General features: G+C 39.7%; 1 protein-coding gene across 1 annotated transcript; it reads right to left on the bottom strand.

Moving 5' to 3' along the window:
• Nucleotides 1–36,472: 36,472 nt before the first annotated feature.
• On the bottom strand, nucleotides 36,473–138,068 carry fndc5a (fibronectin type III domain containing 5a). The gene is made up of 7 exons (XM_072548339.1): nucleotides 137,797–138,068; nucleotides 136,852–137,626; nucleotides 84,225–84,340; nucleotides 79,575–79,767; nucleotides 57,774–57,851; nucleotides 56,387–56,520; nucleotides 36,473–44,203 (listed from the first exon to the last, which is right to left on the bottom strand). The coding sequence occupies exons 2-7, from the start codon at nucleotides 136,928–136,930 to the stop codon at nucleotides 44,162–44,164; spliced, it is 642 nt and encodes a 213-aa protein (XP_072404440.1). The 5' UTR covers nucleotides 136,931–137,626; nucleotides 137,797–138,068; the 3' UTR covers nucleotides 36,473–44,161.
• Nucleotides 138,069–144,179: the final 6,111 nt, after the last annotated feature.

Raw genomic sequence — 144,179 nt, 5'->3', positions numbered from 1 at the left:
AAAGAAACATGAGCGAGTTTTCAGATGTAATGAGTGTCTATGTGCATAAATCATGGATGGTTGTTATTCAGGGACAGCAAATAATTCGAAAAACTAATTGAAGGGGTATAATTTAACACAAGCCAAATTGAATACAGAAGTAGGGAAGTTTTACTTCAGTTATATAGGCTGATGAGACCATTTATGGAGCGTTGTATACAGTATTGATCATCTTATTTAAGGAACGATGCTGATGCATTGGAGCAATGCAGAGAAGGTTACCAGACTAATATGTGGAATGATAGTGGTGGTTGAGGGGAGTGGGTGAAGGAGAAGATGTCTTATGAGGAACAATTGCATCGTGCAAGCTTGTATGTACTGGAGTTTAGAGGTGATTTGATTGAAACAAATAAGACAAGAGGCCTCGACAGGATAGATAGAGAGGTTGCTTTTTTATTTGGGAAAATCTAAAACAATGAGTCATTGTTTCAAAATAAAGTGCCATGAAATGACAAAGAAGAAGTCATTATTTTTCTTCCTTGGAAGTAATGAGTCTTTGGAAGTCTTCCTGACCAGGTAGAGCCCTTAAATATTTTTAAGGTAATGGTAGAGAGATCTTGAAGGGTAAAAAGTTGACAGTGGTCGACAAGAATATGGATTTGAAGTTACAATCAGATCAATCATTATTAAATGACAGAGCAGGCTCCAGTGACTACGCTTACTGCTATGTTTATATGCAATCACGCCATCATTGGTGGTGTGTCTGCAGTTACCCATGTCCTATAGATTTCTGTCATCTCATATTACATTCCCCCTTTAAGATATTCCTTAAATCTGAATTATTTTACCTAGTTTTGGTCATGTGACCTATTGTATCTTTGTGCATCATTTTGTTTTATACTGTGCCCGTGAAGTGCATTGCACCAATTTATGTTAAAGATGCTTTATGTGTTGTTCATTTCACACTGTCTTGTTTTACTTATTAACTAAAAAAAATCCTCCACTGCAGATAAAACTTGTTTTCAATCCCTCTTAACTAAAGGAGATTGTACTTATAGCACCTTTCATATTCTCAGATGCCATTAAATTGCTTGACAGTCAATGAAATACCTTTAAAGTGTGTAATGCAACACCGCCACTTCAATGATAGAGTCTGGCGAATACTGGCGTTTTTTAGTAACTCGTAAGCAGCAAATCTACATACATTTATATAGTTTATCATCACAAACCTCAGTCAGCAGGGTTTCCTCAGTTTACCATCAGGACCTTTTGTACAGTGCAGTGTATTCACTTTTCAGAAGGCTATCAACATGGAGAACATTTCCAAATATCCACTTCTCCACCCATTCCCCAATCAGAGAACAGGCTCCATGATACAGGTGGGGACTGCGCACGCAGCCTGGCTACACCTGTCTCCAGGAGCTGTGGGCCGAATGGCCTGACAACCTTGTTGATGGATTGCGTGCGCAGCCTGCAGTAACTTTCAATGGGGGGGGAAGTTGGAAGGAGTATTGTGAGACAGTTGCTACCAGTTTTTTTTTAATTTTAAGGATTAGGATTAGGATGAGGAAAAAGTAAGGTCTAGAGGTTTCAGTGCGCGTTATATGTTCGTTGGTGAAAGAAAAGGTAGGTCTTTGGAAAAATTCGCCAAATTTGGTGCGCTTTGCTCTAATATAGAAATATTCTGGAAGGTGTCTCTCGTTGTGCTTGTCGGTAACTCAAAGTGTGCACCAAAACTTCGTAAGATTTGAAGAAATTTAAAGTGTATAGAAACTCCCCCCACCCCTAACAATATGCAGCTGTTTGAATAGTATATGACGAGATGCGTTTGAACTTAGAGCCATTCTGCAGCCGAGTGCGTAAGAAAACATGTTCAATAACGTTATTGTGATCCGGGAGTTCACTCCATTGAGTGTTTCCTACAGGGCTGACAGTGATAATCTAGTTCACCTATGAAAGAAAAGAGTTTTGGAGCAGAAATGAAAACATTATATATAAAGAACTGCAGATGTTGGAAATCAGAAACGAAAACAGAAATTGCTGAAAAAACTCAGCAGGTCTGACAGCACCTGTGGAGAGAAATGAGAGTTAACGTTTAGAACCGATGATAGCAAGTATTTATGCAAAAGATGGATGGGGAGAGGGAGAAGGAGTAAACAAGAGGTGGAGATGGAATCCAGGGAGAGTGAGAAAAAAGTTGGACGGAGAAAGGTGTGGATAAAGGTCAGTCTCGGAGAATGAATGGCTGCAAATGGGTTGTGTGGGGTAGCAGTCCATGTGATGACAAGGTTTGGTGTGGGGGGATTGGGAGAAAGAGATGGGGAAAGCTTGTGCTGAGCTTTGCTGGACCACTGCAGCAGAACTGAGACAGATGTTGGCCAAGGAATAGGGTGGTGTGTTGAAGTCAAGATTAAAGTGGTGCTGGAAAAGCACAGCAGGTCAGGCAGCATCTAAGGTGCAGAAAAATTGATGTTTCGGGCAAAAGCCCTTCATCAGCAATGAGGCTGGGAGCCTCTGGGATGGAGAGATAAATTGGGAGGGGGTAGGGCTAGGGAGAAGGTAGCTGAGAATGCAATAAGTGAATGGAGGTGGGGTTAAAGGTGATAGGTTGGATAGGTGGGAAGGTCATGAGGGCGGTAATGAGCTGGAAGGTTGGTACTGGGGTAAGGTGGGGGGAGGGGAAGTGAGGAAACTGGTGAAGTCCACATTGATGCCATGGAGTTGGAGGGTCCCCAGGCAGAAGTTGAGGTGTTATTCCTTCAGGCATCGGGTGGTGAGGGAGTAACGGTGGAGGAGACCCATCCCACATGTCCTTGCCAGAGTGGGAGGGGGAGTTGAAATGTTCGGCCATGGGGCTGTGGGGTTGATTGGTGCGGGTGTCCCAGAGATGTTCTTTAAAGTGCTCTGAGAGAAGGTGCCCAGTCTCCCCAATGTAGAGGAACAGCTCGGGAGCAATGGATACAGTAAATAATGTGTGGAAGTGCAGATGAAACTTTGGATGTGGTGTGTTGAAGTGGCAGGCAGCTGGAAGCTCAGGGTCTTTTTGTGCAAGAATGTAGATGTTCTGTGAAGCAGTCACTTGTTCTTTGTTTCCTCAATGTAGAGGAGATGACATTGTGAGCACTGACTGCAGTAGACTATATTGAATGAAGTGCAGGTAAAGTGTTGCTTCACCTGCAAGGTGAGTGTGGGGCCTAGGCTACTGAGGAGGGAGGAAGTAAACAGACAGGTGTTACACCTTCTGTAGTTTCAGGGGAAGGTTCCACAGGGATGTGTTGGGAATGAAAGAGAAGTGGGTCAGGATGTCAGGGATGGAATGGTCCTTGCGGAAGGCTGACCAGTGAGGAGAGGAGAATGTGTATCTGGCGGTGGCATCTTGCTGGAGGTGGCAGAAATGGTGGCTAATGATCCTATTATAGGTGTAGGTGCTGCTGGGATGATAGGTGGGGAAAAATGTACAAATTTTGAATATGGAACAAACTGAGCTTTTGAGATTAGCATATGTCAAATCCCAGTTGTGTCAAACCATCAACATCTGAGCTTCTGAAGCACATGTACACTTCCTGAGAGTGAATGGTCATGGAACCAGGGTTTGGAGGGTGTAGATGAAGGTGGTTGCAGAGTACTGAGGGCACTGACCCATGCAGTATTGGTGACTCAGTCATCTGAAATACACAGAGCCCCACTCTTAGATGTTGCCAGCTGGAGTCAAATTATAAGTAGATAGTACAAATAAGTCAGATGTTGGAGCTAGCAGACCTGACTGACCAGGTAATATTTTTGTCCAAGTTAGTGGGCCACAAACAGTAACCCAAAGAATGCTACATTGATGATAAGCAGTGGTGGGATTGTTTGCCTTCTATGATGACAAACTGAACTGTTCTTAGAAAAGAAACAGCACAGACTTGGTAGATTGGGTTATTTCCTGCTGTAATTCCACCCTATGATTACTTTGTTATTGTATGTGTTCAATGAGAGAGATCATTCAACTCCAGAATCCTGTTGCACTGTTCAATCATTGCATAAAGTAGAAGCTCGTTGTGTAAGTGGTAATGTATTAGTATGGATAAAAGGTTAGTAGAAAATATTGTGAAGGAGTGGACCCTTGTAACATTGGTAGGATGTGATGAGTGGGGTCCTGCAGGGTTTGGGATGGCCATCAATTTTTTTTAAGTGTGATGAGGGCAACAAAGGTATGATGGCTAAATTTGCAGGTGACACAAAAATAAGTAAGAGAGACTGTTGTGAAGATGAAATACATACATTTTTTGGCCTGCATCCTTAAGTGAATGGACAAAAATCTGGCAGATAGAGTATAACATGGGAAAATGTGAAGTTGTTCACTTTGGTAGGAAGAATGAAAAGGCAATATTATTTAACAGAACAACTGCGGAGCTCTGAGATATGGTAGGATGTAGGTGTTTTAATGCATGAGTTACAAGTTATTATGTAGGTACAGAAAGTGATTAAGAAAGCTAATAGAATGGTATTCTTTATGTCAAGAAAATTCAAACATAAATGTGAGGGTGTTATGTTCAGTTACATGGTACATTGGTGACTTCTTGAGTAATGTAAGTTTGGTCTCCTTGTTTAAGGAGTTATGTTGGTGGCATTTCAGGGAAGTTTTGCTAGATTTATACATAGAATGAGTAAGTTGTCTTATCAAGAAAATTTGAATTGACCAGGCTTGTTTCCACTTGAGTTTCTAAGAGTGCGAGGTGACTTGGCTGCCAAGTCCATTTGGGATTTTATAAGGTAGTTCCCTTTGTGGTGAGTCCAGATCTAAAGTACAATGTTTTAAAATTATGATTTGCTCTTATCGGACAGAAATGACAGAAATGAGGGAAATTATTTCTGAGGGCTGTGCAATTGTGCAATTCTCTATCTCCAGAGACAGAGCCATTGAATATTTTTCAGGGCAAAATAGATTCTTGTTAGGCAGAGGAATTAGGGTTATCGAGGTAAATCAGAATGTGGAACTTCATTTCAGTGTAATGTTTGTTGCAACAAGGTTTTCACAGTGACATTGCTGTCATAATAGTTAAATTTACAGGATTACACGAAGAAGTGTAAATTAGTAATGACTTACATTTTGTATTTTCAACAATTTCAAAGCCAGTTAAATTCTATAGAATTTTGTGTCTCTTTAAACTTTGCCTATAATAGTCTCTGTCTTTGTATTTAAAAAAAAAATTAGCTGAAGCAACTTAATTTGATTGAGGTTTGGATATTTTAAATGGTAGAAGTGACAATTAAGTTAGGGTAATTAGCTTGTTTCTCTTGCCCTGTGTAATAGTTTTCATCAGAAACAAGAAAACACTTTGTAGACCATGTCAATGTAAATAAATTTTCAGTGTTATATGTTACCCAATGATGTGTTCAAGCACAAATAAAGAAAAAAAAGTGGTTTGAAAAAAAGTGGAATTTAGAACACACAGTTCAGCCATGATTTTATTGAATCAAGGAGCAGGTCTGAAAAGCCAAATAACCTACTTCTGCTCCTCAATTGTATGTGTGTAATTCAATCATGGCTGATCCAGGTTTTGGCATCAATTAGTCATGTTTAATCCATTATCCTCTTTAATCCAAATCCCTTGCTCAGTTTGGTTCATGGGGTAACAGTGGACCAGGTCTTACATCTGAGAAAATAAATGTGAATCTTCAGGAATCAGATGAGGATAATATTGATACTGCCATTTCATCAGTTTGGAAATGTGATGCAAATAAATTAGTCGATAAAACACTTGCAGCAGATTGTCACAAACATTTATACTCTATTTGTCTCTCTCCAATTACATTAAATTGACCTGGAAGCTACCTTGATATTGATGAAATGCAGACTCGTTCTTTGTGATGTCTCATCAACAGATTTCACTGTACTGCAAGTGGAGCAAGAAGCTAATCCAAGTCTCAACCCTGAATAGCATAATTTCAGTTGTGTTCATGAAAGTGGTGACATGGAAAAAGCAAATCAGCCTTATCACCTATCACATGAGGAATTTGCTTTGTTCAGCCAAGCACCGATTTCTGCAAATGGAAAATTTGATGGAAAGAACCATACAGGAAATGGAGCAGATCAGGGCAAGACACTCGTAGCTAAGTCAACGAGCCACTCACCAAATTTGCTGAAAGATCACAATAAATTAATGTGTGAGCAAAAGTTTTCCGAAAGAGTCATAACATTTTTTGGAGAAAATGCCAAACATGCTAAGGTGAAAGAAAATGTCAGCTTTTCTGTGCACGGTGGCAATGCAGTCAAGAAACGAAAGGTAAGCATTCCATAATGCTTTTCTCATGTCATTGGGTGAGATTTTCCTATGGGGCTATTCAATGAGTTTGTGTAGCACAGCTGAAGTAATCAAAGAGACATGACATACAGTTAACCACGTATCAATCTACAGTGTGAGACTGTATTCTAAATCGATCGCTAGTTTAACAATCATTGGATGAATGATGGATGACTTTGTCTCCAATTCGATTGAATTTGCACTTAAAGCCAAAACTATCAGACCCTAAACTAAGGTAGTCTGTCTTTAATATTAAAAATACAATTTAGACATATAAGATAATCAGACAGTTAGATAGGGTGGACAGTGAGAGCCTTTATCCTCGGATGGTGATGGCTAGCATGAGGGGACATAGCCATAAATTGAGGAGTGATAGATATAGGACAGATGTCAGAGGTAGTTTCTTTACTCAGAGAGTAGTAAGGGTGTGAAACGCATTGTCTGTAACAGTAGTAGACTCGCCAACTTTAAGGGCATTTAAATGGTCATTGGATAGGTATATGGACGAGAATGGAATAGTGTAGGTTAGGTGGACTTCAGATTGATTTCGTAGGTCGGCGCAACACCAGGGGCTAAGGGCCTGTACTGCGCTGGAATGTTCAATGTTCTAAATCATTTGTATTCCTGATGAATGATTATGGAAAGTTTAAAATTTTGTTTATTATGTAACACACAATACATATTAAGCATGCTGACATTCTTCTTCACTTGCTTCAATAGTTTAACCCTACTCTCTTCTGTACGCTTTCTCGTGTTAAGCATTTTGTGGTCATTTGAGTACACACCAGTATGAATTAGGAACAGAAATGGGCCCTCGAGTCTGCTCCATCATTCAGTAAGATTACGGCTGATCGAATTGCTGCTTGTTTCTGCCTACGCTGAAAACTTTTCAGTCCTTCAATTACTGGAGGTACTTAATTGGGTGAATAATTCAGATTATGAATTTGAAAATCAGTAACTCTTTCGGTCTCGTCCCCTCAGTTGATTGTTCACTGAAGCTCTTATGTAATGTGTGTGCTTATGGAGATTTTGTTTCCTTTATGGCAAAGACGCGATCATCATCTAAATCGAAAGCCAGAAGGCGCAAGCAGCGTAATGTAGAACTTGTCAAAAAGAATTTGCAGATACATAATCCAGACATAAAAACATCAGAGCATGAAGAAACCAGGCAGAGTACAAGGTAAGCAGTGACACAATTAACTTATGAGTGCAAATATTTGCTGGTTATAATTGTCACATCTTACCTCCAACACGTTATTTGACTATTAGAATCTTGACCACCATCATATAACACTTTCCATTTATGATTTCAGTACTCGACCTCTCCTTGACATTAATCTCATCTTTGTGTCTGTCTCATGCAGTCTTATAGTCTGGTAAAACTATGTTGACATTACCTTTAAACATGCACAACAGTTGTTTGTTGAATGTAGTTAGCATGGCCTCAATTACATTACTCACTGAACATTTCATGAGGCCTGGAACTGTCGAGAAAATGCTATTTTGCTAACCATTTCTGCATATCAATGTCTGTCCAATTTAGTTTGCATGCCATTATGCATTAAATTCATTATTCAGTGCAGCCTGTAGGTGGGAGCATTGCTGTATGCCAAGCTCAGCATTCATGGTGCCTCTATATTTTGATGTGTAAGAGCAATAGGACACATGATTTCTACAGCTGCGCACATTGTCTAGAATGTTTCTTTGGAATGTTTTCAAACTAATTGAAATGTGGACACATAGATTATTCAGTGATTTAAAATTTATTTTCTCCCTCTTTTTTTCAGAATGATTTGGATGTCTGATGAAGAGATAGAACGACGGAAGAATTTGTATCTTCGACTCGTTTCACACCATATAAACAATGGTCAAAGGATTCAAGGTAACTTATGAAAATCTGAAATAAGGTCTGAATTCAAGAAATGCTTTGGAGTTTTGAATCATCTTCTATTTTGTGAACTGTAAATGCTACAACATTGAAGAGAGAAAAAAATCCAGAGGGCAGAGAAAAATTTGCTTGCTTCCATTTGTAAAGTCACCTTGGTTTGTAATTAATTTAAACTGTGTCGGGAAAAGGTTTCTTTACAGATAGTGACATCAAACATATTCTGTGTAATTTGGTTTAGTTTCATTGCACAGAAGATTAAGTCCAATTCTTTTGAAATATTGTCCACGTACATTTATCTCCTGTGTTCTGTTTTCCTTTTCCTGTGAGCTTTCTAGTTCTTTAAAGTGTAACATGGCCAAAGTACATCTTGAACAGAACATTAACAGTTTGGTGAATTGAGGGAATCTCAATCTCTGTCCCAGTATCTAAATGAAATGGAACATTTATTGTTTAAATTCAGGGGTCTAAGTAGGTGCATAGAAACAGTCCACTGTGGAGTTGGACTTTTGTTTTTGAGAATGATCAGCCAGATGGTATGGTCCACACATCAGAATTTAAGGAGCTTATTACAAAATAGCAATCGAGAACTGAAACAAAATCTTTGGATTACTCCCAATCTCAAGCATAAGCAAGTACTGAAATGGGAAGATAAAACAATTAATGCATGGCTGGGAAGATGATACAGAAGGGAACGCTTTAGACACTGCATTGGCTTTTGAGGGTGTAGGTTGCCACTACAAACTGGATGATTTCATCCAAACAGAGCTGGGACCAAGTTCCTGTGAGCCATTTTGCCAGTACTACTGGAGAGGTTTTAAACAAACTCAGCAGAGGTGTTTTGCAGGGCTGGAAAAGGAAAATGTCCCAGAGAGTTGAAGGACAGAATCTAGTTGTCTTGAGCTAAGGAATAAAAATTGTACAGTTAAAATTGCTTGGTGTAGTCGATTGGCTATCAGCCAGTGCGATAGAGAAATAAACCTGCAAAGAATGTGCAAACATTATAGATAATTATTATTTGGTGCATACATTTGGAAACCTGTTTAGAACATAGAACAATACAGCACAGAACAGGCCCTTCAGCCGAACATTTGTCCTAGCTTAAGCACCTATCCTTGCACCTATCCAATTGCCGCTTAAAGGTCACCAATGATTCTGACTTTGCCACTCCCACAGGCATTCCATGCTCCCACCACTCTCTGGTTTGACCACGTTGAGTTTCCAAAGTCTGATAATTTAAATTGTTTTCTTGACAATTAAACAGTTCTCGTGCAATGTCTTGCTTTCTGTTGACAGTCAGCAATTCCCCACTGTCCTATCCTGTTTAACATGAAACAGCTGCAACTTAATACTCTCGCTCTTCCCACTTGCATCTACTGCTGCATTATGAAGTTGTTTGATTTGGAAGCATAAGGAAGAAAATGATGTACAGATCTGTGATAGGAACAATGGAATAGGTTTTGGCAATGTAGCTCTCCAACAATTCAAGCATCACTTGTCAGTACAGAACCTGAAATCGCTGAAAAAGAGACACAAACTCAGATCTTTTCATGTTGCACTCGATAGGACTAGGATGAGCTTTGAAAGGGAACACCAATTTCTAAATATTTTCTTATCAGCCTGTTCAGAGATGTTATTACAGCCCTCTGGAACAGGTGAGATTTGAACCCAGGACTCTTGGCCCGAGGTAAGAACACCACCACCACTTGAGCCCCTAATATCAATTCATATGACTTGAGAGGAGGGTGTTAATTGATTGATTGGATCATGATGATCATGGAGATGCAGCTGGATCTGTGAACTGTCAATTTTAGTTAACTGATTAACCTCCAAATAGGCAGGTTGACTTTGTCAGGGTGTTGTCCTACAGTATCACAGAAATGGTATAGTGCAGAATAAAGCTATTCATCCCAGCCTATCTTTGCTGGCTAACTAACCTTTTTAGCATAGTGCAAGTCTCCTACCTTTTCCTGTAACATTTCCAATTAATAACCCAATTTCCTCTTGATTGCCTCAATTGAACTTGCCTCCTCCACCACATTTCCAGACAGTACATTCCAGACCGTAACTAGACCCTGAGTGAAAGCATTCTTTCTCACCTCTCATTTGCTTCATTTGAAAATGTTTTCAAAACTGTTCCCTTCAGTTCTTGATCCATTTATGAATGAAAACAGTTTCTGTCTACGAGCTCTTCCCACACCACTCATGATGTTGAAAACTATCGTAATTGAATTAATTCACCTCTGAAAGCTTCCCTGTGTACTCTGCAATGCTTTCACATCCTTCCTACAGTGTGATTTGAGACTATACACAAAGCTTCAGCTGAGGCTGAACAAGTCTCTTATTTAAGTTTATCATAATCTCCCTCCTTTCGTACACTCGGTCTCTATGGAGTCTAGAATGCCATGTGCTTTATTAACAAATCCTGAAGAGGAGTTCCAACCAAAAAGTCAACTTCTCCACCTTCTGACACTGCCTGAGAATGTTCTTCCAGCCTCCTGCCTGTCTATCTGTCTTATTAACAGATCTCCCTTCTGATCCTACCACTTTTTAATTAATTCTGTACATATGTACACAGGTTTCTGGGCTCCTACACACATATTCTAATAATGCTGTTAGTTTATACCATCTCTACATGTTCTTTGTATTAAAGCACATCGTCTTACACTTTGCCTTAAACTTTGTCAACAATCCACCCATTCCCACCAGTATGTCAATGACCTTTTGAAGTTTATACTGTCCTTCCCCTCACTGTTTACAGTTCTCCTACGTTTTATGTCATCCACAGGTTTTGAAATTGTTCCCTGCACACAAGTCTAGATCATAAATGGATATGAGGCAAAGCAAGGATTTCAATACTGACCCCTGGGAAACTTGCTGCAAACCATGTTCTAACCTGAAACATATTAATCAACCTTTACACTGCTTCTGTTCCCTCAGATAATTTTGTATACACATTGCTACTGTCTTCCTATTCCATGACCTATAAGATTCTTTAAGCCTATGTGTGGCATCATAGAAAATATCTTTTGGACGTCTGCATACGCCACATCAACATTTTTTTCCAGTTTTCTGTGAGGCTATTAATTCTATCACAAATAATTGTTTCTTAAAGTTTACCCAGCACAAAAGTGAAACTGACTGATCTATAATTGCTGGGCCAATTTTTTAAAAAGACTTTCTCAAACAAAGGCATAATCTTTGCAATTCTTCAATCCTCTAACATCAGCCCCAAATCCAGAGATGAGAAAAAGAATATTACCACTTCTTCTTCTGCAATTTCCACTCATTTCATTCAGTATCATTGATTGATTGCATCTCATCTGGTTCTCATCAAGTCTAAGTACCTGACAGTTTATCCAATACCTGGAGCTTATTGATTTTAAACCTTTTCTAGTGACTGAGTTTCCTCCTCTGTCACCATAGCCTGTGTAGTATTTGCCTCATGGGTAAAGACCGATGCAAAGTATTCATTCAAAATCTCTGCAATGCCTCCTACCTCCAACAGTAAATCACTTTTTCAGCCCTAATCACTTTACTCTTCCTCTTACCTTTGATCTACTTATAGAAGGCTTTAGGATTTCCTTTTATATTAGCCTTTTTAAATATAATCTCTCTTTGCTTCTTGTATTTGCTTTTTCTCCTGAACCTTTTTTTATTAGGCTTGGTTCTCAACTGCATTTACTGCCAGATATCTGTCATAAACACAGTTTTTTTTTTCTTAATTTCTATAACCTTTGTCACTTGGAAGTCTAGATTTGTTTGTCCTACATTTCCCAATTGACAGATGTAACTTGACAGTACCAAAACCATCTCCTCTTTGAAGGTAGCCCATTGTTCAGCAGGTCTTGGCAGAGTCCTCTGTATGAATATATGTAGCTTTTATGACTTACAAATTATACAAATAGAGAGCCCCATTTCACTTTCAGGATAAATCTTAGCATAGTCTGAATGACTAAATGTTGGTCTAATAGCAGAATCCCACCTGGCACTGGGCCCTAGCTTCTGAGTTTTGCATCGGCTGGTTGAGCACAAATCAGCATGTTACCTACTGCAGACAGTCTGAGGCAGTTGGGTGTGGTCTGTCAGTCATTCATTGAGATATTTGGCCCACATGCCTGAGGCTGTGTGTGGTGACATTATACACTTTTCACTGTACTTCTGTGCTTGACAATAAAATCTAAATCTTAAAATCTAAAATTATACCTTGCATCACCATCCCTTCCTACCCCACCCCTCCCTCTCTGGGTGCTCTGTAGCCATTCAATAAAATCCTTGATCTTGCCACCAGGCATCAATATAACATCCTAGGTTTGTATATGTGACCCCAGAAATGCCAGTCTGCTCCCTTAACTATCGAACAGCTATCATTACTCTTTCAGTCTTCTTTGTGAATCTCTTGTGCATCTGAACAGCTGAGATGCCATAAGCTTAGTAACTCCTGATGAAGGGCTTATGCCCAAAACATTGATTCTCCTGCTCCTCGGATGCTGCCTGACCTGCTGGGTTTCCCAGCACCACACACTCGACTAGTGTTTACCTTCCCCAGATGAACCAAGTAACTGGTTGGAGAATTAGATGTACTCAGTACTCCTGCACGACTCCTCCTTGCAGACTTTTAAGTTGTGAAATGACTACATCTATAAAAGTGTTATCAATAAAGCTCCGGACTTCAGGTATATGTGCAGTGATGGCCGATTGTGCTCAAAATCCTAAACCCTACCTTGAGGTACTGCAATTCCTATGCTGCTTAAGTCAATTGTAACTGGGAACACAAGGAATGTCCTGGGGTTGCCAAATTTCACAGCAGTGCTTCTGAAAAGCCAGAATTTCCCTGGCATTCTTCTACCTCGAAGAAAACAAAACTTTTATTTTTAAAAGACCAGCCAGCTACTCACTCCTCTTCTAATGGCATCCTCTTAAGTTTAGGGATGTTCATTTAAATGTTTTACTGACCCTAGTTATCTTTCAAAAATATTTTATCTCCTCTTTATATTAATGCCCAACTTTGGGGAAAGGGAAAAAGCTGCTCTACTCACCAGCCAATCAACTCATGTGATATCACAGTTTAATTCTTTACTTTTTTTTTCAAAATTGAACTTACTCCAACCTTATGCTGCTGTTGTCTCTAATCAGGTCTGTGCTGCCCTCCCACCCACTCACCTTTCTTATCCTCTCCTGCTGTCTTTGGGTCTGTGCCCTTTTCCTACTCGCGCAAACTCTCATCCTCCACTGTTGTCTGCAGTCAGGTCTGCACTCCTGAGTAACGTATTGGCTAAGCAAAATGAGCACAGATTGCAACAGAGAGGTGAAAAGGTTTAAATATCTGATGAAGATCATCTGATTATGTTTAGTATTTTGCGCAACTTGATCATAGCACACATCTGTAATAATACAGAGGAACCTCGATTCGAGTGGGGAGTATTTCGTTTGGTTAATTGAATTCCAGGTAACATAGTTAGCCAAGCACCGGGACCTTGAGGTCTTGTTCAGACAATCCGCAATTCGGTTAATCAAATGCTGGATAATCGAGGTTCCTCCAAGTTCAGATTTTATCATCTGGATTGTTCTAATTGGTTTGATTTTGTGGACAGAGTCCAGACACACAGCATGGTACATGGGGTGTGTAGAAAACTGAAGCGGTTGGCAGCCATGTGCTGGGTGAGGTGACTTTTTTTGTGTGACCTGAGTAGGTAGGCTATAGTGGATAGATTTGGGATCTATATATTTACTGCAACAGTACTTTGTTTGCTGGCATATCAAAATAAGCAAACAATAGAATTCAGAATGAACTGAGACTGAGCAATTTTTTTTTAAACAGCCTTGTATTTATTTGACTATAGGCATTCTTTGGAACACTTCTGTAAATTTAAATTAATGAGGTAGGATCTGGTGCCTTTAAGGATGCAACTTACTCTTAACTAGAGAATGGAATATTCACCAGCTTGATTGTTTTGATTTTTTACCACCTTCAGCTTTTAATGAGGCTAGTTCTCTGTTTATATGGATCTTAACCCACATAATATTTGAGTGGGGTGAAATTGTGACTGTTCCAACCCTCTCAGCTGATCATTTTAAATGCAGTAAGGCATCTTGGGGAAACATTTCATGCTTAAACATGTGTATGTAGAAGACAGAGTGTGGTAGTGGAGGATTGTTTTTCAGACTGGAGGCCTGTGACCAGTGGAGTGCCACAAGGATCGTTGCTGGGTCCTCTACTTTTTGTCATTTATATAAATGATTTGGATGTGAGCATAAGAGGTACAGTTAGTAAGTTTTCAGATGACATCAAAATTGGAGGTGTGATGGATAGCAAAGAAGGTTACCTCAGATTACAACAGGATCTTGACCAGATGGGCCAATGGGCTGAGAAGTAGCAGATGGAGTTTAATTCAGATAAATGCGAGGTGCTGCATTTTGGGAAAGCAAATCTTAGCAGGACTTACACACTTAATGGTAAGGTCCTAGGGAGTGTTGCTGAACAAAGGGACCTTGGAGTGCAGGTTCATACCTCCTTGAAAGTGGAGTCGCAGGTAGATAGGATAGTGAAGAAGGCGTTTGGTATGCTTTCATTTATTGGTCAGAGTATTGAGTATAGGAGTTGGGAGGTCATGTTGCGGCTGTACAGGACATTGGTTAGGCCACTGTTGGAATATAGGCTAAACATGGTCTAGATTAGAGTGGTGCTGGAAAAGCACAGCAGTTCAGGCAGCATCCGAGGAGCAGTAAGATCGATGTTTCGGGCAAAAGCCCTTCATCATTACAAATGTTTCATGCCAGAACTAGCTGAAAATCTTTGGGAAAAGGAGATTAGCAGCAAAGATAGTTGAGGAAGAATGGCAGACATTTAAGAAAATATTTCATAGCTCATGGCAAAGATGTATCCAGTGAGAAAGAAGATTTCTAGAGAGGAGATAGCCAACCAGAGTTAACCAGAGACGTTTCAGGTAGGATCAAGTTGAAAGAAAAAATATACAATGTGACAAAGATTGGTGGTATGCCAGAGGATTGGGAAAATTTAAAAAACAAACAAAATATAATCCAAAAAACAATGAAGATATCTTTTGAGGGTAAACTTGCAAGGAATATCAAGACAGGTAGCAACTTATTTAAATATACTAAAAACAAAGAGTGTGACCAAAGTTAACAAAGACCCTTTAGAGAATGAGGCTGGGGACATAATATTGGGGAACCAAGAAATGGTAGAGAACACGAATAAATACTTTGCATCAGTCTTCATGGTGGAAGACACTAATAGTATTCAAAATTACTAAACAATTAATGAGTAAGAAGGAAAGAAAATAAGTACAATGACTATTACTTGAGAAAATATGCTAGGGAAACTACTGGGCAAAAGACCAATAAGTTCCTTGGGTCTGATGGGATAAATTCTAGGATATTAGAAGAAATAGCTATAGAGATAGTAGAAGCACTGGTAGTAATCTTCCAAGAATCCTTAGATCTGGAAAAGCCCTAGAGGATTGGAAAACTGCCAGTGTCACACTTTTATTTGAAAAGAGGAGACAAATACTATAGGTCAGTTAGCTTAACATCAGTTATTGGGAAAATGCTAGAGTCTAATATAAAGTATAATATCAGTTCACCTAGAAATATCTTTTTTAGAAATAATTTCATCAAGCAGAGTCAGCATGGCTTCATTATTTCCACTATGTCTCCATTTACTAAATCACTCTTTAATTTAACTCTCTATAATGAGACTTGTTTGTAACCTCCATGTATACTTCCAGTTAATATTTTGTCTTTCATTAACCCCTCTGTCAGGTAAATAGTATCATCAGTCAGCATTAGTCCCTGGCTTTCTCCAGTGTCTCAGTGTGTCTCAATATCTTTGTTTGTTTACCTCTCCGAACCAAAGCACAAGGAAATACCTCCCCTTTTGAAATAAAATACTCAGAACCTCCAGTAGTCTAATTTTCCTTATCAATTTTGAAGAAGAATTTCCATGATTATCGTCAACCAATTTTCCCTTCATAGTACGTTCTAAGGAACTATCTTCTGTCTGTACTGCTACCTCAGTTTTATTACCTACATCCTTTCCTGATGCCTCCCTTTTTTTGAAGATTCCTTAAACATTTCTGCACTTGCGATCAACCTTCCATTTAACTTTGGTATGTATAGTCTTCTTATATGTCACTTTATTTATATCAGTTTTTAGTTCCTGTCTTTATTACTTTGAAAAGAGACAGAAGGTCACCAAAAAACAGTATCTCTTTCATCCACCGATTTTCTATTCATCTAATTTCCTTGTAGATTTCTATGTGACCATCAGCCGTCTGTATTTGTCTGTGCTTATAAACTTATGCTTAAAGCTTATCAATTAAATTTTTGCACGACAAAAAGAACAGTTAATCTGACATTTATGGAGTTTGGATGGGACAAAAGCACTGTGGGATCAGTGGCTTAGATCGCTCAGGTCAGGGGAAAAAATTGAGAATGATCTTAGAAAAATTAAGGTCCAATCGTCTCTCAGCCATTTTCTGCCCAACTCCCATCTAAAATGAGGGTAAGATACCTTTTGACTCCATCTTAATCATTTTTGGTATTAGGTGCTGATTCTTTGTTGGATCAAATCACTCATTGGAATCCGTACCATCATCCAAGATGCTATCTACTCCTTCTTTATTATCTGTAAGAGTCTCTTTGGCAAACTCATGTTCTCTCAGTTCCCCATTTCTTTGGAGTTCAAGTTTTTTTTTACAAAATAATTCCATTACACTCTCCTTTCTCTTCACTTTTCATCTTTATCTGTTTTCTTTTTACTCAATTTCTATTACCCAATTTTCTTCTAACTCAAGTCTTTTCATTTCAAACTATCTTAGCTAATTCTAGCTGTGGCATTCCAATTTCAGGTTTCCTTTTGGCCAATTCTAAATATTTAATAATTATTTAAAACATTTCTTCCTTGTGAGATCCTGCTTTTACTTACACTTTCAATTTATCTGCTAACTTCCACGGTTTAGGTTTTGTCAAAGTTTTCAACAAAGGACCCGATACCCAACATGAGCAAAACCAATGTAGTGTACAAAATCCCATGCAAGGACTGCACAAAACACTACATCGGACAAACAGGAAGACAGTCAACGATCCGTATACACAAACACCAACTAGCCACGAAACGACACGACCAGCTATCCTTAGTAGCCACGCACGCAGATGACAAGCAACATGAGTTCGACTGGGACAGCACTACCATTATAGGGCAAGCCAAACAGAGAACAGCCCGGGAATTCCTAGAGGCATGGCACTCATCCACAGACTCTATCAACAAACACATCGACCTGGACCCAATATACTGGCCACTACAGTGGACAGCTCGAACTGACAGCCGGAAGTGGCAGAGACAGGCCACTATAAATACCGGAGAAAACAGCACTGAAGCGCTTCACAGGAGGCTCCCAAGCACTGAGGATGTCACCTAGACAGGGGACGAAACGTTTGCAAGACAAATTCCCAGCTCGGCGAACAGAACCACAACAACGATTTCAAATAATCTACCGTTCTATTTTCCACAGCAAGAAAACACTGAGCAGTATTTAAATTTTATGCAATAGACTTTACCACATTGCAGCCATTTTATGATCAGAACCACCAGCATAGCTGTTACTTTATAAAGAAAGACATGGATACTTCTTAAATCCAATTTAAATCCTGCAAGATTGCTGGAGATTGTTCCTAGCTGACGATATTACTAGACAAATCAGATTGAAGGCTGAAATCTGGTTTGAAAATCATATTTTGTTCTTGTTTTACTGGGTGGTCTGTCACTGAAGCAAAAGCATGCAGTGCTGCAGATCTGAGTTTAACTACAAAAAAGAAGTTTATTACACAAAAGAAAATATACAATAGAATAAACCAAGCTTTTTTTCCATATGATTAAATGTGAAAGATTTCAAAACACAAAAGTAAACAAATGTAATTCTATCTATCCTAACACCATCAGTACTCAATCACCAGAGATAGCCCCTTCTTTTTCATATTGATAGGTTTGATTTAACTGTTTATTTTACTTCTCAGTCTTGAGATTTTGATAGCTTCTTCCCTGATTTGTCACACAACTAAGCTTAGACTTTCTTTGCTTCAAGTAAGCCCTTTATGGTTCTAACCACCACTGTAAGTCTTGATCCTTCACAATAAAACCCTGAAATTGAGGAAACCTATTTCCTAACAATTCAAAATCAATTTCTTTCCGAGGAGAACCTGTTCCTAACATTGAACTATAATCAGGGCCTGTGCAAACTGAAACAAAAAGCTTCCCAAACTATGGGTTATTCCCTTAGCAAAAAGAAACACAGAAACCTTCTAAACTGAAAGCAAGCTAATGCTCCTTGATGTTTATTCTGTCCACTCATAAAGCTCTGCCAATGAAAACAAATTTGCCTTATTGTGTCAGGGACTACCTCTCTCTCAGTTTTTTTCAAACAAATTCATGGCTTCAGAAATACTGAAAAGTTAGTCATTAATTCTGCTCTATAAATACAGGCCTAAACCCACATGCCACTAGTTCAAAATCCAAACATAAAAATTAATTATGTTAATATATATGCATAAATTGCACATAGTCATAGAGAGACATGGATATGTACAGCATGGAATCAGACCCTTCAGTCCAGTCCGTCCATGTCTACCAGATATTCCAACATAATCTAGTCTCACCTTCCAGCACCCAGCTCATATCCCTCCAAACCCTTCCTATTCATATACCCATTTAAATGTTGCAATTGTACCAGCCTCCACCACTTCCTCTGGCAGCTCATTCCATACACATACTACCTGCTGCGTGAAAAAGTTGCCCCTTGGGTCTCTTTTATATCTTTCCCCTCTCACCCTAAACCTATGCCCTCTAGTTCTGGACTCCCCGACCCCAGCAAAAAGACATTGTCTATTTATCCTATCCATGCCCCACAAAATTTTGTAAACCTCTGACGCTCCAGGGAAAACAGTCCCAGCCTGTTCAGCCTATATAGGTAAAAACAATGACTGCAGATGCTGGAAACCAGATTCTAGATTAGACTGGTGCTGGAAAAGCACAGCAGTTCAGGCAGCATCTGTGGAGCAGTGAAATCGACATTTTGGGCAAAAGCCCTTCATCAGGAATACAGCAATATCATAACTCCTTGAAAGTATACAACCATGTATGGATTTGTAATACACATGTTTACTATTTAATTTGGCATTTGTCCACCAAATGGGCAGTAATGCTGAGACAGCCTTTTCATGATCTACAAAATTTAAGCATCATAATCTACTGCAAACATTATACAGTAGGATTGAATTGATTGAAATTTAAGGGACACGGGGTTCACAGGCTACAGTTTGGACACTCCTGGTTTAATCAGAGACTGTCCAGTGTAATCAATTTTCTGTGAATGCTTATAATACAAAACAACTTGTACAAAAATTAAAGTCTCCATGTCAGAGTGCAGCATGTTGAAATTTAAAAACTGAATAATTTACCAATGTGCTCTTTAACTGTATTATTTTGCAGGTCCAATGCAAGAGTTGCTATTCCTCATGGATCAGGTGGCTGATGGAGAATACAGAAATTATTCAAGTACTTGGCAGCACCCATCAGATCTCACAACGAGGTAAACCCAAAAATAAAAAGCTTTCTTTTTCCCCCTTTATAATCTTTGTTCCGTGTTTGCTCCTGGCCCACTGTTTTGTTTGCCAGTTGATTTAATAAAGCTTTGATTAAATGAGTTATTGAGTTGGAACATTACAAAGTTCTAAATGACCTCCTATTCCTGGGACAAGACACATTGGCCACTCTTCTCTCCAGTAATGGATTGCAGTGTTGCAGAGTGTAGTATATAAGCTGGAAAAGCCAGAAGCAATTATTTTCCTACAAGTCTTAACTTTATAGCATTAATGGAAACCTGGCAACAAACTGGACAAGAGTGAGAAAATAAACTTATTTGGGATAAAGTATGTTTTGGATTGATGGCATCTTTTGTGCATTGTACGGATCAATAATTTAGATGCTGACTTGGAAGGGCTGCTGTCAAAGTTTGTAGTTCCTGCTAAAATTTGTAATGTATTTCAATCTTTAAAAGACCAAAAGGGTATTGATTTAAATTGGGTGAATTGTTGAAAATGTTACAAATGGAATTCAATTTCAGTAATCATGAGTTGATACATTTTGTTGGGGAAAAAACCCCCGAAGTTCATCCAGAATGGATGGGTTTTGACAGTACTGAATGTAAGTGCAAAAAGGATTAGAGTTTCAGGACAAGATTTTCAGGACATTTAAAATCCTCATCTCAGGGCTACAAGAAAATCTGGTGAAAATATAGACTTTATCACTAGGGATAGAATATAAAAACCTAAGAAGAGATGGTGTGCCTGCTTAAACTTTAAACAGCACTCCATTAGAGATGTTTATTATTGGTTTCCACATTGCTGAAAAGATATTGGAGTTTTTTTCAATGCCTCTACCTTTTTATAAAACTAAGGATCCCATCTGCTTTTTGAACAGTTTTATTTACTTTCTATGACTCTTAACCAATCCTGGACACCTGTAGATTTTTCAAATTTTTTTTTTGTTCTCTTGTGTTGCTCTATACTTTAGCTATTAAATAGCATTACAATATTGAATATTGAGGAATGAAAGAAGAAACAGAGACTGGCAACCTGAAAGGAGAGCTGTTGAGATGGGTCAATATCACATTTTTCAGTTTATGCACCAAAGTCTGTAAAATTGGGAGTGATCGCTTTTCAATTCGAGTATTCCTACACAAGTTATTGTTTTGTTCCAAAGAAAACTCAAAACTGACTTGTACTTGGAAAAATTATTTTATTACTTGTTGCATATTTCTTACAGTGAATGATGTGCAGCAGGATTTGTTTTAACATTACAACACTTTTTTTCTTCTCAGAAATTACTGTAGGAGGAATGCAAATTCATTCTGCAAGCTTAATCTCTACGAATGGGCCAACAGCAATGGGCGGTTTTGCCGTTTCAGTGGAACACCAGATCACTTTTGGTGCAGTCCTGTACTTTAGCCACAGAATGCACTGTCAGAATCAGTTGTGCTCTTCTGACATATTACAACATTTGAAGGTTCATTTTGTGTGGGTTAGACTTCTGAATTACTGTTGGGATATTTGTGTGTATATAGTCCGTTACAACATAATCCTCTGCTTGTGAGAGAAATTTCTTAGTGGAGGTTTTCATTTTTGCCGGAAAATGCTACTGAATATCTGGAGGAGGTTGGTGGAGGTATCTTTGTTCAATAGGAGTTGGAAAAGATTACATGTCTTTATTAGATTATGCTTGGAGCAGACAATGCAATTGATCTCTAAAATAGTTTAATTGACAGCATAAAATCATATGAAAAAAAACAGTAAACATGATTTGTTGTCATTTTATTCTTGTGGTCGATTGCAAAATCATGAAATTAATATTTAATTTGTGCCTGCCAAAATTCAGTAGCCAGTGATAAATGTTACACTTTCAGTGGTCATGGCTGTAATACAGGACTGTACTCTGAAATTATTCTGTAAACTTGCAGACTCTGAAGTCAATTATTAATGTTTCTAACTGGAAGTGCTTCATTTTAGAAATTTAAGCCAACTCCTGAGTATTGAGAAGCAGAGCTTTAGTTTGATTTGTTTTTATTCTGCAGACTTGGAAGTTTTTTTGCAGCCATTTGAAATAAATAACTAGCAATGGAGTGTAATTAATTTTGGTTCTTTAGTAGTTTAGCTTTTTCTTACCATTAAGTATTATAGAGGGGAAACTGTTGCAACAAAGTTTTCTGTCTGCCTTTGAAACTAGAAGTTCAAAAATTAAAATGGAGATTTCATCCATATATTTTTATTTCTGTTTGAGATAAAACGCTAGAAGTACAAGTTATATTTGGTGACTTTTTAAATTTCACACAGTAGTAATTAAAGTAAAATTATTCCAAACTGCAATGAGCTGAAACCCCTGGCCTTCCATGTCTTGCAGTCAGTGTCAAATAACAATCAATAGTATTAATCATATAGGTACCAGACATGCATTGAAAATGAATATGATCTTGAAGATATTCTTGAACCTGATGGTGTGTACTAGTGTTGGTATATTTACTCTACAGTAAAACAAACTTTGCAGATGTGCTCAATTTACATCCAAGCTCCAGTAGGAAAACATAGTTGTTCAGCAAAGCATATTCATGCCTTTTTTGGAATTCTATCAGGCATTTTTTGATCTTGAATTGTCAAAAGTGTTTAATTTGTTCTTTAATAGGCTATTAAATCCTTTTGTATTTCCACATTAAGCACTTTAGCTAACTACAACTAATTGATCCCCTCACTTATTACTACAGAGTTTAAATGATATGCAATTAATGTGAATGATGCTTGCTGTTAATGTAATAGTTTACCTGTGTTATATATTTGTTCAGTCATCTCAAAACTATTTTGTGTGATAATAGTTTCTTTTCTTTCTATATTCATCTATTCCTTTTATATTTTTAATACAACTGTTGCGTTGATGTGATGTGATTTTGCTTCATGTTAACACAAAGATTATGATGTAATTTCTCGGTTAGGTTCAATCTGTTTCAGACTGTCAAATGGTATTGAGCTAATATGCATTTACTCTGGTATAATTCAATTCACTGGAGACACTACTGCGAATCAAACCAGATTCAAAATGCGTATTAGCATAACAGCATTTTAAGTGTAAGCATGCCTGTCATATCAATTATTAAATAGCCTCAATATTGCATTATCATATTGTACAATTGGAAATTGCATCATGGTAACTTACAAGATTTACAATGGTCCCCACAAAGTATTGGTGTAATATATTTGAATGATGCAATAATAGTGATACATTACTGAACTTGACATTGGAGGAATGAATTGCATGTCTGATTGTAGCATCCCACAGGCTGTGATGCGCTCATGATAACTGAATCTATATCCTGCTTGCCAAATCCAAATCCAAATCAGCCTCTTTTCTCTCTCTCCCTCTTTTCTCTCTCTCCCTCTTTGCTCTCTCTCCCTCTTTGCTCTCTTTCCCTCTTTGCTCTCTCTCCCTCTTTGCTCTCTCTCCCTCTTTGCTCTCTCTCCCTCTTTGCTCTCTCTCCCTCTTTGCTCTCTCTCCCTCTTTGCTCTCTCTCCCTCTTTGCTCTCTCTCCCTCTTTGCTCTCTCTCCCTCTTTGCTCTCTCTCCCTCTTTGCTCTCTCTCCCTCTTTGCTCTCTCTCCCTCTTTGCTCTCTCTCCCTCTTTGCTCTCTCTCCCTCTTTGCTCTCTCTCCCTCTTTGCTCTCTCTCCCTCTTTGCTCTCTCTCCCTCTTTGCTCTCTCTCCCTCTTTGCTCTCTCCCTCTTTGCTCTCTCCCTCTTTGCTCTCTCCCTCTTTGCTCTCTCCCTCTTTGCTCTCTCCCTCTTTGCTCTCCCTCTTTGCTCTCTCCCTCTTTGCTCTCTCCCTCTTTGCTCTCTCCCTCTTTGCTCTCTCCCTCTTTGCTCTCTCCCTCTTTGCTCTCTCCCTCTTTGCTCTCTCCCTCTTTGCTCTCTCCCTCTTTGCTCTCTCCCTTCTTTTCGCTCTCTCTCTTCTTTTCGCTCTCTCTCTTCTTTTCGCTCTCTCTCTTCTTTTCGCTCTCTCTCTTCTTTTCGCTCTCTCTCTTCTTTTCGCTCTCTCTCTTCTTTTCGCTCTCTCTCTTCTTTTCGCTCTCTCTCTTCTTTTCGCTCTCTCTCTTCTTTTCGCTCTCTCTCTTCTTTTCGCTCTCTCTCTTCTTTTCGCTCTCTCTCTTCTTTTCGCTCTCTCTCTTCTTTTCGCTCTCTCTCTTCTTTTCTCTCTCCCCCTCTCTTTTTCTCTCTCCCCCCTCTCTTTTTCTCTCTCCCCCCTCTCTTTTTCTCTCTCCCCCCTCTCTTTTTCTCTCTCCCCCCTCTCTTTTTCTCTCTCCCCCCTCTCTTTTTCTCTCTTCCCCCCTCTCTTTTTCTCTCTTCCCCCCTCTCTTTTTCTCTCTTCCCCCCTCTCTTTTTCTCTCTTCCCCCCTCTCTTTTTCTCTCTTCCCCCCTCTCTTTTTCTCTCTTCCCCCCTCTCTTTTTCTCTCTTCCCCCCTCTCTTTTTCTCTCTTCCCCCCTCTCTTTTTCTCTCTTCCCCCCTCTCTTTTTCTCTCTTCCCCCCTCTCTTTTTCTCTCTTCCCCCCTCTCTTTTTCTCTCTTCCCCCTCTCTTTTTCTCTCTTCCCCCCTCTCTTTTTCTCTCTTCCCCCCTCTCTTTTCTCTCTTCCCCCCTCTCTTTTTCTCTCTTCCCCCCTCTCTTTTTCTCTCTTCCCCCCTCTCTTTTTCTCTCTTCCCCCCTCTCTTTTTCTCTCTTCCCCCCTCTCTTTTTCTCTCTTCCCCCCTCTCTTTTTCTCTCTTCCCCCCTCTCTTTTTCTCTCTTCCCCCCTCTCTTTTTCTCTCTTCCCCCCTCTCTTTTTCTCTCTTCCCCCCTCTCTTTTTCTCTCTTCCCCCCTCTCTTTTTCTCTCTTCCCCCCTCTCTTTTTCTCTCTTCCCCCCTCTCTTTTTCTCTCTTCCCCCCTCTCTTTTTCTCTCTTCCCCCCTCTCTTTTTCTCTCTTCCCCCCTCTCTTTTTCTCTCTTCCCCCCTCTCTTTTTCTCTCTTCCCCCCTCTCTTTTTCTCTCTTCCCCCCTCTCTTTTTCTCTCTTCCCCCCTCTCTTTTTCTCTCTTCCCCCCTCTCTTTTTCTCTCTTCCCCCCTCTCTTTTTCTCTCTTCCCCCCTCTCTTTTTCTCTCTTCCCCCCTCTCTTTTTCTCTCTTCCCCCCTCTCTTTTTCTCTCTTCCCCCCTCTCTTTTTCTCTCTTCCCCCCTCTCTTTTTCTCTCTTCCCCCCTCTCTTTTTCTCTCTTCCCCCCTCTCTTTTTCTCTCTTCCCCCCTCTCTTTTTCTCTCTTCCCCCCTCTCTTTTTCTCTCTTCCCCCCTCTCTTTTTCTCTCTTCCCCCCTCTCTTTTTCTCTCTTCCCCCCTCTCTTTTTCTCTCTTCCCCCCTCTCTTTTTCTCTCTTCCCCCCTCTCTTTTTCTCTCTTCCCCCCTCTCTTTTTCTCTCTTCCCCCCTCTCTTTTTCTCTCTTCCCCCCTCTCTTTTTCTCTCTTCCCCCCTCTCTTTTTCTCTCTTCCCCCCTCTCTTTTTCTCTCTTCCCCCCTCTCTTTTTCTCTCTTCCCCCCTCTCTTTTTCTCTCTTCCCCCCTCTCTTTTTCTCTCTTCCCCCCCCTCTCTTTTTCTCTCTTCCCCCCTCTCTTTTTCTCTCTTCCCCCCTCTCTTTTTCTCTCTTCCCCCCTCTCTTTTTCTCTCTTCCCCCCTCTCTTTTTCTCTCTTCCCCCCTCTCTTTTTCTCTCTTCCCCCCTCTCTTTTTCTCTCTTCCCCCCTCTCTTTTTCTCTCTTCCCCCCTCTCTTTTTCTCTCTTCCCCCCTCTCTTTTTCTCTCTTCCCCCCTCTCTTTTTCTCTCTTCCCCCCTCTCTTTTTCTCTCTTCCCCCCTCTCTTTTTCTCTCTTCCCCCCTCTCTTTTTCTCTCTTCCCCCCTCTCTTTTTCTCTCTTCCCCCCTCTCTTTTTCTCTCTTCCCCCCTCTCTTTTTCTCTCTTCCCCCCTCTCTTTTTCTCTCTTCCCCCCTCTCTTTTTCTCTCTTCCCCCCTCTCTTTTTCTCTCTTCCCCCCTCTCTTTTTCTCTCTTCCCCCCTCTCTTTTTCTCTCTTCCCCCCTCTCTTTTTCTCTCTTCCCCCCTCTCTTTTTCTCTCTTCCCCCCTCTCTTTTTCTCTCTTCCCCCCTCTCTTTTTCTCTCTTCCCCCCTCTCTTTTTCTCTCTTCCCCCCTCTCTTTTTCTCTCTTCCCCCCTCTCTTTTTCTCTCTTCCCCCCTCTCTTTTTCTCTCTTCCCCCCTCTCTTTTTCTCTCTTCCCCCCTCTCTTTTTCTCTCTTCCCCCCTCTCTTTTTCTCTCTTCCCCCCTCTCTTTTTCTCTCTTCCCCCCTCTCTTTTTCTCTCTTCCCCCCTCTCTTTTTCTCTCTTCCCCCCTCTCTTTTTCTCTCTTCCCCCCTCTCTTTTTCTCTCTTCCCCCCTCTCTTTTTCTCTCTTCCCCCCTCTCTTTTTCTCTCTTCCCCCCTCTCTTTTTCTCTCTTCCCCCCTCTCTTTTTCTCTCTTCCCCCCTCTCTTTTTCTCTCTTCCCCCCTCTCTTTTTCTCTCTTTCTAAATCAGCTTCGAATAACCATTTGGTTGCCTGAATCCCTCAGGCTATTGAAAGCAAATTTGCATCTTATTGAAAACACCATATGACCAACAGAACATTTCATGATGAAAAATTGTATCATTGACGTCTTCCATTACCGTAAAGTTCTCTTTTGTCATAATTGTAGATTTGTGCTACAAAAGTCAATTAAAAACTTATTTCTACCATTTACTAGCTATGTACTTTTTAACTTTGTTTATTGACATTTCTCTGGTGATGCTCAATTCATTTTGCAATAAGTTCAGTCGGACAGATTGTATATGTGGGTACTGCTGGTGTGCTGTCCTTTTTCATTTATGAAAATGCACAATGCTAAGAAATTCTTACTACTTGTGATGTTTTATGTAAGCAGCTGTGTAACCAAGTCTGTACTACTTCTAAATGATTGGGTTTCTTTTACCAATAAGAAGAAAGGAGTAAGTGCGTAAATGTGAGATTGCAACTTCTTCCAAAGGCAGTTGTGGGAAGACTGTCAGATAATGCGTTTCTTGCACTGAAGTACTGCAACCTCGTGTCAGTGCACTTTGTGAAATTTCTTCTTCACCCGGTTGATGGAGAAGGAGTACTATAAATGTAATGGGCAATTCTTCATAAGATCATGGTCACAGACAATGCTTCTCTGAATGCAAATTTTAGTTTTGTTCCCATTCTTTCTCCAGTTGAAGTTAGTACCATGAAACTGTTGTTGCAATTAGAAACCCTTCAGTTCTAACTATACGCTTCGGTTCCTCATGCACATGATTTGGTTATTTGTCTATTTTTTGGGATCTTGCCGTGTGCAATGTGGATGTCATCTTTTCACTTCAAAAATACTTCATCAATTTTAAAGTAGTTCCTTCCTGACTAGAATTTTGAAAATCACTTTTGCTCATTTGTATTGCAATTAACATTAGCAGATGTTATATGCAGGTAGTTTGAAACATTTTAGAATGTAATGCAAATGATATATTCACTCTGTTTTAAGTTGAATTAGAATTCTGTGTAGTAAATCATTATCAAGCAGATTGGTGTTGCTAAAATAAATCCCTTCTGAAATATCACATCAGTAGTAATCACATCATGACTCTGTTCATTTGAGAGATGTTTTATAATCGAGGGGTGACTAACAAACCTGTCAGTTTTGGAAGAGGTGTTTTAACACTCTTGCTGTTTTGTATCCTATATTTTACACATCCTCAAATTACATTGACAACATAAATCCCAATCTATTAAAGAAGCAGCAACTCATATACTTTAGTTAAAATGCTTAATTATAATAATGAATTTTAACTAGAGGGAGGATATTTTAATTTCATGATATCTAAAAAATCTAAATAGATTCTCCACAATTTATATCATAATTTTTATTTTCAAAATATGTTCATACATTTGTAGAATTTTACATTATGTACAATCATTAGTAAAAATGTAAAATATTTCAATTCACATACAGAAAGTAATCATGCTGGCCCTCTGAGAGTTCATAACTTTTAATATGTTTGCAAATTGCTCAATTTTGTTTTGTCAATTAGATTCATGTCTGGATTTTCTTGACCTTCATGCCAATATTTTTACATTTACAAAAGGATCAAATATCAATGCATCTTCAAAATGTAAGCACACAACACCGACTCAAATGATCAACAACCTTCTTCAATCATACCTTTCAACACTCTTCCTCATTCAGTGTTTTCATGATTATTTTATTCAACACTCAAAATGTGATTGAATCAGCTTTATTGTCCGTTGCTTGTGCAATGTACTTAGCCCTTATTCTAATAACCCCTGGGTTATTTTAATTACGTTCTTGCTTCTTGTACTGATCCTAGATTTGTATCCACATGTAATTGTTTCACTTTCCAATGGAACTAACCACTGTGTATTCTTAAAGCATTTAATGATTTTAAATATTTATATTAGCTAGCCTCTCAATTTCAGTTGCAAGCCTCATTTTTCAATTTTGCCATAGATATCCTTGTCATTCCTGGTCAATTAATGTTGTATATTTTCATTGCCGCAGTATTTTTCAATAATCCAGTGCTTAAAACTGCAATGTTCCAATTATTGTCTAACCAGCACTGTTTATGGATTCCTCTTTGCCACTTACTGTTGTATTCTGCGCTCCTTTATATAATTGAGATTTCATATTTCTTTTTCTGATCCTTTTAAAAATCTGCACCCTAGATTTCTTTCAGTTCTAGTGACAATAGTACTGAAAGATGACTAGGTTTAGGGAAAATGTTAATTATGATCTGTCTTTGTGTGTCTGCCCCCACTTGATTCAAAACATTAACTCTGCTTTCTCTTCTCAGATGCCAGACCTGCTGAGTTTTGCCAGCAATTCCTATTTTTGTTTTAGATCTTCAACATCTGCAGTTCCTTTTGTTTTCTTGTTTTGTATTTTCATTAGTTTACCGTAACACTCGAGCAAATTTTAACAGTTTTCCCATAACCAATATGTGATTGATTGGTCTACAATTAGCTGGCTACTCTTTCTTCTCCTCTTTTAAAACATAATGAAGTATTTGCTTCTCAACAAATTTTGTACAATTTCTCTTGCCAAAGCATTTTAAAAACCATATTTAGTAAGTGCTGTTTTCTCAGCAACGTCTTTTACATAATAGGATTGAACAGCCTAGACGTCTATGATCCTTGAGGCATATTAATCCTCTTAATGGTCTCCTTAGTTACTTATAGTGCCAAAAGTATTTATTCAGCATCTTTTATTCTGCAAGGTTGGTACCTTCATGCCACAGAGACACTACACTTCAGTTTTGCTTTGAGATGCTTACAAAAACCTTTATTACTTTGTTTACATTTAAACATAGTCCTGCTTAATTCATCTTTGCTTCTCATTGTTATTATCTTTTAATGATCCAAAGAAATCTGAACATCAGCCAACTCTTATTGCAGATGGTTCCGATGTTCTGTTTGCGCCCCACTCATTTTACATTTAAATATTTCTCAGTAGTTTACAGTGAAGGGTGAATTAAATTTATTTGAGGAAAATCAATTTGATCTTGTTTTCAAATGCTTTTTAAAATTTTGTATCGGATGTGTTTGTAATCTGCCTCTGAACCATATATGTGTGAATATCTTGTATTACAGAATAGTTAGCATCATTTCACTAATGGAGCATTGCCACGTAGAATCATGACTTGCAACCGTATTGCTGTTTCTTCATTGTTACTTGGTCAAAATCCTGGTCAATGATGTGGGTGTACCAACACCAAGTGATTCAAGTAGTCATCTCACCACCACCTTTTTCAAAGGCAATTAGGGAATGGGATAAGTGCTGGTTTTGCCAGTGACACCATCAGATAAATCAGTTTTCTTTGAAAATCATAATGCTAACGTAGTAATCCTCTTTTAGAGTTCTTGGAAACATCCTCAGTTGCTTTGACTCTGCTGCTTTAATTTTTACTAAATGAAGAGCTGAAATTCCATCATTTTAGTAAATCTGGCAGCAACTGCCATTGTCAGAGGGCAATAGGTTTGCTGTACAATGAGGGGTGAGATCAAGAAGGTGGGATCTTCATGATAACCTCAGGTATGGTCTTGGTGTCACTGTGCATTGCAAACCAGCCATCCAGCCAGCTGAGCTAACCAACTCCCACTGTAAAACTAAAAACTTCAGTGTAAGCAATCACAAGGGGATTTCTTAATCATGTTGCTCTTTCAAAGTCAACGATGCTCCCAATTTATTAAAACATCCTAGAGGCATCAGAAAATGCATCGATGGAAAAGAAAGAATCAGTTTATATATTGACTTTCAATACTTCAGGACCTTGTGGAGCACTTTAGTGCTAATGAAGTACGTTTAAATTTAAGATAGAAAAAATGACAATTTACACATAGCAAGCTTCCACAAATTTAAAATGAGTAATAATCACAATTTTTATGATGTTTGAGGATTAAATATTGTCCAGAGCAGAGGAGAAAGATTCCCTGCTCTTCAAACTGGGTTCATGGAGCTTGATGTTACAGGATGCTACAATTCCCCTGTCACCAGCTCCAATGTTAGGAAAATCTCATCCAAGAATTTATTTTTGTATTTGAATTTCTGGAGTAAGAGATGGATCAAAACTTTATAATTCAGAGGCAAGTGTTGATACCTGAGCCAACTGATGCGCAAGTAAGAGAAACCAGACTGATAATTCTGTTGTAGCATTGGTTAATTTGCCTGAGCTGGACTAAAATAGGTTTCTTTAAACTGTTGCTAATTAAATGACCATTTTACTTGTTTGTACATATTTTTAAGTATTTAATTAGATAAATTGCTTTACAAGGACCAGTCCATGTGAAAGCACTGTTGTTTGCTTGTGTCACTTTGGCTCAGTGGTTGCACTTGTCTGTGACTAGTTATAAGGAGAGGCTAGGACCTTTTTCTCTGAAATGTCAGAGGCTGAGGGGTGACCTCATGGAGGTTTATAAAATCTTGAGGAGCATGGATAAGGTGACCAGTTACTCTTTTTTTTTGCTCCCCAAGGGTAGGGGAGTGCAAAACTAGAGAGCGTAGGTTTAAGGTAAGAGGGGTAAGATTTAAAAGGTACCTGAGGGGAAACGTTTTCACATACTGGGGCTTGTGTGTTTGGAATGAGCTGCCAGAGGAAGCGGTACAATTACAACATTTAAAAGGTATTTGGACAGGTATTTGAATTGGAAAGGTTTAGAGGGGTAGGAGCCAAATGTAGGCAAATGGGACTAGATCAATTTAGGAAACCTGGTCAGCATTGATGAGTTGGACCAAAAGGTCTGTTGCCATAGGACTCTATGGCTTGTGTGTATAGAGTCAGTTGATAGTTAAATGGAACTCTGCGTGAGTGCCGTATTATTGGAGTCTCTGTATTTCAGAACAGACATTGCAGCAAGTCTATTCTATCTTTTCATGTGAGAATAAATGAATTATTTCAAGCTTGGTCCCATAGACAAAAGTATCTTGAATAGTTTAACTGTGTTGGTCTTCTGTAAGAATTTGCATGCTGCTGTTACTGATACAACAATGGTGACTACACCAAGATAAACTTTGCAAAACTGATTAATGAAAAATGAATAGTTAATTTTAGATAATATAGTTTGACACCCAGGCACCTTCAGGTGGTTACTTTCTTTTTCATTCTTCAAATTTAGTGCTGTGTATCTACCTGGTACTGTCTTGCAGTATGAAATTCCCTCCTTTTTTTAGATTCTGTCAGCATTAAATTGCTTAATTTTTAAAATTAAATTCTTATGTGTATGCAAATGAACAAAGATGAATTTATGTTTGGCTTTCATTAATTTATACCTGCTTTTGTAAAAATAATCTCCAGTAAAGTTTAATAAATTATCATTCTAGCAAGGAAACTGCATCTGAATGAAGCGACAATTCATTTGAAAGGCCTTGGCTTAAGGTTTGATTTTCAAAGATTGTTTGAAGACTTTCAACAAGTACAAAATATGGAACATAGCACACATTTCATTTTCTTCCTGCCTGTGCCATTTGCACTATACCTCTCCACTCTGCATTATTCACTTTTAAGTATCCACTCCCTGAGCTACATGCCATCTGTGACCATAATGGTCTGCTCCTTTATCCATTGTCAGTTTGAGAAAACCTTGTTAGAAGCTGCATGGCTTTGAGTTTTATGCATCATTCTGCAGCAGCATTGTAAAGATAATCAGCTCAACCTATGGGCAATGATAGCCACGTGCCTGTGTGCTGGTAATAGAAACACTTTGTCTGTAACTCATCCATATTTTTGCAATGACTGGAACAGTTTGAATGAGGGAAAGCATAATTAGCTTGCTTAAACTAAGAATAATGAGGTAGATTTTCTTATGGTCCAGGACACACACCACTGTAAATATAAATGACAAGTGGATAATTGTAAATCCTATTAATGCAGTATAAGTGGTTCAGTGGTTAGCACTGCTGCCTCTCGGCGCCAGGGACCCAGGTTCGATTTGAGCCTATGGCGACTGTCTATGTGGAGTTTGCACATTCTCCCATGTCTGCGTGGGTTTCCTCCCACAATCCAAAAATGTGCAAGTTAAGTGAATTGGCCATGCTAAATTGCCCATAGTGTTAGGTGTATTTGTCAGGGGGAAATGAGTCTGGTGGGTTACTCTTCAGAGAGTCAGTGTGGGCTTGTTGGGCTGAAGGGCCTGTTTCCACACTGTAGGGAATCTAATCTTAAAAATTCCTACTTATTCTCATTAATGTGTTCACTCTACCCAGACAAATCCACATCTTCCTTACTAGTGTCTAAATTTAGTAAACAGCAGCGGCAATAAAAAGAAAATTCAGTACAGATAGATTTCAGTAAAGCCTTTTGCACTAACATTTTTGTTTCCGATTATACTGAAGTTTACAGAAAATAGATGATGACTATTACCTCAAGATTTTTTTTTTGAAACTATTAAGGAGCTCCTGCTGGCTGACGTAAATAATTAATTTTCTATAAACTAAACAGCTCTTAAAAATCAGCTGGATGTCTATGGTAGGCAACGTTTTTGACCACCATCATGTTATTTGTAAATAGGTTTAATTTTGCTCATTGACTGAAAAGATATAAATACGTTAAGTATGGAACTGCATACCATCTTGTCAGATTTCTTTTTCAGGAAAAAAACCACAAGACTATTTTCTGTTTTCAAAAGGAGAAATGCTGTTGTTTTGTATGGGTGTAGTAATGTTGTGGATGAGGATTTTGGTCTGTCATAATATACTTGCTAGTGTAAGCATCATCAACTGACATGCCCTTGTTATTCAAGCAACTGCTTTTAAGAAAATAATTTCTTAAAAAGCTTTAAAAATGGGCACCATTATGAGGGCTGCATTTTTTTTATTCCTGGCTTTCCCTGAGACTTTGGTGTGATTGGTCTCCTTTCAGGAACTTTTCAATACAATTTTCAAATGAGGTTCGTAGAGGTTGCTTCAAGCCAGTGAGTCCCTGGGTGGCACAGTGGCTCAGAGGTTAGCACTGCTGCCTCACAGCGCCGGGGACCCGGATTTGATTCCAGCCTCGGACAGACTGTCTGTCTGTGTGGAGTTTGCACATTCTCCCCGTGTCTGCATGGGTTTCCTCAGAGTGCTCTGCTTTCCTCCCACAATCCAAAGATGTGCAGGTTAGGTGAAGGAGCCATGCTAAATTGTCCAGTGTTCAGGATGTGCAGGTTGGGCGCATTAGTCAGCGGTTGAATATAGGGGAATGGGTCTGGGTGTGTTACTCTTTGGAGGGTCGGTGTGGACTTGTTGGGTTGAAGGGCCTGTTTCCACACTCTCTAGGGATTCTATGATTACTGTATTGGTATGGGACTGATGTCACATGCAGTTTGGACAGATTAAGGAGGGCAGGCTTCTTTAAAGGACTTTCGTGAACTGGTTTGCTTTTTTCAACAATCTAAGAGCTTTGTGGCCACCTTTACAGATGTCAGTTTTGAAAAACAAGGCAAAATCTCAAATTGCTGAGGTGGGTTTTGAACTCATTCTTTGGATCCTAAAACCAGTCCTCTTATTAGTAAGTAAAGAAAATCACTACCTGAGCACATGCTACAAGCCTCCAAAACCAAAGTGACGTGATTTTAGCTTGTCTAACACTGTGCAGGTTAGAAAGTCACTTTTACTCAATATTGCTAGTTAATAGTTTCATGGAATGAAAACTACCATTTATTTCTATAACCTGTGCTTTATCTGAAAAGGGCAAATTGTTTATTTCAATTGAAATTATGGCTGACCTGTAGAGTTTGTAAGTAATAACATCTTTTTGACCATTTTATTTAAAAAAGTACTTCCATTCTCATTAAGATAATTTATTTTCATTTAATTAGTTGGCTAATATGTCAACAGTAACTGATGCACTCTGCCTTTAACTTGATGAAATATCCCAAGCTGCTCTGCAGTGGAATAACAAAATACAAACGAATGACATCAACCACATCATGATGTTAGGTCACATGACCAAAAGGGGATCTTAAAGGAGGAAAGCAAGATAGAGTAGTGAGAGGGGGAGTAATCCAGAGCTGAGAGTAGGTAACTGAAGGCACAGCACCAATACAGTAAATAAAATTTGTGATGCTGAAGAAGGTGCATGAGAATTTTAAAATCAAAACTTTACTTGATTAAGAGCTAACAAAGTCAGTGAACATAGGGTTGAGAGGTAACCAGGAGATAGTGCATGAAAATGGCAGGAGAATTTTGTTACCCTCAAATTTATTAAGACCAGGATTGGGGAGCTGCAGTAAAGCCTTGAGGCAAGAGGATCACTTACGGCATGCCATTAGATCTTTGGGGCATAGCAGAGAAATGACTCAAATGAGCACAAGTCACTCAGCTGTGTTTTGAATGCTGCCTCATATTTGCAATAAATCTCAACTTCACTGAAAGATGAAGTGTAAGAGCATTAGGCCTTTTTGCTTTATTGTTCATTTGACAGATGATGCTCCGTAAGTACTGACTACATTATGTCTATTTCCATTTTTTTGCTGCTGACTTAGAAACTGATCAGACAATTTCAGGCTGAAATGGATCATTTGGGCTTGACTTATTTTAACATTTAAGTTTACTTGACTGCGTGGTAGGAAAGAAACTGAACAATTTGGGAACAAAATGTGACCCTGTTTCTTTCTACTTTGAAATACACAATCCTGCGTCAAAGTAGGTCAATGTTTTGAAATTTTGGTAGGAAGCTGATTCCATCAGCGTTATTCGACGGTATAAAATGTGTGACCGTGATCAGTTTGGATAACTTCACAGTTATCGAGGATTGATAAAGGACAGGGCTAGCCATAGAAAATCGGGCCGCTTATGCCTATTTTCTGCTGTCCAGTCATAATCTTAAAATATTTATGGAAATCGATGGAACTGCAGAACAGTGACGATGAACTCAAAGTCTGTCATACTGAAGGCGGCTAGTCAAGCTGTATAGCTTGCTCTATTAATTCTCATGTACATATGCTAAAAGACAGTTTTGCACAGTGTTAACTAGGGTTTTATACAAACTTTCATTTCAATGCATGAATAGTTTGATTCAACTATTTTCAGGTCATACTACATTTCTACGACAGCCCCTTCCTCAACTAATTTACTCCCTTTGCATGACTTGCAAAGTTCTTGTGCGTTCTTGCAAAAGGGCAAGTTCTTGTTTGAGATGAAAGCTTGCTTCCAGGCCACTGCGAATTATTCTTTTAACCAAGATCTAGCAAGCAAACAAACTAAAATGTTTTTAAAGTTCTGGCGTGGAGTGCTGTACGGACTAGGCTTAACAATCCCCACCATTGAAAGTAGACAATTTTACGATTCTATCATTCATCAACATGCCAGGCTTTACAATGGAGCTGCTGTGAACTTATTTGTGTGTTTGTGTTTCATCTGATTCAGTTTTGTTGAAATATGTTTCATTGGAATTAGGAATAGTTTCGATGGAGATTATAGAACTGACACTGTCACAGCCTGGAAGCTATTCTCCTTTAGAAACTTTTAGCAGTTGTAGCCAGCCCATTACTCGCAATGGAAATTCAAAGATTCCTGCATCCGAGAACTTCCAACAACTTACAACTGATTAACCATACCAATAGCAGTGTGAAGTTCTCGAATCTTAGGTATTATAGCTTATAAGACTTTCACAATAAGAGGAGAGCTGCTGGCTGCACTACCTCAACACGATGATTCCCTTTCGGTAACAATTAAATCAACATTTGCTGTGAAATTTCTAAACAGAAATATATTCTGCAACTAATTCTTTTCATAACATAAAGAAGTGGCTCAAGGTACATCTTTATGGAATATTAATTTATGAAATTGTCTACTTTCAATGGTGGGGATTGCTAAGCCTAGTCCGTACAGCACTCCGCACCAGAACTTTAAAAACATTTTAGTTTGTTTGCTTGCTAGATCTTGGTTAAAAGAATAATTGGCAGTGGCCTGGAAACAGGCTTTCATCTCAAACAAGAACTTGCCCTTTTGCAAGAACGCACAAGAACTTTGCAAGTCATGCAAAGGGAGAAAATTAGTTGAGGAAGGGGCTGTTGTAGAAATGTAGTATGACCTGAAAATAGTTGAATCAAGCTATTCATGCATTGAAATGAAAGTTTGTAAATTATGGAATTTATGTACAAGGACCTTTCCTCATACAGAATTTCCATGTCTTCAAAATTAGGCATTTTTTTTTATAAATAAGCTAATTTCACCACTTACAGGTCAATTGAGATTAGTACTGCAATGGTCCTATCAGTATTCTTTTGTTACTTGAGTGTAGGGTTAATGTTCTGAATATAGTGCTGCACACTAGATGTAAAGTCAAGCAACTTTACGGTTTTAAAGTGTATTTTAACATCTACGCATGAAGTGTTATACTGTGGATCATTGAATTTTACTTGCAGTTATGCTGTATCAACATGACCAAAGCAAATTAACTATTTTCATTCTGCTGGTTAGGGGTGCTTGTGTGTGCATATTGCCTGCTGTGTTCCCTATGGTGACTATACTTCGAAAGCATTTCACTGGCTTTAAAACATCTAGAGTTGATGAAAGCTTCGCTATCAGCTGAAGGTACAAAGATTAAATGTGAAAATTAAGGTTTTGGCTAAGAAATGCAGACGGGATTGTTAAGGAAGAACGTTTAACCCAATGAATTAATGACCTGACATTTGTAACTGATTAGGGTGATGGATTTACAGATGGTGAATTATTCCAAAACGGAATTGCGTGGGCATTTGAGGAAATACATTTGCTGGGCTATATGAATGAAGTAGATGAATGGGACTGACTAGATTATTCCATAAAGAGCCTGCATAGAGTTAAAGAGCTGAACAGCTTTCTTCTGTGCTCTACTAGTCTATGGACAGAATGTAATAGTTTCTCCTTTCTTCCCCCCAACTCCTGGATGATGGGGAAATATTGTGTGATCAGATGGGAAAGTGTTGGAATGGCGATTGTCAGTGGTACTATAACTGGTATTTAACCATTGTTCACTGGGATCATACCTGCTTGGAATCCCCTGGCAGATTAGGCCTAAGACCTAGTGCCATGTACTTTGTGTCTGGTGAAGGTAACCACCAACAAAAGGTTGGTTCTGGAGTAAGATCAGGTGAAAGTGAGGACTGCAGATGCTGGAAATTAGAGTTGAGAGTATGGTGCTGGACAAAAAAATCCTGATGAAGGGCTTTTGCCCAAAACGTCAACTCTCCTGCTCCTCAGACACTGCCAGACCTGCTGTGCTTTTCTAGCAACACGCTGTCGACTCTGGAGCAAGATCACCCCATCCTGCCTGTCTTCCTTGGTGCATCTTATCTGGTCCCGCTGAATCTGCCCTGCTTGCCATATCCCTGGGATTCCATTGCTGGTTCTCTGCCTACCTCTCACTGCAGTACCAACCCCCCTGATCCCAATGATGTTGAAGATGCACCAGTGTGCTGCTGGCAATTGGTTGATCATAAACTCTTGGAGGAGGTGGGCTATCTGCTGTGTACAAGGATTTCTGGGGGAAAATACCCGAAGAGAAGCCAAGAAACCTGATGCCAGGACCTAAGCCCATTGAAAATGGCTACAGCAGGGCCTTCAAGATGTGTACATGGTCCCCCACCATAACTATTACATTCTATCCTATAGCTTTGTAAATGTAAGCCTTCCTTTTCTGTGGGAATTCACAAAAACAGAGATTTGAAACAAAAGGATTAATATTTCAATGAATGGTCACTTAAGCATGTTATAAATTATACAGTTAAAGCCAGCCCAGTGAATATTAAGTGTAAAAACACTGATAAATGTTCTATACAATTTACAAAGTGCAGAAGCAGTGTTCAGTGATTTTTATAACATGCCACATCTAAGTTAAGTAATGTTGCTCTTTGATAACACATAGGATCCAGTACTTAAAACCAATTCTATATAAAGTGCTTCTTTTAAATCTTTACTGTAATGTCTCATGTTGATTTCATGTTATTGATTAAATAATTTTGTTATAGGACCTTTGCCTTTTTATCTTGTTGGCATAGTACGGGAAAAATACTTTTGATTTAAATGTTGCTATTGTTGTCTCCATTTATTTCTTCCCATTTAGACCACTTTACTCAAGGTTGGGTAAAATACTATATTATGGGGCTAGTAATCCAAAGGCCTGGATAATGATATGGAGACAACTCCAATCATAGCAACATAGAAATCTGTATTCAGTTTACTAAATAAATTTGGAATTAAAACAAAGACTAATGGCAAAAACAGTGTTCATGAAGCAATAGGATAATCATGAAACCCATCCCATTCACTAATGTCCTTTAGAAATGAACCTTATAAGGAATGACTGATCCAAAACAATATAGCTAACTCTGAATTGCTCTTGAAATGGTCTAGCTGGCCACTCTGTTATATCAAACCGCTATGACAAAATATACTAACCATCATGTGGATGGCAGTGTTTCGTGAAGGTGGCTCTGTGTGACTTTTTTGAGGGCAATTAAGGATAGACCATAAGTTACTTTGACGACCTGTGAATAAGTAAAAGAAACAAAGCGAAATATTCTAAATAACAACCACTGAACATACTACTTCAGTACATTTCTAGCTGAAATCAATAACATCCTTGCAAGCCAAGTTAAACTAAACTACCTCTCTCTCTGAAAGGCAAAATCCATTATCCAGAAGGAAAAAAGAGATCTCCAGTGCATTTATTTTATGGGTTTTAGGATTTGAACTCTCTTGACTGCCACTAATCTTTGCAACCTTGTCAGAGCATTCTAAAGTAGCTTAATAGTGAAAGAATACACATATACAATATTAGATCTGCGTGCATGTCACATACAGAATTGAAGGACACAAGTAACTTGCAAATTCCATGATAATTTCTGTGAAATGCTCAATTGTATTGTGCATTGGAGGGACTCTGTAATTATGTTAAATGCTGTTGCAGAAACCACCTTTAGTTCTAGCTTTCTGTTTCACAAAGGGGCAGCTAACCCTCACTTTTTTTTTCAGGTGCATGGATTACCTTAGTGCACAGAATATTCTAAACATTGATTTACAATTGTTGCATTTATATATTGCTGTAACAACACAAACATCACAAATTGCTTCACACAAGGAATTACTTCAGAAGATTTGTGTTATGCAACTAAACATACCACCTTTAAAATAGTTCTCAGTTACAAACAGCTTTAGTGAGAAATATTTCTTCTGTACATAATTTGTTTTTCTCGAAAATATTCTGTATGCCACAGCAGTAATAAACATGACCGCGTACATATAAATACTTGTGTATAAAATAAATTGTTTTGGGTATAACACAATGATAAACTGTCGCATCAAGATAATGGATCATTGAGTGGATAGGAAAACTCTTCTCACGTTGGAAGGATTGAGAATGAAGGGTTCATAAGGTAATTCTCGAAAGAAGCAATGGGTGTCATGAAATGTTCTCAAACAGCAAATGGTTAAGACCTGAAATTGCTGCCTGAGAGTATGGTGGAAGGAGGCTCAATTGAGGCATCAGGAGGGAAGTGGTTTGTTAACTTGCAAGGCAGAATGTGCATGATTTATGGGGAGAAATTGGGGGAATGGTAGTGGGTGCATACTTATTCAGAGAGCTTATACTGAAGGAACAGACCTAATGGCCCCCTTCTATACTGATTATGTAGATGAGTCTGGAGTCAAATTACTTCAAATTTGGAAATTTGATCAATATAAAGAATTCTCTCTTCATAAGGGAATGCTTTAAAAACACATGGGAAAGAGTTATGTTTGCAGATACACAAGACTTTTGCGCAAGCAATTTACAAGTCCAAAAAAGATCACTGTTAACAGTGCAGAAAATATTTGAGTTTAAGGGAGATTCTCAGTATTGATTTGACTGTTCAGTGGGAATTTGGAAGAAAAATGAAAGGGAGCCAAACTTCATGTAACCTCTGGACTGACTCATTCTAGACAAGAATATGGATACCCATGTCAAGCACAATGTTCTGTTCTGGCACATCATAACAAGTATGAATGGTTAACAAAAGGTTAAAGGACTTTTTGATTTAGACATAACTGGCTTAATTATGGAGAAAATTCAGAGGAGTTCATTGTACATGGATATTTTATGCAGTGGTGTCATGATACATTGGCTGAAATTGTGATGAGACAAATTTGGATAACCTAAAATTCCAGTTATCTTAAAGTTGTCGGCTGTTCCTGTCAGCAAAATAGCAATTGCAATAGGATATGTCTGTCATAAGCCAAAGTTTTGGAATGCTAACTCTGGATTAGACAAACTCATGCAAACCTGTCATATGACTATATCAACCATTCAGAAGTGAATTGAATCAAGCTAGATCCTGAAATTATCAAACATTGGGCGAGCCATAATCTGACTTTGAGATCTCTTTGTGAGTATGGCCAGACCTGTGCAAAAGTTTAAACGTTTTGTCAACCAGAGAGAAATGAATTTGATTTCAGCAAGCAGAAAACACTGGCAAAAAAACAGAGATTGCCAAGAAGTGGGAAGTCCTGCCATCAAGTTTGTCACCTACTGAAGCATAAAGCTCACTGGAGCACCAACAGTGAAGGCATGTTTCATTGCACTGATGACATGAAGGACACCATAAAATGCATCCAATAACAGCACGTAAGCAGAAAAAGATTATTGAGTTTTTCCAAATTGAGCTCAAAACATTTTGCAATGTATTTTGCAAAATAAAGTCAGACAATTGTAAGATGTGAACACATTGAAAATAAGGGTGCTTTCCCCCCATATTTGCTGTTTTACTGTGTTTTCATTTGCAAGTTTTCTCTGCTACATAGCACATTTATTGGCAAATCCGGTTACATTGAGATCTTCTCAGTTACATCGAAGCTCCACTCAACATGAATTTGTGACAGTTCCCCTGCACTTCGAATCACACATTCACTGTATTTGATGAAGCCTTGAGTTTTTGTTTTAATCTTGTAGCCAAAGATTTGCCAGAAAAACTAAAGGTTGCGGGTATGGCCTGGGTTTTAACACTCAGCCCAGTGAGAACATTACAGAATTGAGGTACAAATCAATCTATCCTCCTCTATTTCAGATCCTATGATATTCCATAACTAGTGAAAAGCCTCAGAGAGAATACTCAAATTTAGACAGCAAAGATCAAAGCATAATAATGCCATTTGTATTTGAATGGAATGCTCGATTTTATATTTTGCATTTATATTTCAGCATTTGGAAGGGGACTTTGAATGGCCCCAATTTAATGTTTAGCTCTGAAACATGATGCAGTTTCAATGCAATTTTACAATTTTGATCTGTAAACTGAACAGTTAAAATAAATCAAATACAAAGGTTTTAACATTTTTCTGTTAGTGTTTAAGCCCCTATATTTTCACAAACCTGAGGGCACTGTACAATTTATCCAATATGGTGCATACCCTGGATCCAGAAGTCTCACTTCCATTTCTGACAGGTCTTGTTTTCCCTCAGTTAGGGGAGAAAGGACATCACTCTCAGATGGGAGAGAATCCAAACAGCAGGACCATTTGAATTCATGGTTGATTCCAAGCAGACTATATTTTCACTGGAGTGAGGATGTCATTCTACGGTGTATGTTACGTTTGTTTTTTAAGTACACATATCTGCTCAGTGGAGGACGTTTGTGGAACTGTCAAGCAGTCAAGTTATTCAAATACTCAACCATTTAAATTTTGAAAACGTCTCAGCCAAACTGTGCCTGAGAGTTGGAAAGAAAATGTGCTTGTTGACTTAACCAGAAGTGCTGTCATTCTAACATTATTACTACTTGACTGCTTCCACAAAGTACCAGTTTAACAGAATGGGGGAAGGGGTGTGGGCATAACTGCATAGTATGGTGGATAGCTCCAAATGGATTAGCTATCTTGTGCTTTATGCAGTATTCATAACTGAAGAAAAATATTTGTTCTTTTGAAAGGCTGAGGTGCTTGAGGGGATTTAAATGTTTTGAATTTGTTTTTATGAATGGGAGTTTCTTTTAACAGGGTGGGGTATGTGAGAGCGACGAGGGCTAGAGGACTGAATATTTAACAGCACAGTTGGGTCAAAGACTCCGAAGACTGAGGCAGTCCTTTTAACCAGTTCACCTAAGCACTCAGAAGTGGCTCCTCCAAAGAGTGCGGTCCCAACTCCAACAGAAACCTACACCTTACCACCAGGAATGATAGCCCTAACATTTGGGGCTCTTCTGATCCTGAGGCAGATGTTGCAAGCCAGAAGATTTCTCAACTGTGCATCCACCTCAGGAGTGATAATCCACACTTCAGTTCCATCAGAGCTACATTGAGTATGAATGAAATGACCGGGAGCATATATATACAATACAATCGTTTTTGTGCTGGTGTCTAGCAAACCATAATATGCTTTAGCAGTGAATTTAAAAGCATAAGATAAAACATCTCCTAAAAGCTTCAATCCCAATCATAATGATAATTTTAAAGCACAGCCACGAACATGTCTAAGGGTCACTCCAGGTACATGTTTCTCCTTACAGATCTCACTTATATGTCATGTTTTCCTCTGGTCAGGAAAGATTAGCAGATGGTTGTTGTACCTTGAATAAATAAAAACAATACATGGATTTTTGAGAAAATTGTGTGCTTCAGAAACACATGTCCTAAAGTTTTATCATGTACATTAATTATGTTCTGAAATATGCCTACATTGGTAAAGAATCTATGATTTATATTCATTACTACAATGTTCTCTCCTTTCACATTTTGATAGAAATCCACGTTGCAGTTACAAGGAACAAGAGTAAAAGAAAATTCTCAAAATGTCTAATGTTTGTGGCTAATGGTATGATCATTCTTTACGTTCAAGTGAAAGGTGCTCTCTTGGTTAAAGAATTGCTGTTTAAAAATGTACCTTTGCACTTTTTTTTCCACTTTCATGGAATCTTGGGAAAATGGTGGAGCGATTCTGTGTTATAACAACCTATTGAACCCTTTTAAAAAAATCTCATTCTAACAAGGAGACGTGGCGTAAAGGTAGCAGGGTTACCACTGTGCCACAAGACCCCCGTAAGAGTAACTGAAAAACAATTACACAGTTGCTATAAATATGTAACCAAATATTTTCAGAAACTAGCCAGTTTTAATTGGTCAGAGGCTGAAAGAAGTTTTTTTAAACTTAACGGAAGTGCTACCACTTTGTACATGTCTTTCATATTTCTTGGCAGACTTCAAACCCAAAATATAATTTTTTTTATAAGCAAACTGAGTGATAAGGTCATTGAAGGTAGTGATAAAAATCTAATAATCATCATCTTTCCAATAAAGTTGTTCTTGAAACTCAAGTCATCTAGCTAGTTTTCTTGTCGAAATGAGAGATTTGATTATATTAAGCCATTTCTGTGGATCCATTTAAGAGCTTGTTGCCCTAAACACATTCCTGTCTGTGAAGAGACATTGAACATTTAAAATATGCACAATAAAATTGTTTATGATCCATATGACAATTTTCAGTCGCTTGGATTTCTGAAACAGCATTTGTCAACTGTTTATAATTGATCCGATGAAATGTCAGCGAGAAAACTTTTTACATGTATGCAACCATTTCTTGAATTGCTTATTTTTGAACTAGCAAGTCCCTTTGCAAGAATGCAAAGATAAAAATCTTTGTTAAATTACCTTTTGTCATGTTATACAAAACTTTAGGGCTCTTCTTTTTCACAGATGAGAAATTAAATGATCTGCTATCCTTGATGAAGATGAACATTTCAAAAAATCTTGATTGTTGTGTGCTTTCAAATCTATTTATGAAGCAGTACTTTGCAACGTAAAAGCCAATGCTCCTTCCCAAAAGAAACCAGGTTAATGGATTAATTAAACCATCTTCTTTGTTGACAGCAGTCAGGCTTCAATGATATTTACAGAAGGCTTGTTCTTTGGAAACTGAATTTTAAAAAAAGAAGGATGAAATTGTTATTTAGAATAACATAATTTGAACTAGCAGCACTTCAGACCATATATTGTCAAGTCTGGCTGTATGAGCAGGGACACGATCTGTACGATCCCTGCTTATTAGAGAGTGCAAATATAAAAGTTAACACACCTGGTTGGCATTAATCAACAAAATGTCAATCTGTCTTGGAATCTTAAACAGTTACAAGAATAGGTGGAGGCTGATTCAACCCATTGATTCTATATCAGCTCTATTGAAGAATCAGCCCACTTCTCCCTTTGCAAGATTGGCTTTACTGTTTTAGTTTAGGTTTCCAACATTTGAGACATGTTTCTTTTAATTAAAAAAACCCTTGCAAAATTACATTATTCTCCCTTTTGGTTAATAATGTTATTACTATTGCCACACTTTCTGTTTTTCTTGCTTAAATGTTTGGCCAACCTAGATCACACCCTATGCTTTGTTGAGAAGGTGTTAGTATCTGATTGCCAAGATTGGGTCTGAAATCACCTCCTGCTTGAAACTCTTCACCGTGTACACAAAACAGCTGGTCTGACTCTGTCAATGCATACTCTGATCTCGGGCACTGTTTGCAAGCATTGAGAAATACAAATTAAATTTCCTGAGTACAAGTAGACTACACAAGTTACCACCTTTTTGAGAGCCATTTGAACACTTTCCGGTTCTGCCTCAGCTTTTTTTGGGAGGGTGCAATGGGGGAAATGGAAGGGGGGAGTTGCATAGAGAGTGGAAGTGATAGTCATAAGTTTAGCTATTTTGTGTTAATTCTAAACTGGGTACAATATACATTGCTACATTCAAACTGGCCATAAAATGATTCATGACCAAGAAACCCATATTAAACACCTTGAATGTTTACATGAATCCTGATTTCTGTTTGGTGATAAAGCGAATGCCTCTGACATCACTAGCATTATTTTGGCTGACGCATTAGCAATAGCTATACAACCAGCATATTCTACAAGTTATCCATGTAGCCATTTGTCTTTAGTTGCAGTTAACATGGTATAATTTAATGCTTGGATCATGTAGATATTTAACACATGTAACTTTTTACTGTTTGCTTCAGACCAAGTGTGTTCCAAAATGAAAACAATCTTTTGGCTACCGCCATAGTTTCATCAGAATGCAGAACATGAATAAATATCTTGATCTAAATGATAAACTTGTTTTTTTCTTAAACTTCTGATGAAATCCTTCCTAACTGTTTTAGCATGATTTGTTTGTTTTGAATTTACAAATTGTTTGGTTTTTTGAGAAGCTTTGGGCCTTTTGATGTAAAAGCTCATGGCACTAACCCAAGGCAAAGTTGAAAAATACAACTTTTTAAATGGAAATATACTTACACTTAGACTTTCAAGGTGAGGTCCAACAGATGGTTTGTTATCATATTACATTCTGTACCAATGCAGTAGGGTAAATCATGCAAGATGGAACATTTCTGAACATGAGTCGTACAAACTCGAAATGTTAACTCTGTTTCTGTCTACAGATGCCACAGACTTGTTTGAGTTTCTTCAGCATTCTCCTAAGTACTTGTATTGAAGCATCTGTGTCTCGGTACCTTGTACCTAAGATGGTGCCATAAATAGCAACTTGCAAACTTTTCACTGTATTCAGTGGGATTGGAGTATATGAAAATAAAGCTCATTCACTTCAATTCAATTCAATTGAAGTGTATTGGTACTTGTAAAGGCTCTCTCTACATGTTTAAGAGGCACTGTGTAAATTGCAGATGTTTCCATGTAGAGGTATTGTAAGTATCCATAAATATTATTGCACAAAATGTAATTTGCCCATAATATATAAATAAAATCTATCTGGACATTCTTCCCTTTTGAGACAAAATAACCTCCAACTTAATACCTTTTCAGAATATCACAAAGTGACCTCTTTTAAAAACTTATGAAGTTTGGATTTGAGAAAAAGGCCATCAGTGCACTTTCCAAATTTGCAACCTGTGCCACCTAGATCATCAAGAGCAGCAGCACCTCTTGCAAATTGACCCAAATTGCACATCACCTGGACTTGGAAACATATTACCGCTCTTTCATTGTTGCTAGGCAAAATTCTGGTGAACTCCCTTCCCAGCAGCTCCAAGAGAGTTTGCAATTCGTGAGCCAGTCATTCTGTGTCTGCTGTGTGGTGGTGAAGAATAACTGGAGAAGTAAGATTGATGAACAGCAAGTCCTGACAAGCAATGATCATCTCAGTGAACTCTGTGGAAAGGGGGATTGCCTTCTTCGCTTTTCCCTCCACCCATAGCAACAACTGTTTTTTTTTGACTGTACATGTTTTTATAAAGAGTTTTAAGGGTTTAGAATTTTAACTAGTAGAGTTGGTGTCGATGATTCAAAGTTGTTTACCTCTCGATAGAATCCATTTATTTGCAGTAAATCGTATTTCTTAAGTATAAAAACCTAGTCCGTGTTTCCTGCCAACCTGGGTCTAAAAGACAGGTAAACTGGGGAATTTTATATACTGTGATAAAACATTTAGCTGTTGTAATGATTCTGAGAATAGTGGGACTTAATTTCCAGTGTGCTAGCCCAGTGAGGCATGACAGCAATTTTTTAATCAAATGAATGTCACACGTTCCTGCAATATTCATACCTAACATAATGAATTCAGCAGTTTCTTTTTGATGTCAGCACTTGTTGCTTAGCACTCACAATATAAAAGCAACTTTAAATTAATTTGAGATTTTGTGTTCTTACACTACTTGGAGATCACTTCCATATGCTGATTAAGCTTCCAACCATCAGCCTTGCATTTATATTAAACTAATTTTGGCCTGCACCACCCTGTTCTACAATCACGATTTAGTCAGGACTGATTGTACTTCTCATGACATGTACAAAATAATACAGTCAAAAAAACCTTAAAAATCAGGAATGAAGGTTACCTTTATTTTTAATTCACTGCAACTGCTAAGCAGTGTGCACGATGGCAAAAGCAAATTGTCCCCTCTTTTCCTTGTATAGGCTTAGTAATAATTCTAATAACAGCAATACTGCAGGAACGTTTATGTCTTCTGCTTACACCAGCAGCCTGTGGAAACTTATTGCTATGACTAGCAATATGATCTACAATGCTTTGACTTGTGTAGAATGCACGGATTAACCTAATGTCCCCCTCAATCTGTTATCAGACTGCAACAACTTGCTTGTTTGATACCATCTTTAATGTAGGAAAATATCCTAAGGTGTTTCTCGGGAGGATTGTTTGCTTTTATTTACTTGTGGGATATGGGTGGTATATAGCTTTATGGCCTATCCATAATTGCCTTTGAGAAGGTGGTCGAAAAGTGTGGCACTGGAAAAGCACAGCAAGTCAGGCAGCATATGAGGAGCAGGAGAGTCGATGTTTCGGGCATATGTCCTTCATCAGGAATGAGAAGGTGGTGGTGAGCTAGCTTTTTGAACTGCTGCAGTCCATCAGGTTTCAGTAGACCCACAATTCTTTTGTGGTGTGGGGCGGGGAGAGGAGGGAAGGTGTGGTTGGTGTTTCAGGATTTTGACCCAATGGAAGTGAAGGAAAGGTTGTATATTTCCAAGTCAGTGTCTTGAAGGGGAACTTGTAAATGTTGCTGTTACTCAAAACAAAATATGACACTGAGCAACATTAAGTTACATTAGGGTTGATGACCTTGTCTAAAGAGAGAGGTTCTCAGAAAAATATCGGAACATAAGATTTGGAAGCTGGTGTCGGCTATTCGGCCCATCAAACCTGTCCTGCCATTCTAGAAGATCATGGCTGATCTGCCTCAGGCCTCAACTCGTCTTTTGTGTCAGCTCCTCATGGTCTTCAATTCCTTGATATTTTAAATATCTACTTCCTCTTTAAATAATTTCAGTGATCTAATCTTTGTAACCTTGGGATAGAGATTTGCAGGCATTTACTACCCTCTGAAACAAGAAATTCTTTTATATCTGTTTTAAATGCGTTTCTCCTTATTCTGTCATCTAATTTGTGATTCCCCTGCTAGTGGAAACATCTTTTCAGCATCTGAGGCTCCCTCAGAATCTTGTATATTTCAGTAAGTTCACTAAAACCAGAGAGGTTTAGAGATGGAATTCCATAATTTATAACCAAGTGACACAAGTTGTACATTATTGAATAGCAACAGAAGTTAGCTAAGAAAATTAGTTTCTTCATGAGTCATAACAATTATTACTGCCTTTGCTATTCACTTATACTTCACATATGCTGTTGGCAAATATAATGTCATCAATCTGCAAAGTGCTCAGGAGCAATGAGCTTTTTTTCCTCTATGGTTTCCTATATTGCTCCTTTTCAGTGTAATCACTAGTTGTTTCCCCAGTGGAATCAACTTCAGCATGAGCTGTTGTGACAAAGTAAACATTGCAAAATGCTGTATTTATGTTTAATACCATGTCAACATTTCAGACTTTGTCAGGGACTGAACCTGCAGCATGTCTCATGTTGTTCTGTCGCTATGGCGACCCTCACTCAGGTCCCCATAACTGTTTTTTATGCTGAGTACCTCGAGTATCACTTCCTAAACCCCACTTTGATGTTCCATGAAATTTGCCAGGTATTTATGGAGAGGATAAAAATGAGTTTTCTATGGTGATTCAGCATCATTAAGGATTCAATGCAGAGTAATTTTCATTCAGTTATTAACAAAAACATTCTGGAGAATGTTCTATTCTGCACAATATTCATGGTCAAATTGGATCAGGCCAGACAGATATTCAAGTCATTTACAAATACAAAAGTTGCTGGAAAAGCGCAGCAGGTCTGCCAGCATCTGTGAAGAGAAATCAGAGTTAACATTTTGGGTCTGGTGACTCTCACAACCAAGGTTCAGAACCAGATTCAAGCCATTTATCTTGATTGCCTTTACTGAATAGGTGTTGATGAGACAATGCTGTGAGGTTTCGGATGGAACAATTGATCAGAGTTTTGGGACAATTGTTTTTTAGACAGTCTGGATTCTCACATCAGCTCAGTCAATAGGGAAATTACAATATCAAATATTGCCTTTGTACTGAAAACAAAAAGTGCCAGAAATCACAGCTGGCCAGGCAAGATCCCTGGAGAGAGAGCAAGCTAACATTTTGAGTCTGTCTTTTGTGTAGCACCTTTTCCTGGGACAGAGACTCATTCATATAGAGTAGTTGAATTTATGTGAATTACAGTGGCATGGTGGCTCAATGGTTAGCAATGCTGCCTCACGGCCAGGGACCCAGGTTCGATTCCAGCCTTGGGCGACTGGCTGTGTGGAGTTTACACATTCTCCCCTGTGTCTGCATGGGCCCTCTCTGGGTGCTCTTATTTCCTCCCACAGTCCAAAGATGTGCAGGTTTGGTCAATTCGCCATGCTAAATTACCCATAGGGATGTGTAGGTTAAGTGCATTAGTCAGGGGCAAATATAGGATAGGGGAATAGGTCTGGGTGGGTTACTCTTCCCAAGGGTTGGTGTGGACTTGTTGGGCCGAAGGGCCTGTTTCCACACTGTAGGGATTCTAAAAGAAAAAGTTACATTGTATCAAACTGCTGTAACTACACAGGAGAAATCTGCATGTTGGTTATCATGCCGACATAGTACATGATCCTAAGCAACTGTACTTGGGAATGGCTCAAAGACCTGTGTTTAAAGAGGCTGTTCTAATCAGAGGGTGGATGTTCCTGAAACAATGCCAGTGCAAGAAGCAGGAACCTTGAGAGAGAGAGAGAGAGAGAATAGCCTTAGCCTCCATTCAGCCAATTGTAACCAGGGTAGCATCAACTTCTTTAACATCCTGCGCTTCCAAAACAAATTTTAAACCAATGTCAGAACATAGTAGTTTTAGAACTGTAAGGTTACTTGAAAAGTTAGAGGGAAAAGTGGGTTTCACAGAATTGCTTGGATGTTTTTAATGATAATAAACCATGCCCCATGGTAAACCACATCTTATTACAAGTGTAAAATGAATACCACAGAATAAGTAAATCAGACGCATGCGAAAATAATGTTTACAGAGCCTCAGCTGGGCACAGTATGGACTAACAGGATGGATGCTTCTCAGCATACTTGCTATTAAAATTCCAGTGCTCACAGAAGGAATGCGTTCAGAAGTCACTAACTGACCACATAAGGTCCCCAATTGGCTCAAGAGCAGATGAACCACCCAATGCCTCCCCTGCTGCTAGTAAAGTACAAAGGGAGTGGGTTGGCAATGGGCATGAGATCACTATGACACCCAATTTTAGTGACACTGCCCCTCTCCCCGAGGGTGGATGGGTGCCAATTTCATTTGCACCTAAATTGAAGGAAAATTGAAAGAACAATAAATTGAAGCATAATGATCTTATTTTCAAGAAGCAGCAGCATTAAGACTTGGGCCTAGGAACTAGTTACTATTTTCTGCCTGAAATTAGATGTGATCTAATCCAATTTCTAAGTCATGATCTTTATATATTGGGGCACTGAAATGTGGTTAGTTAAATCCTTACGTCTGCAATGCTCTCATCTCCTGCACAGTAAAGGTCAGGGGTGCTATTATTTAACTTGAGTACAGACCGAACAGATGCAGCTGCCCTTTTACAGTCCTGTACAGTTCATTCACCATCCTTAAAAGCCAGCCTGAAGTTAGGTTTTCTGCAGATTATTAAATCTTCTCAGTTGCTCCCTAATCGATGTAATTATAGTGGAAAGGGCAGGAGAAATTTATTTCAAGGTCTTCCCAGATGCTGCTCTGAACCAGGCTGCTAGGAAGTGCAGGAGTCCAAGCTATTAATAACAGTCTTCCTAATTATCCTCTCATTAATGCTTGTGGAAAGGTATCTAACCTGTGTGCAGTGATGCAGTTGAGATAGAAATTCAACTGCATGGGGGAAAATTAAGCCAGTGTGTTGTCAACATTTTGTTTCCTCGGTCCTAAACTGTCAGCAACTTGTGTTAAATAATCAGTACTAGGCTTCACTCAAATAGATACCAAACTGCCTGTAATTACATCTATAATAGATATAAATCTACTTATGAGTGATATTAAAAACATTTTAAGATAATTGGCAAAAGAACCTGGAGGGTCGGGAAAATACTTTATGTAATGAATAGTTCTGATACGGAATACATTGGCTGCAAGGTTAATAAATGTCAGCGACATTCACATCCCAAAAAAGAATTGAAAAGACGCATTAAAGATATGACTTCCAAACAAGAACTGGATGAAATCTTGAAGGGGAAATGATTGAGGTGCTGTGGGGCAAAGAGCAGAGAAAAGAAACCATTTTCACAGTTCACAATGGATCAGATGTAGTCCTTCTGTGTTACAATATTCTATGATTTTATAATAATTTTATATCAAGTTGAAACTATCAGAAAAATAAAAATGTCATGGGCACAAAACACCCTGATTAAAAAAGTAGCGCAGACTCATTGTAACAGAGCAACCTTTATAACTTCAGAAATGGTGCAATTCACACAGGTCACAACTGCAATAGGTAAATGCAGGCTGATGGCAAGCAGAAGAGTTAGGTATACTTAATCAGAAAGCATTAAATGACAAAAGCTACTCGATAGAAAGTGTTTGAAAATCTTTGCAAACAACTACTAATTTTCCATCAATATTGCCGGTCTCTGATTACAATGCATGTTGTGACTGTCTTAGGCAATGCCATCCTCTATATTGCCATGCAAATCATCGCCAGGGTCGGGGACTCAGGTTCAATTCCAGCCTCGGGCGACTGTCTGGGTAGAGTTTGCACCCGGGTGTGCGTCGGTTTCCTCTGGGTATGCCAGTTTCCTCCCACAGTACAAGACTGAACTAGTTAGGTGATTTGGCCATGTTAACTTGTCCATAGTGTTTTGGGATGTGTAGATTAGGTGCATTAGTTAGGGGTAAAGATAGGGTAGGGGGAATGGGTCTGGGTGGATTACTCTTCAGAGGGTCGTTGTGGACTTGGGCTGAAGGGCCTGTTTCCGCACTGTAGGGATTCTATGATTCATCACTAATTTTAAAAAAAAGCATTGGTGAGGGTGGCTGATAACTCACTCTTTCTGCAGTTTGTTTCAATTAATGTCATTCATGTCCCAGAGAAAACCTAAGATTTGATTACATACTTCAAACTTTGCAGCGTTTTCATGGGGGTCAAGTGATACATTGCTAAAACACTGGAACCTTACACAGTAATCACAAGAATTCATTGCAATGACGATGGTTCAGAATTAACAATATTATTTCTTTATTTTTATCAGTAGCTTGGAGGTATCAAGCAGGAGCAGGCCTGAAGCAGCAAGTCTCTACTCTGACTTGGTTCAGGCCAGCAAGCCCAGCAAAATTACTTAAATGACCCTGAAGTTGGCTATAACTGCAGAATCAGTAGCACATTTTTTTTGGAGGGCAGAAATCTAACTGGAATGAAAGCAAGCCGCAATTCAGCAAAGAATGGGACCCTTGGACCTGTGTGTTCATTCTTGAGGCTAGTGAGTAAAGGCTTTTGGTGGTGGTTTTAAAAGGAATGGCATTAATGCTGACAAAAAGGGAGATTATAACTCATGGTCAAGAAAGGAAAATTGGCTGTTTCGAAGCTGTTCAGAAGTGGGACACAAGAACAGATGATGAGTCATACAGAGGAAATAAATCCTGTGAAGCCTTCACGGAGATGTGACATTGAACAGTCTGGAGGATGCAGCTCACGTAGGAGTAGCGGAGTGTTGTGCGCAGGAAATGCAACAATGGAGAAGTCAGAGCGAAACGCAACATAGGAAATGGGAGCAGGTGTAGGCCATTCAACCCATTAGTCCACTCTGCCAATCAACATTCTCTATCTCAACATCTATTTCTTTCTTCAATATATTCAGTGACTTCATCCCCACAGCCTTATATGGTAAAATAATTCCTCAGGTTTATGTCCCTCTGAGTGAAGACACTTCTCCCTATCTCAGTCTGAAATGGCCCATAGGGTATCCTGAGGCTGAGCCCTTGTTCTGGGTGCACTGGCCAAGGCAAATTAATTTTACATCCAAGATACTCCAAGCTGTTCTACATAGGATCGGCCATTCTTATAATTTTATTCAAGATTTTATTGAAGTTCATTGAAGTTCATCTCCCTTCATAACATTCATTAAGTGCCATGGCGAGTTTCATTGATTGCATTAAGGAAAACAGTGTGAACCATTATATAACTCATTGTCATCCTCGACACATTTTCATTAAGTATGTGTGATGATAAAGTGATTAATGATCCAGCCATATGCAATAGTTTGCAATATTAAGGGGAAGATACAGAGTTCGCCCCATTCAGAATTCATCCCCAGGGTCCTTGGCTTTGCAATAAAGAGCAATAAAGAATGATAGAGAATCACAGACAAAGTGTGAGTTGATGTGTTCAGTGGAGACTGACTCACCACCCACACCACCAAGAAGGCTTTCAAGTTTGTGAGCCAACCAATTTGTTAGGGGCTGTCCCACAAGCTTCTCGGAGCATCCCAGGCCTCCAAGTTTGTGCGCCACCTTGCCAGATACCAGCCACTCAGGGCCAGCAGCTTCATGGGATCCATCATCAAGAACAAAAGTGGCTTTCTTTTGCTTCTCAAAATGTGGGGCTATGTGCGGAGAGATCGCAAGCAGATCTGAAGCATGAGATGCGTAGATTAGCTTTTAGAGGTCATCCTCCTGGCCCCCAATATATGCCTCTGATCATCCCCCAGACTGAAGCAAACATAAGCTTCCCAACCTCAACCTGGCAGGCAAATCGCCCTGGTTACTCAGTCAGGAAAACAGCCACTTGTCTGTTGAGGAGAAAGGTACTTAGTGGTTTATTGAGGCCTTTAATTTTCTATTAATTGACTGATTTAAGAGTCTTGTGTGTGGTGCTGGAAAAGCATAGCAATTCAGGCAGTATCCGAGGAGCAGAAGAATTGACATTTTGGGCATAAGCCCTTCATCAGAATCCTGATGAAGGACTAATGCCCGAAACGCCAATTCCCCTGCTCCTTGGATGCTGCCTGACCTGCTGTGCTTTTCCAGCACCACACTCTTGACTCTGATCTCCAGCATCTACAGACGTCACTTTCTCCTGATTAAGGCCTTAATTATTGGCAGGTTGAGGAAGTCCAAATGGAGCTTCTCAATCAGCAATTAATTTTCAAGGTGATGAGAAGAGGCTGAGTATCTCTTGAGGTCCAACTAACCCAATTATTCCCCCCTTTATACTCCTGCTCTTTCTACCTCCAGGAAGGGGAAAAATTTAGAAAGAATCTTCCTGTGGAACCAGAGGTGCAGGAAGTGCCTCAACTCCAAGTCTGGCCTAAACAAGAGAAGAGAGAAAGTGAGGATTGCAGATGCTGGAGATCAAAGCTGAAAATGTGTTGCTGGAAAAGCGCAGCAGGTCAGGCAGCATCCAAGGAACAGGAGAATCGATGTTTCGGGTATAAGCCCTTCTTCAGGAATGAGGAAAGTGTGTCCAGCAGGCTAAGATAAAAGGTAGGGAGGAGGGACTTGGGGAGGGGCGTTGGAAATGCAATAGGTGGAAGGAGGTTAAGGTGAGGGTGATAGGTCTGAGTGGGGGTGGGGCTGGAGAGGTCAGGAAGAGGATTGCAGGTTAGGAAGGTGGTGCTGAGTTCGAGGGTTGGGACTGAGACAAGGTGGGGGGAGGGGAAATGAGGAAACTGGAAAAATCTGAGTTCATCCCTTGTGGTTGGAGGATTCCTAGGCGGAAAATGAGGCACTCTTCCTCCAGCCGTCGTGTTGCTATGGTCTGGCGATGGAGGAGTCCAAGGACCTGCATGTCCTTGGTGGAGTGGGAAGGGGAGTTGAAGTTGGGTTGGTTGGTCCAGGTGTCTTCAATTTCCCCCCAGACGTGATCGGCTTTGCCCTCCACCGCATCTCCTCCACTTCCCACTCCTCCACTCTTGAGCCCCACCCCTCCAAATGCCACCAGGACAGAACCCCACTGGTCCTCACCTACCACCCCACCAACCTCCATATACATCATATCATCCGTCATCATTTCCGCCACCTGCAAACGGACCCCACCACTAGGGATATATTTCCCTCCCCTCCCCTATCAGCGTTCCGAAAAGACCACTCCCTCCGTGACTCCCTCGTCAGGTCCACACCCCTCACCAACCCAACCTCCACTCCCGGCACCTTCCCCTGCAACCGCAAGAAATGCAAAACTTGCGCCCACACCTCCCCCCTCACTTCCCTCCAAGGCCCCAAGGGATCCTTCCATATCCGCCACAAATTCACCTGAACCTCCACACACATCATTTACTGCATCTGCTGCACCCGATGTGACCTCCTCTGTATTGGGGAGACAGGCTGCCTACTTGCGGAACGTTTCAGAGAACACCTCTGGGACACCCGGACCAACCAACCCAACCACCCCGTGGCTCAACACTTCAACTTCCCCTCCCACTCCACCAAGGACATGCAGGTCCTTGGACTCCTCCATCACCAGACCATAGTAACACGACGGCTGGAGGAAGAATGCCTCATCTTCCACCTAGGAACCCTCCAACCACAATGGATGAACTCAGATTTCTCCAGTTTTCTCATTTCCTCTCCCCCCCACTTTGTCTCAGTCCCAACCCTCGAACTCAGCACCACCTTCCTAACCTGCAATCTTCTTCCTGACCTCTCCGGCCCCACCCCCACTCTGGCTTATCGCCCTCACCTTAACCTCCAATGCCCCTCCCCAAGTCCCTCCTCCCTACCTTTTATCTTAGCCTGCTGGGCACACTTTCCTTATTCCTGAAGAAGAGCTCATGCCTGAAACGTCGATTCTCCTGCTCCTTGGATGCTGCCTGACCTGCTGCGCTTTTCCAGCAACACATTTTCAGCTCGAAACAAGAGAAGAGTAAGAGAGAATGAGGAGCCAGCAATGGGAGATGTTCCTTCAAAGTGGAAGTCTACAAGCTGGTACTATAATAAATAGAGTTCTTTTGTTCAAATATATGGTGAAGAAAACAATTTATGTGCATCTGAGTGTTATTTAACATACAAACAAACCTTTCTTCATTTTATGTGAAATATTATGAATTCCTGAGAAATGCAAGTAATTAGAAATCCACAATTTTGCTACCTATCGGATTATGCATTCAGTCAGCTATTGAAAGAATTTCTGTGCCTCTATACATCATGGAGTTTAGACATAGTTACTCTTTTTTTTGTATGTCAGACAGTAGTTATCCTACCTTGCTGCGTAGTAGACCTCCTGTTGGGTGCTCTGGTGTGCTGTACTCTGAAGAGCTCTTGGCTTTGTCCTTATTATTGGTAGGTTCATTGTCCTTGATGATATCATATTGCCTACAAAATAATGCTATTACACCTGGCAGACAGATGAAAAAGGAATGATTCTTAATTCATATGGACTACGCTTCACTCTCTCAATAACTTGATACCTGTAATGTAAATGTCCCAGTGCATTTCCAAGAGGCAGAATGGGTAGTAGCTGCAGATGAATTAAAGGAGGAAAAGGAATGCAATGTTGTGGATATTGAGAAGTTTTTGAAGGTGTAGAAAGAATAAACAACATTAAACAGAATACCAGATGTATTGGCCTAGAAGTATAGAGGAGCTCACAGATGTAAAGCAATGATACAGTAGTGCCTCGACATACGAATGACCCCGTTCACGAGCAAATCGGTTTACGAACAGGATTGTACGTAAAATTTTGCTTCAACGTACGTACGAAATTCAAGATACGAATGAAGGTACGAACCCAAAAAGCCCGTGTGCGACCACGTGGTTTCATTGTTCTGCTTTGCTAAGCGCTTGTTGAACGCAAAAGCTCTCGGGCACCACGTGATCTCATTCAGTTCGTCTTTGGCCCGTGCGCTGTGAACAGCGTTCGTTGCTACATCCAAGCATTCTTACGCTATCCGAATAATGGGAGAAATTGATTCAGTTCGCAAACTTTTCGGTTCGTGAACTGGGTCCCGGAACGGATTAAGTTCGTAAGTCGAGGCGCTACTGTATATTAAAGTGGTTGAGAATTCTGAATTCAACCTATTTGAGATTTCTGAAGGTTGTTGAAAACAGGATTAATGGGAAACAGCATGAGAGACAGTCAATAGAATTTAAAGTTCTGGCCAAATTTAAGGTAAATTGCGTCATGGGGGACTGACCAGGACAACGTTTCAGAAGTGAAATTTAAAGGTGACAATGGAATAGATGAGAATTTTGTCAGAGAGGTGGGAGTTGTCAAGAAGGTATAGGGAAGAGTTAACAGTAGAACCTTGTAACCATCGAATAATAAATGGTGCAACTAGCTAAAGCTAAAGGACTTGTTAATAGTTAGAGTTCAGACATAGCAGATAAAGAGTTGTGACCGTATGACCTTTAATTTGATCTGGAATACAGAAAGCTGTTCCTTTTTCTTAACTGACAATAAAAGCTTATTAAATAATGAATGAATAGGTTTTGTAGCGTTGTTTGTAACATTCCCTAAATGTGCAAAAATGCTTCTTTTCAATTTGAAATGAAATCACAATGTCTTCTTGCCTTGTCATTCTGAATGGCAGGTTAAACAAAACATATTTCGTCAAATTCAAAGAAAAATGGTATAGAGCAAACACCCACCTGCCCACATGACGAGCACAACCAGAATAATGATCATCTCGCCCATCCTTAGTTGTGTATAATGTTGCTGAACCTCCTCTGTAAGACAGAGATCAAACAGCTCAGCCAGTGAGAGGCATTGGATAACATTGCAAATCACTGTGTAAAATTATAACTACTGACAAAATATCTACTACTTTAACAGAATGACTTATTTTACTATTTCAATAAATAAATATTTAACAAACCTTTGAAAAATAAACATTGCCCATCAACTGCAGGAAAAGTACTTTAAATTGTTAAACACTGTTTATTAATTGTAGGTTGTGGCATCGTAGAGAATAAACTATAGACACATTTCTATGTACTCAAGAAGAAAGATTTTGTCTGTGTAGGGTGGCTCAGAATTGATAAATTATGTACTTGTAAACAGGTTGTTTTGCTATATTTGCAGCAACAGATGCATCAAGTCTTCCTCTGTGGTTTGTACCACATTTATATGTCTCTCCCAATGTCTCAGCCTACTTGTCTCCTCTGTGTTCTTGTCCCTCACCATCTGTTTCTCTGTCCCTAACACTTTCTGCTTGTAGCTTTGCTTCTATCTTTCTCACAGTGAGAATGAGTGAGCAAACACTAACCGAGCCAAGTTGGTACTGAGGTGAAACCTGCCTCTTTGGAATTTTGGGAGAGAGCTGGGAAATGGTAAGGATTTCAGTAAGAACAGGATGGAATAACAGAGGGGAGGGAGTGGGAGGTTGGGGTCATATCATATTCTGCTTGATTATTTTATTGTAGATTTAGATATGTGTCCAGAATGGTGAAAGTGGGTGCCTGTAGACAAGTTGTCAGTTTAATACTGCTCTGAAGGTTGTTTCAATAAAAGTTACCTGAAATTAATAAAATCGTTTTAAAGAAAGACATTTTGCCATGTTGATCTTTTCTTAAAGAAATAGAAAGGGGATAATTTAATAGATTAAATAGATAATTTACTTAGTTCTAGTCTTTCCTGATATTGGAGTTTAGTTTCTTAGCTTTTATTTAGTTGTATGCAGTGTCAGGAGCTGGAGCAATGGGAAATACAGCACCTTTCAGTCCAACTCGTCCATGCCAACCAGATATCTGAAATTAATCTAATCCTATTCGTCAGCATTTGGCCCATATCCCTGTGAAGCCTTCCTATTAGTGTACCCATCCAGATGCCTTTTAAATGTTGTAATTTGTACTACTTCCTCAGGCCGTTCATTCTATATACGCAACACCCCCTGCATGAAAACATTGCCCCCTATGTCCCTTTTAAATCTTTCCCCTTTTACCTTAAATCTATGCCCTCTAGATCTGGACTCCCCTAATCTGGGGAAAAGATCTTGACTATTCACCCTATCCATGCCCCTCATGATTTTATAAACCTCTATCAGGTCACATATCAGCCTCCGATGTTCCAGGGAAAATAGCCCCAGCCTATTCAACCTCTCCCTATAGCTCAAACCCCCCCAACCTTGGTAACATCCTTATAAATCTTTTCTGAACTCTTTCAAGTTTCACAACATCCTCTCTCTAGCAGGCAGATCAGAATTGAACACAGTATTCCAAAAGTGGCCTGTCTCCATGTTGTATATCTCTATGACTGTATGACCAACTTTTGGCTTACTACTCTTTGTGTCCATTAACCTGAGCCTTCCCCTTTCCTGCCTTCAAGGCTTATCTGATACTGGTCTTGGCAGCAATGCAAACCGATTTCAACAAGGGGTCAACCAGTGAGCTATATGGTATTGTCCCACCTGCCATCTTCATAGGAATACGATGTTAGGTGCAATTTGGCAGGGGACATGGATGCATCTATCTTCAGAGGTGAAGGCTTGAGTCATACATTCCACATTGTGCCAGTTGTTGGTACAAAGCAAATTTCTCAGCCTTGATCTTGAATCTGGTGCAAAGCCATGGAGAATGCCTAATACATTAAAAATTCTATTTCTGCATGCACTTGCAGTCTTCAAAGCTATTGTCCTTGATATTACCTGCCTCTGTGGGTAGGGATATTGTGGGAAGGAATGGAATTTCATTCCCTCCCTATAAATATCAGAACTCCAATGTGATAGGTCATATGAAAGTGAATAATAAACTACAGCAGGCTCATTAATATGGTCTAACAGTTGTGAGTTGGGTAAAGTATATTTCATCTTCAAATGATCAAGACTGTTAATAGATATATATAAGAGATGCTGAACAGCAATGCATCACTAACTTTGTTCTTCCAAATCAAAAATAACCTTGGTTTGTAACTATTGTGGGATAGTATGAAATATGAGATCACTTTCACAAATGAATGCATCAGTGACCACATGCGGTTTAATATTCAACACACACTACTTATCAAAAACATTGCATCAAATGGGATAAACATGGAAATAGGTGATAAGTGTCTTGCCCTCCAATTTCTCCTCCCTCACTTTGGAGGGGAGATCTGATTTGTGCTTCAGCATTGCTGTGGTAGGGAGGATTTTGTCTCAGAGATTTGAAGCATCTTTCACTAACTGGGAGGACCTTAATACATGATAGGATTCATGGATGTGTAACAGTATTCCACTCCACATAAGCATTCCTGTGTGATGAGGCATAACCTGGATAATCTGATTTATGTGCGAGTTTTTGAATGCATCAATTCTGTTGAATTGCATTAGAAAGCTGTACAACTAAAAAGACACAATTGAAAAAAACATTAATTCATGAATGAATATATAAATTATCTGCAGTGATAATAGCATAACAGTGTTTGTGTGCCAAATGACACAATGAGAAAAGAATTTTTCTCCAGCAAAATTTCATTGGAAAAGAACTGACAAGGTTGGAGCACAATCCATTGTACATTGTTTGTATTCAGCCAACAAAAGATACAAACGAATATCGGACTACTATTTGAATGTTTTCATTAGGTTAGAAAATGCAGTATGATTGTTTGATCTGGATATTTCAGAGAGGTAAAAACAATGACTGCAGACGCTGGAAACCAGATTCTGGATATTTGATAACCTGAGCAAGACATAGCATTGATTTTGCAATTATTCAGATTTTGTAATGATGGCAAAACTGTCAGCAATCACTAGAATTAGCCTGTGGAACTGACAATAACCTCCAGGGCAGAGTTTCACAGCATCAGGAAGACTCTGTGGATCTTTAAAAAATGGTAGATGGGACCTGAATGCAGAGAATCTAACCCAATTTTCTCCAGATCCTGTTTTTATTGGTGGATGAAGAGGGTGAATCGTGAATCGCACAGTTCAAAAACCCAAATTCAGCAGAGCCATCTGAATTTAGTGCTGAGTTCAAACTGGTCTGATCTGGCTGCTCTGAGAGCTTTAACCTTAAAGTGTGGGAATCATAAGTTTATGCAGAGAATGCAAATAGCCTTGAAGGGCGGAAGAGGTCAAAATGTCTAGATTTAAGAAAGTATTTTCCAATCTTTAAAAAAGAAATAAAAGGTCAAACTGTCACTAAGATTTAAAAACACCCCTACTAGAGTGATAAGCTGTCTAATGTGGGTTAGAAAAAAAATCATAAAATTATGCAGTTTCAAAAGATGTATTTGTCGACACTTCCTAAAGGCTATAATGAATGCTGGGGTGAGCTTCAAAAGTTGTAAATCTCAACAGGGAATTCTCAAATCACAGTTTTAGTGACAATTTAAAGAACCTATTAAAGGATTAGATGTCTTTGATTTAGGGTCTTTGATTAAAAGTTTATTTCTTTTTATGAGCGATTGACTACTTGGAGAAGTTTAAAAGGTTTGAAAGGGTTTCTTGAATGGGAGTTCTTTTCACTTGAGAATGTGAGGACTGCAGATGCTGGAGATCAGAGTCGAGAGTGTGGTGCTGGAAAAGCACAGCAGGTCAGGCAGCATTCAAGGAGGTAGAGAATTGACGTTTCAGGCATAAGCTGTTCATCAGTTCTTTTCACTGTCAAGTGGGCGTGAATGATAGCTATTTTAAATTGTTAGCATTGTTACTTTATCTCCATATGACACCTTAGGTCGCCATATGGTAAGTTGTGGGCTATAGAGGTGGCACATTAATTAGCGCGGAAGTGACACAGAAGTTATGAAACATCATGAGGTGAGTGGGTAGCATGAACTGGTGTACAGGCAAGTGAATGGGAACTTGAGGTGACATGCATGTGACATAGGAGTATGAAAGGTCAAGAAATAGTATGAGAAGGGTGAGGACTAGATCGCTTGACAGCATTTAAAACAGCTAACATTCATTTGGCCACTTATCTCTCCTTCTTCTCGAGTTGACAGACCGATTTGATCACGCCCATTTTCCCGGGGTGAATATCAGATCTAATAGAGGCCTTTCAATTGAGGCAGGTCTGCCATGTCAGGACATTTCCCAATTTGATTCCGGAATTTAGGAGCAAAATCCTGGCCTGGAGTGTCTGTTATGGTTAGTGATTCACAAATTAGAATTAAGAGATGAATCCAAAAAGATAAACATTAAAAATAAATGAATAAATCGGTCACTGAATTGTTCGTGACCAGTGGATTGTTTACCATGTTGAACACTACGGCCAATGCAGTAGCATTGACGTTGGTAGTTTACCATTCAATTTTAATAATGCTGGCTTTGTGGGCTAAAGGAAAATCTATCCTGATTCCTTTTGTTATGAACTTGTGGATAACTTTAAGAAAGTTAAAAGCTAGCAGAACTACCTGACAGGATCAAATATTCTGAACAAGATACAGTGAAACCTCTTGATCCAGCAGCTAGTGTAGCTGGTTGCCTGGAGACAAAAACAAATTTGAATTAGGCCAATCAGTTTAATTTTTACACTCCAAAACAACCAAACTCCAATCATGTTGAATTCAGTATATTGACAATCTTAAAAGCCAATGACACAATCCAATGCTGTGGGGTATAAGGCCCGGGAAAATTGAACAGTTGGGGGAGAACTGCCAAACCACCAACACATGCAGACTGCCCAGCGAATAGTATCTTAAAGGTACCTTTATCGATCAGTGACCTGTGAAACAGAAATCCTTAAGAAGAAGAAAAGAAGACAGAGCAAGATATAAAGAGAAGATTCGACAGCTGGCTGGTTTTGAAAGTTGCATTTTTCTTAAATTTTAATCAGGGGATTTTAGATTAAGTTACATTACAGTGTGGAAACAGGCCCTTCGGCCAACAAGTCCACACCGACCTGCCGAAGCGTAACCCACCCATACCCCTAACCTAACACTATGGGCAATTTAGCGTGGCCAATTCACCTGACCTGCACATTTTTGGACTGTGGGAGGAAACTGGAGCACCCGGAGGAAACCCACGCAGACACGGGGAGAACGTGCAAACTCCACACAGTCACCTGAGGCGGGAATTGAACCCGGGTCTCTGGCGCTGTGAGGCAGCAGTGCTAACCACTGTGCCACCGTTCCACCATGCCACCCACAAAACTATCCCCCAACACTCACACAAAGTTCTGGGCAGGATGTCTGTGATCACAGATTTGATTTCCCAGCAATGTGGGTGATGTTTTAGTGGTACAGTTGAAGGAACAAGCTCTAACAGAATAACCTGGTATTGTGTCTTAACCTTTTCCACAAAAGCTGATAGATTGTGGTCAGTAATGGACTAGTATTGTAGAAGGGGAAGGTAAAACATAGGTTGGAGGAAGAGTTGTAAATAGTTGTTAGTTAATTATTCTCTGTTATACCTTAAGAACTAAAGTTGTTAATTTTTACTTTAAATAGTTCTTGGCCTCTCGAATTTTCATAAATTACCGAATGGGGTAAATCTTTTCTGTGTGACTGGTTTAAAATAGCAGTGGTGGTGATGGGGATGGTGGTGTTTAGTATTGTAACAGTTCCAACAGTGGGTTGCTGGTTAGTTGGCTTCCAACACTCAGGATGAGAGACAGTATATTTTCTTTTTACTTCCATTGCAGGTTTACTCAATGGCAGTTCTCAAGGTTGTGACATCAACAGTACACTAGTCCAAACATTAGGATGTCAGGCCATTATACATAAAGATAATCATTACTTTTGGTTTTAACCACGTCGACAAGACATAGTTTTCTGCTGAGGTGGCAGTGGTGATGAGGTCTGGGGGTCGGGGTGAGGGGGGTGGGTATTGGGGAATAATTGCCCCCCCCCTCATAATATCTTCCTGTTAAGTTTCTTACTGTTTGAAACTTTCTTGACATACAGAAGCAGCATTCCAGAGGTCCCACAGTGGACCTTTCAAGACAGCACCTGCATTTACATCCACAGTCATTTGTTAGTGGCAGATATCTTTTAAATGACATTAAAAGGCTAACAATGTCTATGGTACTTTGGGATTCTGATCTGTGAGCATGCCATTTCCTCTGCAGGACAAATGCAATGACATCCATTCTCATTTCATTACTAAAGAGAAAGTGAAAAACAAATTGAACATAAAGCCCCCTTCCCCAACACTCACACAAAGTTCTGGGCAGGATGTCTATGATCACAGATTTGATTTACCAGCAATGTGGGTGATGTTTTAGTGGTACAGTTGAAGGAACAAGCTCTAACAGAATAACCTGGTGTTGTGTCTTAACCCTTTCCACAAAAGCTGATAGATTGTGGTCAGTATTGCTGTGGTCTCTTTGTATCCATTATGGACATATACTTTCAAAGTGATTGAGAGCCATTAGCAATCCAAGGGTTTCCTTCTCTACTGTGGAGTACAATTCCTAACATTTGTTTAATTTTTTGGATAAGTACTGAATTGGTCTCTCCATTCCAGATTCATCTTCCTGAAGGAGGGCAGTTCCTACTCACATTGATGGCTACTTTAAATACTAGCTTAACTTGGAGGTGCAAGCAGCACAGGGTCAGTTCATACTGATTTTGCTTTGCCCAATGGCAAGTCTATCAGCATGGCAATTGTGCTAAGGTTTAGGACCACGGCACAAGAAAAGGTTTTCAACTGATGAAGTGCTTTTTACTACCTTTCTGATCATTTTAACTTCCCAGCTAATGGGCAACATTTCCCACTAAAATATTTTGACCTCTTCGGCATTTGAGAATATGTCACTTGAGAAGTATGGCTAAAAACAACAAGTTTTATCTTCCTGATATCTCCCAATGACGCAACTTTCAAACATAATGCTCCTTTCTAAACTTTTTTCAATGCTTTCTTTGCCTAAATAATTTATTCCACCTTGAGATTTTTTCAAAATTGTACTCAGCTGTAACATTTCAAAACTGACATCTGGCCTTGTTAGGGTGCCCAGCCAACTCAGCGATCCAATTAGACCTCCAGTCCTTCATTTCAGTTTTCGAAGCTGCTGCATCTTATTCTGACGTTCTATTAGACTAATAGCAATAGGGCTAATATTTTCCAAATGAGATTGCTGATGTAAAGTGACATTTGTTCCATCCTGCCTGGTTTCCAAGCCAATGTACTTAAAAGCTCAGAAGTCTGACTTCCAAGTTTGAATTTGGCTTAAGTCCATTTGTCACAATGCTTGCAAATTCTCTGCTCCCACCCTGCAAAAAAAATCTTTATGAATCATAAAGATGTCTGGAAGTTGCAACTCAGTGTCAGTAATACATAGAATACAGCCCAATCTTAATAAGACAGACATTAGTATGAATAAGCAAACTCGAGAGGCATCATTCAGGCCATATACACATTTCTTCAGATTCCAGAATGTCCTCAATGTATTTGGTGCCTCTTTTGGAGGGTGAAGAAAAACTTCCCTCTTAACTTGACCTCCCTACAGAAATGCAGCTTCAGCACCAATTGATCTAAGCCCCCAAACATTAGCTGCTGATAAAGCCAAGAAAATTTTCAAAATTGCTTTTCCAACCATGAATGAATCTAATTTCATCTTGATCCCATTTACTTTGGTCTTATAATTCTCAACAGGAATTCTCATTCTCATAGAATGTAGAACATTACAGCACTTCAGCCCACAACGTTGCACTGACCTGTGAAATCAATCTGAAGCCCATCTAACTGACATTATTCCATTTTCATCCATATGTTTATCTAATGACCATTTAAATACTCTTAAAGTTGGCGAGTCTACTACTGTTGCAGACAATGCGTTCCATACCCCTACTATTCTCCGAGTAAAGAAACTATTTCTGATATCTGTCCTATGTCTATCTCCCCTCATTTTAAAGCTATGTCCCCTCGTGCTAGCCATCACCATCTGAGGAAAAAGGCTCTCACTGTCTACCCTATCTAACCCTCTGGCTATCTTATATGTCTTAATTAAGTCACCTCTAAACCTTCTTCTTTCCAATGAAAACAAGCCTCAAGACCCTTAGCCTTTCTTCGTAAGACCTTCCCTCCATTCCAGGCAACATCCTAATAAATCTCCTCTGAACCTTTTCCAAAACTTCCACATCCTTCCTGTAAAGCAGTGACCAGAACTATACGCAATACTCCAAGTGTGGCCGCACCAGAGTTCTGTACAGCTGCAGCATGACCTCATCGTTCCAAAACTCAATCCCTCTAGTAATAAAAGCTAACACACCATATGCCTTCTCAACAACCCTATGAACCTGGGTGGCAAATTTCAAATATAGAAATGACAAACAGCAGTGGACCCAAAACAGGTTCTTGTGGTACACCACTAGTAACTGAACTCCAAGATGAGCTTTTCCCATCAACCACCATCCTCTGACTTCTTTCAGGTGGCCAATTTCTGATTGAAACCGCTAAATCACCCTCAACCTCATGCCTCTGTATTTTGTGCAATAACCTACTGTGGGGAATCTTATTAAATGCCTTACTGAAGTTTATATACACCACATTGACTGCTTTATCCTCACTCACCTGTTTGGTCAACTTCTCATAGAGGTCAATAAGGTTTGTGAGGCACGACTGACCCTTAACAAAACTGTGTTGACTATCCCTAATCAACTTATTCCTTTCTAGATGATTATAAATCCTATCTCTTATGCCCTTTTCCAACACTTTACCCACAACCGAAGTAAGGCTCACTGGTCTACAATTACCAGGGTTGTCTCTACTCCCCTTTTTGAACAAGTGAAAAACATTTGCTATCCTCAAGTCTTTTGGCACTATTCCTGTCGACAATGATGAAATAAAGATCAAAGCCAGAGGTTCTGCCATCTCCTCCCTGGCTTCCAAGAGAATCTTAGGATAAATCCTATCCAGCCTAGGGAACTTATCTATTTTTACCCTTTCCAGAATTGCTAATACCTCCCCCTTGTGAACCTCAATTCCATCTAGTCTAGTAGCCTGTATCTTAGTATTCTCCTTAACAACATTGTCTTTTTCTAGTGTGAATACTAATGAAACACATTCATTTAGTGCTTCCCCTATCTCCTCTGACTCCATGCACAACTTCCCCGTACTATCCTTCATTGGTCCTAATCTTATTCTAGTCATTTTTGTTTATTCCTGATATCCCCATAGATATCAGTTTTAATGAGAGGGCTATTTTTCCCCTATTTTGCACCTCAGTGTACATCACAAACTTTCTCCAACTTTGTAGTTCTCATTGTTTGGCATCTTTCATTAACCTATCTTCTAGTTTATTCAAGGTTATAAACGCTTCTTGATCAATTGACTTTCTGCTCTTGTTAAAAGGATTTCTTGCAATGGTTTGTGATCTCCTTTCACAGGGAGTGTTCACTCATGGATCCATTTTGAGCCTAAGCTTTGTTTACATCCCTCCAATTTGTATTTCATGTTTATTATGATAGAGGAAATGGAGACATCTGGAGAAGGTTATTGGTAAAGATGGAAAAATAATAATTCTGCAGCTAAGGAACCAAATTATTCAGATGCATTCTTCAAGGTTTCATGCTATGAATTAAAAATTTACAGTTTCTGAAAGAATTATAGAAAATAGAGAGGAGCGAGGTACCTCTCAGATCCATACGTTACACAGCTATGAGAATCAAACTGCCACAACTGACATGAATATTTCATGTTCCTGATCCGTGCTTCTGCCCCTCATTCAACTTTTATACATTCCAGTGGCCTTCCCCGTTCTACCTATAATTTCTGCATTGCCTTATCCCTTCTCGTTAATATTTTACTTTATTATCCACTTTTGTTAGCGATCCTTTGGGATCAATAACTGCATTGACTATGACAACTGATTTGTTCATCATCAGACAAACTGTGGCAGTTTGATCCTCATAGCTCTGTGACATATGGATCTGAGAGGTACCTGGCTCCTCTTTATTTTCTATTTCTGTGATGTGGGGATGCCGGAGTTGAACTGGGATGGACTCGGCCAAAAATCAAATGACACCAGGTTATAGTCCAACAGGTTTATTTGAAATTGCAAGTTCAAATAAGCCAGTTGGACTACAACCTGGTGACGTTTGATTTTTGACCTTTTCTATAACTCTTTCAGAACCTGTAAATTTTTAATTCATACCATGCAACATGGAAGAATGTACTTGACTAGTTGGTTCCTTTCTTATTTTTCCACCTTTACCCCTGACCTTCTCCTGGTCTCTTCACATAAGAAACCATATCGCCCAGATTGATGCGGGTTTCTGATGGCCTTGTATGTTATCGCTTGCTGAATTCTGTGAGAATTTGGCTTTAATGATACCTGCATGCAGTGCATTCAAATGCTCTGAAAAAGCAGAACTAATTGTAACACCTTCCAGAGCTGGGATTGTTCACTTTTTACTGATGAAACTTAGGATTCCTACCACAAAATAACTGATACGGACTGTATCCTCCCACCATCTGCAATGAATTATACAAACAAGGAGCAAAGGTAGGTCACTCTGCACTTCAATCCTGCTCTGCCATTCAATAAGATCATGGCTGATTTGATTTTAACTTCATTCTGCATCCTTGCATATCTTCGATAATGTTTCATCCATTTGGCAATCAAAAATCTATCCATCTTTACCTTTAAAAATATTTGAAGATGCTGCATCCATTGCCTTTTGAGATTTGGAATTCTCTCAACTCAATAAATGTTTTTTCATCTCAGTAATAAATGGGTCACCCTTTCATACTTAGACCATGACCCCTAGTTCTAGTTTCTCTCACAAGAAAAAACTTCCTTTCGACATTCAGCTGGTGAGGAACCATTCAGGATCTCAAGACTTTTTAGTATATACGTTTAAGCAAGGGCAGATGATAACTTCTTCAACCAAACTTTTACAAACCATTTTGTCTGTTATTGCATGGCTCCTTTCACATAACCCATTGTTAAAAGGGCTTTCTGCTCCTCCATTCATAATTATGTCCATATTCACACACATTGCTCTGAAGTCACAATAGGAAACATCACATATTTTCAGTGAGAAATCCAGTCAGTAAACATAGAACATAGAACGTTACAGTGCAGTCCAGGCCCTTTGGCCCTCAATGTTGCACTGACCTCTGAAATTAACCTGATGCTCACTTAACCTAGACCATTCCATTATTATCCAAATGTATGTCCAATGCCCATTTAAATGCCTTTAATGTCGGCGAGTCTACTACTGTTGCAGGCAGGCCATTCCATGCCCCTACTATCCTCTGGGTAAAGAAACAACTCCGATATCTGTCCTAAATCTATCACCCCTCAATTTAAAGCTATGTCTCCTCATGTTAGCCTTCATCATCCAAGGAAAAAGGCTCTCACTGTCCACCCTATCTAACCCTCTGATTATCTTATACGTCTTGATTTAGTCATCTCTCAACCTTCTTCTCTCCAATGAAAACAGTCTCAGCCCCTCAGCCTTTCCTCATAAGACCTTCTTTCCATACCAGGCAACATCCTAGTAAATCTCCTCTGAACCCTTTCCAAAGCTTCCACATCCTTCCTATATTGTGGTGACCAGAACTGTACGCAATACTCCAAGTACGGCCTCACCAGTGTCTTGTACAGCTGAAGCATGACCTCATGGCTCTGAAACACAATCCCTCTACCAATAAATGCCAACACACCATAAGCCTTTTTAATAACCCTATCAACCTGTGTGGCAACTTTCAGGGATTTATGTAACTAGACACCGAGACCTCTATACTCATCTACACTGCAAAGAATTTTACCATTAGCCCAGTACTCTGCACTCCTGTTACTTCTTCCAAAGTGAACTACCTCACACCTTTCCTCATTAAACTCCACTTGCTACTTCACAGCCCAGCTCTGCATCTTATCTATGTCCCTGTGTAACCCACAACAGCTTTCGGCACTATCCACGACTCTGCCTACCTTAGAGTCATTCCGCAAATTTACTAACCCATCCTTCTACACCTCCAGATCATTTATAAAAATGACAAAAAGCACTGGCCCCAAAACAGATCCTTGCAGCACACCACTGGTAACTGAGCTCCAGTATGAACATTTCCCATCAGCCACCACCCTCTGTTTTCTTTCAGCTAGTCAATTTCTGATCCAATTCGCTAAATTACCCTCAATCCGATGCCTCTGTATTTTTGTGCAATATCCAACGTGTGGAACTTATCAAATGCCTTATTAAAGTCCATATACACCACGTCAATCACTTTACCTTCATCCACCTGTTTTGTCACCTTCATGAAGAACTCAATAAGGTTAGTTAGGCACGACCTACCCTTCACAAAACTGTGTTGACTATCCCGAATCAAGTTATTCCTTTCCAGATGATTATAAATCCTATCTCTTATAACCTTTACTAACACTTTACCCACAACCAAAGAAAGGCTCACTGGTCAGTAATTACCAGGTTATTGCTACTCCCCTTCTTGAATAAGGGAACAACATTTGCTATCCTCCAGTCTTCTGGCACTACCCCGTCAACAATGGTAACATAAAGATCAAAGCCAAATTCTGGAATCTCCTCTCTGGCTTCCCAGAGAATCCTAGGATAAATCCCATCCAGCCTAGAGTCTTATCTATTTTCAGATCTTCCAAAATTGCTAAAATTTCCTCTTTGTCAACCGCACTCCCATCTAATCTAATAGCCCGTATCTCCACATTCTCATTAACATTGCTCTTTTCCAATGTGAATTCTGATGGAAAGTATTCATTTAGCACTTCTCCTATGTCTTCAGATTCCAAACACAACTTCCCACTACTGTCTTTGATTGGCTGTAATCTAACTCTAGTCATTCTTTTATTCCTGATAAAGCTATAGAAGACTTAAGGTTTTCCTTGATCCTATTCGCCAACAATTCTCATGTTCCCTCCTGGCTCTTCTCAGCCCTCTCCTTCGACCTTTTCTGGCTACCTCTTAACTCTCAATCCCCTTAACCAAGCCTTCACACCTCATCCTCACATAAGCTTTCTTCTTCCTCTTGACAAGATATTCAACTTCTTTAGTAAACCATGGCACTCTCTCTCGACAACTACCTCCTTGCCTGATAGGTATATACTTATCAAGGACCTGCAGTAGCTTTGATTTGGAGATGCCGGTGTTGGAGTGGAGTGTACAAAGTTAAAAATCACACAACACCAGGTTATAGTCCAGCAGGTTTAATTGGAAGCACACTAGCTTTCGCAGCGTCACTCCTTCATCAGGTGATAACTGCAGTAACTTCTAACTGCATTAGTTGTTCCTTGAATAAGCTCCACATTTCAAGTGTGTTCATCCCCTGCAGTTTCCTTCCCCATCCTATGCATCCTAAATCTTGCCTAATGGCATCATAATTGCCTTTCCCCCAGTTATACCTTTCCCTGAGGGAAATACCTATCCCTGCCCATTGCTATTGTAAACATAATCAAATTATGGTCACAATTGCTCAAAGTGATCCAAGTCCAGTCCCTATGCACTTTTTCATTACCTTATCCACAAGTATTTTCTTATCATACTAAATATTACTATTGAATGACAAAATGTGGTGGCTAAATCTACGAAATGATTTTATTTTACTTTATCCTGTACCTTTAAATCTACAGTCATTACTTTATTCAAATCTCTTTTTATAAGCTATGACAGTTTTTTTTGATGATTTTTAACAAAACCCACACCTGTCACTTATCTCTTTCATAAGCTGATCATACTGCACATTCCGTATTCATGCATCCATTACAGAAATGTTTATCTTTTAGAAGAAAATTAGGCAAATTGCCTCTAATTTTAACAAAATTGACATTTTGTCCACTGAACTTCCACCCCCGACATTAAAAATACTTCTTTAGTTTCTTACTGGACAGTTGGTGTTCCGTTGAAGAAGTCCAGTAGTGTCTCAGTTGTGTAGATTGCAAATTTTCTGATTTTCCAAATAGATTAGCTTTGTCATTTTCCAAATCTACAAGTTATCACAAGTCAGCTAATAGAGTAGGATGACACTTGGATGCATGCTTACTATCATATACACATTTGCTTACTTGGCATTCTGTTATTTAACACCTACAAATTGTAATCAGCTAAGTATCCCTGGTGAAAATAATTAATTTACTAAAGAGAAGATCTTGAGCAAGCAAATTCCTGAGGCAGTGAGCCTACTGTTGCTCCAAATGTGTGTGTTTATCTAAAGAATATCTTGTTAAAAAGAATCTCCTCTACTGTGTACAAGTCTCCTTCGTTTGCCAACTATTTCTGCTGCTTAGGGAGTCGGCAGCCGAGGGATAGTCTAAAAATTACAGCCAAAATTCAGGAGTGAAAATACAAACACTTGCACACCCAAAGGCTGGTTGTAGTTTATAGTTTTCTTTCGCAGATGGCAAATAGTACAGTGAGTAAATAAAAAACAAAATACTCGATATCTGTTAACTAAAGGTATACATTTTATAGGAAATGCTGGATTTTAATAGGTCAGCCATGACCTCACTGAATGGTAGACAGGGTGAGGGGGGCTAAATGGTCTATTTCTGTTTCTGTGCTCCTGGATAATAGCACAAGGACTGAACCTGGTCTCTATAATTTAGCACTATAGCACAATATTTGACAAAAGTTGAATCAGAACAGCTATTAGTGACATAGAGATGTGCAGCATGGAAACAGGTTTTTCAGTCCAACTTGTCCATACCAACCAGATATCCTAAATTAATCTAGTCTCATTTGTCAGCATTTGGCCCATATCCCTCTAAATCCTTCCCTTTCATATACACATCCAGATGCCTTTAAATACTGTAACTGTATCCCCCTCCACCACCTAATCTGGCAGCTGTTTGCATACAAACATCACTGTCCATTTGTATAATCTATTAAAGTTAAAGCAGTAACACAATTTTTGCATGGTGTTCACTCTTTAAAATAAATTGCGGTTTGGATTTACTATGACTACAATACTCCTACCAGTTCACAATCGTCAAGACTATAAGGTTGCGAGTGGAATTTGAATTGGAACCTACGAGGTTGTCTGTGTTGGTTACATGCACATCGGATGTTTGAGATGTGAATAGCAGAAATTCTTTATTCTTTTTAAATAGTTTGAATGGATGCTGTAGGAAATCACTTCATGTATAATTAATACTTTAGTCTGAAATCCTGTTTATGTTCTGTTAAATTGTTTATAAGTGATGTCACTAATTAGATACAAAGTCAAAATTCATGAAAATGTTAAGTAGTTTTGCAGTAGTGTACACAGCACTATTTCAGAGCTTAAGGGTTCAATTAGGAGCATTAAACATCATCCATATTTAGAGTATAGTCATTGTTTAGATTGCCTCTGTATTAACAACAATTACTATTTCATCATTAATCAATATTACTCTTAAATGAAGAGCCTCATTGTATCAAGGGTTTACTTTTTTAATGAAACCTGAAAGTCTTGCATTTCACAAAGTATTACTAAATCTATTTGAGAAACAATAGTGCAGGCAATTATGCAGGGATGAGATATACCTTATTGCTGATTTCATAGTCTATATATTAAATTATGATTACTTAAATGGATGTAAAGAAACAAAGGAGATCTATAAAAAGTAGTAAAACATTTTACACTGTATTGAATGATAATGAAGTCTGCTTAATCTGTTCAATTCAGAATCACAATGTGACCATTTGATTGATCACTGTATTCATTCAGCTATAGTCTACCATACTCAGGATATATTTTGTTTGATATCAGTATTTGTTTAATCATTCAGAAGAAACATAGAATACTCACAAGGTTTATAAAATGTATGTGAGCCATGACTTTATTGGTACTTTCTAAAGAAGTTGACAAGCATGGCGGTGTAGCTAAACTCAGAATTAGGGCGGTACACAAGGAGGTGCTTGACAAGAACGAGCAGAAAGGGCTGCTGCCTGGCTTGCTGTGTTCTTCCAGCATCCTGCCTGTGTACTATGATTTTGTCAGTAGCTGTTCTGTCTTTGAGTCAGAAACTTGTTATTTACCTATATCAAAACTGAGCAGAATAATCAAACTGAGATGCTCCAGTGCAGTACTGACGGAGTGCTGCACTGTTGAAGGTGTATGTCTTCTGGATGAGATGGTGAAGCCTCATCTGCTATCTCAGATTATATAAAAGATTCCACAGTACTATTTTGAAGCAGGGGAGTTATACGTAGTAGCCTGGCTGATACTTATCCCTTAATCAACATTACAAGAACAGATTATCTGGCCACATTGTGGAAGTTTCTTTGCACAAACTGGTTGCTGTGTTCCTACATTACATGAGTAACTGCATTGGAAAAGTATGTCAGGGCAGATTTAAACAACAGCAAAAATAATTCAATTTGGCCATTTTGCTTTTAGCTTTTCCTGTCAAAAGAAACTTAACTTTTTTTACAGTATCTCCTGGGTAGCAATTATTTATTTTACAAGAGTTTGCCATGGCAGCTATATTATACACAATTATACTGTGCAACCCAATTAGATAAAAAATAAGTTCTGTAAAATTCTTTATTGATAAGAATATGAAAATATAGAGAGAAGAAAATGTGCAAAACAGTTACAGTAAGTGTGCTGCTGAAACATCAGTGCACCTCTTTTGACCAGTAATAAATCATCAGACTCCTTTATTGGAAATTCATTGCAGAACAGTTTCCCTATCACTAGTGCAGCTCTACATTAATGTAGCAGGATTGAGAGTAGGTAGGGAGAAACTATTCCCATTACTGGATGACACCAGAGAACATCAATATAAAGGTGATTGCCAAAAGCTTCAGAGGTGACATGAGATAAAATGTTTATGCAGCAATTGATTAGGATCTGGAATGCCCTGACTGACAATGTGCTAGATGAAGATTCAATCTGAAGGGAAAAAGAAAATTTTCAGGGCTATTGGGAAAGGAATTAAAATGAGTGGGACTAACTGAGTTACTGGCATGGACACGATGAGTTGAATGGCATCCTTCTGTACTGTAATCATTCCATAATTCACAAAGCTATTGGAGTAAAGTGTCAACAGACAATCACCAAAGCAAGATATGTAAAACAGTGATCATCATCCCTGTATATGGTGCCTGAGAATCATCACTGGGCTGGGTTTGGCAATAATAGATGAAGTTCAATATTTAAATGTTAAACTAGAAAAAGAATATTAAATTACAGAATGCTTGGGTGTTATGCAGAGTAGCATTGGAAGGCATGGTAGGCTATGAAAGTGGGTTTATTGGCAGTGGCTATCACAGTGGCCACCACAGGGGGTGCAGACAAGAACAGGGTGGACATCATTAAAGTGTATTATCAGGCTCAGAGGGCAGGGAGGATAGTGAGAGGCAGAAGTTTAATGTTGTGTCTCTACATGGATGGGTGGAAATAGGCTGTCAGAATGGTGCAAAGGAAAAGGGACACGGAACTCATTGGGGGTGGGGGATGGGACGGAAGTGGGCAGGGGGAGGGTGTTGTTGCTGATGGTAATCAGCTGTGCTCTCTGCTGACATTTGATGTTGTCTGGAACATGCCCAGGTTAGCCAGAGTCAGTGTCGCGTCATGTCTGCTAAACAAAGGGTGTTGAAGGGACAAATAGAGGCCACTTAAATATGCAATAATTTCATTGTGTATTTGCAATGCATGCAGAGTGAAAGTGCCTCAAGTTCAAATGCTAGTCAAAGGAAAATTGCCAGGGTCCTTGCAAATTGAATGTTGTCATTTCAGTGATGCAGAACTTAGTATCAAGGACTTAAAAAGAGACCAATGCTGGCCAAGATTGAACCATGATTAATGTAAGTTCGAAGGGTGTTGTGAGAGAACATTGCTTCAGTATCTCTCATTTAAGTTTAACCATGTTCTGTGCTGAGTGCAATGAAAAATTGAACAATTGATGTGGGTCTGAGATGTGAATGGGGTCAAAGCACAGCAGACACTCCCTTTTGCGGTAATGTGTTGATCTTTCAGCTGACATGACTCCTTCACCAAGTTGGTGCACATGTTGAGGCTGAATGGTAGAGACATGTCTGTCATTATCATGGTGCAGGCTGTCTCACTGTATGCAGAAATGTGTACAGACCTTACTTGCAGTACATGCCACTGATGGTCCTTCTAAAAGCTGCCTTTAACTCCTTGTGTTTACAACTTAGGCCATTTCCACTGATAATGTGCTGAGCTGCTGGTGGGATGTTGGTCACAGTGGGTGCCTTCTGAAGAAGTTAAAATGACTGCAGGACCAGAGCCGATGATAAGCTCAGGAACAGCCGCAGGCCACCACAGAATCCATGTCGTATCCAGCTCAGGGATAAGTTGTAGCCAGGGCCCTCTCGAGGTCCACAGGAGTTCCAGAGATTTTGATTCTATCATGGAGATGAGCTGGATGCTAGAGCAGGACCTGACGGTTGCAGACATGGGAGACCATCCTCTCTTGATGACTGTGAAGGTGACAGCCAGTCAGGTCACCTGTCAATCACTCGAAGGACCAAGTCACATAGAGGTTCTGTGTGGGCTGTCTCAGTTGTGCTCCCGCAAATACATCAGGACAGTGACTGGCATTGTGCAAGACCACACTAGGTCATTTTGTTTCCCAATAACATGGTCAGTGTTGCAGCCTGGGGGCAGTAACATTTGGAAATAGCTGGTTTTCTCTAGGAGCAGGGCGCAATTAACTACACACATGGCATTTCACAATGCTGCGGAATTCATCGTTAGGAAGGTGCTACATTTCATTAACATTCAGGTGATCTGTGATCCTCACTGCCACTTCTTGGAATTGTACGCCCACAGCCTGAGTAGTTGCCATGACTCCGACATCCTGAAGCACTCTCGTGAATCTGGGCATTTGAAGGTCCAGGTGCCTTACAAAGATGATAACTGAGAGAAAATGTTACCCATTGTGACCTTGCCTTATGACACATTGCGCAGCCCTCTGACTGGCGCAGAGTGCAGTACAATACTGCCCCTGCTACAAATCAGGAAAAGCGCAGCAGGTCAGGCAGCATCCAAGGAGCAGGAGAATCGACGTTTCAGGAATTCCTGAAGAAGGGCTTATGCCCAAAACGTCGATTCTCCTGCTCCTTGGATGCTGCCTGACCTGCTGCGCTTTTCCAGCAACACATTTTTCAGCTCTGATCTCCAGCATCTACAGTCCTCACTTTCTCCTGCTACAATCAGGGCCATGATGGAGCCAACACGGGGGGCTGCTAAAGATATGGGTTCCACTGGGAGCATGACCTCCAGTATAGTCTGCATAGACTGGGTCACATCAATCTGGCAGGCTGTGTGGTGCACAATTGAAGCAGGCAATGAGACAATGTGCTGGATACTGAGGAACTGTGAGAACGGGAGCAGTGTTCTGAGGAGGAGGAGGATGAGGACAATGGGGAGGAGGAAGCTCTCCTTGTGCAAGACAGAGCTCAGTTGCACTGCAAGTCAAATAAGACCTGACTGAGACACCCAGTTCCTGTGGATGAAAGCAGGGTGCAGCAAACTGTCATGAACTCCAGACCCATCCTTTGTCATTACAGCCCCAACATTTGGTTTGCACCATGGAGGATGAAGGGGAGCCTCGATTGGTTTGGTAAATAAAGGCTCATGTTTGCAGTGGTCTGATTGGTTGCACGCATGGTGTGATGTTCCCCTTCTGGACAATGATAAAATGTGGACATTGAGGACAGAGTAGCAGTGACTTAGAGAGAGTCTTTAAATGAGTTGGAGAGGTAAACTGTGTGGCCTGGTGCAGTGATGAGGGTGAGAGAATGGGGTTTACAACAGGGGTGTGTCATGAGCAGTGTGGCTTTGTGGCTGCTGTGGTATAGCATTGCCTGTGAGAGGCAACCATAGGGGCAACAGTGGCTCAGTGGTTAGCACTGCTGCCTCACAGCACCAGGGACCCAGGTTCGATTCCACCCTCAGACAATAGTCTGTGTGGAGTTTGCACATTCTCCCATGTCTGCCTGGGTTTCCTCCCACAGTCCAAAGATGTGCAGATTAGGTGAATTGGTCATGCTAAATTGCCCGTATTGTCTAAGGATGTGCAGGCTAGTTGGATAGGCCATGAGAAATGCAGGGTGACAGGGATAAGGTTGGGGTGCAGGTATGGGTCTGGGTGGGATTCTCTTCAGCGTGTCGGTGTGGACTTGATGGGTTGAATAGCCTGCTTCCACACTGTGAGGATTCTATGATCTATGCACTTGTCTGGTTGAATGGTAGCCTTTCAAAGATAATGTGGGCACAAGGGATACAATTGGGTGAGCAGTGAGTTGTTCTGGAAATGACATTTAGTAAGATGGGGCGAGAATTGAAAGTAGGGGATGCCATGGAGGAAAGGCTAATTAGACCTGTCTGGCATGAAATCTCACTGGCCCACATGGTGAGAATTCCTCCTAGAAGCCTGACACAATTCACACTGAGCCAAAAATCACAAGATTCAGCCTCACAACTCTATTCTCACATTTGATGTGTTTGATGAGAAAATTTCTTTATTTGCTGATGATTCTTCAGTAATAAGGGCAATTAAAAAAAACTTATGGTGATGTGGAGTTAATTATCAAAATGAATTCATAAAATATTTAATACCACATACAGAATTAAATTAAAAATATTTATAGGTTATTTAGAATTGCAATATTCACGTGCAGAATTCAGCCAGGAACCAGATTCTATTCTGGAGTCAGAGTGTTATACAACTTGGAAACAGACCCTTCAGTCCAACTCATCCATGCTGAGCAGATGTCCTAAATTAGGTAAAAACAATGACTGCAGATGCTGAAAATCAAATACTGGATTAGTGGTGCTGGAAGAGCACAGCAGTTCAGGCAGCATCCAACGAGCAGCGAAATCAACGTTTCGGGCAAAAGCCCTTCATCAGGAATAAAGGCAGTGAGCCTGAAGCATGGAGAGATAAGCTAGAGGAGGGTGGGGGTGGGGAGAGAGTAGCATAGAGTACAATGGGTGAGTGGGGGAGGAGATGAAGGTGATAGGTCAAGGAGGAGAGGGTGGAGTGGATAGGTGGAAAAGAAGATAGGCAGGTCGGACAAGTCAAGGAGGCAGTAACTGAGCTGAAAGTTTGAAACTAGGATGAGGTGGGGGAAGGGGAAATGAGGAAGCTGTTGAAGTCCACATTGATGCCCTGGGGTTGAAGTGTTCCGAGGCGGAAGATGAGGCGTTGATTTCGCTGCTCGTTGGATGCTGCCTGAACTGCTGTGCTCTTCCAGCACCACTAATCCAGATGTCCTAAATTAATCTAGTCCCACTGGACATCATTTGGCCCACATCCCTCTAAATCCTTCCTGTTCATATACCCATCCAGATGCCTTTTAAATGCTGTAATTGCAGCAGCCTCCACCAAATCCTCTGGCAGCTCATTCCATACATGCACTATCCTCTACATGAAAAAACTGTCCCTTAGGTCCCTTTTAAATCTTTCCCCTCTCACCTTAAACCTATGCCAACTAGGTTTGAACTCCCCTACCCTGGGGAAAAGATCTCGGCTTTTCATCCTATCTGTGCCCGTCATGATTTTCTAAACCTCTATAAAGGTCACCCTCAGCCTCTGACACTCCAGGAAAAAAGTCATTCTATTATTCAGAAGCCATTCTATTAAAGCACTTCAATTTAGCATTACCTTTCGAAGCTGATTTCTCGGCTTCCTTTGGGGTCCAGAATGAGATAGGGTCACTAGCTGGGCTCACACCGCTCAGACTAATTGACTGCACATGGACAATATACTCAGTATTCTCCTCTAAGTCCCACAATACACAGGAACGGGTTGTGGTATTCACTTCCTGAATAAGGCGTAGCATTCTCACATCCTTTTTCTAGAAATAGAAAGTACACTTGTTAAGTTTAAATGAAACAATTACATATTGAACGCATAAGAAAATCCATTGATAATGCATTAATTTGTTGAGAACTTAGATACATTTCCTTAATACTAGTGAATACTATAGCCATGAGGTTAATTCTCCGGGTAGATTGGGATTGCAGAATTAAATCAGTTTGCAAGATGAGGGGAGACCAGGAACAATGGGCTGAAAAGAAGAACAATGTTTTAACTTTCTCATTGTAAATATTTTTAAACTAAACTCTGGTTGAGATCTCATAATATTCACTGATAAATAGAACATACATAGCCAAAAGTATTCTGGTGCATTTAAGTTTATGACTCTCACATAGATAGAGAGCTATCAGCAGCTGTATGCCAAATGAGAACTTGTTATTAAGGAAGCTTACTCCAAAGTGCTAGTTCTTTATTTCATCTTAAAGAATGACTGCAACTTACAGCTGTCCCTTCAGTTATACCAACAGCTTTCACCAACACCTTGCCCTACCTTGCCCGGTTAAATTTCGGGTCTTGTTTTTTCTTAACAAAATGACTCAGGCTGTTAAAATTCTCATGCAAAACCTTTCAGCATTACACACAGGGGGCATGAGACTCCTAAGATTACATTGTAACAGATAGTCATGAATATTCTAAATGTCAAAAACTTATGACACACCAATTAAATATTTGACTTCCACTAATTTTGATTGTGTTTAATTTCAGTTTCATGGAATATCATTGTTATCATCACACTCCAGAGGGGCTGGCAGCACAACTGACTGAGATTGATTTCTTTGCATTGGTTTCCTGACTGTATTATGCCTGTTAAGGCTGATACATAAAAAACCTCAAAAAGATACAGTTAGAGTATTAGCTATTAATTATCACCACATTCCTATTTACTCATTTAGATTTCCCTCCCACACAATTCAAGAAAATGAAGAAATCTTGCAGCTGCTTGCCTGATACACTAATGTTATCATATCACAAAATAGAATCCCAGGATATAGCGCTGATTAAGTTTTAATCTTTATTAATGTTGTGATTACATTTGAAGGAGGAAGAGACCAGATAATGGTGAGTATCTACATAATGTTTGAATATTCTGGAGGATGAGTACTGTCAGATAGGCTGTGTTTGATGGCAATTTGTTTGGACTGATCTGGAGGTCATCACCATGAGGACATTCTCAGTGCCCCAATCTCTAGTGGGGAATAATTTTCATTTCTCAGGCATGAATTGGCATGGGTGACTATTATAAATCAAGAAAGGAGAAGTCCAGATGTTGATTGGGCTTAGAATATTGAAATGATAGGGTCAAATGGAAGTCTCACTAGCGATCCAGACATATTTTGAATTCTGCAGGTGGATGTGTTCTCTTCAGGGTATCTCTGCCCTTTCAAATACATTTCCACCTTTCAATGGCAGTCCTACCTGCAGCACTATTGATACTTCTCTCTTGGTGTTTCCCATTGCGAATAAACACCACAGTAGGGAGATGGTCACATTACTGCTGAGTCACATTTAGTGATGCTATGAAGGGAGAATCATGATCTAAAATTATAAAGAGAAGCTAGAGAGGAGAAATTAAAATTCATGAAGAATGTGCAGATAAAAAAAGTAAGCTTTTTGTTGCAGTGATGTTATGTACTTTATATGTATTTTTGTGAATGGAGAGACAGCTTGAAGCCTTTTGGAGTTAAGAAATATTTTGCCAAGTTATACTTTCACTGTGTAATTAAAAAAAAGAGCATAAGTCATTTGGATAAATGTGTGCACAGTTACTCAAACAGAACTGTATATAAAGTTAAAGGAAAAACCGAAAGAACTATGGATCCTGGAAATCAGAAACAAAAACAAAAACAGCAGTTGCTGCAAAACTCCAGCAGGTCTGGCAGTATCTGTGGAGAGAAATCAGAGTTAATGTTTCAGATCCAGCGACACTGAAGTTCTGAAGAAGGGTCACTGAACCTGAAACATTAAGTCTACTTTTTCTCCACAGATGCTGCCAGACCTGCTGAATTTCTCCAGCAATTTCTGTTTTGTTTTTGATAAAGTTAAAAGTCTTTTCCAGGGAAAGCACATTAAAGTTATTTATGTGAATGGTCAGTGTCTGGTATTATCACAGAGCATAACTTAAATTTCAACTTCTCTACAGAAATTATATGAACCTCCAACAGTCACCTTATTCTGTATTCAAGATATTATAACAGATGTCACAATTATTGCAGAAGCTGTAATCGATTGAGAAAGTATGTGTCATATTAAGTATATCACTCCATTGACAGCACTTATTGGAATGCTATCAAATATTATTAAAACACCCTCCCGGCAGGCAGTTATTTTACATTTCAATTCTTCAAGTTTCTGCATCTTTCTATTACATTCATTGCTTTTTCTATCTCCATGCCATCCATTTTCAAATAGGTGAACAAATTAATATAGGATGTTCTCTGGTTATTGCAATCGTCACTTTATTATTTGACTTGAAATGTACTATGTGCAGCAAGGGGGATTCTAATTTTCTATTCCCCTCAATAATAATACTGCACCATCTTTTGGCTTGCTCAAGCTCTGGTAAAATTCATCCCCTGAATGTAACAGAAAAAGCGTATTGTCAACCCAAGATTGAAAACTAATTTTTCTGAATAGGGTGTAAATTTACCTCACAAATGGCATACATACTAATATAGACATTGGCAGTTTGCCTATAGTTGAGCTTGCCTCAGTGTTTAATAGCCATATGGCAGTTGTGAGTTGTCCAGTCATAGAGATGTACAGCAGAGAAACAAACTTTTCAGTCCAACTCATCCATGCCGTCCAGATATCTGAAATTAATCCAGTCCCATTTGCCAGTATTTGGTCCATATCCCTCCAAACTCTTCTTATTTATATACCCACATGCTTTATAAAATGTTGTTATTGTACTAGCCTCCACCACTTCCTCTGGCAGATCATTCCATACATGCACCACCCTCTGTGTAAAAAAAGTTGCCCCTTAGGTCCCTTTTAATCTTTCCCCTTTCACCCGAAACCTACAACATCTAGTTTTGGATTCCCCAGCTTGGGGAAAAGACCGTATCCCTATCTGTGCCCTTCATGATTTTATAAACCTCTATAAGGTCACCCCTCAATGTCTGACACTCCAGGGAAAAATAGCCCCAGCCTATTCAACCTCTCCCAAAGGTCGAACCCTCTAACCCTGGAAAACCCTTCTAAATCTTTTCTGAACCCTTTTAAGTTTCACAACATCTTTTCTATCCTCATGAAGCTGGAATACCTTGCTGTTTTATAGACTTTGCAATTATAAAACACATTTTGATATCAAACAGCAGCTTAAGTTTGAAACTAATATTAGCAATAACAACATTTCTAAGTCAAACTGTAGAAGGAAGATCAGAACAGAAAAGCTTTGTTCAAAAGCTTGAAAAAAATCAACTAAATTCATCTTATTAATATTAGTTACATTCCATCCAGGCTTGCCCACGAACGATATCCCTGATAACTTTGAAAATGTGATCATTCTTAAACAAAGCAGATCTGTGGGGTTACCACGTTCATCCATCATTTTTGCTGAGGTCCCCTAGTCTTGAGTTTGGGAACCATAAGTTGATTAATAGAACTTGTACACTGCAATGTATAAAAAGTCATAGCAACTTTATCGAAGCAATATTAAAATAGCAATTTTGAATACACTAGACACTTTACACATGTAGTGGCCTGCATACTGCAGATGATCCTCAATTACAATACACTTGCATTTTTTACTTAGGTTGTAATTTTAGTTTCTTATTAAATATTACTAAAATGTGATGTATGTTGTGCTGTAACATTCTCAACATTAAGGATTCAGCTTACCATGGAGCACTATGTCTGGGTTTTATTAAATCAAAACAAAATTCTTTTGTGAAATGAAAGTATTTCTTGTTCCTTTCACAGTGCAACCAAGACATTGATTTGATTAGATTAGATTAGATTCCCTACAGTGTGGAAACAGGCCCTTTGGCCCAACCAGTCCACACCGATCCTCCGAAGACTAACCCACCCAGACCCATTTTGCTCTGACTAATGCACCTAACATATGGGCAATTTAATGTGGCCAATTCACCTGACCTGCAAATCTTTGGACTGTAGGAGGAAACCAGAGCACCTGGAGGAAACCCACGCAGACACAAGGAGAATGTGCATACTCCACACAGACAGTCCTCGAGGTTTGAATTGAACTTAGGACCCTGGTGCTGTGAGGCAGCAGTGCTAACCACTGAGCCACAGTCCCACCCCTTTTATTTCCTTTTTTTCTTTTTTTTAAATGGTTTTAAGACCAGTACAGAACAGCTATAGAGTCATACAGCACAGAAACACACCATTCAGATTAGATTAGATTAGATATTGAGGAACAAGTGCAATGCAATGGGCAGAATTAGAATTAAAAATGACCAAATACAGTAATACCTGCTGTGAAATAGCATAGCCAATAACAGCATCTCCATCAGGAACCTCCCATGATACCACTGCCGAGTTGGCCTGCAGCTGTCGAACTGTGACATTGACGGGAGCTGCTGGTATGTCTACGATTGGAGAAAGGAATCAAATTAAAATAAATCTCTTCACATGTTCTACTTGAAATCTATTTTAAAAGCAATGGTTTCCCACCCACTGATCTCCAGAATTTTAATTTGCAATACATTCATCTAACTTAAATTGGGTTTTGTTTCTTTTTTAATTCTTGACAATTTGAGGAATGGCAGGTCTTGGGAAATAATCATTTCAACCGCAGGTATACTGCAATACAAACACATCACACACTCCCTTTGAACATGGTCTTCGAGGAACACCTCAGCTGTGATAGTGTGACATTTCCATTTGTCACACTATCTGACTCAATGTAAAATTGCTAAGTCAGTGTCCTATTTGAAAGCAATTTTTATTTTACTTCCTAAGCACGTCTCGTTTATCAATGGAAAACTGTATAAAATGATATATGTTTAGGTTTCTTGCTGACAGTATCAAAATTACTCATAGATTATTATCTGATCAGTAATTTACAAGTAAGTACTTGTGGTCCAAAGCAAACTGATATTTTCATGATAGGAAAATCAAAAAGTTTCAGACAATTTCTATTTGACCCTGGTAACTTAAGTCATAATAGACTTTTTATTTTGAATAATATGTAGATGTTATAAAGATTTGTAGGGCACCAATGCAACACAACCTAAAGTTCCTATTCAACCGTGCACTGTTAAATTATTTACAACTTTCAATACTCCTTCATGAAATGTTACTCATTCAAGAACACCAAACAAAAAACATCTTACCAATGGCAGAAAACCAAACAAGATTGTATAAAAATGTACTTTTTAAAATGTTGAATGTATAGGGACTTTCTATTGGTAAATTAATTAAATCCTTTTACCAATCAGCAGACAGGTCTATGCCATTGTGCCTTTGCAGAACCAATCACTACAATCTACTATTTGGGTAGAGTACTTCCACCAATCCTCCTTTCTATACTCTGTCCAAGGAGTTGGTTATGTTGGTTATGTTAGAACCTTTGCTGATTTTTCATTATTTTTATTTTATTATTTTATCAGTTTTGGATTGGACTTGTGAATGGGGAACTGTGAGCAAAATGTGACTTTAGACTGTAGGCAATGGCTTGTGTTAAAAGAAAAACAGACAAAACAAGCTTTTTGTTTATTCACGAGGCCAGGTCTGGGAGGTAATTGCAGGGCGTTCCCTGATCAAAGGTTCTGCAAATGCTTTGTCATTGGTGAACGGCATTATATTTTAATAGATAACCTAGGTTGGCTGTTAAAGAAGTTAGTACCTGAAAATTGGTTCCAGCAAGTCTGGAAAAGACCTTATGCTCACACAGATGACAGATGTTTAATGGTAACTGGGATGTTGTGGAGGAGATGGTTAGTATGTCAGGGAGTGATCCGAGTCTCAATTGAATTTTGGACTGCTCTTTCTGTGAAAAAGAAAAGTGTCTGGGCAGGGGCTTTCAAATCAACAGCCAATCTCCCTTGAGCAGCTCATGGAAGTTCAAAGAACTGAAAACTAAGTATTCCTGTCTTTATCTGAATGAACTGTGAAGGTGGCAATGATCAACATCTTTCAGAAAGTCAACTAGAAAACCAAAATCTTTGCCTGTGGAACAACACTTTATGAAAACCATTGAAGTAATCTGGTCAGTTTTGTTATCTTCTTTCATTTATTACCTAACTCTTTTGTTTGTTTGTCTGTCTTTTGTGTGAACGGGGCTGAAAATAAAGGTCTTTAGATTTATAACATAAACCAATTAAATTAATTTTTGCTCTACTGAAGTTATTGTGCTGTTAATAAATTGCTAAGTCTTTTGTTTAAGATACAAACCAGTGATTGGAATTAATTATTTGCAAAACCTAGGATTGGTTCTTCAAAAGTCATGTTCAGAATGATTGGAATCAATTTTGAGAGTCTTTGAAGATTTTAGTTTTAACGTGTTATTAATGTGGAGATTGAAAAGTTGGTTTGGTTCAGCTGTTTGTCTGTCTCCATTTCATAACAGTTAATAGTGGTAAAGCAAAATGACTAGTGAATCTTGACAAGATGTCGTAACAACAAGATGTAATTTATTGTATGGTATCAAGAGCTACAAGTTACTTTGGTTTATTAGATTTAGTTATTAAGATTATATAGAGCGAGAGGTGACACATCTAACCCCCACTGACATGTCAAACTAGATTCCTCAATTCTTCACCCAAATCTCTATATCAGCACCAAGTTGGGTGGAGCTGACATTAACCCTTTCAGAACTTATACAACAGTGCATGCTTCATAGGATAGCCAGATGTCCTGTTTTAAGCTAGATTTTCTTTATGGTACAATAAAAAAAATTTTTTCACTTGCTTCTATGTCACATGATGTGAAGACTTTGGCTTTCAAGGCAAGTAAAGATAGTGATTAATTGTCTTCAGCAAAGTAAATCTCAGAACTCTAACAAGATTACAGCCCTGCCTGTTTTTTTTCAATTTAGTGAAAACTGATACCTTTCATGTCCATAAAAATAGATGGACACTGATGTCTCTACTACCTCTTCTGGATGCTGATGTTGAAACTGTCACACATGGTGCATTGCTTTTCAAATTGTTTTTCAAATATATCTTGAGGAACTACAGAACCGCTCTTTTGTACTTAGCTGTGTGCGGTGACTAAGCAACTGTAGCATCTCTCAGACATTTGCAATCACCTGTTTTAAGACATTTACTGTTGGTTCTGAAACTGTCAAATACATTAACCAGTCACTGACTTCCAGCCAAAATCGTCTTCTAGAATCAAACGGACTGCATATAAATAGAACCAGATTGCAAATATTTTATGGCCTCCTGACTAATTTGCTTTTGTTATCTAGTCTCTCTTAACAAGGTAGTTATGTCTTAGCCATAAACTATCTCAACCAAACAAGAAAACATAACATTCCTAGCTCTTCAGAGGCACCACTATGCTGATTATCATTTGATAACAGCCCCTCTTTATAAATTTACTGCATTCCAATCAAGAGGCTTAACTTCAGCTCGAAACATCCAGCACCTTGCACTTTCTGTCTGCCTGTGACTATTATCCATATGCTAGCTTCCTGCCAATCTCCTATTGAACCTTTACTCGCTTAAATCCTAATACCACACAGGGCAAAATTTTCCCATGCCTCAAGCAACATGGGCAACAGAGAAATGTGAGAAAGTACAGCGAGAATGAAAAAAATCTGATTCTCGATGCGGAAAACAAAAGAACTCCAATTTTCCCCTTAAGGTTTTCACAGCAAGCTCACAATCTCATTTATTTCCATGCATTTGCATCTTATTAGTAGCTAATCTTCCTCATTTATATGCAGCTCGTGGTTCTCCCATTCACTTTGAGGAAACTAGACGTCATCAATTCCTGACTGGAAAATGACACAGTTTGTAACTATCACTAGTTTATCGCTAGTGATCTAGTGATACAAATTGCCGTGTGCTTCTCTGGGCCTCCATTTTAAGCTCTACTTACCAACATCTCATCACATACACCATGAACAGCATCTGCCTCCTCCCTTCTTCTAGGGAAGTCAACACCAGCAAAACATTCATTTCACCACATCTTCACAGTTGACCTCTGACTAAACTCATAATATATACTTCAGCCCTTCACTAGTGCCCTTTCGAGCTCATGGAACTATCAATGTTCTTGCAGGACAATAGTGGTGCACACCTATCTCATGCACTTGAGTAGGATGCATTTTATTGTTCTTAGCTTGCTTTCATACAGCTTAATCATTTTGAGCTTACTTTGAGGCTCACAGGATCTCTGGCATGCATTACTGTTTAGCAGATTGAGCTTCACTAAGAACTTACAGGCTTGTTGACATCTCTGGATTGCATTGCCCTTTAGTGCAGAGGGGAGGTTGGGCAGCCTGTCATTGCTACCATCACTGAACAGTCAAAGGAGTGGATATTGTTGCTTAATGGCATTGTGCTCTGTCTGTGTCACACATACAGTGTGTGTCAGCAGGATGCACATCAAACACCCTGCATGTGCTTCAACCAAATGGGCAAGTCGGAAAGTCTTGGAGAGAATAGCATTAATGGTTAGTCAGGGGGCATTGCCAAAGTCAGTCAAGCACTCACCTGATTGCAGTCCAGATGTTCGGTCTGACTCGGATTCCATTGCCTTGCAGTTCAGGATTTTACTATGGTCAATTCTGCACATCAAGTCCAATCAGTCCGGTGTGGTATATTTGGTGGAGATACACATACAGTGCAGTTAGGGAGGAAGTTCCAGGAATATGACTTAGTGACAGTGAAGGAACAGCAATATATTTCCAAGTCAGGATGCTGAGTGACTTGGAGAGGAACTTGCAATGGTGGTATTTTTATGTATCTGATGCCATTGTCATTTTAGATGGTGGTGGTTGCAGGTTTGGAAGGTGCTGTCTAAGGAACCTGAGTGAATTTCTGCAGAGCATCTTGTGGCTGTTACCCACTGTTGCTACTGGTGAACGGAGTGAATGTTTGTGGATGTTGTGCCAATCAAGTAGGCTGCTTTGTCTTATAGGGTGTCAAACTTCTTGAATGCTGTTGGCGCTGCACCCCTCCAGGCAAGTGGGGAGTATGGAAACAGGCCCTTTGGCCCAACAGGTCCACACCGAATCCTCTGAGGAGTAACCCACTCATATCCATTACCCTACCCTGCATTTTCCCCTGACTAATGCAACTAACACTATGGGCATTTGTGCCTTGCACATGGTGGACTGTCTTTTGGAGAGTCAGGAGATGAGTTACTCATTGCAGGATTCCTGGTCTCTGACCAGTTCTTGTAGCCACTGTATTTATATGGCTCCTTTAGTTTAGTTTCTGGCCAGTGGTAATCCCCAGATTGTTGATAATGGGAGGACCCAGTGATAGAAATGCCATTGAATGTCAAGGGGTCATCTGCTTTCTGTCCTTTAACTATATTAGGCATACAGCACCTAATAAAAAGTAACTCCTCAGATCCCCCCACAACAGCAAGTTCTATTCTGTACTCAAATATTTGTGTTTTTTGGGTTTTGAGATTAACTGCAATTCAATATCCAATTAGCTGTCTATTTATTTTGTTCTTCAGCTCGGTAGCAGTCTAAATCACTTAGAGTCAAGGATATGTACAGCACGGAAACAGACCTTTCGGTCCAACTCATGCATGCTGACCAAGTATCCTAACTAATCTCATCCCATTTGCCAGCACTTGGTCCATATCATTCTGAACATTTCCTATTCATATACCCATCCAGCTGCCTTTTAAATGTTGCAATTGTACCAGCCTCACCACATACTCTGGCAGTTCATTTTATACATGCACCTTCGGTCCCTTTTAAAATTTTCCCCTCGCATCCTAAACCTCTGCCCTCTAGCTCTGAACTTCCAACCCCATTTATTTAATCCATTCCCAAACAATTCATCTTGAAATGCACTCAGGCACATAATTTTGTTTTATCCCCAAAGCACCAGGGTCATCACATATGATACTCCCGAATTATTTCACTTGTATTTGCCTATGGACTTTCTACGGGATTTATCTGTAACGATACCATTTCTATTAGGCTTATGAAAAGCTGCAAATGGATGTTAACCTGCTGATGTCATGGTTTAACAGTGTGTGATCACCGCATGTTCCTGACTGATTTACCTTTAGTAACAGTGAACTCTAAACCTGAATATTACTTCTGTTAAAATTTGGCCAATGTCAAATGTAAGAGTTTAAAATGAGGTGAAATAACATAATGAACTGCTTGATGACGACAGGATTTATTCAAGTGTAGAAAGACCAATGTTTTCAGGTCTGCATTGACATCTGCCTCCTTTGTCATGAACAAGTTAAGGAGAGATGAATTGATCCCCACCCCACCTTTTGGAATTCCTGGTCTGACTATAACAAAGATTTTTAATCCTTGTATGCATGCAGGTGTGCCATGCTTCAATTAAAACATGATACTAATCAAAACTAAAGTGACAATTACCAGGTTTTCTTGAGTGAAGAGGAGTTTTATTATTCGCTTGTCACAAGAAAATTAATAAAATGCAAGTTCAACTACACACAAATACAAGTATGAAGTTTAAAAAGAGGTGAGAGTCTAAAACACAAAAAATTAAGAATTCCAGGCTCCCTGATATAGGAAACATATGTTGTGAAACTTGGAAGAATTCAGGAAAGACTTAGAAGCATATTGCTGGGGTTGGAGGGTTTGAGCTATAGGGAGAGGTTGATTATCTGGGGCTATTTTCCCTGGAGCATTGGAGGCTGATGGGTGACCTTATAGAGGTTTATAAAATCATGAGGGGCATGGATAGGGTGGATAGCCAAGGTCTTGTTCCCAGGGTGGGGGAGTCCAAAGTTAGAGGGCATAGGTTTAAGGTGAGAGGGGAAATTTTTAAAGGGACCTAGGGGGCAACATTTTCGCACAAAGGATGGTGCATGTATGGACTGAGCTGCCAGAGTATGTGGTGGAGGCTGGTGCAATTACACACACTGCAGCACAGAGGAATACACAGAGCAGAGGAAAATCACCTATACCGTGTATTCAAAAAGAAGAATGGGTACCCAATGAACACAGTCCGCCGATTTCTCAGCAACAAACTCAAACAAGCAGACAAAACACGTCCAGAAACCCTAGCCACTCTCCCCTACATCAAAGACATCTCGGGAGTGACTGCCAGACTACTCAGACCCCTTGGCATCATGGTGGCCCACAAACCCACCAACACACTAAAACAGCAACTAATGAACTTGAAAGACCCTATACAGACAACAAGCAAAACTAATGTTATTTACAAAATATCATGCAAGCACTGTAACAAACACTACATTGGACAAACAGGCAGAAGATTAGGCATCAGGATACATGAACATCAACCAGTATCCTTAAATACAGATATGGAAGGACACCACTTTGACTGGGATAACACATCCATCCTAGGACAATCCAAACAGAGACACACATGAGAATTCCTAGAAGTGTGGCATTCCAACTGGAACTCTATCAACCAACACATTGACTCGGACCCCATTTACCACCCCCTGAGAAAAAGAACAGGAAATTACATCACCATAGGAAATAACATCACCACATGAAATGACATCACCAACCCAAAGAAACCCAACACAAAAATAGAAAGCAGGAATCATTAGCAGTGCTTTGTCTGGAGGCTCACTGAAGACGTTACCTAATATGGTGACAAAACATCTGAAAATGAACCTTCCAGCTCAGCGAGCAAACCTACATCCAGAACCTCAACCTGAGCTCCAAAGCTTCTCAAAACTTGGTACAATTACGTTTAAAAGCCATCTGGATGGTACATGAATAGGAATGGTTTCGAGGGATATGGGCCAAATACTCGCAAATGGGACTAGATTAATTTAGGGTATTTGCTCAGCATGGACAAGTTGGACCAAAAGGTCTGTTTCCATGCTGTAAAACTCTATGATCTATAAAGGGAGTCAGTTTGAAACATCTTCAGGGACCTTGAGGTGTTAGATTTTAATCTGAGACCATAGTTATTTAATTGTTGTCTTATATCTTGAGCAGCAGGGTGATTTATTGGTATCCTTGAGTTGGCAGTGAACGGATGTTTCCCTTATCTGCTTTTTCACCTGGCATTATTGCTTTGGAGAGGCTGAGAGAAAAACAGAGTAGGAAAACAAGTCTTCTTGCTCTGCAGTTACAAATCCATTTTTCTCTCTTTCTCTCCCTCTCCCTCTCCCTCTCCCTCTCTCCACCCTATGCCCCAAAGACTGAACTACTTTCCCTTTGTGTATTCCCATGTCTATCTTAATTGTTTAATTCCAAGCTGGATAATCTGCAGACAACTTGCATCCCAGTATGTGAAATTTCTAGAAAGGTCTAAGTCAAACAGGGAGACACTGATTTGGGTTAATGGATTCAATCATTGTGATGACATATTAATTTAAGTCTTGTTTATTGGTGTTTTTTTGAACTGGGACAACTTGTGTTCATCTTAGATCAATGTTATTTCCTTCTTTAAAAAGTACCATGAAATGTCCCAGGTATTAATAATAGGATGATGAAAGTCGAAAATTGATTTTACTATTATTGGAACATCTTATAATGGTGCAAATTAAATTTATGTTGTAACTGTATTAGTCCTGAAGAAATCTGGATTTTATTTTCAGTCCCCTCGGGTGGATATAAACATTGCATGTATATTAATTCCACAATTTAGACTGTAAATTTCACACTATCTTGTAATTCATTCTTTGGGTCTCAATGCAGGTTGCATTTCAATGACTAACTGCTTCATTCCAAAATGATCATGGGAAATCATTTTGAAATATCCTAGCAATAGTTAAGCCAGGAATCATTGAAAATGAAGCATGTAAATCATCTAAATTCCATCTGCTATTTCTTTTAATTTCAGCTCATTTTAAATTACTGTGCTTTTATTCATTTTAAATATATTATTCTAAGAGAAATCAATATCAGACTTAAAACAGTTCAAGGCTTGCTGTGCTCGTCCAGCCTCCTGCTTGTCTACCTTGGATTCCAGCATCTGCAGTTTTTTTTCTCTAAAGAGAGAGAAGGACGGTTGGATAGACAAAGCAGTGGAAAGCGGTCAGTCTAAGAGAATGAATAGCTGCTAATGGGGACAATTAGTGGCTAACAATGGGTTGTGTGTAATAGCAGACCATGTGATAAGAAGGCCTGGTGTGTAAGAGTTGGGTAGGGACATGAGAGAAATTTTCTTAGGCCCTAAAATTGTTGAACTTGATATTGAATCCAGAAGGCTATAGAATTCCCAATGGACTCCCAAGTTCTGTTCTTCTCTCACTTTGCACTCTATTTCTGTTTATCATTTACTCCTTACCCCTTCCTCTCATCCGATCCTCTGCATAAAAACAACATTTTCATAGCTACCATCAGTTCTGAAGAAGGGTTACTGGACCTGAAATGTTAACTCTGATTTCTCTCCACAGGTGTTGCTGGACCTGCTGAGCTTTTCCAGCAATTGCTGTTTTTGTTTCTGATTTCCATCATCTGCCGTTCTTTCATTTTTCATATAGCATTTTTAAAAGATATGGCCAGTACAGACTGGTTCTTTATTAGACAATTTTATCACAAGACAGATGGATACTAAAATACAGCTGTTAGTCGGTTAATTGCTAAAACAATTCTGCCACAAAACACAATCATTTCCCTAACTAATCATCTTAATCATTTCGACTATGGATGCAATCAATCATACAGATGTATTTACATAATTATCAAGACACAAATGTTGATGTGTCTGTTTTGACACATTAACCCATCTTTTTCAACGCATCTCTGAAAATAATTTTGAAAAATATTCTCTCCATTCAACACTGCTATTTAATGTGCCACTATTTAAAAAGCTATTTCATAGATTTCTGTTATCTACGCAAGCTGATACATCATGACAATCTGGTTATAGAAGTCCAGCCTTACTTGACCTTACAGGAAAATGAAATAAAACCGCATACTATAAAATCTTTCTTAATTAACATAGGGTTAACATTCACAGTGCTATGACACTAATGTGCATCCTGCTTAAATTTATATAAATGCAAGTCAACAGTAAGTTTTCAGAGATGGAACTGTCAGAATTGTGCTTGTTGGAGTGTCATTCACTTCGTCAGGAAGAACTTCCAATTCAATTCTGAAGGAGGACAAGGTCAAAACAGTAATGGGAACAAAAACAATTCAATAGAAATGTCATTTCTATTTTTCTGATGTTTTCTGAGCACTTGCCTTCTCTATTCTATATCCCATGTTGACAGCAACAACTTTATTCATGGCTGTTTGATGTGGGCTTACAAATAGAAAGAGCCAGAGCTGTTAAGTTGCATAGGATTTGAGAGAGGCATGAAGTCTTTTTGTCAGACTGGTATCAAACAATGTCAGGGATTCCTTGAGTCCGGAGGACAAATGGAAGCTTTTCAAACGTTATTAAATGTACGTTGCATTCAATTTTCAGGCTGATCATGGAACCTATTAATTTTATTTTGTCTAAAACCCCAAGGTTCTATGAGTTTGTAAATGTATCACTAATGACTACCAACATAGATGAGACCTAATCAGAGTTTATTCTGAATTAGCCAAATTAGTCTGGAGAATATAATAATGGCCATAGTTTCAAATTCTTGTAGTTTTCGTCGTTTCTTAGGAAATGCAAGTCCATCTCTATCCTTTGGGTCCTTTTCATCTTTGTTTTTCTCTGAACCTCGAGGGGTCCCTGCAGATATTTCAAAAAGTTATTCCTCTTAACTAAGTGCTAACTACAGCTGTCTCAGCAAAGTCTGCATCCTCCCAAGTTCTCCTTAAGTGACAGTGGATTGGATTTATCCATTATCCAGTGTCAGAAGATTGTAGATGGGGCAGTAGCTCTGTGGATTGCATTGCTGCCTCACAGTGCCAGGCACTCAGGTCAATTCTACCCTTGGGTGACTGTCTGTGTGGAATTTGCACATTTTCCCCCATGTCTGCTTGGGTTTACACCAGGTGCTCTGGTTTGCCCCGACAATCCAAAGACATGCAGGTTAGATGGTTATGCTGAATTGCCCACAGTGTTCAGGAATGTGCAGGCTAGGGAAATGCAGGGTTACAGGGATCGGGTGGGTCTGGGTGGAATGATCATCAGATGGTCAGCTTGAATTTGCTTGGCCGAATGAGCTGCTTCCACACTCGAGGGATCCTGTGATTATTTTTACTCTTAGTGTAGCAGTCTGAAGTCTGGACTATGGGCATTATTTTAGGGAGGTCCTGACATAAGCTGGGATCATTCAATATGTAATATGAAAATAAGGCAATACATTGAAAGCATTGTTATAGGACTGTGAATATAACAAACCAATAACAATGTGAGAGGTTCTTTAACAAAGATTAAAATGAACAACGTACTTTGTCATATTGTGCATAGATTAGTGATAAATATTTCCTTAACTCAGCTACCTTCAATTGCAAAAGAAGACAAGAAATTTGTAGGATTCCTTTATGATTTGTTTCCCATTTGCATGCCTCTACCTTCCTCCTTGTGTTCCAAATGTTCAGCCACTTCCTCTATTACAAAAATCTCTGACGTCAAACTTTGTGTTTTTTCATTCTTGCAGCTCTTTCAGATTCAGCACTGGCATTGGAAAACATCCTGAACTGTTTCCCACTCTCTATTCTCATCTCATTTATCTGCGGATAATACTGTAGTCATTGTTTCTTTCATAGTTAGAAAATGCTCACAATAGACTGGTCAAGCATTTTGGGTTAAAACAATTCACAATGTTTTTATCCTTTACCCGTGGCCTATATGTGTTTCACAAAATCAAAATGTTCTATTTTTTCTTTGTTTCATGCCATTTCACTGACAAATACTATGGGTGGAATTTGTTGTTGGTAATGGGGGTGTCGCATGTCATATCACTTCTTTGTGGGAGACCTGATGCAGATATTAGGCAATTAAGTGCTTGCCCAGACAGACTTATAATTCCCATCGGATTCAGTTCCTGTTAGGGTGGAAATGCTGCCTATAGAGTTGCCAAATGTTCAGAAAACCAGCAGATCTCAAGTATCAGCAGCACCACCAGGAATGTTGGCTGCTGTTATTGCATAGCATTAGGGTTGCACGCTGGAAGTCAAGCTCTCTTACTCCCAGAGTCTTCACAAAAGTTAAAGGCTTTGCAAAACACACAAAGTTCCCCTAATTTGCCTTATCTGCAGCCACAGATTGACAGAAAACACGTGCCAGGTTTCTATACATAACCAGCATTGCTACTTATTACAAATTAATAAACACGAGTTACAGGTAAACAGTTATGAGCATCATCAAATAAGCCTACTAATTAAAACTCTAACCAATTTATAAACTCCCTCTGCACACATCCACACCCACTGCACTGGCTCAGACACAAAAACACATGTATTATGGGTGGCAGGAAGGTTGGGCAGGCAGTTCACTGATCTCCGTCCACATGACTTATTGAGATGATCCTTTTACTGATCAGAAAGCCACTTCTCAATCTTCCTTTTCCAGATGCTTCCACTTGATTGCAGGAGTCGCAGGGTGATTGGTTCACACTTACAAAGAGTTTTGATTTATTGATTAAAACTCAGAGCTGACAGCAGCTGGAAAGTGGGAAATAAACAAGCTATCTTCAGGCTTCAGATGCTTTTTACTGCAGAGATCCAATGGTTGTTGCAAAAGCATTCACACCCTCAGCTGTTTACTACCCAGGAGCCAATGCATAGTTGTTACCAAGCAGAAGGTCTTTGTCATCATTAGCTGTTGTTAGGTAATCTGGTTTTAAAATGTGTAGTAATCCTTCAACAATCATTTATTTTTTTCAAAATAGTTTTTTGTTCCATTTCTGTTCATAATCATGAAAAACAATATGACACTGCTGGTAATTCAGAGACATTCAGCAAGAATCCTCACTGGATCTTTAATAAAAGGGAAATGAGAAAAAAATGCAGGTGTAGGGAGGGGATTGCTTAAGGGGGAGGGAGAAGATGGGTTTGAAGTAAGAGCAAAAGGGTGGTTTCTAGCTGGTACCCTTCCTGATTCCCTCAATCAGGCACTGAGGGCTTCTATTATGAAGCTGGTATACCCATGAGGGTTTGGTGGACAGGATTCTATACACATGGGAGACCTGTGAAATTTTCATTTGATTCCTGAGTGATCATTAAATCTCGGGGATTAGTAATCATTAACGAGCCTAATTGACTTCCTAGTGCTCGTAGTTCACTTCCCCTCATTGGCTTCTTTCCAATGCACACTTAAGGCGGGAGTCTCTGCCAGGAGTTGGACTTTAAGCCTTCTGTGTGATTGCCTGAATTTGCCCATTCCAGCAGGTTGCATTTAGTAGAAATCAAGAATATACATGTCAACAGAATTTACTTATGAATCCAATAACTTGCATTTAAAAAAATGTTAAGATTGGACAATATAACTGTGCACTTGCAAAATTTCAAGCTAAGATGAGTGTTACGATTGCAGACAATAGAAAATGTCAGAAGGGGAGGTAATAGATTTGATTTTCAACAGTTTGTGCAACAGGGTTTTAAGCAGTGGTAATTTAATCTTATTTTCTTTTTTTAAAAAAGCATAAAATGTAAGTAAAAATGTGTAGCTTTTATTGCAACTTAGTTTTTCCTGTATCCATTTGCATGTGTTTAGACAGTCTATAATTAATTTGTCCAGATATTTATTTGATGCTCCTGTGCTTTTCTTTGTAATCAATGAGTGCATTTTACTTTGCAGAACGTTATATTTATCCTTATGCATATTTAAGAGTAGATAGAAAGTGGAAGATGCTGTAGTTGCATTTAATGTCTGAAAAACTCTATATTCACCAAGGGTAAAATCTAGCCCCATGTCTCAGCAGCATACCACACTAACAAATCTGTTCCTACCTATCAAACGTCGTGCTATCTGTAATTAATTCTATATTCATCATCAAGATATCAGCAATCAGCCTCAACATGCATCTAATTAAAATAAAGCTCCTAGAGCGTGTATTTCATAAGACAATAGCTATGTTAAAAATATCATTTATAATGGATTATTACTGCTTTATCAAGCAAGTATGTGTAGCGCACGGTGGGTCATTGAACCTTGCACAGTAATGAGTTTTCCAGCTAACTCCAGCTCAGTTTAGTAGACTTCATTTAGGATCGAATAGGAGCAATGAACCCGATTAGGAATGGACTAAAGTAGAAATAGGTTCTTGAATGCAAATAAATGATACTTATGGTATGTGTTAACATGAACGTATGTGTATGAATATATGTGTGTATGTTTCGATGTATATAATGGCACAGGGTGATCACTTATCTGTGAAGTCTTTCAAGGCTGAACAAAATGCAGATGTTCATTGGTTGGCTTCTTAAGTGAAGAATAATGACTCCATGGTAGCTCTTAAAGCAATTCGGCTTCAGCAAATATATTATTGGTCTCTCTCCCGCCTGCTCCAGAGCTGTGTAATAATATCTCTGAACAGGGTAATTAGAAAATATCTTGTCTCTTATGCTGGAAGGGTTCCTGTGGTGCAGTGCTAGTGCCCTTATCTCTGAGCTAGGAAGTCTGGGTTCAAATCCAGAAATTAGTAATAATGTTTATGAAGAGCTTGATTAGAAATTATTTATCGAGAGAAAAATGAAGCAGAAAATTAAATATTACAAATTGGAGCATTTGTTCAAATTTTCAATGGAAGCACTCTAGACTTCTAGGTCAGGTATAATTTAGCCAGTTTACATTCTCTGCTTAAATATTTGAGTTCAGCCTCACTTGAAGTGGCCTCCTAGTTATTAAACAGCTTTACGTTGTGTTGATGATCACATACAATATAAAATCAATGCCAGCTCATTTGAAGTGGATTTGGACATATGTTTTTATTAGTTCTAGACCAACGTTATCAGCAATTTTTGCTACTGGTATGAATTTTAGCACCATACTATTAAAAATTTTCTTGTTGTCAGTTAAAAGGCTGTCATCTGTGGCTGGAATCAAATCAAAGTTACATTTCTTAAAACATTATACTTGTCTGTGGCAGGTTGTATATTCAGAATTTACTGGTCGATGAAATACATGCATAGTTTTTATGAAAGCAGTGTGATTCTTCTGTGAAAGAACATTTAATTCTAACCCTGGAGAGACAAACATACAACCAATATTTCTAGCCAGTGAGAAGAGCATAAACAGTGGCAGTATGATGGCTCAGTGGTCAGCACTGCTGCCTTACAGTGCCAGGGAACTGGGTTTGATTCCACCCTCAGGTGACTGTGTGGAGTTTGCACATTGTCCCTGTGTCTGTGTGCTTCCTCATGCAGATTGGCTGGATTGGCCATCTAAATTGCTTATAGAGTCCTGGGATGTGCTGGCTAGGTGGATTAGCCATGGGAAATACAGGGTTACAAGGAGGTGTGGTATGATGCTCTTCAGAGGGTCAGTGTGGGCTTGATGGGCCGAATGGTTGGCTTCCACATTGTAGGGATTCTAGAAAATTAAATGAATCAAATACAGCCTAACCTTTGCCTGAATCTTAAATCCTGTATCAAAACCAAAAGAACTGCAGATACTGCAAATCAGAAACAAAACCAGAAGTTGCTGGAGAAGCTGGCAACATCTGTGAAGAGAAACCAGAGTTAATGTTTTGGGTCTGGTCACCCTTCCTCAGAACTTCTCCAGCAATTTTTGTTTTTGTATCTTAAATCCTGTTTTTTTTTTTGTTGTTTTTTTTTCACCTTGAACTGTCATGAGGAGAATGGACAGAGTTCAATACTGACGAGGATCAGGGAGACCAGTGTTAAATCTGGACCTGTTAGGTTGCACACGGTAATGAAGAGGTACATGCCTCATGACCTCAGCCTGCTTATGAAAGCTGCCATCAAGCTGTGAGTGCCAGATCAAGTGTAGTGGGAAAAGCTTGAACTCAGCATGAAGAACTTTTTCTCGATGCTGACAGGAAATGTGAAAATGTATTCAGGATTTACTTGATTATTCACAGAATTAATTTCACACAATTGAAGTTGGTGTAAAAGCACTGTAGGAAATCAACAGAGTTCAAATGGTGAGAGAGTATGGTGTAAGTTATGGAGTTAGTCAAATATAAGTCCTTTCATGGGAAGGATGTAGCAATGATGTAGCACCGTCATTGTAAAATTCATTGTTTGGAGGAACTCAAGCAGCTGTAGGAGTAAATATCCATCTACAAGGTTTAAAAGACTTGGAGAAGGAATGTTTGGCCTATGTTATTACGCAAAGAAAAATGGATAATAAATGTAATAGGATCTTTGCTCAATGTTTACATTTACATTAGTGTTTTTAATGCTGTCACAATTCACATTGAGGTGGGGGTATTGAGGTTTGGGAAGGTGGGAGAGGGACAAGTCATGAGTGGTGAGGTAAAACTAACTCAAACACAGAAACATGATCTAGCTCAGTTAGTTATGGTTTATTGTGGTAATCTTCTGGCTGATTTGAAAAACAGTATCTGAGGGAGGGAGCCAAACAATGTATTTGAATACAAACATGCTTTGTTCAAAGATATTTGTTTAGTAACCCCATTTAGTGTTTAGAAGAGAACTTTTTTACATACTGCAATCCTGTTCACTATATTTCAATGTTATCATGCCTAAACTATTCAAATTAGTGTTTGAAGATACATAACAAATTAACTAAATAAAAAAAATCAATATATCTAAAATATCATGGCAGTAAAAGTCAAACTGTGAAGATGAAAAAAATAAAATATTTAATCATAATTCATAATAGTCATGAACAAACAGTTAAACAAAATCCTGCTGAGGGGCTTGGTCAGCCAGCTAGCATCTGTTGTTGGTGAGAAAAGGAATTGACAATTTGAAGGTAAAATGAAATGTAATTGTTTGGCTGCACAGAATTTAAATATTGATAAATGAAATACAAAACCTGAGCTTCCAGTTACTTGCCACTACAATACACCACCTTGTTGATTTACCAACATCTCTGTCTCAGGCCTGCTGCAGTGCTCCAGTGAAGCTCAGCACAAGCTGGAAGAACAGCACCTCATTTTCCACATGGAGACCCTGCAGCCCTCTGGGCTCAATATCAAGTTCAACAATTTTAGGGCTTGAGACGCCTTCTCCCATGACCTTACCCTAATCCCCACATACCAGGGCCTTGTTATCATATGATCTGCTATTACACTGTTAGCTACTAATATTCCCCATTAGTAGCCATTCATTCTCCCAGGCTGACCATTATCCACTCTTTCTGTTCTTCTCTCTCTTTGGGCTCTTTCTCCACCTATCGTTTACTGCTTACCCCTCCCTGTCCTCTGCATAAAAAAACAACTTTATCCAAGCTACCATCAATTCTGAAAAAGGGTCACTGGACCTGAAACATTAATTCTGCTTTCACTCTAGAGATGCTACCAGACCTGCTGAGATTTTCTAGCAATTTCTGCTTTTGTTTCTGATTTCCAGAATCTGCGGTTCCTTCTGTTTTTTTTAAATGGCCAGGGCATTGTCCTGGGGAATGCTGCAGGGATTGGCAGAATCTGTAAACCTTTTCTCAAAGAAAGTCGTCATGCAATGTATGTACAAATCCTTCCATGTTTACAGAACAAGGTCCTGTAGCCCCAACACATGCAATGAAACACTGCGAGCCAAACAAATAATGTAAATTGGTTTCAGAAGTAAATCTTAGTACAGTCTTGATTATTTAGCAAATGTTGTTTAATCACATTATTGCAACTAGTGTTGTGCCCTATATTCTCAGCTTTAAAAGGCATCTGGATGGGTATATGAACAGGAAGGGTTTATTGGGCCAAATGCTGGCAAATGGGACTAGACTTATTTACGATATCTGGTCAGCATGGATGAGTTGGACTGTCTGTTTCTGTGCTTTAGTCTCTATGACTCTGATTGACCTGAATGGCTTTAGAGCAAGGATTAGTTTCACGTAAGAGATAACTTTGGAAAGATAAGACAACAGATGGCAGAGAAACACAAAGTGATGCTGACTGGCAATTGGATAATTGGGAAATGCTAGCGCAGAGTTTGACTAAGAGGCAGCAGCAAAGACTTATTTTTAGATAAAGAAATAATGTAAATTGCTCCTTGAACTTGTTTTAATATTACTGCAATATTTGCTACTTTTCAATCATGCTTACCCTGTGCTGGATAAATGTAGGTGAATGGTACTTGAGAAAGTGTACTGACAAACATGGCTGACCCCCTTTTGATAACTTTCAATGATCCTGCTTCCACTATTCTCTAGGGAACCCATGCAGACACAGGGAGAATGTGCAAACTCCACACAGCGAGTCACCTGAGGCGGGAATTGAACATGGGTCACTGGCGTTGTGAGGCAGCAGTGCTAACCACTGCGCCACTCGCAAATTTACTGGAGAAGTAAATTCATTCCTATATGATTCATGCACCTATAGATAGGAGAACATCATAAATGAAGATTTTATATTTAAGTAAAATTCATGTCTTAGTTTGTGTGAACAACAGAATGAATGAGCAAATATACATTGGGGAGCATAATAAGTTAAATCATTTATCAACTAGAGTAAAAGCTCCAAGGTTCAGGCTGAGTTCAGTTTCCGGGATTTGAACATCTTTGTCTCAGTCAGGTGCAGCCTATCATTTCCTCACTGGGATGCCATACGATAGTCTGGCAAAGGATTTTTTCTTTGCAAGTGCAAGGAAATATAAACTCCAGTCACTGGAATAGGATTTATACCAAATATTAAACACAGACTTTCCATAGGCTGTGAAAGCGGAAAGGATTTTGTGGATTCAGGAGGTGTTTCACTCCAAATATAAATAATAAAGGAAGAATATTAGCCTGCTCACCAACATTGAGAGACAAAAAAAAACTGCTGGTGCTGGAATCCAAAGTCGACAAGCAGCAAGCTGGAAGAACACAGCAAGCCAGGCAGCATCAGGAGGTGGAGAAGTCAACATTTCAGGTCTAACCCATCATTTGTGGACATATTTTATGAGAAGGACTTCAGAAAGTGGGGCAGACTGTTGATTGCAGATTGGAGCTGCTCAGTAAATGAATTATTTTCATTTTATTCCATATATCAAAATAGCTTTTTACTATTTTAATAAAAACAAAATCTTTTTGAAAATGAATTTATGGTAAACTGTGTCTGAGTAGATTGGGTGTAAATAATGTACAATTAAAATTAACCCCTTCAGAACCATTACCTTATATGATTGACACTGTGGGTCAGTCGTACAACAATTCTTTAATAATACATGGGCTAAAACTCAAGCAGTGATATTGAAACGTAAAGATTATGAAAGGAAATTAGGGAGGATTATAATGGTCATTGGCAAGGTAGTTACAACATTTGTCATGCCTCAGAGAAATAGAAGTTTATGTCGCAGAAAATTGAAAAAATGGCAATTGTTCTGGGGGAGAAGGAAAGAAAATGTTAAGGAAGAATTATACAATGAGACATCACTGACATTTATGTGATATTAGGAAAACTATAAACATAAATCACTAAAGTTAGTGATGGGTTAATAAGGCCATTCACAAAAAAAAGCACAGGGTTCATTTGAGATAGAATTGAAAATGTAGAGGCTATGTTAAACATGTACAGAACTTTGTTAAACTTGTGCAGAACCTTGGTTAAACAGTAAATGGTTCTGGATTTCACATTATGCATAAAAAAGAGATAAAGAGACACTAATGAAGATCCAAACATGATTTAGAAGGATAATACCAGAATTAGGAAGTTTACGCATTGGGAAAGATTGAACAGACTAGTCCTACCAGAAATGTTTGAGATCTTTGAACATTGTTTAACAACATTTCCATTTGATAGCTTTCATCTGTTATTCAAAAAAACAATCTTTCAGGCATCATGTGAATTTAATTGGCAATAAAATGTTACATTCCAGCTATCATTTGATATCAATCGCACCGAAGACCAATCAGAAGGCTATAAACTGGCAAGCCAGATGTTTATCGATTGGTATCATTGTTATTATTTGACATAGGATGCCTCATTTCTTGAGAAAATGGAAGGCTGAGGGGTTAGATTTATTAAAATTATCAAAAGATTTGACAGAGTAGTTGTACAGAAGGTGTTTCTAATGATAGGGAATCCAAAGTCAGGGCCCATAATTCCAGGAATTCTAAAGAGACATCTCCATCAAGAGATTGGTTAGAATGGGAAACTTATTAAGCACAACACACAGCTGAGACAAATAGCATGGAATTGCTCAAATGGCAGCTGGATACACACCCAAGTGAGAAAGGAAAAGGTTATGCCAAAAGGATTAGCTAAAGAAAGTTAGGATGAGGACATATGGAGCACAAAGAGCATTCTGGACGATCAAACCAATGGTTTCTTTCTGTGCTTAATATGTAAAAAATGAGTCAGTGATTTGTAGAAGTATACAAAATGCAAGCAGTTAAATAAAAGGCAATCAATTGGTTTACACAAGATGAGTAATTATGCTGTATAATTCCTTAAATAGTGGAAGGAGTTGTATTTGAGAGGGTCAAGAAAATGTAATTAATCATATGGTCTGGTTATTAAAGGAAGGTAAGGTAAATAATGTTATGAGGTGGCTTGATAGCATTATGAAAGAGGGTGATAAGGACCCTGAGCATTTCTCATTTAGGATTAACTGCACCAGCAGCAGGACCTTGATAGTCCTAAAAATACTTCACTGTGATTCTGAAGCTGTTTGACAGATGAACAAAATAATCACATGTGGATATTAGTCAGAATTTTATTGGTGGGCTGGGAGTCTCCAAAGTGGAGCAACATGAGAGCCCCAAATTGGCACAGGCAAAGATCAGGACCATGTTGATAATTTTCTACTAATGCATTAATAAATGGCTGCCTCATGTGGTCACTAGTCTGCCTCTGTAAGCTCTCCAGCACCACTAATCCAGTATTTGGTTTTCAGCATCTGCAGTCATTGTTTTTACCTTGCCTCTGTAATCTGCCCACCCAAAAGCAGCTATTGGGATAGCCACCTTGGAATCGTTGGCCATCTCCCAACATGCTTTATAATCAACCTGTTCATAAATTTATGACATAACTCTGGAACAGTTGGGACTTGACCTCAGGTCTCCAGGCCCAGATATAGGGAGATTATGTGCCACAAGAACACATTCTGACATCAGCAAAATGACAATATCCTGGCAATAATGACCTTCAATAAGGCAATTAAATCTTTTAATGAGTCATCAGCCTCTGATTAGTGGGCAAGTGATCTGCTGCTGATTCTCTCCTGACAGTGGGAAAGTGTTGGGCTTCCCTTCCTACTACTTGGCATGCACTGCTATTTTACCTGATCTCCCACCCATAATCCACCTCTAAAAGGGCTGATAAAATTCTGACCAATGGCACAGGATTACGAAAACATTGAGCAGGTTAACTTCAGATGGACCTCACTGAAAAGGAGAACTGAAACTAATGAAAAGCATTTGGAAGAGGACAGTGCAAGTACAATTTTGTGGAATCTCCCAGCACAGAATAAAGGGGGCAGGTTCCCAGTTCCCAGGACCAGAACATGTTCCTAAAGATGGTGAGAGGGGATGAGTGTGAAGCTTTTCTTTCCACAAATGTTTCCCAATTTAAGAACATCTCCAGCAATTTCTGTTTTTGCTTTAACTTTCCATCATCTAAAATATTTTGCTAGCTTGCTACAGCAGTTTAGTACAAAGGCACCAGAAGGCATCTAATCCCCTACTGAGTTTACTCAATTCCTCTTTGTTGCTTTCGATAGTCACTGCCAGTTCCCAAAGTTCTGTTCGGTAAACTTGCTGGTCTCACTAAGACCGGGATTCAGCATAAGACTAAAAACAACGAACTGCAATGTTGGAAATCTGAAACAACATCAGAAAGTACTGGAGAAACTCCGCAGGTCTGGCAAAATATGTAGAGAGAAACACAGAGCTAATATTGAGTCCAGTGACTCTGGTTAGTCTGATTTTTGGGAGTCATGGTGTGGTGGTGCCGGCATTAGACTGGAGTGGACAAAGTTAAAAATCATACAATACCAGGACTATAACCTGGTGCTATGTCATTTTGGAACAGGCTGGATTGGAAGATGGGGTGTTAGTGACAAAGATATCAGCAACAGGTAACCTGTTAGCTCATTAAAAGAGCCTAATTAAAAAAGGGCCAGCCCTTCAATATTGACTGGAAGTTTTCAGTCAGCATGCTTGCTCAGACTGCTGATGTGACATCAGCTGCCTCAATTTCTCCACCCAGTCCAATCTCACCCCCTCCGAACATGCAGCACTCCACTTGCTCCGCAACAGTCCCCGGTTCATCATCAAACCCACTGACAAAGGCAGGGTGGTGGTGGGTTGGAGAACAAACCCCTATGTCACAGAGGGCAAACTCCAACTCTCTGACACCACGTCCTACCTCCCCTTGCCCATGATCTCACTGTGACCCATCAGGCCAAAATCACCCGCATTGTCTGTGCCCTCATTGCCTCTGGTGATTTCCCCCTGCACTGCCTCCAAACTCATGGTTCCCTAGCCCCGTACTGCCTAGTTCTGTCTGCTCCCCAAGATCCACATGTCCAACTACCCCAGCCAACCTATCGTCTTGGCATGCTCCTGCTCCACCAAACTCATTTCGTCCAACCTTGACTCCATCTTCTCCCCTTAGTTCAGACACTTCCCATCTACATTTGTGATACTAACCATGCCCTCCACCTTTCAGTAGCTTCCAGTTCCTCGGCCCCCAGCGCTTTATCTTCACTATGGATGTGCAGTCCTTATACACGTCGATACCCCACAGTGATGGCCTCTAGGCCCTCCGCTTCTTCCTCTCCAACAGACCCATCCGGTCCCCCTCCACTGATACCAACTTCTGCCTCACTGGACTGGTGCTCACTCTCAATAACTTTTCCTTTAACTCCTCCCATTTCCGCCAAATCCAGGGGGTGGCTATGGGAACCTAGATGGGCTCCAGCTACACCTGCCTCTCTATTGGCTATATCGAACAGTCCCTCTTCAGTACCTACACAGGCATTGTGCCCAACTCTTCCACCATTACATCAATGACTGCATCGGAGCAGTGTCCTGCACCCAGGCTGAACCGGAGCAGTTCAGTTCATCGACTTTGCCCACAACTTGCACTCCACCTTCAAATCCACTTGGTTCATCTCGGACACCTCCCACACTTTTCTTGACCTCACCATTTCCATCTCCCCCAGCAACAGTCTCCAGACGGACATTTACTACAAACCCACAGACTCCCATAACTCCTGGACTACGCCTCCTCCCATCCAGTATCCTGCAAGAACTCCATCCCCTCTCCTAATTCCTCTGCCTCTGCCGGATCTGCTCGGATGGGGAGATATTCCACCCGTGAGCATCCCAGATGTCCGCCTATTTTTAACAGAGTGCTTTTCCTCCCTCTGTCATTCAGACAGCCCTTTGCTGCACCATTTCTATTCCCTATTCCACTGCTCTAAATCCCCACCCAACACTATAAAGACAGAGTCCCCCTTGTCCTCACCTACCACCCCACCAGTCTCCACACTCAACGCTTCATCCTTAAACATTTCCGCCAACTCCAACTAGACCCCACCACAAAGAACATCTTCCCCTGCCCCACTCCTCTCTGCCTTCTGCAAAGATCATTCCCTTGTCACTTTCCCCACCAACCCCCCTGAACCCCCAGGTACCTTCCTGTGAAACTGGAAAAGATGCAAACCCCCTCACCTCCATCCAGGGCCCCAAACAGTCCTTCCAGGGGAGACAGAGGTTCACCTGCCTCTCTTCCAACCTAATTTACTGCATCAGGTGCTCCTGATGTGATCTTCTCTACATCAGGGAGACCAAACGTTAACTTAGGGAACAATTCGCCGAGCATCTCAGCCAGGCCGGCAGTGGCCGACCGGACATCCCAGTCACCGCCCATTTTAATTCTCCTTCCCACTCCCTTTCCGACATGACCATTCTTGCCCTCCTCCATTGCCATAACAGACCACACTGCAGATTGGAGGAACAACACCTCAACTTCAGCCCGGGCAGGCTACAGCCCGGAGGACTCAACATTGAGTTCTCCAATTTCAAACAACCTCCCCGACTCCACTCCCAGCTCCTCTGCATCACTTCTACTCCTCCCTGCCATCAACCGGATTCATTCCTCCTGTTGACCAACCAGGTCGGCCCCTCTACCTGCCTTCACCTATCCCCACCTCACCACCCTGCCCCATCACCCCCTTTATTTGCAGCTCCCTCCACACCCACCCCTAGTCTAGAAGAAGGGTTACATCTGAAATGTTGACTTCTGCACTTCCTGATGCTGCCTGGCTTGCTGTGTTCTTCCAGCCTCCTGCCTGTCTACTAAAGCCAAAATGCAGTCAAGGGATAGAGGCAGCTTTGTGAATGGCTGCGTACTCCTATATCAGCTGGAGCCATAAAGTTGCAGCTCGGTCATCTGAATGAGTGACCCCCACACTACTTCATGAGAGCAACCTTGCAGTTAAGATCTCTTAATTGTTTTAAATTCATAGATGTTTACAGAGACTTCCCTCTCCTCATACCAATGTTACTAGGTCCGACAGTGGGGATGCCAATTTTTTTAGTACCGTCTGTCGTTTTGTTTAGCTCCATTTCATTATATTCTAGGTGTTACATAAATACGTGTTGTTGTTGAAGCTGCTCCTGCACTGCGCTGGCAGGATTACAGAATTACTGTGCCCATACTATCTTGCCTTCCCAGCTGGGGAATGATGTGCGATGATGACCAGTTTGTAAAGGGAGCAAACCAATTTAAATAAAACAAAATTGACTCTGCATTGCTTCAAAAAGAAAGAAGCCAAAATCGCTAAGCCAGCAGAATACTATGAGCTCCAGCCAAAAAAAATTAACAATTGTTTCAATGTGTTCACTGCTTTCTGAAAGGTAACGTTTCCTGAACCTACACGTTGCAAATGAAATTGGTTTCAATTTTAATTAAAAATTATAGTATAAAAGAGAGTGTAAGTGCAAAAGAAAGTCAAAGATGGAAATTGCCATGTATAAACCAGCAAGTATTATGCAGAGGAAGTAAAATATTACATTTATCAATAGACTTTTCACACTCGAAGATAGCTAATAAAACAGATTATGACCTGATGCAATTAATGCTAATTTAGTTAAAACAATTAAGGGATAATCAGGCATTTGGATCTGTAACTTGATATGCGAATTGATGCATGTGCACCCAATTTCAAAGTTTTTTTTTAATCACTAAGATATTTTAATACTTTCTAACAGAGAAATAAGCCTTTCTGTGTGTAAGTGTTCCCTGGGAAATTCTTCTCAGCTCTGCAGTTAAATATTAAGATTAATTTGCAGCCGACTGGAAAGAGAAAAGATGTTCTGCATGCATAAAATGTTTTTATTGTCATCAGATGCCTCTGAGAGGTCTTGTAGCCAATGGAGTACTTTTAAGACCATAAGACCATAAGACATAGGAGCGGAAGTAAGGCCATTTGGCCCATCGAGTCCACTCCACCATTCAATCAAGGCTGATGGGCATTTCAACACCACTTTATTTATCAATCTCTGCCTTGAAGACATTTAGCGTCCCAGCCTCCACTGCACTCTGCGGCAATGAATTCCACAGGCCCACCACTCTCTGGCTGAAGAAATGTCTCCGCATTTCTGTTCTGAATTTACCCCCTCTAATTCTAAGGCTGTGTCCACGGGTCCTCATCTCCTCGCCTAACGGAAAAAATTTCCTAGCGTCCACCCTCTCCAAGCCATGTAATATCTTGTAAGTTTCTATTAGATCTCCCCTTAATCTTCTAAACTCCAATGAATACAATCCCAGATCCTCAGCCGTTCCTCATATCTTGAATTGTAATCACTGTTACATTTGTCATGACCATGGATCATCACCATGGATCACCTTCAGACATATTGAATTTTAATTCTGCTTTTGAAAAGCTGACTGACACGTAGTAAATAACTGCAGATGTAAATTCTCCCACTGTCTGGAGAAAGATACTCTGGAATGTCATACCTGACAAGGTGCCAAGGAAGCTTCAAAAGGATGGCTTTAAAAAAGGAACAATGCACTGCAAACTGAATCTCTGTGAGTTTTGTCAGAAAGTGAACATGATGGAAGAGAAGGCAGCAGTCAGAGCAAGTGGCAGAGTCATACAGCATGGAAACAGACCCTGCACTCCAACTCGTCCATACCGACAAAGTTTCTGAAACTAAACTGGTCCCACTTGCCTGTGTTTGGACAATATCCCTTTAAACCTTTCCTATTCATGTGCTTGTCCAAATATCTTTTAAATGTTATAACTGTACCTGTATGTACTACTTCCTCTGGCAGTTCATTCCACATACGAACCTCCTCCGTGTGAAAAAGTTGTCCCTCAGGTCCCTTTTAAATATTTCTCTTCTCACTTTAAAAATATGTCCCCAGTTTTAAACTCTCCCACTCTAGGGCAAAGACCTTTGCTATTCACCCTATCTATGCCCCTCATGATTTTATAAATCTCTATAAGGTCACCCCTCAACCTCCTACCTCCAGTGAAAAAAGTCCCAACCAATCCAGCCTCTCCTTATAACTCAAACTCTCTGGTCCTGGCAACATTCTGGTAAATCTTTTCTGAACGTTCTCCAGTTTAATAATATCCTTCCTTAGCAGGGCAATCAGAACTGTACACAGTACTCCAATGTCCGTACAACATCAACATGATGTTTCAACTTGACTTCCAGCATCTTACAGTCCTTACTGTCTCCTATACTCAATGGTCTGAGCAATGAAGGCAGGTGTGTTAAGCACCTTCTGAACCACCCTGTCTACCTGTGATGCAATTACAAAGAACTATGTACCTGAACGCCTAAGTCTCTCTGTTTGATAACTCTATCCAGGGGCCTACCATTAACTGTATAAGTCCTGCCGTTGTTCGTTTTACCAAAAGGCAATAGCTCACATTTATCCAAATTAAGCTCCATCTGCCCATTGGCCTAATTGATTAAGATCTGTTTGAACATTGAGATAACCTTCTTCACTGTCCACAATACCACCAATTTTGGAGTCACCCACAAATTTGCTAACCATATCTCCTATATTGTTATCCAAATAATTTTTAAATGACAAACAAAAGTGGACCTGATACCAATCCTTGTGGAACACCACAGGTCACTGGCCTCCAGTCCTAAAACAACCCTGCACCATGAGCTACTGTCTCCTACTGTCAACTAATTTTGTATTCAGTTGGTAAGCTCTCCCTGAATCCCATGTGATCTAACATTATTGATCAGTCTACCATGTTTTGTGCCTTTCCTTTCAAGAATATAGAAGAATAAGGGTTAGAAAAGTTAGTTCAACCCGGGTCTGTGTGCGCTAATGGAAGATGTGCCAGTGGACGCAGGTGCCTGGACAGAGGTTCGATTGTTAGCATGGCGTGAAGGACATAATCAAAGAACCACCCATTAGTCACTCTGGTGCTGTATTAATTCTAGAATTAGTTCGCTCTGGGTTCTGCCTGCATCAAAAGGAAAGAATTTCAAATAACCTGCAAAGCCTAGAATCCTGAAATCGACAGTTTAACCATCAATAAAAATAAATCCGCAGATGCTGGAAATCAGAAACAAAAACAGAAATTGCTGAAAAAACACAGCAGGTCTGGTAGCAGCTGTGGAGAGAAATCAGAGTTAATGTTTCAGATCCAGTAACCTTTCTTCGGCACTCTTCAGAAGGGTCACTGGAGCCAAAACGTTAACTGTGGTTTCTCTCCACAGATGCTGCTAGATCTGCTGAGTTTTCCTAGCAGTTTCTCAATGTTCCACTATCTACTGCTCATGAGCAATCCATGAAGACTGATCTGTATATCCTTTAACTTTTATCTTCTTCTTGGACTCACTTCTCATTTATAACCTGTGTCTGTGTGTGTTGGTGTTACTATAACTTTTCACATTTAGTAACTAATAAACTTAGTCTTTTATTAACTCATGAAACTTGGTTAAATTTGGCTCCTTTCAAAACACAAATTAACTTGGTCTGGGAGAAAGGTATCCCCAAGGGAAGGGATACTTTGTAAATTAAGCTTGTTATGCTCCACCAAAGATAAGGTGAATAAAAAATAAAGGAGAGACCATTCATCCTGCCTCACTCAGGGCTGAACAATTTGGATATCCTGTCTGAAGTCGTAATAACTTGAGGAACCTTGACACAGGCTTAGAATTAATGTGATGCTGGAAATGTAGTAATTAATTTGCAGACAGAACCTCCCAAAACAGCAATGTGATAATGACCACATAATCTGATTATATAATGCTAATTTATAATAAATATTAGCCAGAACTCCAGGGAAAACTGCCCTGCTTAAATCTCTCAATTTTATATAATCTTCAAGGCATGCAAGCAGCTAATACTCTTCCAAAATCTGGCAAGTTGTCCAAAGTTGACAACTGCTGATAAAAAGTATATATAAAGTTAGTCCTTCACATTGGATTGCTTAATATAACATTTGGGAAGAAATGGACTTTGGGCTAAATCTTACATTTTTTGGCAATGTGCAAGTTGAGTCGAGTTTATTTTTGGAGGGATCCTTGCCATGTGGACTGGCAAGGTTTCCAACTGAATCTTACCAAACACAACTCATTAAAGCCGACTCCATCATGTAGTATCCCTCAAGTCTGATTCTATCTCCATCTTACTTAGTGCCAATTTTGGAACAACTAACCACTCAGCGGATATCTGCCAAAAGACCAGTTACCTTGTGCTCGTGTCATCTTAAAAAAGGCAGCTGTGTACCCAGACAAGTGTTGGTGATCTGCTGTTGCCCCTCACCTGCAATATGATGGCAGAACAGCAGCCATGAGGTCACACGTCTCACTGCTCGTAGGTACCTTGGCACATTCAAGCCCACCCGCCATCTGTGTCAGTGTTTAATCACCAGGTCACACAATAACCTGTCCTTGGATACTGCCTGTCTAAGCATCCTAAGTAAGTCAGTGCTACTCTGTCCTCAGTGCCCACTGTAGACCTATGTCTTGTCATTCCTGTATTCCTGATGAAGGGCTTTCACCCGAAATATTGATTTTCCTGCTCCTCGGAAATTGCCTGAACTGCTGTGCTTTTCCAGCACCACTCTAATCCAGAATGTGTCTTGTCATTGTTGAGTAGGGGAATATCACATCAAGGCAAGCAGTTAGACAATTCCAAGCGTGTGCTTTTATTTACAGCCACCAAAAGGGGCACACGCAAAACTAATGGAGACTGCAGTTTATCCCCACTAGACAAACTGGCATGGTGACTGATTAGAATCTTACAGTCCTTGATGGTCTACTGCACCCAGCTCCCCATCTACAAATGTGAATCAGGTCCCGTCCTGCATCTAATGCACTCACCTCTGTGATGCACAAGAACATCCTCCATCCCAGTGACCTACTCCTCCTCTTGATCCCATTTTCCCAATTCTTCAGCATCTAACAAGTTGCCCGCTACAGCTGGGTAGAGCACAACATACCAGAATAATGTGGAACACACTGTCTGAACTACACTGGATGGTGCCCCCAGCCCCCACCAGCCCAAGCACTGAAACTGCAAGGTCAGCAGCCCAGTCTGCTCCACTAAGGATCTGGTCAAAGTATAGGCAGCATTATATTTGTGCTCCACATCAGGCAGGGGGCTTGTGCAATGGTGTCATGAGTTTTGGTCACAGTGGGTTGCTGTTGTGCCCCAGTGACCAGCTTTGTAATGCACCTTGACACTTAAACACTCTGGGTACATGAGAGTGCTCAGGATGTTGGAGTTGTGACAGCTGTCAGAATAGCAGGAAGTGATCACCTGCATATTAATGAAATAGAATCGCTTCCTATTGATAAATTCTGCAGCATTGGGAGTTAACCCTCAGTGTGCCATGTGTGTGCAGCCAGTGGCATCCTGCAGCTAGAGGAAACCAACTAAAATTCTGAATCCTCCTGCCCGGGCTGAAGAACTGACTTTGGCATGGGGAATGACATGAACTGGAGTGATCTTGCACAGAAAGCATCAGTCACTGTCCTGATGCATTTATGGTTGCACAACTGAGAGATCTCATTGCTCCTTGGGGGACCAGTTGCATGGAAGTTCAATGCAATTTTACAGCCACCTGTAAAGGGAGCAAAAGTGAGAACTGCTGGAAATCAGAGTCTAGATTAGAGTGGTGCTGGAAAAGCACAACAGGTCAGGCAGCATCCGAGGAGCAGGAAAATCGCTGTTTCGGGCAAAAGCCCATCATCAGGAATGAAGCAGCCTCCCACTCCTGCAGGCCTCAGATCCAACTCCAGTATCTGGCACTCTTAAAGTGTCCCGGGACACATGGAGCCTGCATTACCAGATGACAAAGTGATGGCCTACGCCTCCCATCACACCCTTGCAACTTGTTTTATTAACTGTTTGACTTGAGCAAGCATTTGCCTTTTTAAAGTTATTGCTGCTAACTTCAGCATCAGTTAGATGCTAATTTCCAATTTTCTCACACATAAAGCATTATGCAAATCACTTCTGATCATATTTAAACCATAAGCACCTTCACTCTGCTTGCGTTGCAAATGGACAATGAAGTGATTGCAAATTAAATGTAGCTGTAGTTTTTAAAATGCCTGCTTTGAGTATTGATTTGTTTAATGTCCTATAATACACCAGACATTGATCTTATGCTTTTCCATCAAAATGGCATTGACTCTGTCCAGCTTGGGCATTGTCCTAGCCATGAGAATGGTAAGTGATATCAGGGAATGTAGCTTGTGGTGGACACTGTCAGCACTGGGCTTTGGTCACCAGGTCACCCCCTGTAACCGCCTTACCCCCTGTTATCCTACCAGCCCATTTACAGCCATTATCCAATCTGGAGTGCTACCAGTTAACACCACCTTCAATTACACCCCCTCCCCCAAGTCCTGGTATTACTACTTAAAGATACCAACCATGCTCCTCTGCATTCCCCCTGTGGAGGCAATGCTGCTGGTGGTCACTGCCAATAAGCTCCCATCCATAGCCTACCTTTCCCCTGGTGCCATTTCACCCACATCCTCATACATCTTGAATACCTCCTCCAAACCCGATCACTGTTCTTGTCCCCTGCTTGTTCAAGTACCCCTTTCCGCACCTCGTCTTGACTACCCCACCCTCTCACAGTGCTCTCCGAATGATTGATGGACCCAGGACTGTATTCACACCAGACTTCTGACCGTCATCAACAAGCAGTCCCTAAACATGACTGGCCAGGCCCCTGAATGCTGTCTTTGCAGCTCCCTGATCAACAATACAAGTCTCTCCTGACTACTAGTGCTGGTCCTACAGGACTGACTGTTGGTCACTCCCTGGACTTCTATCAGAATTATCCCTTGGTTGTAAGTAACCCAAATGGATTACTGACTGCGGCCAACCCTGGATTGAGCATGGGTTGTGCCTGTGACTGACAGCATTGGGACCCCCGAACCGACAGCAGTCCACCCTTGACTGGGTTCAGGATTAGCCCCTACCAACTTTCTGACATGGCCATTTAGTTGAATAAAGTGCATTTTTTTGCCTCAGAGGCAGCTGGCACACACTGCAGATGTTATATTGATGTCTACATATGCCATTAAAGCAAGTCATTTCCCCTCTTTCCCCCAAAACGAATCCTGCAGACAAACTAGACAAGCAGCCTGTCTGTGTTCTGTGCTGAGGAGCACTTCAATAAAGTGGTACTGTTCACATTGTGGCACTTCAGCTAGAGCCAAAGACTAACAGGCATAGCACAGCAAAGCATAGATGCAGTGAAGATGCAGGTAAGTGCTAAGTGAGCAATCACCAAGGCAACAAGCAAGTATCCCTGAGGTAATGCTTGGTCCAATCTATGAGCTGTGTGCCTGCCCCTGTGTACCAAGTGTCCCTGCAGCAGACTTCCAGTACTAATTGTTAGGACACCCTGAAACGCAGGTCTGTGCTTCCACAATGAACTTCTCTGAATCAAAGAAGTGCCTCCAGGATTATGAGGGCTTGGTAAGCATTAGATACCAATGTTCATTGATGAGGGTAGCATATGGATTATGTCCTGAGATGCTGAGCAACATGGAGCTGGTTGTAGCCAGCATTGAGCTAAAGCGACCAAGTATCTGCTCAGAATTCAAGTCTAGATTTCTTGATATCTAGTTTGGTCTGTGCTTTTGGTAAAATGGGAAACTGAATCTTAATGGGGAGAGTTGTGGCATCAATGCAGCATTTAACAAACTTTGCTCTGCTGAGTGAGAAACTCACCTCTCTGCTCCACAGAAGCACAAAAGCATCTTCACTGGATCCATGCTTTGCTGTGCTATGCCTGTTAGTCTTTGGCTCTAGCTGAAGTGCCACAACTTTTTTATTCACTCGTGTTATGTTGGTATCGCTAGCTGGCTAACATTTACTGCCTGTTCCTATTTGCCTTTGAGAAGGTGGTGAGGACCTGCCTTCATGAAATGTTGCAGTCCTGGTGCTGTAAATAGCCACACAATGCCCTCAGGGAGGTAATTCCAGGACTTTGAACCAGTGACGCTGAAGAAATGGTAATAGATTTCCATGTCAGAATGGTGAGTGGCTTGGAGCTGAACTTGCAAGTGATGGTGTTCGCATGTATCTGCTGCCCTTATCCTTTAGATAGAAATGGTTGTGGATTTGGAAGGTGCATTCTAATGATCTTTGGTGAATTTCTGCAGTGCATCTTGTAGACGATACACACTGCTGCTACTGAATGTCAGTGGGGGAGGGAGTGGATGCTTTTGGATGTGGTGCCAATCAAGCGGACTGCTTTGTCCTTGATGGTGTTAAGCTTTTGAGTGTTGTTGGAGCTACATCTATCCAGACAAGTGGAGAGTATTCAATCTCACTCCTGAATTGTACTTTGAAGATTGTTGGCGGGCTTTGGGTTAATCACTTCAGTATTCGTGGCCTCTGACTTGGTCTTGTAGCCACCATATTTATATAAGTGATTTTAGTTGAGTTTCTAGTCAATTGTAACCCCAAGAATGTTGATAGTAAGGGATTCAGTGACAGTCACACCATTGAATGTCAAGGGGTGGCGGTTGGATTGTCTCAGATAAATTTAGAGACAGATTTCAATTCACTGCATATAATGAGAATTAGTTGTTGGACTGGCAGAAAATCATTACCTCAACACTGAAGTTCCCAGTTGTTGAATTTTATAATGAATTTTTAAAAATTAAAAAAAATTAAAACAGTAAAGAATAAGAAAGGTCAATTACCCCATTAAAGCTGGATTCCCTGGAACCCAAGTTCATTCTCCTAGCCTTCCATTTCCCTGAATATTAAAATGTATCTTTGTTTCTGCCACCACGTCTATGAAATTATTTTAAACATTTAACATGCGTAAAATAATCACTTTCCAATATATGTTTTCAATTTACTTTTCACGATTATAAATGGATTTCTCCTGATTCGACTAATCATAGTAATTTGTAATAATTAGTTCTATCATTAAATATTTTATAAGCCTTGACTTTTACAAGGCTATTCCCTTAACCATTTTCATTATGTACTGTACAGCTTGAACATCTCCAATATTTCCTCATTAACTTAGTCCTATTACCCTTGAGATCATACTTGTTGGTTTTATTTGCTTGCATGCTCCTTACTGAAAATATTCCTTACATTAATTTCAATACTGAGTTCAAATGATGACTTTCTATATGAATATGTTTTGGGCCTTAGTGAACTATTAGAGTTTAGAAACTGTGTAAAATAATAACAGACTCTTAATTCTATGGTGTTGTTTATAACCACACTGATGCTGAAATAACAACATTCCTTTGGTACGTTTTGTTTCGAAAAGCATTTGTCTGTGAATGACATTCTACTTGTCACAGCAATCCCAATTGCGTGAGAACTATTCATGTGTCAAAAAGAAAAGTGTAACAAGCAAGGAAAACCCTTTAATGTGGGTCAGTCATTACAGATGATAGTTCTGTCTACATCTTAGTTTTGTGATCAATGCAAGGGAGCAGGATATCTGTTTCAGGAATTTTGTTTACCTTGTCAGGATTAAGAGAAGGCCTTTTTGCAATTTATATCAGGGTACTCAGGAAGGCTGATACAAGGTGATCTGACTAACCTTTAGAAAATAAAGTTTACTGGATTCATTATTTTGATTGAGATTGTCATTGAGTAAAATGAGAGCAAGATCATTCATTACGGTCTTGAGTTCAATTTATCTTGTCACCTTTCATTATATGTAATAATGAGCTCAGCTTCTAACCACATATCAGTTCAACCATTAAGACCACCTACTTTAACCTCAAACACCTTTCTTCTCTCCTGTCTCTGTTCACCTCCAGCTAAACTCTGATCAGCCTTCTATCTTCTATTTTGCTGCAAAAGGTGCTAATCTTTGGTGTGAAATTTGTTGACATCTTTACATGTCAAAAATACTTATTCTCCGTAATACAATGATTTGATTAGTGGTGTAGAGCATTATTCTTCTCTCACACAGAACATTGAAATCCATCTCAGACAATCCATCATCTGTGTTTGCTAACCTAAACTGGTTCCTCGTCTTGCAAATTGTCTCTTGTAAAACATTTGCCTTGTTTCAAATCTTTCCATAGTCTCAGCACTCCTGTCTCTGTAATTGCATCCAGCCCTCCATGATCACTGCAGTCCTTCAATTTTGGCTTCAAAGTCACTTAAGATGCCCCTTAAAATGAACATCATTGGCTAGGTTTTTTATAACTTATGACCATGCAATGAATCTATGAATGTGGAGCAGATTTCCAGGGAGTTGGTTTACAGCTCATTGCATTTTGATCAAAGAAACAGTGACTTTCATTCTGCTGATATCTTTGAGTTGAGCTCTTTACTTAACTCCTTGATTAGGTTGGATTCTTCACTAGCCATCTGGATTCCTTTCTGATGAATTAGACATTTTCACATTCTCAGTTGTATTGCTGGAGGAGAGCAGCTCATTCATCATAACCTCAGCAATTGGTACTGACAATTCTACATTGTAAGACAATAGATTGGAATGCACTTCAGTTATAATAGGAATAGGAAATATTCCCACCAGTTCTGTAAAATCTGTAAATGCAAATATAGATAATTAATTTGATTCTTTCTTCTGTTTAGGCTCTGTCATAAGTCTAGGAAGCCCAGTGCAATCTTCTACTAGTTGCCCTTTGACTAGTTGGTTGACAAAGATTTGTTTGGCCATTAGCTGTTGGGGAATTTCATGTGTTGCTGCTATCTGAAATCTTTCCTCATTTTATTAAAATTCAGCTCTTTCGATTTTCATGTCAAAACATATAACGCCATTTTACCCACATTATATTCCATCTGCCAATTTTTGTTCACTCGCTTAACCAGTCTATATTCCCCCTGTAGACACTATGTCATCCTTTCTACTTGCTCTCTCACCCTATTTTTGTGTCATCTGCAATCTTGGCAATAAAACATTCATTTTTGTTACCTAAGTCATGAATGTTTATTGTAAATAATTATGGTCACAGCACCGATTCTTGTGGCAGCCCATCAAGTTACCATCCCGGAAATTTCCCTTTATCCCAACTTTCCATTTTCTATTAGTTACCCAGTTCTCTCTCTATACTAATATACTATCTTCAACCCCAAGGGTTGATATTAAGTCGTTTTATATACAATATCTCATCAGCACCTTCTGGAAATCTAAATATATTACATCTACTAGTTCTCCTTCATCTATCCTGCTTGTTATTTCAATTAATTACAATAGATTTGTCAGGAAGTTTTATAAATCATCTATTATTTTATCCTTTATACTATATTCAAACATTTTCTCAAAGACGTTGGTTAATCTTTAGTTACCCATCTTATTTTCCTCTCTCTCTTTTTGAATAAGGGTGCCACAGTGGCAGTTTTCCAATCTTCTGGGATTTTACCAGAATCTAAGGATTCATGGAAAATGACTATCAGAGCAGCCACTATCTCTGCAGTACTTCCTTGAAAATCCGAGGACAAAACCCATCAGGTCCAGGGGACTAATAATGCTTACACCCCATTTATTTCCCTAGTACGTTTTCTCTAGTGATAACTATTTTGTGTATTTTATATTACTTCCTTGCTAGCTTGTCCTCATGGTTATTTACTCCTATTATTTTATTGGTCACATCATGTGAGCTTTTACAACTTTCCCAGTTTTCTGATTGCCACCAATCTTTACCACATATGGTTTATTGCTTTCAAGTTGTTACTATCCTTAACTTCCTTGGTTGACTATGGTTGGCATTCCTGAAGAAGGGCTTATGCCCGAAATGTCGATTCTCCTGTTACTTTGATGCTGCCTGACCTGCTGCGCTTTTCCAGCAACACATTTTTAAGCTCTGATCTCCAGCATCTGCAGTCCTCACTTTTTCCCTATGGTTGGTGTAGTCCTATGCTAAAGTCCTTCTTCCTCATTAGGATGTATCTTTGTTCTGAGTCATAAACTAATTTCCTAAATGTCTATGATTGTTCCTCAAACTCCTTTCTGTTAAATAACTTTTCCAGTCCACTCCAGCCCTCTTCCCTTTGTAGTTACCCTTCCTTCAGTTTAGCACAGTTGTTTGTAACCATGTTTCTCACTCATAAACTGAACGCTAAATTCTACAAGTTTATAGTCACCCTGTTCCTAGAGATCTTTTACCTCAAGATCAATTATTAAACCTGTCTCACTACACATTACCAGGTCCAGATTAGTATGATCCAGGAAACTGCCCCAAATGCATTGTATGAAGGCTCCCTAATGGCTACCTTTGCCAGGTTAATTTTCCCAATCTACATAAAGATTAAAGTCCCTCATGATTAATCTACTGCCTTTTTAATATAACCTCATAATCTCTTGATTTATTGTCTGTCTTACAGAGCAGCTCCTGTTAGGGAGATGTTAATTTACACCCACCAGTGCATTCTTCCCCTTGTTATATCCACCAGTATGAATTGTACATAAGCAGATCCCAGATAATTTCTTACTATCTTAGTCCAACTCATAGTAACAAAGTTTCTTCACCACATTCCATTTCCTCACCACAATGCAAAAAAAAGTCACAAACATCTGAATGTATAGTTGCCAGCTTTGATCTCCTTGTAACTCTGTCTTTGTAATGACTATAATATCATGTCCATTAATCCCTTTGGGCCACAAATTTAATTTAATTTTGTTCTGAATACAAAATAATGCATTTAATTAACGAGCATTATGTTGCCTTTTTACCATGTTATCCCTCTTTGACCCTGTCTGCTGATTTTTAAAAAATGCTGGTCCACTATCCCTTCTAATTCCACTCTCGATAACAATATCAAAACATTGTTTGTAGGTCACCTGCTGTCAAGGCCAATGTCTCTTTGATTTGTAAACCTACATATCCGCCATCCTGAACCCTTACCTCTCCAAATAGTTTAATGCCCTCTCTAGATCTGATTAATTTGATTTGCCAGGTCACTGGTCCCAGTATGTTTCAAAGTGAAGCCCACCCAGTGGAACAGCTCCCTACTACCCCTTTGCTCATGCCTGTGGCCCATGAATTGAATCCGTTTTTTTCCACACCAATCTTTAAACTATGCATTTCATGACTTGATTTACCCTATAAGTGTTTGCACATGGCTCCAGGAGTAATCCTGATATTACTACCTTGGATGTTCTCACTTTCAATGTAGTTCCAAACTGTTAAAATCTTCTAGCAGAACCTGCTTTCCAGTTCGATTAATTTTATTAGTACCAATATGGATGATGACAAGTGGATCCCTCTCCTCCCATTCCAAATTCCTCTCCAATCCTGAGGAGATATCCTTAATCCTAGCATCAGGCAAGCAACACAGTCTTTGGGCCATGGGCTCATGGTTGCAGGAAATGGTATCTATTCCCTAATTATACTGTTCATGCCACTATTATTTTCCTATTTCCTCCCATTACTTGAATGGTTCCCCATACCTACTTAACATTCATTCACATTAGCAGTGTTAAAATCATGCCTTTTGTAAGAAAGTCTACGAAATTTGCTTTTCTAATTGCTTGCTGTACCTGCACGTCAACTTTGTATGATTTACATTTAAGGAGACCTGAATCCCCATGAACACCAAAATTTTCCAATATCACTAATTAAAAATATTCTGAGAGAGAAATAGAAAAGCAAATTTTAAAAGCCTCATATTTTATATTCCATCTGTCCTACTGTCCTCTCTTTGTAACCTGTTTATACCCTTATGCAGTGTCTTTGTATTCTCTTTACACATTACTTTCACTCCAACTATGTATTATCAATAAGCTTGAATATTTTGCACTCAAACTCATTAATACAGTTTATAAATGAAGCTCAAACACTGATCCTAGCAGTAACCTGAGATTTACAGCAAGCCAACCTGAAAATAACCTGTTTATTGTTTATTAAGCAATCAGTCAAAACTCTAAAATGTCTGCCTTAAATCCATGTTGACTCTGCCCAATAATATTATGATTTTCCAAGTGCTCTGTTATTTGACCTTAATAATAACTGAGCTATAGATTTGTGATTTTCTATTTTTTCTCTCTTTTCTTGAACTGTGGAGTGATTTTGTTAATTGCAAAAATATACTTTATTTATAAATTATCTGTGCACGTACACAGGTATTAAAGGGTTCTGTGCAATAGAGTCATAGAGATACACAGCATGGAAACAGACCCTTTGGTCTAACCTGTCCATGCCGACCAGATATCCCAACCTAATCTAGTCCCAGCTGCCAGCACCCGTCCCATATCCCTCCAAACCCTTCCTATTCATATATCCATCCAAATGCCTCTTAAATGCTGCAATTGTACCAGCCTCCAACACATCGTCTGGCAGCTCATTCCATACGCGTACCACCCTCTGCATGAAAAAGTTGCCCCTTAGATCTCTTTTATATCTTTCCCCTCTCACCCTAAACCTATGCCCTCTGGTTCTGGATTCCCTGACCCCAGGGAAAAGACATTGCCTATTTATCCTATCCATGCCTCTCATGATTTTGTAAACCTCTATAAGGTCACCCCTCAGCCTCCGACGCTCCAGGGAAAACAGCCCCAGCCTGTTCAGCCTCTCCCTATAGCTCAAATCCTCCAACCCTGGCAACATCCTTGTAAATCTTTTCTGAACCCTTTCAAGTTTCACAACATCTTTCCGACAGGAAGGAGAACAGAATTGCATGTAATATTCCAACAGTGGCCTAACCAATACAGCCGCAACATGACCTCCCAACTCCTGTACTCAATAGTCTGACCAATAAAGGAAAGCATACCAAACGCCTTCTTCACTATCCTATCCACCTGCGACTCCACTTTCAAGGAGCTATGAACCTGCACTCCAAGGTCTCTCTGTTCAGCAACACTCCCTAGGGCCTTACCATTAAGTGTATAAGTCCTGCTAAGATTTGCTTTCCCAAAATGCAGCATCTCGCATTTATTTGAATTAAACTCCATCTGGCACTTCTCAGCCCATTGGCCCATCTGGTCCAGATCCTGTTGTAACCCTCTTCGCTGTCCACTACTCCTCCAATTTTGGTGTCATCTGCAAACTTACTAACTGTACCTCTTATGCTCGCATCCAAATCATTTATGTAAATGACAAAAAGTAGAGGACCCAGCACCGATCCTTGTGGCACTCCACTGGTCACAGGCCTCCAGTCTGAAAAAACAACCCTCCACCACCACCCTCTGTCTTCTACCTTTGAGCCAGTTCTGTATCCAAATGTCTAGTTCTCCCTGTATTCCATGAGATCTAACCTTGCTAATCAGTCTCCCATGGGGAACCTTGTCGAACACCTTACCGAAGTCCACATAGATCACATCTACTGCTCTGCCCTCGTGAATCTTTTTTGTTACTTCTTCAAAAAACTCAATCAAATTTGTGAGACATGATTTCCCACACACAAAGCCATGTCTTTGCATATAAAGAAAAACAAACATTAGAATTTGATATTCCTGCAGTTACAAAAACTTTAGGTTTTTCCTATCCACGCAGGACACTATTTACATACAGTTTGAGGCAAAGAGAAGGACTGATAGCTGAACATACCCTTGTTGTACTCTGGAAGAAAGACCATTGTCTTCCCTCATTGCACTTTGGCACAGCTGATCCACACTTTAGTGTGCTCCTCAGCACATAGCCTTGGACATGTAATGCACCATTCTGCAATATTTGCTTAAGATCAACTCTTTGCATTGGAAGACCAACAAATTCGGAGACCAAAGGGCATTGTTCACTGAGTTGATGGTCTTCCAAGTGCAATAAATGTTTGTTTTGGTGTGCGTCCTGGGTAATAGACCATAAAACACAGTCTTGTGTCATGGAGCTGATTGGGACAAACCTCGACAAAAATCATTGCATCTCTTCGCAGACCTTCTTTGCAAGGGCATATTCTAGAATGAGATGTGTAACAGTCTCATCTTCCCAAAAGCTGCTTCGAGAGCAGTGTGAAGTTTTGCAGAGAATCCAGGCATATATGAAGAATCTTCTCACCTCCAGCCAAGCTAGGTTTTGGTGCTTGTTAGAGTTATATTTGTCACTTTCCAATCCAAGGGGACAGTCCCAGGATCTATAGGATTCTGGAAAATCAAAATCAATGCCTAGCTGGTCAACTCAAAGAGATCACATTGCTGTGGCAACATACACATAGTTATTGTAATTCAGAGATATTGTAGTGTCATGCACATGGCACTACTGTGAACATTTTTAATGTAATTTCAAAGTGTATGTGTTTAAAGGATGACTCATATGGCCAAAATTAGCAATGAATGCAAATTAGCTGGCTGACTAGAGAGAGAGAGAGAGAGAGAGAGAAACCTGCGTAATATCACATCGACTGATGCAAAGGTAACTTCAAACAACATACTCTTCAAATGTGGGAAACAAGCAAGTCAAACAGGCTCAACAGTGATTTCACCTGATCGACTAGGAATCCCTCCTGGTTTTAGTGGATAGATTTCAGGTTGCTACTCTGTCTGATTCATTGCATTGTGAATGCACCTTCCATGTTCATCAGTTTTGTGGAAGGACTCAAACTCTGTTGCTAACTCTTTTATAACCCTAGGATATGGGCCATCAGGTCTAAGGGATTAGTCAGCTTTTAGTTCTATTAATATCTCTTTTTTTTTGATAATACTAATTTATTTAAATTTGTCAATCTAACAAGACTCTTGTTTCCTCACTTCACCTGGCTTTTCTTTGTTTTTTTCCTCCCCCTCCTCCCCCAACATGAAATCAGTAACAAAGCATTCATTTAATGATGCTGCCATATACTTATTCTCCATTATATTTTTGGTCATCTTTGCCTTCTTCACTAATCTCTTCCTTTCTCTTACAATCAGTGTTGAAGTAATTTGTTAGTTTGCTCTTATTTCATGTTCTCTTTCTTTACCAATTTATTGCTTGTCATTTTCTGAATTTCTATAATTCTCTCAGTCCTTTAGCTTACTAAATATTTTGGGCAATATTGTAATCTCTTCTTTTAATGTAATATTTATTTAAACAATACGTTCACTGTGCAATGAATAATCATTGTGAATTATTAATTGAATGATCAACTTTTATTCATTTCTTAATTAACCATATGCCTTTCTCGACTATTTAGTTGCTCTCATTTTAATCTCAACTAAGTCGATCTTAAATTCAATGAAAAATTCAATCATTTAACCAACGCACATAAACAATTGTTCCTTCACTAAGAAGTTATTAATTCATTATTTTTCATTGTACAATAAGTTAGCTAGTCTTTAACTGGTTCCAAACATATCTGATCTAAATAATTATGCAGAATGCACTTCCTAAGCTAATTCTCCATTTTCTTCCTGCATGCTTAGTTTGTCAAGTCCATATGAAGATTAAATTTCCCATGATCCCTGTAGAAACCTTGTTGCATTTACCTTTTAATTTCCTGAGTTAGACAATGTCCATGGCGGGGCACTTAGGTCTGTTGGCTAGACTTCTAATGTATAGTACAAAATGATATTAATATTGTGGGTTTAATTCCTTCTCTGGTGGAGGTAAACTTGAGACCTATGTCCTCACTTTCCCTCTGAAAGTTGAAGGCAATAGAAAGTCTTCAGTGACAAAAACCACCAAAGAAAATGGTTCAGGATGAAACATCAGCTGACAATGAGCTGAGGTGTATTCCCCGGAGTGGAAGCATCCATAACTAGAGAGCATATGGTTAAGGTGAGAGGGGAAAGGTTTAAAAAGGGACCTAAGGGACGACCTTTTCACACAGATGGTGGTGTACGCATGGAATGAGCTGCCAGAGGAAGTGGTAGAGGATAGTACAATTACCTATTTAAAAGGTGTCTGGATGGGTATATGAATAGGAAGGGTTGACAGGGATATGGGCAAAATGCTGGCATATGGGATTAGATTAATTCAGGATAGCTGGTCCACATGGACGAATTGGACTAAAGAGCCTGTTTACCGCTGTATGACTGCATGGGGCACAGCAGTCACAGACTCTGTCCAATACTACAACTTTCATTAATGGCCTTATAAATTACTCCCATTAGTATTTGGCAGCATTGTTGACTATTTGTTTCACCCAAACTGCCTTGGTATTCTAAGCCAAGAACTTTGCTGTCATCACCCCATCCTTTATTATCAGGGTACCCACTCCTCCTTTTAAATTTCACTTTTCTCTTCCAAAAGGGAAGTGCAGGAGTACTAGTTCCCAGTCTTGGTCATTCTGCAAACCTGTCTCCATTTGGATGTAGGTTTGCTCGCTGACCTGGGAGGTTCATTTTCAGACATTTCATCACCATTCTAGGTAACATCTTCAGTGAGCCTCTGGACAAAGCACTGCTGATGTTTCCTGCTTTCTATTTATATGTTTGGTTTATTTATGTTGGTGATGTCATTTCCTGTGGCGATGTAACTTCCTATGGTGATGTTATGTCCTGTTCTTTTTCTCAGGGGTGGTAAATCGGGTCCAAGTCCATGTGTTTGTTGATAGAGTTCTGGTTGGAATGCCATGCTTCTTGGAATTTCCGTGCGTGTCTCTGTTTGGCTTATCCTAGGATGGATGTGTTGTCCCAGTTGAAATGGTGCCATTCATCATCTGTATTTAAGGATACTAGTGAGAGTGGGTCATATTTTTTTGTGGCTAGTTGATGTTCATGTATCCTGGTGGCCAGTTTTCTGCCTGTTTGTCCAATGTAGTTTTTGTTACAGTCCTTGCATGGTACTTTGTAAATGGCATTAACTTTGATGTCAGGAATCTCCGATATCAGGGTTCTTAGCAGAAACAGTAATGCAGAAACTCAAACAAATACCTCTTCCAACCATCCAACCAAAACTTTGGGTCCGCTACGTGGATGACACCTTTGTCATCACTAAATGAAACAAATTAGAGGAAACCTTCAAGACCATCAATAATACCCTTACTGGCATAAAACTCACTAAAGAGGAGGAAAACAACAACAAACTACCATTCCTAGATGTTCACAGTCGAGCGAACAGCCAATGGGCAACTTCAAATCAGTGTCTACGGGAAAACAACACAGACGGACCAAATATTGAACTACAGAAGCAATCATTCCAACATCCACAAATGAAGCTGCTTTAGAACATTATTCCAATGAGACACTACACACTGCTACACAGAGGAACTATGCAGAGCAGAGGAAAATCACCTATACAGTGTATTCAAAAAGAATGGGTACCCAATGAACACAGTCCGCAGATTTCTCAGCAACAATCCCAAACAAGCAGACAAAATGTCCAGAAACCCCAGACACTCTCCCCTATATCAAGGTCATCTCGGAAATGATTGCCAGACTACTCAGACCCCTTGGCATCATGGTAGCTTTCAAACCCACCAACACACTAAAACAGCAGCTGATGAACTTGAAAGGCCCTATACAAACAACAAGCAAAACTAATGTCATTTACAAAATACCATACACGGACTGTAACAAACACTACATTGGACAAAAAGGCAGAAAACTAGCCACCAGGATACATGAACATCAACTAGCCACAAAACGACATGACTCTCTCTCACTAGTATTCTTAAATACAGATGAGGAAGGACACCACTTCTACTGGGACAACACATCCATCCTAGGACAAGCCAAACAGAGACATGCACAAGAATTCCTCAAAGCATGGCAATTCCAACAAACACAAGGACTTGGACCCGATTTACCACCCCTGAGAGAAATAACAGGAAATGACATCACCATAGGAAATGACTTCCCATAGGAAATGACATCACCAACCCAAAGAAACCCAGACTAAGAAATAGAAAGCAGGAGTCATTAGCAGTACTTCATCCAGAGGCTCACTGAAGATATTACCTAGTAAGGTGACGAAACGTCTGAAAATGAACCTTCCAGCTGAGTGAGCAAACCTACATCCAGAACCTCAATCTGAGTTACAAATCTTCTCAAAACTCGCTAATGTCTTCATTTGTCTCACGCATTCACATATAGCCCTTAACTTTTTTTTCTATTTTCCTAATGTCATTTTAGTCCTAATGCTGTATTATTTTTGTTAAGCTGTCTATCTGTTCTTAACCCATTCTGCTTATTTTTATCAAAATTATTGCACTGTTTAAGCTCTTTGATAGCCCTTGAATGTACAGTGACCTGGACTCACCCAGGCTTACTTCATTTATCTAATTTAATTTGGGGGCCATGATGTGGAGGTGTTGGTGTTGGACTGGGGTAGACAAAATTAAGAATCATACAACACCGGGTTAGAGTTCAATAGGTTTATTTGGAAGAACAAGCTACCTGATGAAATAAACCTGTTGTACTATAACCTGGTGATGTGTGATTTTTAACTTCAGTTGGGAGGGTAGCTATGTGCAGTTTGATCGCACACCAGTTCAAAAATGTGAACCCAATAAACACTGAGTGACTTTATTTCAGTTATAATTTGTCATCTATAATTTCTGTGGACTATGAAGTAAAATAGAGGTCATCTTAATGCCTATTATAGCTAATCTAACCTTTGTGCGCTAATGCTGTCAAGGCTGTACATGCTGATATACCTGATTTACACACCTGGAGTTAATGAGCCTGCGAGAGTTCTCACCCACTGTGGGCAACTTCTGACAGTTCTATTTGGGGAGTGGGGGTGGGGAACAAGCTTGATGGAATTAAGTACCAATCGGGCACTTTTACAGTCACTGTTGGACTTTCTTCTGAATTAAAGACCGCAGAGATGGAAATCCAGTCAATTAGAAACAGCATCTCCTCATCAATGTCAGCACCACTGGGATTTAGCTTTACATGGTGTCCACCATCCACTTTGGGCTGCATTCACAAGCAACCCGATTGTGAGATGACACTAAGCTGATGAGCTGTGGGCTGCCACCGGCCTCACACCATCCCCGGGCTAAGCCTTGATCAGGAGGACTTGGGAGCTGTGGCACTGGTTGGATACACAATAGCTGGAGGCTTGAGATCAATGAGGGACTCCATGACCAAGATGAGTGAGGCAGGATGGAAGTCATGGGAGAGGGCCAGGTGGTTTAGAGGTAAAGGCAGGGATTGGCTTTCAGTGAATGCCATTTCTCTGATGCCAAGTGCTTGACAACAAGGGACTGCACCACCAGAAGGCCAGTAAGACTTTTACAAGAGTTTACGAGACTGCTTTTAGACATGAGGGAAGGCAGTGCAACTGTCATTTAACCCTAAACCACGACTAATCACCATGATTCCACTGCCATTTAATGTCAATTGGCTGTTAATGGCTGTATTTCATTTAATCATAGAGTCACTACAGTGTGGAAGCAGGCTATTCTGTCCAATGCGTCCACAGCCTCCGAAGGTAATCCCACACAGAACCTCTCCCCTACCCCATCCCTGAACCCTGCATTTCCCATGGTTAATCCACCTAGCCTGCACATCTCTGCATACTATAGACAATTTAGCATGGCCAACCCACCCTAAACTGCACATCTTTGGACTGTGGGAGGAAACCAGAGCACCTGGAGGAAATCCACACGGACATGGGGAGAATGTGCAAACTCCACACAATTACCGGAAGGTGGAATTGAACCTGGGTACCTGGCGCTGTGAGGCAGCAGTGTTAACATGCCACCATGTACCCCTACCAGCAGTTGGGATTTCCAGGTCAGGTTATTCCTTCCCTCAAATTAATTTGGGATAATTCCTTAGTGCTGGGAATGCAGCGGAGGTAGTCATGTCCAACTCTCCCATCAATCAGTCCCCAACCCCATCTCCCCCATCGTCATGCCCACTCTGGTTCAATTAATTTCACCCAATGGTTTTGAGAGAAACAAAATCATAGTTGCCAGATTCTCTGTGACATCTCATGTTATAGTTAATTAGAGAGGTTAAATAGATATTCAGTAACTGAACTTTGTCTGTGCTTCGGTAACCTATAAAAAGACTGGATAGATAATATCACTAACTGTCATCATAGAGATGGGCTCTTCAACTCATCTATATCAGATGATCTGTATCCGGATTTGAATGTTCACTGAAAAGGAACAGCTATGTTTCACATCACTAACCAACTCAGCACATTACAGAGAGAATAAATACTTGCAACATGCAAATGCTTCATCAAAACATCACAGTAAAGATGAATAAACAATTAATATATTACAAATATTTCCCATTATTACTTTTATGATCAATTTCCATGAATTGAAACAATTTTAATGTATTTTGAAAATAAGCTGCTAATTTTATTCACATCTATCTAAACTGAACAGAGTGTTGCCAAATTTGGCGTTTTACATTAAGCACCCAATTAAATTAATGAGATCCATCATTACGCGTTTCATGAAGGAATTAGTTGTAAATTTAGTTCATAAAAATCCACTCATAAATGCTCACAAAGCAAATCTGTCGTGCACCCTTTCAGCACTGATGTAATTCGGAGTCTATTTACAAAACCATGTGACTTTCCGGACCTTACGCACAATCTCTCAAAGAAAATAAATGCTATATTATTGTTGTTTAATTTCACTGTCTAATTAATTTGTTGATAGATCATACTTCAAAATAAGCTTGAAACACTAATTTACTTAATGCTTTAAACTCTACTCCCATGGCCTTATCAATAAAATTAATTTAGACAGAAGTATAACGTTGATAGATCTCTTGTTTACTCTTTTGGAAAATGATTAACACACTAGTTACAGTATTCTAAGTTTTCATTTACTCAACACTGTGATTGAAGTGCCAATCACATCATTTGTCGTACCACTTCTTTTTTATTTTGGAGAATCAGAATTAAATTCTTATTTCAGAATTACTGGATGAATGTAAACTGTTTGGAATAAATATTCTGAAGATTTCAGAGGTAATTCAAGAAGTTCTGCACTGCTTATTATTTCTTTGAAGATTAAATTATTGCATCTGCCAATCAAGTGCGCTTATGCTTTTCTTAACATGGTGAATTGAATTTAACATTAAATGAGCAATGTCAAGAAACGCTTATGAACAATACAATATCCAACAACTGCAAATCAGAGATAAAGTATACTCAAATGAGCTTTAACAAATTCCTTGGTGAAATAGTCCTCTTTCAATTTAAAAGTTCCTAGCTGTTATTATAATCACGTTGTCTAAATACGGAGAGTACCACAAACTATCAAAACAATAGATTGTGAACGTTTCAGCCAGTTTCAGTTAAAAACAGTAAAACTAGATGCATGCAATGCTGTTTGAATGGTATAATACTGTACAGTAAAGATCATTGTATTGACAGAACCCCTTCAACTGATATTCCACTGTTAATTCATAGAGATTTCCTCTATGATAAAAGCATGTTAGATTCAAGAAATGAACAACGGCACTTTTGTATATCATGCGATCTCAAACTGGTGGTAAAGCACACTACTGCCATGGTAAATTAGTATAATGTATTAACCATATGAAAATGCATGCAGAATATAACTACGAAGTACAAAATGAGATAAAGCTGAGCTATATCACCTCTTTAATTTAATATTTAAATTTCATTAATAACATTGATGCACTTGGGAAATTTTAATAGCTTCTACATCAAAGTTGCATTTTAATTTTCAATTGCACATAAATACAGCTTTCTTGGCCTATAGCATGTTGAGCATCAGAGATATCATCCCAGATTAAAACTAATCACATTAAAAATATTTTATATCAACACTGCTTCACAGAAATGGTGAATACCCAAAATCAATGTCATTAAAATATTATTTCCCTAAAAATAAAAATTAAATTTATGAACAAGTATAGACATTGAACTCTGTGCATATTGTTGGTATTCATGCAATTTGATAATTCATGACATTTATTTTTGAAGTTAAAACATGCCTAGTAATTCATATGTTGCCATACTGTAATCATTATGTTATCACTGGAAATATTTTTACTGTTAAGTTTGTGATGAATTTGAGTACATTATAAGAAAGTTTATATCGTCAATAAATTAGCAAACTCTAGGTATTTTTAAAATCAATCTGTTGAGGTGCATTGGACACATCTTTGGGGCAGGTTGGACTTGAATCCAGGAATTATCAGATTCAATAATAAAATATCACAAATAGGAAGTAAAATTGACTTGCAGATATTTCAGAAGTAAAGTGTGCTTTCTGTAAACTGAATGAGCAATCATGATTCTGTAAATATGCTCGTGGGGCAATGAGGGAGCTTAATAGCAAAAGTCTGAATTTTACAGGTAAATCACTGACACTTTAGCATAGAGTCATAGAGCCATGAAGATGTACAGCATGGAAACAGACCCTTCAGTCCAACCCGTCCATGCCGACCAGATATCCCAACCCAATCTAGTCCCACCTGCCAGCACCCAGCCCATATCCCTCCAAATCCTTCCTATTCATGTACCCATCCAAATGCCTCTTAAATGTTGCAATTGTACCAGCCTCCACCACTTCCTCTGGCAGCTCATTTCATACACGTACCACCCTCTGCGTGAAAAAGTTGCCCCTTAGGTCTCTTTTATATCTTTCCTCTCTCACCCTAAACCTATGCCCTCTAGTTCTGGACTCCCCGACCCCAGGGAAAAGACTTTGTCTATTTATCCTATCCATGCCCCTCATAATTTTGTAAATCTCCATAAGGTCACCTCTCAGCCTCTGACGCTCCAGGGAAAACAGCCCCAGCTTGTTCAGCCTCTCCCTATAGCTCAAATCCTCCAACCCTGGCAACATCCTTGTAAATCTTTTCTGAACCCTTTCAAGTTTCACAACATCTTTCCGATAGGAAGGAGACCAGAATTGAATGCAATATTCCAACAGTGGCCTAACCAATGTCCTGTACAGCTGCAACATGACCTCCCAACTCCTGTACTCAATACTCTGACCAATAAAGCAATGCTCATTGTCTTCATTGTTCCTTTCATATGGGGATATTTTTCAATTGAATGTATATCATCAAGTTATAGAACGGTGTAGCATGGAAATAGACCCTTCAGTCTGACTCATCCATGCCGAGCAGATATCCTAAATTTATATAGTCCCATTTGCCAGCAATTGGTCCATATTCCTCTTAACCCTTTCTATTCATATATCCATTCGGATGCTTTTTAACTGCTGTAATTTTGACAGCCTTCACCATTTCCTCTGATAGCTCATTTCATACATGCGCCACTCTTTGTGTGAAAACATTGCCCCCGGAGACTGATTAGCAAGGTTAGATCTCATGGAATACAGGGAGAACTTGCCATTTGGATACAGAACTGGCTTAAAGGCATAGGGTGGCAGTAGAGGTATGTTTTAGAGACAGGAGGCCTGTGACCAGTGGAGTGCCACTAGGGTCAGAGCTTGTCCATTACTTTTCATCATTTATGTAAATGAGTTGGATGTGAGCATAAGAGGTATAGTTAGTAAGTTTGCAGATGACGCCAACATTGGAGGTGGAGTGGACAGCAAGGAAGGTTACCTCAGATTGCAACAGGATCTTGATCAGATGGGCCAATGGGCTGAGAAGTGGCGGATAGAGTTTAATTCAGATAAATGTGAGGTATTGCATTTTGGGAAAGCAAATCTTAGCAGGACTTATACACTTAATGGTAAGGTCCTAGGGAGCGTTGCTGAACAAAGAGACCTTGCAGTGCAGGTTCATTGCTCCTTGAAAGTGGAGTCGCAGTTATATAGGATAGTGAAGAAGGCATTTGGTATGCTTTCCTTTATTGGTCAGGGGTTGGGAGGTCATGTTGCAGCTGTACAGAATGTTGGTTATGCCACTTTTGAAATATTGCGTGCAATTCTGTTCTCCTTCCTATTGGAAAGATGTTGTGAAACTTGAAAGGGTTAAGAAAAATTTACAAGGATGTTGCTAGGGTTGGAGGATTTGAGCTTTAGGGAGAGATTGAGTAGGCTGGAGCTGTTTTCCCTGGAGTGTCAGAGACTGAGGGGTGACCTTATAGCGGTTTATAAAATCATGAGAGGCATGGATAGGATAAATAGGCAAAGTCTTTTCCCTGGGGTGGGGGAGTCCAGAACTAGAGGGCATAGGTTTAGGGTGAGAGGGGAAAGATATAAAAGAGACCTAAGGGGCAACTTTTTCATGCAAGGGTGGTATGTGTATGGAATGAGCTGCCAGAAGAAATGGAGGAGGCTAGTACAATTGCAACATTTAAAAGGCATCTGGATGGGTATATGAATAGGGATGGCATGGTGGCTCATGCTGCCTCACAGTGCCAGGGACCCAGGTTTGATTCCAGCCTTGGCTGACTGTCTGTGTGGAGTTTGCACAATCTCCCTGTGTCTGTGTGGGTTTCCTCCAGGTGCTCCGGTTTCCTCCCACAGTCCAAAGATGTGCAGGTCAGGTGAATTGGCCATTCTAAATTGCTCATAGTGTTAGGTGCTTTAGTCAGAGGGAAATGGGTCTGGGTGGGTTACTCTTCGGAGGGTCGGTGTGGACTTGTTGGGCCAAAGGGCCTGTTTCTACACTGTAGGGAATCTAATCTAATCTAGGAAGGGTTTGGAGGGATATGGGCTGTGTGCTAGCAGGTGGGACTAGATTGGGTTGGGATATCCAGTCAGAATGGATGGGTTGGACTGAAGGGTCTGTTTCCGTGCTGTATATTTCTAAGACTTGGGTCCATTTTATATCTATCCCCTCTCACCTTAAACCTAGTTTTAGACTCCTCTACTCTAGGAAAAAAAGACATTGTCTATTCAACCTATCCATGTCAATCATGATTTTATAAACTTCTATAAGTTCACCCTTCAGCCTGTGATGCTCCAGGAAAATAACCCTAACCTATTCAGCCTCTCCCTACAGCTCAATCCCTGCAACTTTCGCAACATCCTTCTGTATCTTTTCTGAACCCTTTCAAGTTTCACAACATCTTTCAATAGCAGGGAGACCAGAAATCCTCCAGTAACTACATCAGTATTCAAAGCTAGCCACTATTGATACTGGTCTTAGAAGTATCAGCCTCCCCACCAGCAACATTTATTGATTAAGACTAAGGCCTCTTGATTCTGATGTATAAAACTTGACTATTTAATTATTTTCCAATATGAAGTAAACATGGCAAGCAATAATATTTATTATATATGTGCATGCACATGCAAATAAAACATACTTTGAACCATTATATAGTAAATTTAATAAGCTATGATTCCAAATATTTCCATATTTGATTTATATTAATTTGCATTATAAACAATCCATGTAGCTTCATTTACCATCATACATAATCACACTTTAAAAAATTAATAAAATCCAATGGGTTATAATTCTTGGCTTGCTGTTAAAATGGTGTGATTACTACTTAAACTAAATATTGTTCTTAGAAGTGTGAGCTGACAGACATATGTATATCATGAACCATCAGGGAAAATGTCAGTGCATGTTTGGTAACAAAATACATTTTTCCATAATGACAACATGTTTTGAATATTGAACCTTTATATTTCTTGGTAAGTATTTATAAAGTGAATGATCAGATGTTTGATAAACTAAAGCATTGAGTACCTGATCGTATCACCCCTCTTCCTTTGCGTTTCTTACTTGCATATCCAAACACGTTACTTACGCTAAGTTGATAACCCTGCTCTTTACTATTTAGCGACTAACAATGTATTGGAAATAAGAAGCAGACGTTGCTCCATTGATTTATCCTTCATTATAATGCAACAACCTCCACCACTAGTCATCAACTCGAAGCTGCATTTTAGGTTGGCTTAAAACTGTGCAACATGCTGCAATTGGCAGTACTGTGGATAATCTTCTTACATTGCTTCCCTTATGTTGTCAGAATGCACCAGTGCTGCATCTCATACTTTAGATGTTAAAATACAGGAAATGCAAATACAATATCATATCCAGACAAGTTATAGAAAATGAATCGATTTTCAGGTACGACTTTAAAAAAAATAACTGATATTTCCTTCTAAAAGCTTCATGATGAATTTTGAGTGCATCTCACTCTAGCGTACATGTGTTTAAGTTACAAGGACCATGTCGCCAAACCCGTTCGGTTCTGGATATTATTTGCAGTTTCCTGGCATTTGAACAAACGATCATGCAGGTGGAAACTACGCTGCGCTATTGCAAGATGAAGCTACACAAGCAAAAGGAAGCGTGGCATTTTTTCTGTGTAAATGCCAGAGAGAAAAAAAAATCCCGCTCCGCGTAAAATCAAGTCAGATATTTTGCCTTGGCGCAACATCCGTAGCTGTGAACCTTGTAGGGTTAAAAGAAAGACAAATCCAGGCCAGTTAGTTTCACAGCTCTGTTTCTCAACAACGGGTATTACACAACCTAGATTTACAACTGACGAAGTGTGGGTGACAGTTTTGTTAAGATTTGATTGTTTTATTCATTTTTAGTCGGTTGGCCAAATGACATACAATATGAAACCGAAAAAAGGCTAATTTGTCGGTGCAACTCCTTTTAAGACGAATTCAACTAACTGGAAAGACTTTGATTAAGGCTAGGTTCAAGAAATAGGATTGATACTAATCTTCATATGACAGGATATCTCGTGGTACATTTTGACTGTTGATCACAGACCTGATCCAAGCTTAATATTCCAACACTGCTATTGCTATTGTATTTCTTGGGAGAATCTCTCAGGGAAGCTAAACCATGGTCGCGAATCGAACAGAAGAATTCTTGACAAACTCACTGCGGGGGCGCAGGAACAGCAGCAGACGCTGTTTGACTTACCCGCTGTGATCAGGCAGATGTTAAAATAGCTGAAAAACAGTAGCACAGTTGATCTCAGGTACACCAGAAAACGGCCCATTCCGTCAAATCCTGCCACGCATACTTGGAGCAAAAGAAAGCCCCTTCGACATCAGGGGTGTAGATCTTCACGTCCCATTGCGCTATAAACTGCAATGTAACTTCTCAGAGGCGAAGCCCATAGTATCCACCTCGGAGGAGCAAGACTACATTTCAGCACCTTGGACAGATCAACACTCGCCCCTCAAATGCTAATTCCAGATGTCGGTTTGGCGGCAAAGTTTTCCCTCAAATGCCCGGATCCTTGACAGGAGTAGGAACAAATGCAGCAATCTATCACCCACAGCCAGTGCAGTCCTATCCCTGGGAGCGATCAGATTCCTGTCCCCAGCGCAGATGCTCCGCCGCCGTGTTGCTGCGTTTGTGTCTTATTCACGGAGAGCGTAGAGTGCCAGCTACCGAGGAATGCAGGAAACAACAGGCTAATAGACTTCCCCAGCGTCCCAGCTGCCTCTCGGATGCAGGGCTGCTTCCAACTTTGCAATGCCGACTGCACGTTTGGCGAGAATTTGCATATTAGGTTCCGCACTTGGCAAAGCAACGATTTATTTGTAAATAAAGATTCAAGAGTGATAAAATGTTTGTTCTCAGCTACATCTCATTGCAACAGTGGCTCTCAGTAATCGCGATTACACGGGGAGTTTGGCAGATTTCTCCAGTTTTAGTATCTTGGTCAGCCTCAATTCCCAGAAATAACCTTGAAAAGAGATTGCAAAAGTCAAGTGCTTGAGTTCGGCGAGTAAAAAAAAAACTCAATTAAAGGCGCCGCCTCAACTTTACTAGGTAGCCGTTCCAGTCAGATTCTGTTTAAACCAGAACAGATTTGATCACGGTAAGGTGAGCTTCGGCCCGCGAGAAGTTTCCTACCTGGTACAAAACCTTCAGGAAATCTATCACGAAACGCTGCTGTCCTTGCAAACCAGCGGAAATCCATAATTCTTTCAGCCCGAGTGCATTGTGAAGGAAGCACCACTGAGCTCTGAAATCCCAGCAACAGCAGGATTGTGAAACTAACCGGCTTAATAAATAAGCTGCGTAGTTCTTCCACGATGTGTTACCTCAACTAAAAACCAACTTCATTTTCACAATATATTACTTGTCCAGAAAGATGTAACATCACTGTCTAACCAGAGCGAAAAACGGAGGTGGAGGGCGCGGTTATGAGTAACACAACGGGTCAGTTGGTGGTAATGATGGCAAAATGGGTTAGTCACCTTATTACCAATTCAAAACATTAATATGGACATTTCCACGTTGAAAGGAACCCGCCAGTGGTTGTCCAAAATGTCCACTTGATTCAAGCGATAGGTTTTTATTAAGATGTAGGATTATCGTCGAACAACATAAATGCCAGGCTTGGTTGTGAATCTAGTAGGGGTTGGCTGGACACCACACATTATTTTTCTGAGCTGCAGCCGTTCGTCCTTGATCATGAACCCAAAGAACTGAGCTATTAATCACTTGCAAGTCAGTTTCCACCTTAAAACTGAAAACATTTGTTTCAAATCCAGAACATTACTACTTTAAAAAAATGGATTTGAGTATGATACAGTGAACGGATTGAACAGATCCATTTCTATCTCATTACTTGCAGAGAGGAAGAAGCTTCCAAGAAATTCAATTCAATAACCAGAGGCTCTAAAGACCAATTGAAGAGGAAAGGGCATGACTAAGAGGCAGAGAGATGAGCAGAGGACCTGTCCTGAGGGGCATCACTATTACAGAGAGAAGCTGGGATGTTATGATGGCGTATGAAAGCCTTGCAGAAAATGAAGATTTTGAAGAGATTTCTCATAAATTGGAGAGGGGCCATTGTCAGCAGCATAATGACCAAAAGGTAGCATCTGATGATGGATTGGAGGAAGCTGAGATGAATGGATGTTGGATGTTGGCCAAAAGGAAGATCACAAAGTAGGCTGTAGAGCAACAAAGCAGCAGCAAAATGCCTAATGACCATGGGAAATGATGCACTGATGATGTATGTATCACATGATTGTGTAGAGTCATCTGGAATACAACAACAGAAGCTGTACCAGATTCCCAGAGGAATGTGTGTGTCTACTAGACTAGGGAGATTTAAGCGCCTGCTGGACATGCACATGCACAGCAGTGAATTGAGGGGTGCGTAGGTAAGGTTATTATACTTTACATTAGGATTAATCCTCTGCACAACATTGTAGGCCGAAGGGCCTGTTCTGTGCTGTATTTTTCTATGTTCTATGTTCTATCTATGTTCTATGTAAATAGACTTTTAAAGAAAGTACCTTGGACTCAAGAAGCATTACTTGGGAGCCTAAAGTCAGTCAGACAATGTGTACTCAATCAAACAGCAGAGAGAGGTAGAGTTATACAACGAAATGAAAACTAGAGTATTCAGGGTATCTGAACACAGCCAGAGAGGCAGCGATAGGGTCAATGGGAAAATGAGATTAGTAATGCAATAATTTGTCACATTTATACATTTTGTGAATAACATCTGAAAAAAAACAATGACACTAATTTGTTCAAAGAAGCTGTCAGTAGATTGATGAGGTCCTGTGATGTGGATGTTGTGAGAGCTGGAATGCTGACACTAGTTATTAGGAATTACTAGAAATCAGATCAGTACAGCAATGAGACAAATAAACAGAAACTGGAAGAAATTGCACTGATAAGGTGGAGCAGTGCAGAGATATAGGAATTTATGATGGCAGATAGTTTGGAGAGGTGGGGTGGGTTTGCCTCCACAGGGCAGAGCAGATGAGAGCCTAGAAAAAGTGAATTGAGCTGGATAGAAATAAAGGGTGCGATTTGTAGACTTGTTTTGCTTCAGTTTGCCATTGTTGCTGTACATTAGTGGTATTGATTTGTTATCTTGTCACTGAAGTGTAGTCATTGGAAACATATCAGTAATTTTTGTGTTGAACATGTAGTACAGAAATTCTTGCACGAAACAATGCTTTCACACTGGGCTTATTGAACTGTGAATGGGGTCCTGATAATGAAAAGCTTTAATTCAGGCAACATGTCAATTGTATGCAGTTGCTCCACACAAAATAAAACTTTATTTACATAGCAAATGATTGATCTTCATGCGTCTCTTCTTTCTGTGTCTCTATATCATAGCTCTACCAACAGTCAAATAGGAATGTTGATACTGACTGTTGACACAAAGTTGAAATAAAAATAAAATCAATCCATATCATGGGGTTTATGGATCCAAGGCTAAAATAGGAGCCAGAATTGTATGTGTACACTGTGGGTTCTGACAGTGATAGGAGGATGTTGGTTTTCTCTCCTGGTGCCTTCTGCCACCATTTTACTCGGCCGCTCGCCTCTTATTCCAGCACTAGAGGGCTGATAAAATGCCAAATAGGGAAACATATAAACTTAAAATGTAAAAGCATAGTGAAACACAACTTCCTTAAGAGGGCTATGGAAAAGATAACTGGGTGCAGTGACACAAGAGATCCAGTAGAGATCCTTTTTGTCTGAACTCAATGTTGCTCCATTCCAGTTTGATGCTGAAACAGGGGTGCCTGTGTTATGTTGTTCAATAAAATAGATCCAAAATGTTTAATATAGCTAATTTGTAACAATGTACAGCTGTTTAATGGTTTCTGTGAGGGTATAGTGAATATTGGAGCATTTTTCAAGGTGCAATAGGAAACAGACCAATGATTATGTCATAAACAATTGAAAAGGTTGCTATGCCATTCTTATTACATTTTACAAAAATATACCAGTGTTTCACAAACAATGGGAATAATCGGCAATGCCTGCACAGATGTATAATTGGTGGTAATGGACCAGTTATATAATGTGTAATGTTCCAGGATATATAGCATGCAGTTGACCTAATACCAGTTTTGCTTCCCTGATTCATTTTTACATTCACCCTCATGCATTCCTTTGTAAGTAGCTATATACTGTAAACAAATGTAGTGATAAATTGTTGACCGAGAAACTTCATATTGTTAGAGAGGTGTCTTCTGGGCTTAAATATTTATGGCCAGATGGAATTTCTGTTCAATATGTTATCCAAAGGAATATGCTTCCAACAGTGCAGCTCTCCCTTGACCTAGATTATGGTATCAGTTCTTGATGTTGAGCTTGAACCCAAGGCCTTTTATTTCAGATGCAAGAATGCTGTCATCAGCTAATTCTGCCAAATGCAGTAACAGTATACAGTATCTTAAATTACTGTGAAGCCTGTTTCCTGATTTCCTGATTTAGCCTAAAGGCTGCACCATTCATGCCATTATCGTATAAAATTCTCTTTCCTATCCTTTCTTTCTGTGTAAGGAATTTTGAACATTTCTTTTGATTGTATTAACCCTGATTCAAGGTGATATGCACAAGGTTTAGGCAGGATGTTAGGAAGTATTTTGTTCACCCAGAGGGTGGCGTGAATCTGGAACTTACTGCCCGTAAGGGTGCTAGAGGCAGAAAACCTCACAGCATTTAAGAAGTAATTAGATGTGCACTTGAAATACCAAAGCATACAAAACCATGGACCGAATGCTGGAATATAAGACTAGAGCAGTGAGGTATTTACGATTGATACAGACTCAATAGGCCAAAGGCCTTTTTCTCTGTGTTGTAGCTCTCTACGCCTCTATGATTGGATGAATTGTGACAACCTATCTCAATAACTGGGACACTAACTATAAATACATCCTACAATAAAATTATTTTGGTCCCAACAACAGTACACTACATTAAAACAAAAACTGGTGTATTCTCAGCTAACAATTAGCAAAGGGCAGGATTGGAGAAATTCCAACATGAACCTATTATAGGTTAATCTCAAAAGGATTCACTTTAAATCTGTATTATTAAATATCTTTGGCACAATCATTTTATCATGACCTTCCCTCCATTGGAGGTGGGGATGTTTGCTAACAGTTGCACATTGTTCAGTATCATTTGCAAATCCTCAGATACTGAAACAATTTGTGGCCACATACAACACAGCATGAACAACAATGAGACTTGGGCTAATATGTGACAAGTAATAATTATCCACATGACTGCCAGGTAAAGACCATTTCCATCCAATCTAAGTATCAGCCCATGATTGTTAATGGTATTATAATTGCTGAACCTCCCACTATTAACATCCTGGGACACCACTGACCAGAACCAGCCATTTAATTATTGTGGTTGCAAAAGAGAGTCAGAGGTTAGGAACTTTGTGGGAAGTAACCCACCACCCGACACCCCACAGTCTTGTCCACCATCCATAAGGCACAAGTCTGGAGTGTGGCATAATATTCTCCACTTGCCTAAAGGCATGTAACTCCACATTCTCGGCATCATCCAAGGCAAAGCTTGCCTTGCACCTTAAACATTCAGTCCTTTCCCCAGCAATTTCCATCGCAACTGTGTGCATCATCTACAAGGTGCACTGCAATAACTCACCAAGTCTCTTTAACAGCTCCTTCCAAACACATTACCTCTTTCAGCTAGAAAGAGAAAGTAGCAGAAGCATTGGAACACCAGCAGTTGCAAGTTCCCCTCCAAGCTACAGACTATCCTGACTTAAACTAATGTCACTGTTAATTCATTGTTTTTGAATCAAAGTCCTGGATGTACCTCCTTTACAGCATCTTGGATATACCTACACCACATGGCTTGCACTTGTTCATAAAAACAGCTAGCCATCACATTCACAAGGGCATTAATGGATGGGCAATAGATGTTGGTTTTGCTGGTGATATTTGCATCCCATTAATGATTTAAAAACTACATGTTGTGAGCAATTCTTGAAGCTGAGTTGGAAAATTGTTGACTGTTACAGAACAGTATGTACATTTGTAAGCATTGTTGTCCACCATTCATGATAAATGTTCTATTGCAATGGATCACCACTTTAATTACTTATTCTGAAGAAGGATCACTTTCTTTCTCTCCACAGATGCTGCCAGGCCTACTGAGTTTCTTCAGCAATTTCTGTTCTGGTTTTCATTCAATGAACTGCATTTGCTGACTAAAGGTTAACCACATAGGTCTGAAGAAAGTCTGTGCTGCAAATAATTTTTTTCACAAATACCTCGAAGCTGATGAGATACCAATGGATATTTAATCATGAATATCACAGTTTAATGGTATTTGCCATCTTGGTGGGTTACTGCAGTATAAATCATGCTGTTCTTTATCCTTAAGCTGTCATTGTATCCAGAAGTAAGAAATAAATTTGAAGAGACTCCAGGCAAATGGTTTCTAAATTTGCTCATCACCGTTATTGTTTATCTATCTTTGTTTACTTGGATATTTTTAATCTTATTGTTGTACTTGCTTGAAATTATCCTTTCTTATTTGTTTCGCCACCTCAGACTTGAGGAGAAAAATGGACAAAGATGAATTCTGACATATTAATGTTTTGTATGGAGAAATCAGTCTTCACAATATGAAGGTGTTCTCATTTATGAATCAGTTCAGGGCTAACATCACAACATTATAATTAATGAATGCTTAGATGTTTGCTTAATGACTGGGTGGGTTCTGCTAATTCAAGCAGTTTTGAGCTCAACCCTCAGCCAGAGATTGATATTTACTGATACGGATTTCAGAGTGGGGTGGGGGATAATCAGGAAATCCAGAAGCACAGTTTTCCCAAAGTGTCACATCTTAAGAAAGAGATACCTCTTCTACCCCTGACAGAAGCCTCCTTGACTGGCAAACTTCAATCCCTGTCAGATAGCAAAATCCAATGGCAAAAGGAAAGTGGACAATGTGGATCATGGTTGGGAAGTTCGAAAGCCTTTGGCAAAGATTGGAAGAGGGTTGGCAATTGGAAGGAGAACTACAATAAGGTGGAGATCAGGATCAAAGATGTATGTGTTCAGGTTCAGGGCAGGGTCCTGGAAGTCATGGGAACTTTAGAAGTTACACTATTGGGTGTGAAGGCAATACTGCTTCTGGCTCACAAACAGTGCATTAAAAAATACTTGCTTGATCGATCCAGCCTTTCTCATTTCCCAAAGCCTGGAAATCACAAATCACTGTGAATAAAATTAAAGACACACGGCTTCATTTTAGTGACTGACTCACCACTTGAGAAAGGATGAGCCATTGCCTTTTCTCCTGTGTCCCTTAGTTGGTGGAATCCAGGTGTTTCTAAGTTTAAACATTTGCATTTCCAATCAGACAGGGTTTTGGGGATTTTAAAAGTAACTGCAAAAAAGGGTTTTGAGTTGGGAGAAGGCAGATTTTATTAAGTTAAGGCAGAATCTAGCCAAAGTAGACTGGAAACAGTTTTTCTGGGC

The sequence above is a fragment of the Chiloscyllium punctatum genome, chromosome 27 (assembly GCF_047496795.1).
Source record: "Chiloscyllium punctatum isolate Juve2018m chromosome 27, sChiPun1.3, whole genome shotgun sequence".
Classification (NCBI taxonomy): Eukaryota; Metazoa; Chordata; class Chondrichthyes; order Orectolobiformes; family Hemiscylliidae; genus Chiloscyllium; species Chiloscyllium punctatum.
This window is presented reverse-complemented; position numbering and strand designations above follow the sequence as displayed.

Coding starts and splice junctions, on each gene's coding strand:
- fndc5a (XM_072548339.1), bottom strand. CDS start 136,930: ATGGGCCGTTTTCTGGTGTACCTGAGATCAACTGTGCTACTGTTTTTC. Junction 84,341..136,851: donor CATCTGCCTGATCACAGCGG/GTAAGTCAAACA, acceptor CTCCAATCGTAG/ACATACCAGCAGCTCCCGTC. Junction 56,521..57,773: donor TGTGCTCGTCATGTGGGCAG/GTGGGTGTTTGC, acceptor TCTGTCTGCCAG/GTGTAATAGCATTATTTTGT.